Source organism: Thermobia domestica, chromosome 11, assembly GCF_964235325.1.
Source record: "Thermobia domestica chromosome 11, izTheDome1.hap1.1, whole genome shotgun sequence".
In the NCBI taxonomy this organism is placed as follows: Eukaryota; Metazoa; Arthropoda; class Insecta; order Zygentoma; family Lepismatidae; genus Thermobia; species Thermobia domestica.
Window position 1 is genome coordinate 208,208,275 of NC_137464.1, and position 132,068 is coordinate 208,340,342.

At 34.3% G+C, this 132,068-nt stretch overlaps 2 protein-coding genes across 4 annotated transcripts; both read right to left on the reverse strand.

The window, feature by feature from the left end:
- Window positions 1-18,002: 18,002 nt before the first annotated feature.
- On the reverse strand, window positions 18,003-69,062 carry LOC145664684 (uncharacterized). 3 transcript variants are annotated; one of them, XM_081731538.1, is made up of 4 exons: window positions 68,747-69,062; window positions 40,744-40,852; window positions 34,567-35,214; window positions 18,003-28,547 (listed from the first exon to the last, which is right to left on the reverse strand). In XM_081731538.1, exons 2-4 carry the CDS (start codon window positions 40,790-40,792, stop codon window positions 27,679-27,681), a joined length of 1,566 nt encoding a protein of 521 aa, XP_081587664.1. In that variant the 5' UTR covers window positions 40,793-40,852; window positions 68,747-69,062; the 3' UTR covers window positions 18,003-27,678. The 3 variants fall into 3 exon arrangements, with proteins under 3 accessions (XP_081587664.1, XP_081587665.1, XP_081587666.1); XM_081731539.1 differs by lacking the exon at window positions 68,747-69,062 and adding an exon at window positions 68,517-68,740; XM_081731540.1 differs by lacking the exon at window positions 68,747-69,062 and adding an exon at window positions 68,513-68,740.
- Window positions 69,063-82,730: 13,668 nt separating this feature from the next.
- LOC145664685 (uncharacterized) lies at window positions 82,731-131,787 on the reverse strand. Its single transcript, XM_081731541.1, has 5 exons — window positions 131,701-131,787; window positions 115,468-115,576; window positions 110,456-110,659; window positions 103,677-104,039; window positions 82,731-85,701 (listed from the first exon to the last, which is right to left on the reverse strand). The coding sequence occupies exons 2-5, from the start codon at window positions 115,514-115,516 to the stop codon at window positions 85,283-85,285; spliced, it is 1,035 nt and encodes a 344-aa protein (XP_081587667.1). The 5' UTR covers window positions 115,517-115,576; window positions 131,701-131,787; the 3' UTR covers window positions 82,731-85,282.
- Between the last annotated feature and the right edge of the window lie 281 nt (window positions 131,788-132,068).

Consider the following 132,068-nt stretch of genomic DNA (forward strand, 5'->3'; position numbering starts at 1 on the left):
CAAATAGCAAAAATGACTTGCAACAAACTTGCAGCAGATTTGCAATTCAAGTCTAGCAAACTTGCAGCAGATTCGTGATGCAAGTCTGCAAGTTTGGTGCAAGTTTAATGCAAACTTCCTAGTTGACGCTCTTCGAACTTGCAGCACGCCTGCAGTGCAAGTGTATGGTAAGTTTGCAAAACAAGTTTCTGCAAGGGGTTTACTTTCACAGCAAGCCTACTGCAAGCTTCCACTTGCACTGCAAGTGCACAGCAAGTCGGCAGCAAATTAGTGCAGGTTTGATGCAAGTCTCTGCAAGGATACCACTTGCACTGCAAGTCTACAGAAAGTTTGTAGTAATTCTTCTGCAAGTATATACTTGCATTGCAAGTCTACAGCAGGTCTTCAGCAAGTGAGTGTAGTAAGTCTTCTGCAGGTATATACTTGCATTGCATTGCATACCTTTTACAAACCGAACATTTACTGTATACGAACAATCACACAGTATATTTTTCTCAACAACTTCGTCAAACAATACACGTTTAAAATATAAATTATCTCTATATACTGGATACTTACGTAATTATCTTAATTATCCACTTGTTTTAATGCTTCATACACTTCGCACCTACTACAAATGGTGGATGACGGGAGATTTCTAAGATTAGACTTTTGGGCCACCTGTTGGTAGAAACTAGAACTGACACACTTGCTACAAAGTTGCAGCAAGCCTCCAAGGCAAGTAAAATCTAGCAAGTAAAAATCAAATTACGATATTTGCGAGTAACTCTTTCAAAACGCCTGCAGCAGGTGTACGTACAGTGCACGGAAAGTCTAGCAAGTTAAAATCAAATATAGTGAAAGACTTGCTGCAAACCAACATGCTATTAGGGAAGATTTTGTCGTAGATTTTGACAGCACCAAATCAATACATTCAGTGAGTGAACTAGGAGTGCAATGATACCGGTAGTTTATTTTACTTTGATTGGTGTGTTTTTATAAAGATGGAGAACGAAAATATTTTGCCGTTCGAACATTTGAAAGAAAACATTTTTCTTAAGAGCTGAGGATGATGGTGGACAGAATTTCAAAGTAAAGTGTCTAAAGTGCCCCGGAGGAAAATATTTATCAACAACTAGGGTGCCATAATTCCATAATTAACCCTTTGGGGATCCTATGGTACAATTTTGTACCATACGCGTTTTTCATGGTACATTGCGTTATTTCTCTTCTATTTCAGCTTTTTCGTCCGTTTCTTTTTTCCAAGTCCAGAGGCCTTGTAGAAGACATTATGTATGGTTTCAGACCTTCCTGCGGCCAGACATAGGAGGTGATGACGTCATAAGTCAAAAATTTATTTTCTCATTTTCTAAGCCTATGTTCAATATTTTTTGGCGGGCTTATTTTTCCACGTAGAAGATTGAAATTTTGCACAAACATTCAGTCCACCGAGTGGTATTTACCAGATTTTTTGTTCCGATGTCAGTGCTAAAACAGGGGGAAGAACCAGAGGGGCAAAGGGGTGAAAAAAGGGATATTTTTACCTCCAAAATCCCGTTTCTCGTCATTTTCCCGCCTCACATACATGATGGGGACACCGTCATACCGTCTGAAAGGCAGTTCCATTCTGAAGAGAATGACGATCGAATCATTGTCCTAGGGTAATTAGGGACGTCTCAGGGAGTTTTTGAAAAATATACTTCTATATAGGGAAAAATGGGACATGGTGGGTATATTTTTTTTGGCGGGCTTACTTTTGCACCTAGAAGATTGAAATTGTGCACAAACATTCAGCCTACCTAGTAGTATTTATCAGATTTTTTTCAGATCTCTGCGTTAAAACAGGGGGGTCCAGAGGGGGAGAAAACTAAAAAAAAAGGGATTTTTAGACCAAAAAAATCCCGTTTTTCAGGATTTTCCCGCCTCACATACATGATAGAGACACGTGAGTCATACCGTCTGAAAGGCAGTTCCATTCTGAAGAGAATGACGGTCGAATTATTATTCTAGGGTAATTAGGGACGTCTCAGTGATTTTTTTTAAAAATATACTTCTGTATAGGGTAACATGGGGAAATTTCTGAATTTTTTTTCTGGCAGGCTTATTTTTGCACCCAGAAGATTGAAATTGTGCACAAACATTCAGTCCACCGAGTAATATTTAACAGATTTTCTTTCAGATTTCTGCGTTAAAACAGGGGGGGTCCAGAGGGGCTAAAAGTTGAAGAAAGGGAAATTTAGACCAAAAAATCCTTTTTTCCTGCAATTTCCCGCCTTAGATACATGATGGAGACATGTGAATGGTACCGCCTGAAAGGCAGTTTTATTCAGAAGAGATATGGGCGACACATGACCCTAGGGTAATTAGGAATATCTCAGGATTTTTTTCCCCTGAGATCATAGTGTTTTGTGGTAATTTGGGGCATGGTGGGAAATTTTGATAAAATTTCTCCCTCCCTTACTATTCAAGATAGAAGTTTGAAATTTGGCACACACATTCAGTATACCAAGTACTATTTCTCAGATTTTTTTTAGATGGCTACGTTGACACAGGGGGGGGGTCCTGAGGGGGCCAAAGTTCGAGAAAAAAATCCCTCCGAAACTTTCACTTTGACATTTTTCCCGCTTCTGGTATATGGTATGAGCATGCAAGTGGTACCATTTGAAAGCCAGCTCTATTCTGAAGAGAATGAGGTATGAACCATGACCCTAGGATAAATAGTGTCGATGCAGTAGCTGCTTGACTGAAAGTCTAAAAAATAGCCCAAAAAGCTAGGATCCGGAAAGGGTTAATGATTTACAGTAAGGGGTTAATATAAATAAACTGTGTTCTGATGAGCAGGCCTACTTTATTACTAGAAAATAGTTTGCTGATGGTATGTAATATTGGAGTTCTTTCAGATCAGTTTTCTTATCCTAGAGTCCCGTTGATTATAGAGTAGTGTAATGTTTCTCTATATTCTGTATTTTTAATTTTACATAACAACATTGTTATTATTATATAATTAGTTTAGCAGAATAATAATAAGCAACCATTTTTTCTAACGCATAGGGATAAGCACGAATCAAGCTAAAACTCGACTCGACTTGAATTCAAGTCGAGTTTCGAGTCAAGTCAAGGGTAATATTCTCGAGTCGAGCTCCAATCCAATTCAGTTTTTCGCGCCGAGTTTCGAGTCCAGTCGAGTTTGATAAATGGCTTGTTCGTTTTAAGTCGTCTTGAAATCATGGCCTGATTACACTGGAAAACGAAAACCATGAGAAATGTAAGCTAAACAGTAATATGGAATACTTTTAGTATTGCTCACGAGAGGAGACACTGCTCGCATCTCGTCTCGTCTCGATAGCGAGACCACAAGAGATTTTTTTATAACAAGTTCAGCTCGGCTCGGCTCAACTGAGAAGATGGCTCGAGCCGGCTCACTTGGGGTGAACCATCGGCTCGAGCTGGCTTGGTAGGGATGACCCATTTGCTCGGTTCGGCTCAACTGAGCCGAGTCGGTTGGATGAGCTGTTGGCTCGGCTCACTTCTCGGTTCGGGTCGATAGTGAATGAGCTGTGAGCCGAGCTGCTCAAGGCCTTGACAATTCTAAACCCAGGCCGAGCAGTTTTGGAGATATTTGGCCAGTACACTATAACTTTTAACAGTGTTTGGCTCGAGCCCGAATACTCAACCTAGACCCTCAACCCAAATTCAGAAGCTCGTGAACAATGTCCTTGACTCCTAGACTTCACGACTAGCGAGGTTGGCAATCAACTAGTTTTTTTAGTGTTCAAATACAAACCGCTTATCTTTCATTTTTATATACAGTGTTGTTATAATAATAATAATAGCGGTAGTAATAGTAGTATGGAAAGTTGAAGTCATATTTTTTTTCACATTTTTAAAGTTTCGGACCTAAAAGTAACGCGTTAGTAACGCGTTACTTTCGAAGTAAAGTAACAGTTACTTTTTGGAGGCAAGTAACGCGTTACATTTTAAGAGAAAGTAAAGTAACTTATAACGCGTTATATTTTTACAAGTAAGTTACCCAACACTGGTATCAAATGCATTTTTCACCTCTACTAGTGATTTTTCTCTCTTAAAGGAGAAAATTTTGACCCCCCATTCCCCCCGTCGTTTGTATCACAAAACCTACAAATAGGTTTTCAATCGTTGTCATAATAGGTTTTCAATCGTAATCGTTGTCGTTAACGTAACGATGTGGAATTCTCCTCTTGCCTCTACCGAATTCTCCGTTGTTGGAGAGAAGAAAGTCCATCTTTCGGATTTTTTGATCACAAATCCCATACTTATGCCAAATTTCAAATTTTCATGTTTATAGGAAGTACCCCATAGATTTTCAACCATTTCATAAATTATGTAACAATGTGTAATTTTGCCATTGCTGCCTAATTTCGCCCTTGAAGATGGAAATTTCCAATTTTCCGAGTTTCCCCGTTGTTTGTATAACAAGTTCTACATTTGCGCTAAATATCAAGTTTTTCTGTTTTGAAGTCTGCAATCGTCGTCATAACTGATGTAACAATATATAATTTTGCTACTACCCATCTAATTTTCCTCCTCCTTTGCAGTTTTCAGATTTTTCCATTTTACTTGTCAAGATTCGATTTTCGATTCCAAGTTTTCACCACTGTCACTCATACACAACACGGAATTCAACAAAATACAAGAAGACTTTTTGATATCATTAATCACCTCCCAACGTAAATGCACATCTTTGAAGTTCACCCTGTATATATATTGTACCCTATCACGTGCTTGTATTTGCAAACACCTAATATACATATATATGTGTGTATTATTTATATTATATAGATTATATATTTTCCCAATGAAGGTTTATTTTGAAGAAAATGTATAGAATATGCAACATTAGGCACTAAAGCAATTATTTAGGCAGTAAAGGTCGAAATAGGCAAAATAGGCAAAATAAAATTGGCTTAACTCGAAACTATAACCCCCATATAAACTTTAAAACGTTATTTTTGATCATATCTTTAATATTTTAAAGAATAGGCATTTTGCCTAACATCCGGTCTCTAATGACAACACACTGAATAGAGAAGATGGTTTAAAATTAAGTGAAATTTGGAATATTTTATAATAATAATAATAATAATAATAATAATAATAATAATAATAATAATAATAATAATAATAATAATAATAATAATAATAATAATAATAAACTAAAGCAATAGTAAGATTAAGAAAATTGTTAATATAAATTTGAATCAAACTGCAATTTGTAACAATATTTGTTAAATATTGAAATATAAAACTATAACAACGTAAAAAAAATATACAGAACAAAAATTATATAATAGTTCCCCGAATTAGTACAACTCTGAAGATAAATGCTTTCAGTGAGTTTGAAATATTAGTTAAATAATAAACATGGATGGAATACCAAAAGTCTTATTTATTGAAGATAAAACATTTCCAAGCGTTTTCGAAAATTCTGTTTCTAAAGAGAGAAGTAGGGCAATTTCTATCATATCTTTATTTCCTATTTTGTATTCACAAAATGTCAAAAATGAGGAAACGGTTGAACTGTTTAAAATGAAATTTTGAAAATAGTTAGTACTTTGGTCGACTTCGGGTTTTATTTTTACGCTTTCTTTACAATACATATCGTAAGGAAGGAAAGGATGTAAGTTGGTCACGAAGAATAACGGCATCACCGTTTGAAATAAATTTTTGAACATAGATTTGGATCGAACTGGGATTTTATCGTTTCATTTCGATTTGAATACTCGTCCTAAGGATTAAAATGGATTCAAATATACAATTCAAATATTTTCGACAAACTCATTTTTCCCACGCGAAGAACTGGTGTTTTACCTACTATATAATCAACAATTTTCCTTAGTGCAGTGTAAAAACATTATGTGTAATAAATATTTTGGATTGCTATTCGCACCTTATGATCTAAGCGTATTTTCTTGTGTTTCCCTAATGCATTTACTGTATGGAAGGGCGCCCATCAGGGGGGCGGGCAAGGTGGGGCGCTCGCCCCCTTCCCTATAGGAAATTGAACTTGGGAATATCGAAAACCCAATAGAATTTTTACATTAGTTACAGCAAAATTTGAAACTATATTTGAAATATCGCTTATACTTGCCCCCCCCCTTGGAAACCACAATATGGGCGCCCTTGACTGTATGTTTTCTAAGTTTTTCTAAGTCCTTCTTCTTATCCACCTGTATCTCAAAACATACCTCAGTTATGTTCTATTCTTTCTTTCTTTTCTTTTAAGGTTTTTGTGTTTATTATATCTTATTCGTTACTTATTTCTGGATATTATTATAAGATATATTCCGGTATTTGTATGCTCCTACAGACACATAAATCACATATATGTTTAACCTGTTTATATTACTTTTGAAAGGGTCATGCCCAGATAATGCCTCAAATTTTTCTTTTGTCATTTCATCTATTTGTTTTCGTATTTCTAAGGCTGACATGTGTGTTTTACTTTTGTTTCTATCTTCTAATTTCTTCCATGTTATTCGGCCAGCCTCACCACCTTGATCTTTGCATCGCAGTAGAGTTTCTATCATCTTTGTATTGTAATTATTCTTTTTCTAATATTTCACAGATTTTATTAAAATTTGATATTTTAACGACAATTTAGATTTCTATAGATTCTAGTGATAGTAATAAGATAACGTTACTTATTCTTATTACAGCACCCCTTTGTGCTTGTTGTATTTTTTTCATTTGCTTTAAGTTTGAAAACAGTCTATATGCTCAGATTTTTTAGTAATTTTTGCTGATGTTAAGAGTTTGTAAAGTGTTTCTTTTTCTTTTATTACTAAAATTTACAAATTTGATTATTAAAGTTCAATTTATCATTTATTTATAGACCTAGATATTTTAGATCACTTGTTCTTTTTTTCTATACTATCTATTTTATCTACCTTGTTTTATACCATCTATTTTAAGCCACATATCTCGTTTCACTTACGGATAATTTTAGACCAATTCTGTTATAACAACTATTTATTTTGCTAAGCATTTAATTGCCATTTTCGTCTAGGGCCGTTCTAAAGTTTGAAACTGTGGTGATAGTAATGTGACCTGCATATCGCACTACTCTGAGCTTTATTACTACACCCCATATAATTTTGCGACATTTAGATCGTGTTGCCCCATTCTTTAATTGTTGTTACCTATGTTCGTTTTCTGGTGCATTGAACTTTACTTCTCTATTTTCGCGAAAGCTCCTTATTAGTAGATACAAGTTTTTGCCAACTTTTAGATCGTTTAATCTGTCAAGTATTGATGGTCAGCAGATGTTGTGAAAGTTCTCACTAATATCTATGAATACTATCATTTAGTACTTTTCTGTTCTTCCGAATTTTATGTAATTGATTAGTTTACTCAGTGCATCCTCTGTACATTTGCCTATTTGAAATCGGAATAGAAAGGTGAAGATTTCTATATTTGCGTATTGATTTATTCTTTCTACTACGACTCTCAAAAATTTCTCTGGTTACGTTTAATAAGGATATTTTTCTGTATGACTTAGAGTAATATTGTTTATTAACTTCTTCTTCTTCTTCTTTTTTTTGATAATTATTGTTTTGAAACTTCTTTTTGTCTTAGGCACTCATTGTATAACCCTTAACATATATGGCACTGTTTTTCCTTACCTTTTGATTCATAAAACTTCTGTTTGATCTGCTGATTTACTTGACAATTTCCTTAATTTTCGTTTTATTTGATTCATTATTAGCTGTCATTTACATGTAAAAGTTACATGTGCCATTTTCGGTGAAATGTAAATTCGTATTTGGCTTGATTCTCATTCTCCCTAAAGATGTTACCAAGGAGGAAGCATCCCTATATAGTAGATGTGACTGTATTTGTACATTAATAAGTAAATATACATACTGAAAGGTTTGTTGGCAAAAAAAAAAAAAAAAAAAAAAAAAAAAGCCAATATGTCAGCTAAAATTGTAAACTACATCATATATACAAGTTTATTTCATGTAAGAATAGCATAAACTATTTCAAATACACAAAAATCGCATATTTTTTTTTTTTAAAAAAGTCACTATAAACATATTAACTACTTTCCATAATAAACAAGAATTTATGACTTAAAATGAATATGTGTAAGTTAATACTATGAATATCTGTAATAGACACAGTATCCTTCAGCAACAGACATACGTAGCTATAGTCAACCTTTGTGAAAAACACACTGTAACATTACAGTTAACAGTATAATTTGAAAATATATGTAACACAAAGTGTAATGTTAAAATTTGGAGAATAGCGTAGTAGAACACAAAAAGTATTATGATATAAGTGGTACAATATTTGATCATCTTGTTTCTAGCTGAAAAATCCCAATAACCTATTATAACATCTTAAAGTTACTGTGTCATATTTCTGAGTTGAAAGTAACAGTGAACGAAGGTGTGTTTTGAAATGTCTATGCTAATTTCAAATACTGTCAGAAGCATTCCTTTTCTTGATAAGATCGTTAGGCGGAATGAGATTAAGCCAAATGCGTGTTCTTATTTCGCCTAAAATGGCGTGTGTAAGTTTTATATGTGAATGGCAGGTAAGGTATAAGGTGAAATGAGAATTAGTTTAAGTGGGAAGATATCGCTTCTTTCGCTACCTCTATGTTTGATAGTAAGAAGAAAATTTTATATATATATATATATATATATATATATATATATATATATATATATATATATATATATATATATATATAGAGAGAGAGAGAGAGAGAGAGAGAGAGAGAGAGAAAGAGAATCTTATAAAAACTTGAGTTTAAAATTTTGTTCGGGTACTTGGAATAGTATGGCCACTAGGCGAACGTACATACTCTTGAGCAAATGCACAGACAGGAACACAAAGAGACTAATATTCAAAAATAGCTTTTGTAGTATGTAAGACCCATGAAACCTTTAATTTCATTGAAATCCTCCAATTTGATTTTTTAAACTACCAAATTATGCTGTTTAAGTATCGGACGTCTTATAAAACGAATATGTCTTCCGTCTGTCGGTCTGTCTATCGGTATCAAAACAAAAACGAAAAGAAATACCGAAGAAGCTATTGTTTCGGAATCGATTCAGCACCCCAAAAATAGGGTCCACCTCATCTCATCTCCTGACACTCTATTCAAATTAGAACTGATACAAGTGAAAAAGTTCCGATTTTAACCTTGATCGCACAGAGTAAAATTGGTGACAGAGAGAGAGAGGACGAGAAAGTAGTGATTTCCTGCTATCGATTTTTGAATCTCAAGAATAGATTTTGTATTCACTTTTACCTCTTTTTTAAAAAAACAACAACAACAACAACAACGAAGTAGAAATCAACTCCAACTTTCGCTTTCTATATTGATCTCAATACAGCAGTAACGTGAAGTGATAGCGAGAAATGGCTTTTTAATATGAATTCAACGTCTCAAGGATAAGTTTCACTCCAACTTTTACCCACTTTTTCAAAGTACTGAATAACAACAATTTCCGGTTTCAACAGTGATTGTCTTAGTGAGGAAAGGGTAATAGGTAGTGAAAAACATTTAAAACCGCAAGTATAGATTCTGTCTGTGATTTATTTCTCTATTGCAACTGAAATTGGTAAAAACATACAAAAAATAGAAGCACTTCCTATTTCAATATTCATCTAGATACAACCACTTCCCATTCCAATATTCATCTACATACAACTACTTGTGATTCCAATATTCATCTACACACAACCAATTTCCACTCCAATATTCATCTACATACAACCACTTTTCATTCCAATATTCATCTACATACAACCACTTTCCATTCCAATATTCATCTACATACAACCACTTCCGATTCCAATATTTATTCATCTACATACAACCGCTTCTGATTCCAATATTCATCTACATACAACCACTTTCGATTCCAATATTCATTTACATACAACCACTTTCCATTCCAATATTCATCTACATACAACCACTTCCGATTCCAATATTCATTTACATACAACCACTTCCGATTCCAATATTCATCTACATACAACTACTTCCGATTCCAATATTCATTTACATACAACCACTTCCAGTTCCAATATTCATCTACATACAACTACTTCCAATTAAATATTCATCTACATACAACCACTTCCGATTCCAATATTCATCTACATACAACCACTTCCAGTTTCAATATTCATTTACACTAAAAACGGTAGGATTTCTTTTCTGTCACCCCGTCAAACGATTTCTTTTTCTTTTTTTCTTTTTGACGAGGAATAGAGAAGTGGCCAAAAATTGGGATGAGGACAAAGGTGTTCAAATATAACTTTCAAATATTTTACACAGATCTATTTTTCGTGTGAAGAACAGGCATTTCATCTAAAGTATATAAGGATATAGATATACAGACTACCCCATACTATCATACAATAATATGCACAATGCAATGAATGAAGAACATGAGGAATACAATACTTCCTAAATTATCTGTTAAAACCGACACATGAAGATTTCGAATCAGCACTGAACTACTCTGCCAGCTGTTGAAGTAATGTATAATTAACTGATGTTGACATAGTACATACCCAATTTAAATATATTTGCATTAACTTAATTAATTTTGTGGTAAGATGATAAGCTGGGACGAAAATATTGTATTATCATCGTGTTTATGTGTCTGTACAACAATTTTAAAGATTTAATTAGTAAGGAAGTAAGTGAAATTTAAGTTGTAATATTTGACTCTAAGAAAAGAGGAAACAGACAGAAAAAACTAGTGTGATGAATTTATTATGGAAAAATGTGCTATATGTTCTTTCGTTAAATGATTCATCAGAAAAATAGGAAAAAGTGGGAAGAAAACAAAGATATATATATATATATATATATATATATATATATATATGTGTGTGTGTGTGTGTGTGTGTGTGTAAACGAAATTGAAGATTAGTTGTGGAGCCTATCTGGATGTGCTTTGCAACTGTTTTTCCTGTAATTTTTTCTCTTTCTACTTCTTTTCCTTCATATTTGATGCAGTATTTACGAAAGTACTTATGGTGTACTTTTGTTAGTGCTTTTAGGAGTCGTGTTGCAATATTTCAACTAATTTCTAGAAATTAATTCGTCTTCCACCCCAACCGTCTTCTTTGATCCAACTACACACATAAAGGAGGCCCAAAAATTATCCTGCCCAAATATGAATTTTTTTTTTTTTACTGATATTGTGACACTAATATTCATTGTTTGTGTTAATTTTGTCTTTATTTAACTTATATTGAAATTTTATGACATTTAATGATGACACTTTTATTCATTTTGTTTGAGACATAGCAACTGCTATACGAAGAGTTACTTTGAAGAAGAGAATTTTCATTACCGGAAATTGATTTACAACAGGTAAGAGTAGCGTCGCAATAGAAGCAAAATTCAAATAAGCATTTTCTAACCCAATTTAATTCAGTGGTTAAGCAATATATAAATTAATCAAGCAGTTTCATGAAGCAGTATATTAATGGTAAACACAATAAGACAAGGAAAAGCTGTGAAAAAGTCCAAAAAATTTGAGAATCTTTCTCAAAATGTCCAAGAAAGTTAAAAAGAAAGGCAGCAAGTGAACCATTTCAAGGAATTACGATTGAGTTTAAATTAGGAAACTGTAAGTCTCACTTGCTAAAACTAAATGAAGATAGTCTTACCCGATGCGACAAAAATTTCGAGTGGTATCTTAGTAAATTGCTGAACGTGATGTCTTTGAAGATCAAATTTTATGGTCAGACAAAGTTCAGTTTAAATTGAATGAAAGTGTAAACAGACTACTATAGCACATTAAATTCTCATTTTGTAGAGAGAGAATTATTAAACTACTCTGCTGTTACAATCTGTGAAAGATTTTCCACATTTGACATGTTTCGTGCAATATTTTTTGAAGAAACTCCATGTTTGGTCATAAATAATTACCTCAAAATATTACAAGACAAAATGGGTCCTAAATTAAAGAACTCAAGGCAATTTTAACAGAATTTATCTATATCCAAGACGGTTCATCTACCCTTACGAAATATATGATTCGAAATTCCTTTGTGAAACATTTCCCATATGGGTAAGAAGAAAGGGCACAGTTTATGTATTATGTTCATGTGGAATAATTGGATGTTGTGGTTGATATCATGAATTTTGTTTTTCAACAATACACTTCGTAATATAAAATTTATAGTCTTTCGTCATTTCACTTGCATGTATGGTATTTTACTAGTAACTATTCACTGAAAGTATATAAAATATATACTAGTATCCTATATAATAGTATTCTATATATAAAATATATACAGGCGCGAATCTAAGGGTAGGGCTATAGCCCCCCTTGACGGTCAGGTATACACTGGATAAAGCGGCAAACTATGATTTAGCCCCTCCCTTGACCATATGCTGGATCTGGACACGGTGTTATGCAATACCTTTTACGTTTAAAATGACATTGTACCAGGCGTTGCCATCCCATATTTTCATGCATCATTGCTTACACGTACCAGAAAAGTATTGTTTTTGAGGTTTCAGTCCATCTGGGGACTCAAGAATCGGGTCCATAAGTTTCTCTGTTACATACCCAAGTCGTCTGAGGCAGAGCTTATGAACAACATGGACAAATCGTTAAACGAACTTACTAATATGTTTTATCTCGTTGATGAGGCGTTCTAACCCGAAAATTTCCTGCGGCGAATCGCGGACACTGTCTTAACTCACGTGGGACGTACGGCAATGCCGATGGCAACGAGCGCAAGACGGGCTACCTCAAAACCGGTTTGCATCATGTCACTTTTAGTAAAATGCATGTAGTAAAGAGGTTTAAATTAATTATTACACTTAAATATTATCCATTTTTATTTATACATTTCCATTGTTTCTAGCATGGACTTTCAACAGAAACCACACAATGCGAGTCAAGAAACGAACAAATTTAGGAAGAAAAATCAAGCACGCTGTGTTCAATGACTAACTTAAAACAGCAAAGGAAAAGGAACTTAGGCATTGGGTCAAGCTGAGTTCTCATCAATCCATTTCAGTTGAAATATGCAAGATGGGGAAAGGAGATTCATGTACGCTTTACAAATATTCAAATATTTCCCAGTAACTACTTGTGTTTCCCTACACGAAAAACGAGCGTTCAGATTTTATATATATATATATTATTGAATTGCCGATCTAAGTGACAAAATTGTAGAACTAGAACAGTACCAACGCAGGAATAGCATTCGAATTTTCGGTTTACCGGATGAAGGAGAAGATACGTATGCAATTGCTTCGTCCCTGTTTGAAGATCGCCTTAGAATCAAACTTTAGAACTCTGATCTGTGCCGAACACACAGAATTGGCCCAGTGGTTTCCGGTAAGAACAGACCTATAATAGTGAAATTTACTAATTACAGGATCAGATCATTGGTATTTAGAAGCAAAAGAAAGTTAAAGAATTCAGGTATCATAATCAGAGAAGATCTTTGTAAGGCTCGACTTCAACTACTCAAAAACGCGACACAGAAGTTTGGTACAAGGGATGTTTTTACTCAAGATGGTAAAATAGTTGTTGTGAAAAGGAAGCAAAAGCACTTCATAACCACTGTGAGCTAGAAGCCATTTAAACTCATCGTAGTGTACTCTCTCAACAGCAAACGTGGGTTGAGTTCGTCTGTTGTGAAAGTGTAGATAGATATTTTTTAAAAAATATTTATGTTATGTTGATCAGTCTACTGAACACTTCTCTTAGTGACTGCTTCATTATGCATTGTACAATTCAGTCTTACAAAATTTTTGTTAGTGTCCATTGTGCTTTTGTATATGTCAATATTCAGGGGTGTACTTGTAGTGAAATTTCTGTTCTTGCAAAAAGTAGGTTACTTATTCTTTATGGAGATGATGAATCAGATTTATGTTACTGTTTTACAAAGCTTGTCGGTACCACTCTAGCTTTAAAGGGTTTACTACTTGGCATGTTATCGCTATATTGCAGTTGTATTGTAAGGAAATTGCCTAACAATAGTTATGAGTAACGTAGGCATAATACGAGGGAGCAGTCATGACCACTAGCATGGTACAAGAGAGCATTTAAACACTGTTATCAACAAAATCTTTCAGGTAAGGTTTGATTGTACGGTAGGACAACAGTCTCAGTTATAATTATGCATGCTAATAATCGTTTCATTTTACCTAAAATAGATTAAATACGTTTAGTAGTATTAGAAACACAGTGTGCTGTTTTTATAGTTAGTGAAACGTGGGTTTATAATTCTACTGATACAGACTCATTAACATACCTGGTTGCTCAGTTCTTCAACAAGACAGAGAACATCATGCTGGGGGAATTTTAATATATTATCTTGAAAATGTAAATATAAAACTAATTGAAATATCTAACTCAGATCAAGTGGAATGTCTCACGGCAATGGTCAAAATAAATTTGCTACGCATAGGTATCTTATCAATGTATAGAGCACCACGTACCCTCTACACCAAATTGTCTATTCTTGAGGATTTGATTATACACGTATATCCGCAAGTTGATTGTCTTTATATACTAGGTGACCTTAATTGTGATCAGTTTTGTCCTGACAAAGCCGAAACAAAATATTTGGACCGTGTCTTGGATACGTTTGGTCTTGTCCAACTCATTAAAGAACCAACCAGAATAACAGAGTTCGGTGAAACATTACTCGATCTCATTATTATGGATAAAATTGACATGGTAGCATCAAGTGGTGTTAGTCCATCCACTGTATCATCCGATCACTGGGTGACACATGCTATCCTGAACACTAAAGAACCACCAAGAAAGTCATTTGATTATTCGTTATCACAACTTTAATACATTTAATCGCGACGCATTTCTACAAAATGCCGAAACCTTGAACTGGAAACAAATTGAATTTTCATGGTTTTATAGATGCTAAAGTTAATTTTCTTCAGACTTTAAAACATCTGTTCGATCAGAACGCGCCGACGAAAATGGTTAAAGTTTTGAATTAAAAAATACCTTATATGTCTAGTAATACGAAACTACTAATGAAAATGCGCGATTGTGCGCTCCGGAGGTTCAAACGCACTAAGTTGCAGCAACACTGGGATGAGTACAAATAGCTTCGTAGTTTTACTACGGCAGTTATTTGACAAGTAAAGATTACATGTTTTTCCTTTCGTATAAATAACGCTAAAAACAATAAAGACACTTGTCGGACGTTACATAATTTGGGAATAGGTGGAAAAAGTTCATCGTTGAACCTCCTTGAAGAACTAAATTGTCCTGATGTCATAAACCGTCATTTTGCTAAGGTTTCCGAAATCTCAGTAACAAGTAACAATACATTTGATAAACAAATAAATTGGTATAGTTCACTGAAACACACTGATTGTGGAACTCATTTCATGTTAAGATCTGTTGATGAACACGAAATTAGAAGAGCAATTGTTAACATTAAATCTAATGCCGTGGGCTTTGATGAAATAACCCCACATATGCTTAAAATAGCTTTATCCGTTATCACATCTCCCTTAATTAATATTGTGAACTGTTCTTTATCGAATGGTAAATTCCCTAATCCCTGGAACTAGCTACAGTTGTGCCATTACAAAATCAACCTTGTATTAAATCAATTAGTGACCAATCTGTAAGTATATTGCCAATAAGTATATACTGTAGTGGCCAATAAGTATATTGCCAGTTTTTTCAAAGGTAATTGAAAAGTTAATGCTGCAGCAAATGATTTCATATATTGATAGCTTTGGCATACTTCCATCCGAACAATCTGGGTTTCGTAAAACTCACAGCACCTCTATTGCTTTGCTAGGTATTAAAGACAATGTGCTTCATGCACTAAATGACAAATATGTTGCAATACTAGTTTTATTAGACCTCTCAAAGGCATTTGACTTTGTCCAGCGTGATGTTCTCTTAGTAAAAATTACATACTATAACTTTTCAGTAAATACAATAAAATGGTTCGAATCCTATCTATATAAGAGAAAACAGCAAGTTGATTTACCTAGTTCCTCTCATTACGAAATTTCTGAAGCTGCTGTTCCTAATAGCGGTGTTCCACAAGGCTCAATTTTAGGGCCAGTTTTGTTTACCTTATATACTGCAGATCTGGTATCTGTTGAATAGCATTCAAAGATGTACTGTTACGCGGACGACACTCAATTGTTTATAAAAGCCTTGCCTCAGGACTTACAAGTTGTTCGACTCCTCAATCAAGATCTTAATGCTATCAGTGACTGGTGCATTGATAATGACCTTGTTATTAATCCTTTAAAATGTATTTATACTGTTCTAGGTTCCGCTAATCAGTTGAATAAAATTGTTCCTGAAAAACTAGAATTACAAATAATGGACTCAAACATTAGCTATTCACCTTGTGTAAAAAATCTTGGAGTACAAATTGATGATAAGCTTTCTATGAATAATCATGTCTCTACCCAATGTTCAAAAGCTCTGGGAATACTAAGAAACTTGTACAAAATACGAGACTGTCTGTCGAAAGATACCAAGCTACTCCTAACACGAACACTGATATTATCTTTGTTTGATTATTGTGATGTTGTATATGGCCCATTTCTTACAAAGAACAATGCTATTCTGATTCAAAAGGTACAAAATTCATGCATTCGCTTCTGTTACAATGTACGGAAGTTCGATCACATTTTGCCTATCCTGAACAACAATAGCGTGCTGACGATGTCCAGAAGACGATATTTGAATTATTGCTGTCTCATTTATAAAATTCTTAAAAGAACCACGCCCCGCGTATTTATACAAGAAACTCACACTCACTTAACACGCAAAAGAAATACGTTTGATATTCCACGCCATAGACTCAAGCAAACCACTGCGGCATTTTCAGTATTAGCTCCAAGGTCATGGGATGCTGTACCAAATGTAGTAACAGAAACAAACATTTAATTCCTTCAAAAAATGTTAAAAATTTATTTACTCAGCCAACAAAATTTAAGTTCAGGTACCCATGATTTGTATTCTCACTTCAAACACGTAAATGAAACCAGACTTGACTTGCTACACTTTTTTTATTAAATAATCATGCATTGTAGAAATATTTCATCACCTCCCCCCCCCCACTGTCAATGACAAACATACTTTATTTTGTCTGTTATTTACCGGTTTGTGTTCGTTTCATGTTTGTACATTTTTTTCTTATTGCTTTTTTTTTAATTCTTCACTTGTAGTATTTGTGTGTGTGTGTTTTGTTAAAAGTACCACTTTTTTCTTTCCTTTTTTTAAATCATATTAATGTATACTTGTATTTTTTGTTGTATATCACCGTATCTTTTGTACTCGATTGATTGTATCTCTTTTGTATAACTGAATGCATTTCCTTGACAAGGGTTAGGTGGTAGAGCAGCAATACGTTGAACCTCGCCCACTTGAATAAAGCCTTTTTCAATTTATATATATATATATATATAGGGTGTTCCAAAAATGGCGCCTACGGACCACAGAGCATTATTCTGTAAATCAAAATAAAGCAAAAAGTATATATATCTTTATACTTTCGAATCCTCGTCTGGAGACAAATTGCACTATGTGACAAGGTCGCAAATAAAGAACCATAGATTAGATCTACCAATCTATCAAATAGTTGTATCTATTCTTTCTAGATGGCAGCTAAAGTCGATACTGATTGACACTAGAATCACTTATTAGTGAAGCAATTGATTCAACTGCTTGTTGTATTCGTAGACTAATGCTAATTGCTCAATCTGCGACGTTGCCACATTGTGAAATTTTGATTCCCAATAGTTGCTGAAGGAGGCCCTAAGGGCATACCATCATATAACATTTTCGCTTTATTTTGGCCTGTAGAATAGTGCTCTGTGGTCCGTGGGCGCCATTGTTTAGAACAACCGATATATAATCTTCTTTCCTTATAAATAATCCTCTGCTGTTACTTGTTATTATTATTATTATTAACAAAAAAGAATTCAGTAACAGAACCTTTGATTATGACTATAAGTAAAGAAACAAAAGTTTCAGAAAAATTTAAAACGTTTATTCTTGTTCATACTATATACAATGAAGGAACACGAAATATGACAATTTTCTTTTATAGAGAGCTCTTATCGACATGAGTAATACAAATTAACTTCAATGTTGTTTGTCTTTAATATATTTCCATTAAATTTTCAAAATGTATATCTTCATAAAGCAAATTTGTAAAAACCACCATAATGCATCTTGCTTACACTTTGTACAAAAATAAATATTTTTTTTCTGAAACGAAATACTATATTTTTATAGCAGTTATCTCATTTCAACGTCATTATACTCTGTTATCTGAGAAACCGAGAAACCAGATGGAGTCATACAAGAGCGGAATCAGTCTCATAGCACAGTTTGGGAACATGTTACCTACTACGTTAAACAAGCATACTTTTCTCTAAATAAAATATTAAATTTGCTGTAATTTATGTTTGCTCTACAAACTGCATGCTTCTCATATAAGTGTATCCTTAAAATTAACTATTTTTGCATTAAGTATTCATGAAAAGAATAACATCCACTTGTTTGGTTTTGAAAACAAATAATATATATATCACACAGAACAAAATGCTCCACCTGGATTATCTACAATGCTATTGATACATTATCATGAAGTATGTGGTAAACCTTATATTTTAAGTGTATTTCAAATAGGAGTATTTTATTTTTATTTTCCGTCTTAACCCTTTTAAATTTATTCATATATTTTTATACGATAGGGTAGTATCTTCATTATTCGATTACAAAGGTAATAATAAAGCTTTTTACTTCGTTTTTCATTTATTTCCCCAAGCCTGGAGGCATTATAGAACACGTTACGTATGGTTTCACGCCTTTCTACGTCGAGACATAGGTGTGAAGACGTCATAACAAATTTTTTGTTAGGCCTATTTGCATTATTTTTTTTTTGGCGGGCTTACTTTTGCATTTAGAAGATTGAAATATTGCACACACATTCGGTGCACACCTTAGTATTTTTCAGATTTGTTTCAGATCTGTGCGTTAACACAAGGGGGTCCAGAGGGGCAAAAAGTAAAAAAAAAAAAAAAAAAGGATATTTTAAACAAAAAATCCTTTTTTCGCGATTTTCTTGCCTCAAATACACGATGAAGACATGTAAATGGTACTGTTTGAAAGGCTGTTCTATTCTGAAGAGAATGAGATGCAAACCATGATTCTAGGATAAATAGGGATGATGATGTAGCTGCTTGAGTGGAAGTTTATAATTTACCTTAAAAAGGCATAAATTTAAAAGGGTTAATGGATTAAATAATGAATATTTTATAAATTACTGTCAGACAATATTGCAACGTATTAATTTTAATAAGTAATAAGCCAATATTGTTTTTTTAGGGTAAGTATTAAAAGATTGACAGTATTAAAATAAAAGGTTTATCCTGTTATTAATAAGCTGCTTAATGATTCTACTAACACTTAAGCTGCCTAATGGTTCTTTTTAACACTTTTGACTAGTAAGCAACATGACGATACATATAATAATGTATAACAACATAATAATCTTGTTACAATAGCATTACGACAGAATTCGTGCTCTTTCTTTCTAATATTACTAATTAACAATTTCGAGTGCGGTAACGATTGAAAGAAATAATTTTCTTATCAGTGATGTCGTCTGGAACACCATGTAAATAATTTGTTTATTTTGTTAATTCTATAGGGGATACCGTAGCCTAGTGCTTAGACTCCCGTCCACATGGTTCCGAGTTCGATTCCCGGCCGGTGCTTCCCAATTTTCGGCGTCCGCCCAGCGTCGTGGGGCAAACTGGGGAGTCACGTGAATGAAAGACGTAGGCTAGGCTAGACGTAGTTCAACCAATCGCTGACAGATGGCGTTAGAACGGCTCAGATCCTCAAGGTGGGATGTTACGCCACGTTGTTTGTTTTTTTGTTAATTCTATTTTTGAAAGAAAAGTATCATTATAGATAACTAAATATTATACTACAGATAAATACGCAATAAAATCACAAGTTCGTTTGTACCTGATTGTAGCAATATCTATATTAAAAAAAATCAGTGCACACCTTTCTAAATCTTACATTTAGATGACAGAAAAAGGAACTAGAGGCTAGTACGGTCTTGTAAGCCTCAGCGTTAAAACTGGACTATATACTCCCTCACAATTAGGCATAACCTTTTCTTACTTAGGCTTCATGTATTTAATATTGATAAACCTACAATTAATCTGTCTTGTATTTTTTTTTTTTTTTTATGTTCCATGGATCTGCCTTAGGTTAAAGGAGACAACGAGACGTAAATCTTAAATAATGAAAGAAATTGTGAAAGACAATATATAACACTTGTGTCCAGTGGCATAACTAAGGATCCATGGGCCCGCCCGCGAAAATATCAAAACTACTGTCCATGTTTATATAGATACGTAAAATTTATACAGTAATAGAAAACTACTTTTTTTTTCTCTCTGAATGTTTCGACTAGTCAATTACTACTTCCTGTGCACTTTATTGTTATTATTAGCTCCCGGTGTAAGGGTACGGGAGCTTATAATTTTACTCGACGTGTGAATGCATCTCTTTCTTTCTCTCTCTCTCTGTATGTGTGTGACATGTATATGTGGTACTTTATTTCTCGGTAACTACTGGGCAAATTTGAACCAATTTGGTGGTGAAGAAGTTCACTGTCTAAAGAACAGAGGTCACTATATTTAGTGAAACGTGCGAGCGGGGATACGCTCCGCTTGCTTTATTTTTGGTACTTTATTTCTCGGTAACTACTGTCCGGATCTGAACATTTACTGGGCAAGTAGCCCATCATCTAAGGAATAAAGCTCCTTATGCTTGCTGATCGAGCTCAGCCAAGGACAGGCTCAGCTCGGCTCGACTTGTATGTAGTGAATTATTTCTTGCTAACTATTGGCCGACCTGAACATTTAGTGAGCAAGTAGCCCACCGTCTAAGGAATAAAGCTCGCTATATTTGGTGGCCGAGTTCAGCCAGAGACAGGTCAGCTCGGCTCGATTTGTATGTAGTGAATTATTTCTTGCTAACTATTGGCCGACCTGAACATTTAGTGAGCAAGTAGCCCACCGTCTAAGGAATAAAGCTCGCTATATTTGGTGGCCGAGTTCAGCCAGAGACAGGTCAGCTCGGCTCGATTTGTACGTGATGAATTATTTCTTGCTAACTATTGTCCGGGTCTAAGGGAAATTCGGTGACAAAGTAGCCCATCGTCTGAGGGATAGTGATCACTTTATTTAGTGGCCGAGCTTGGGCAGGGGCAAGATCTGCTCGAGAACAGAGGTTTTGTTCCAGACCTTTGTTATTATTGTTCTCATTGTTGCCACGCAAGAAAATAAAATTTAATCCAGTTTCAGCTGAAAATTACTGAATATTGTCAAATCAGTCTTGTTTATTATTTCAGTTCACTATTATTTCTATAGTGTGTTCACGGTAAATTACATGGCTTTAAAGACACTAACTTGAAAATATAACAACACTACAGAACACTATTGAAGTAGAATAACCTGAAAAGTGGATTTTAACATTGTAAAATCATAAAGTAAAAATTCGAAACTTAGAATGAGCCCCCTTTTGCTGTGGGCCTCCGCATTGTGGGTCTTGCGTGACCGTTAGTTATGGCATTGTTTATGCCCTCTGAATTAAATGTCTCTCTCTTTAACAAGTCATGAGTCGTTCTCTATCATGTCAGTACATAGTTTTCGATATATATATATAAAAAAAAAATCTTATTAACACATTGTCCATTCGCGCAAAGATAAACAAAATGAAAGTTAGATTCATTAAAATTATCTAATCAGCCATACCTTAAACCTTAAAACCATGAATTTTCTTTCTTTTTTTTTTCTTTCTTTCTTTGTTTTTAACTTACAAGATAGTGAGCATCGCTTCTCCAATAATTGGTAATAAGAGGAATCAATGACTGATAAACAAATGCAAGTATTTGAGTAAAGGTTTCAGTTAATATGATCGAACTAACTAAATGGCAAAACAATTAACACCAATCTATCTATTGAAAATACAACGTTGTAAATACAATAGTACAAAATACGTATAAATAAAAGGTAAAAGCAGAAAAGAGCAACAATTACATATTACACGAATATATATAGATACGTACTAGCGAAATACATGTAACACTTAACATCTGAAATACATATTACACTGATACAACAAAACTGTATCTACTATTTATTTAGTTCTCTAAAAGCCTATCTAGCAGTATAAAATAAAATTTGAAGAGAACCAAATATTAAATAAAGGGGAAATTAAATATACATAGTGTTTTTCACATCTTACATAACAACTTTGAGTCTTATTTCATTCTATAAGAATTTCGGCAAGATATGATTGTTTTTAAGTTACTTTCTGAATGAACAATAAGCAACGACTAGCTGGAAAGTCATTTTACAGTACGAGCTACAACTTTAGATACAACAGGAACGTTCCAGTAAAATTTATACATCCACATCATTAAATACGATATTTTTTTCAGACAGCCAATCGACAACAATATTTTACAGGGTTAATACATCTGAAAAAGAGTTAATATTGAACTAGATATATGGACAAATATTTACTTCAATATTTTGTTTAGAAAGATGAAAAGTTACCTTATAAAGGCGAAGAAATTATTAGATTGTTTAGTCTTAGGTCCATAGATATACCGTATAGCCAAATATAGACTGAATTTACAGCTGGAGTTGAACCCAGAATAACATGCTTTCAATGACAGTGTGCTGTCCATTCTTGAGTACGGTACTCGGAAACTCAAACCAAGAAATATATAATAATCATATTTCCAGTTTAATATAACAATGACATATCTTAATTTCAATCACACAATTGACTGTTGAAGGCACTGAAACCCAGTCAAGTTGATAGATCTTAGTGTTTAATTTTGTGCAGTTCTGTAACTAATAAAAAGAGATAAAAAACTTTAAAATCTAGGATTAAACTGACATTACTACATATCTAGATTAACGCTAATTCAGCACATATGGCACAAACACTTGTAAATTCCATTAAGTCAAAGCTTTATACAATGAAACTTTCAATTTTTATTACGTTTCGGAACCCTAATATTGCCGTCCTCAGACAGTCTTTCTCTAAAGTATTAAAAATTGGATGTTTTTATTTTACCTGTAAGTCTTTGAGTTATCGGAGCTGAAACAGAAAACAAAAAGATCGCAGGATATTGTATATAATATATACTGTAGCATCTATCGAAGAACTATATGATCTGAATACTCATGTATGTATTTAGCTATATAAGGAACCCTATTTATCGTCTATAATACATATATATTTAGATAGTATAAATTTACAACAATCTGAATTACAGAGGAACATACCAATCCTGATTTTTAAACACTTTTTTGGATCAGGAACTCATATAGCATTTATATTCAACCAATATTTTAAAGTGGAAACACACTGTGGATAAAGATTGTTGTAAGCATGTTCTCTTTGTTATTAATTTTTTTTTTTTTTTTTTTAATAAATGTGTTGTTTGCTTTCTGCTTTAAAGAAAGAAGAACATAACCTCCGTCATTTGTTCCACTTGTTTTGATTCTCAACGAACACTGTATTTAACATTTAGACTAAGTTATAACTCTACGTTCTACATCTGTACTTTCTTTTTGTGAGGTTACTAACTAATTAGAGAGCCTTGTACGGAAGTGCTGATGTATAAAACAATAAAATAAAACTCTCAGCATGTAGTACAGTATCGTCTATTGAAGTGGTAAAAGTGATGGGGAAAGCAGGAGAACGTCGTTCCCCCACTTCCAAACATATATATAGCGTCCCCCCACTTTCTAAAAACTACAATGGGCAAAGATAGGCACGGTGGACGGCGTGACGTCATGCATCCCCTACCTTTGCAGATTTACTTGTACCCCTAGTCTATCGTAAAAAACTGACTATAATAAATATAATATCTGAATCACTTCTTAAACTCAATTCAACGTACTCAACGCACAAACAGCTGAATAAGATCAAAATTGTTTATTCTTGCTAAATAAGGAACTTATTTTTATGCAAGTTTAATTAACAATTGATACAATAATATATGGATTGTTGCGAGCACGAAAAAAATAAACTACACGTAAATGAGAATACACAATTCAATTAGCTTTGTCTTTGTACTAAATTCCATGTATATATTATTTAAAAAAATCATAAGTACTCCTTCTAAGTTACTAGAGTTATATCGGAAGTCTACTTGTAAACTCATGGGCCAGTGTTACAATTAATTTGTACTTTAGTTAAGCATTTATTTTGAAAGTGTATATAAAATATTCCTTTATATCCAAAATAAGTTATCGTAACTTTGCTATCTGTAATTTTGTAATTCTGTTTGAAGTTTTAAAACATTTTTATAAAACGCATTAAATTTTTTTCATTCCCTTGTTATATGAAACTATGGCACGAATACATTATGGTCCAATACAGTGTAAAGTATTCTGTAATACAGTAAAATCTGCTTTTAGCGGAATCGAACGGGACTCGCAAAAGTTTCCGTTAAAGATAAGTTTCCGGTTAACAAAGGTAGACCTATGCAATAAAAAAATGCATACATATAATGGACATACTAAGATAAAATAAGATGCTCTATGAACCTTAGTCAATTTACAGTATTAGTGCACGCAAAACTTACAATGGACTGAAAAAAAATTTTGTCCAAGCATTAACTTAATTTTTCCAATAGTCAAGGAAGGCTTTCTGTACACATCGCTGCTTGTCTGCTCAATTTCTCACGAAGACTTTAGCCTGAGAAATCATACTAAGCATATCAGTGTCACTTCCACGTGAGGCAAATGTTGAAATTCCTTTAAAGTTTGGACAGAATCTTGATAAGTCTTTAGCCCTCGCTCTTCTTCTAACTCAATGCATTTCTCTTCTTTCTCCACCTGCTGTTCTCCTTTCAGACTTTTCGTATTATCCTCCAGTAAAGTTCATGTATCCGTCGTGTGTGCTTCAGTTTGCACATCACTGTCTGTTTTGCTAAAAATATATCTAAACTCTCCATAGTATGTCTAAAAACTTTCTAAATGCTACACTCCGAAACTTTAAATTTTCCGTTAAGAGGCTTACTTTGATTTCAGTTGTCCGCGTAATACAGTTTCAGTTTAATGAAAGGAATTTAACATGATTTTCACCAGTAAATTAATGGGACCGTGAAATATTTCCGTTTAACACAAGTTTCCGTTTAATAAGGGGTTCACTGAAGACAGGTTTTACTGTATTATACTATTAAAATACTTAGACGAACTTTACGGAGTAAGTTTGAGGAACTTCAACAAATTCAACTCAGGCAAGCATAATATTTTCTAACCTAAATTTTAAGTTTTTGATAAAACTTTCCAGACTGTGTGCGAGATGCCTCATGTAATGTTATTGTAGTCATTTCGATCGAATGTAATAATTTAAGAACTAATATTCTATCACGTTTAATACCTGAGATACTTTTCTTTTTTAAATGGGATTATCTTACTTTACCGAAAATGTTTATCCTATTAAATTCATTATAATAAATACATATACTTGTACGAATAAAGTGTACATATTGATATATATTGAAATAAAACAACACACTACAATGGCTGGCAGATGTGCAATCAACTTCGTATTATTTAAAACTTTAAAAAAACTGCAACTTAGATACATCTAATAAGAAAGAATTTGGAGAATATGACAAACTAAATATTTGTAATATTATTGTTAATATGCTCATTGCCATAATATAATTATGAAGGAACTATAAATACCTAGGTACAAATATTTAGGATAATACAAGAGAGTACAAGTTTGTAATATCCTGTTTGTTATTAAACATAGAAATAAATATTAAATAAAATGTACCAGGAAATGTTTAATGGATATAGTATACAACAGGTCCTCATCATTTCCCGAGGACTCACGAAGTTCAGTCTTTTACGGATTATTCATTGAGGATCTAGGAACTTGAAAAGGGGGTAACAAAACGACTTTCATTTACTTATCGACTGAAACTTGTACATGACATACCACCATTTCTGTACGTGGGGTGCAAGAGTTAGAACTATCCTCGAGTATGGTGCACTTTATGTGCGCCTCTGTAGTGCCCTTGTACTTTATATTTCACTATGTGTGTGTGGGGGTGGACTTGAACGCATATTGCATGACTTGTGCTCGTGGATAGTTCTTAGTGTTGCATTACGTACAAACGTGATGGTATTTCATGTAGAAGTTGTAATAGCACACATAAGAAACGCAGATCACGGTGTACTCATACTGCATATTCCAGTGTGAGTACAACATGATCTGGGTTTCTTATGTGTTCTATTACCACTTGTACATGACATACCACCATTTCTGTACGTGGTGCAAGAGTAAGAACTATCCTCGAGTACGGAACACGATGAGGAACTGTTGTATACTCTATTTCGCAACGATTTTAAATAATTCCATATGAATTAAGTTTCCTACTCACCGCTTGTTTTCGAGGCACAGGTCATAAAGAATTAGTATTATTTCAGATTTTCAAGCGTATATGATATTGTGCATCTGTCCCTCGCTTCTAAATGGCATTACACGAATCGATTAGATCGTGCTAGTAAACTGTAGCAAGACGTTCTTCAGTCTTTTACGAAAAATTAGCTTGTTGTTATTCTGTTGAAGTGTCCGTAATGCATATATTTTAATCCCGCTCGACTCTAGCCATAGGAGCTAAACACTCGGTTCTGATTGGTTGGAGTTATCAAATTCTCGCCAAGTAAGCTAGCATACATATGATTACAAATCAAAGACCAGATGCTTTTGGCGTAGGTTCAAGCCCAGCCCAAAGATTTTTTTTTTTTTTTTTAATTTTCGTAACACATTTTCATTAAAATAAGATGTCATTTGCCCTTGTACGTAACATGTAATGCATAAATTGTGCTTTTTCCATCATTTACCCAGAGATTTCTGATAGTCTTTATAAAACCAACAGGAGAGTAAAAAGTGGGATCTTCGCGCGATTCGAGAGGTTGTAGGTAGTAGTGGAGAGATAGAGAGTGGGAGGTGCTGGAGGCACCAGGAAGGGGCAAGATTTTCCACACAACTTAGTTGATAAAAAAAAGTGATTTACTTACGCTAAGAAACATAGCTGAGCGAGCGTCAGCAAGCGAAGGGGGTTAGAAGCTCCCAGGGTTCGTTTTATTCCACTTTTGTTCCCATGATAATACCACGTGACATTACGTCACACTCGAGTGGTGCAACTTCGATGTAAATCTAACCTCACTCGCTTCCTGGTGACCAAACTTAAAAACAGTTGGCTAGGATAGGGCGTGAAAAAAATATATGCGTCCGTAACTTTCAAAATGTTTAGGTATAAACATCTTGTGCACGAAATACAATAATACAGAGAGCATATTATAGTAAATACATATACATGTATAAATAAAGTGTACAAATATGAAAATATTCAAATAAATGTAAATCAGCTTTTTTGGCAGAAATAATAATATTAATAAACACATCAAATCATTTCGCCATTTACATTTATAGCAAAGATTACGAACTTTATGCAAGAATGTTTTGTGTCTACTATTTTAAACATTATAGTTGAAAACTATAACAATCAACAAAAGGATATAAGCTCATTTGCAGCAGCAATCGCATGCAAAGTATACAATACTTACACCTAGACCGCAGAATTCGTCGTGCCAAAACTCCAGCCTAATGCTGGATTAGTATCTGCAGTATTGGCTGGATTTCGATTACGCGAGAACTTGGAATCTTCGCTCTCCACACCAGAGGGAGCTATTGGATAAGGAGAACCTGATACTTTGTCGTCGACTAAATCTAGTGGTGGACAAGAAGGTGTGACTCCTGTTGTTACAGTACTATTTTCAAACGGTGGCGGAGATACATTCAAATCTTGTGTTCCTGATTGAACTGGGGGATAAGGTGCAGAACTCCCAGTCCCTGGCAGAGGTACTTTCAAATCTTGTGTTCCTGATTGAACTGGGGAGTAAGGTGCAGAACTCCCAGTCCCTAGCAGAGGTACTTTCAAATCTTGTGTTCCTGATTGAACTGGGGGGTAAGGTGCAGAACTCTCAGTCCCTGACGATAATACTGGTGGGTACGGAGTAGTACTACCTCCTTGCGGTTGAATTGGGTATGGGGGAAATGTATTTTCATTTCCCGGTGGTTCAATAGGATATGGTAATACATTATCCGTGTTTGGTTGTCCTTCATAGGTTGGATAAGCAGGAGTACTCCCGGGTGCTGGTACTGAGTAATCAGGTGGTAATGGAGGAATGGGTGGTACGCCATTTTTTACTGGTTGATCAAGATTTGGGTCATAGGCTTCACCAGTCTGTGGTCGAGGATTTATATCTCCATTTTGCATCTCTGGCGAATGATACGTTCCTCCATTCACTGGTTTATAGTCATCGCTATTTGTGTCCATTCTGTGTTTCATTCTTCTTTGCTTGTAGATTATAAACACAGCTAACAAAACAGCAATCATCACTATGACAATGATTACAATTGCAATTGTGCTTATCCCTGCAAAGGAAAAAAAAAATCAGTTCACATCTGGCTCTCAACAAAATGAAAAACAATTCTCATTGTAAATCAACTTTGTTGTAAATAATTAAAAACTCATGTTGTATAACTTGTATGTAAAGTCTTGTATAAAAAAATCCTGATCATCTTTTTGAAAGACTTCCAAACTATGCTATGCATAAATACGTACCGAAAGTGTTATAGTACGGCTATGTCCGTTTATCAATCTGTCAACCGGTATCAGAGCAAAAACGGTAAGAGATAACAAAAACTGCTTTCTTTGGAATCGATTCAGCATCCTAACGATATGGTTTCATCTCCTATTTTAATTTAGCGTTACCATATTCTCTGACATGCAAAAATGCAAACATACAAGGCTAACTGGTTAACTTGTTAAATACAGTATGAACATTAATTTTCGGAGTAATAATGTAAAGGCATGTAAAGGTGTCTATACTTACGAGATATTGTGTATCTTTTTTGTTTTTAAATTGGAGGATCATTTCATATTGAATTGGACTTAATAAAAATCAGGGTTGGCAGGTTTAAACCAAGGTGGTTTAAACCAAGGTTTAAACCAGCTGTTTTTTTCAAAAAAACCAACTGGTTTAAACCAAAAAACAAAAAAATGTTCGTAAAAGTGAAAGTGTTTGTAAAATCTTGATGAACACACATTTGTGGGTTATCACGTTTCACTCCCGTATATTATTCGTATTATATTCAGACCTAAATTCCCCATTCATTACTCAAAAAGATTATACTACAAAAGCAACTTTTTTTTTTTACAAGTTTATAAATGTTTATTTTGTGATTTTTTTGTAGTTGTTATTATTGTTATGTAATTGCAATCGAAGAAAAATTCTAAATATTGTTTGGTTTCAATGTTTACTATTGATAAAATACATCGAAAATGCCGTACTTTTTGTGTGTGTGTGTGGGGGGGGGGTCATACAGACCCCACGAAAGGCATTTAGTGAAATAAGTATCTTTGGTACCTTTTTATGTATAAATGAGTCTGAGCACAAGTGGACTCAAATAATTCGTATCTTTATTCACTTTTCTTATTGATATGCAGATTAAGTCGGTGTATTTCTTTAATTTGGACCAATAAAAGTCGTTGTTAACTAACTTGAACTAAATTAGTTCTTCTGTACTCCGTCGTACTTTGAAATTGTTCATATGTAATTCTGTGTAATGGTTTCACTTGTGCAACTGTTTATCTTTTTGTCCTTCTGAAATGACTCTTGACAGTTATATTAAGAAGCATGTAAAGATCAGTACAACGTATTTTTTTAAATCAGGATTCCTTCATGAGTGAGTCGGCAGACGTATCGCATTTGTGGCCAATTAGTCCTGGTTCCGAGTTCAAATGGAGGACAATTTCTCTCGGATGTAACTCGAGAAGCGGTTTTTATTCCGCTTTAAGCTTATGTGACCGCTTCCAGCATAAACCGGTTGTTGCATAATAACATCAAGGCGAAACAAACTTATTTCTGTCCATATATGATATGAATATATAGAGCAAATCATTTAAACCATAAATACCTGGTTTAAACCAAAAAAACCTGGTTTAAACAAAAAAAAAACGTTTTTTTTTTGTTTTTTTAATAAAAACCATGGTTTTTGCCAACCCTGGTAAAAATTATCATCATTACTTATTTGAAATCATGAACTCTAATTTATCTACGTAAAATCTATGTTGAAGTCACACTTCATTTTTTTTAAGTTCATTTACTTTACAGACAAGGAAGTATTCCTGCTTTCTGTCATCTTATTCTTACATGTGTATTTCTTGATTAATAAAAACAACAATGTTATTGTGTAGTTATAGTTTAATACTAGTGATTTATTGTATTCCAAACACAAGAAATTTCACTCATAGTAAGTATTTACATTATTACGAGTCAAACTTCCTGTATCTGGAATACAATAAAACACTAGTATTAAACTATAACCATACAATAACATCTTTAATATATTTGCATTCTGAACACACTCGAAAACGTAAACAAGTAAATATATAACATACTTTGGCCTATCTCTCTGATTATCTACAACCAACTAGCATTTGAAACCAACTAGATTTTGGTAGCATTTGAAATTTTGATTTAATTTGTTTCTTTTTCAAAGCTTGAAGATTTAGCAATTTTCGGGGCTCCTCAAGTTTCCTTATTTTTAAAGGTAATTTTCTTTTTATTTGGCTTTTCTTATCTTCTTATTGAATCTGTCTTTATTTGTGAGTTCTTCATATCTTCTGTGGACAAGTAAAGAAATTTCCCTGACTCTTCTCTGAAATACTGCAGATTTTTCTAACTTCGGCATATTTTGAACTATTTCGTTCGCTCATTTTGACTTCCCTGACTTTCAAAGTTAATGTGAAATCTATAAAATGTGCCTTGGGAATCCTAAAAGAATTCTTATATCTCTAATATCATTTCTACAACAAATCATGTTGACTTTAATATCTAGAATGTAATGAAGAGCTTCAAATTTTTACCTTTTATGCAACTTAGTTCTTTTTCCACATGCTCTTGAGAAGCCGAAGTTCTTCATTACAGTCTAGTTCCTGAAGGGAACAGGATTGGTTGCCAAAATCATACTAGGAATAGGCTATATCAATCCTTTTGGGATTCCCAGGTGAGTGTTAGTTATATTAGGAATAGGCAATATCAATCCTTTTGGAATTCCCAGGTGAGTGTTAGTTATACTAGGAATAGGCTATATCAATCCTTTTGGGATTTCCAAGTGAGTGTTAGTTATACTAGGAATAGGCAATATCAATCCTTTTGGGATTCCCAGGTGAGTGTTAGTTATACTAGGAATAGGCTATATCAATCCTTTTGGGATTCCCAGGTGAGTGTTAGTTGAACTTTACAAAATGTGTCAGATTATATCTGCCTTAAAGCTATGTTTTCTACGTTTACTTCCAGACAGACGTTTTATCACATTTATATTATCCGCGCACCCGATAAACTGTTAAGACTATTCATCATTAAAACTCTATTTTTGACTTTCGTTTTCTAGTTTGCGTATTCTCAAGCAGAATTAAATAATGGTACTCCTCATACTTTACTTTTCTACCTAGTAACAGTGTTCGAAATGAATGAAAAAAAAAAAAAGCAGAGGCGATTTTATTACGATTTTGACTCGACATACCGGCTATCTAAATGTTGAAATACAGTGAGGGTATGTTGTCTAGAAGATTGCATTGTTTTACATAATGAGTAAAAACCATTTCAAAACTTCTCTGTAGTTACGGGCGGGGGGGGGGGGTGAGAGCATGGAAAGACTTTGATTCCCCACCAACAACTTTATGAAAAAATATAAAAATCCCCTTATGTTGTGTTAGAGAATTCTATACGAAAATGCTCAGAAACTGAGTTTTATATTTACAATTTCCTGTGGGAAAACTCCTGGACCCCCACTCGACTGAGGGTAATCCAAACGGCCGGAAGATCCGACCCACCACAGCAAACAACCCCTAAATCCGCCCATGCTCAAAACAAACATATATATGCATTAAGGCAAGACGACACACATAAGGTATATAAGAAAGAAAAGTCAATATAGCACATCAAAATATAAAGTAGATGAATTTCTTTGAAGATGCTTCATTTAAAAAACAAAAGGTGAAAATAATAAGAAAAATGTCTGAGTACTCAACTTTTAATTATTTCTACATAAAAAATAAAATCTTTTTACGCGCAAAACTATTCGTCAATTACAGTGTATAAAAATGGATTTATTAAAGGTAATTATCATCTATTCTCCAGTGACGGTATGTCTTAATCACTGAAAAACCACAGGCGGTATGCGTTCATCACTGAAAAACCAGAGGCGGTATGGCATACCACCGCATACCGTCTCACTTCGACCAGTGGTAACAGTTTTTCAAGAGAAATATTTTAGCAGTTTTGTTCTACATAACTTGAAAGTACAGAATGACATGGTATAGATTTTCACTTTAAAGCTATTTTATTCGAGTTACGAAGTTTTCCATGTCTTAAATTTAGCAGTGCAGCAGAATAATACATTTAGAAGAAGGGGGCGAGAGACGCCTTGAAACAGTTTGTGTTAAAAATACTTGATAGAGGTTAAGATGTCTTTATCTATTCAACGAACTTAAAACGTTGTAGTGTCTGTCTGTCTGTTATTTGCGAATTTTTCAATTTTGAGCCCTCCATTCGATAGAGTATCAAAAACTATCTGAAAGAAGTGATGGAACTTTTCGCGTCACTCTTACCGTCCCTGGATATTGGTCTTAGTTCCGATTTCGGGAGATTTAAGGAGCCATATGTCAGGAACCATAAGTCATACAGAGAGATGATATTGGTGTTCATCAATACCACTACTAGTTATTGATTCGATAATTATTGCGTCATTAGTTATTGACTCAATAATTAGTTATATTAGTTACTGTCTCAATAATTATAATACTTATTGTCTCAATAATCAAATAAATTTTAACAAAAAAAATTATATAAATTTCGAAAAAAAATAATTCTTTTTAAGTTCGCTCTGGCAATGCCCTTAAAGTGTTCTCAACTTGTTAAATATAAGTTCTATCAGTGGTCGAAGTGAGACGGTATGCGGTGATATGCCATACCACCTCTGGTTTCTCAGTGATGAAGACATACCTCTGGTTTTTCAGTGATCAAAACATACCGTCACTGGAAAGGATGATAATATACCTTTAATAAATCCATTTTTATCCACAGTAATTGACGAATAACTCTGATTTTATTTCTTATGTAGAAATAATTTCTAAGTTGGCAACCCCAATATTTTTGTTTTCTTTTTCCTATCTTTTGTTTTTAAAATAAGGTGTCTACAATAAACTTCACCCCCTTGTTCCTACGCAAGAACTCGTGTAGGTTGCAGATAATGGTCACATGACAGAAATAAATCAGCCATGGGCCTAATCCAAACAAAAGACAGTGTACTGAGGCGACTCGTTTAAACTGAAATTGGGAAGCATCATTATGAGTTCACCGGAACTTCTTTTGTGTCTACCTGAGTCCGGTTTTTACGAGAAAAAAATATAGTTTATACAATCAAAAAAATCTGTTATTTTGCTACAGTGTTCGGTTATTGTATAGTGTGTCAAAAATATTAAATTGATGGAGCTTATATACTTTCATTGAAACGTATTCTTGCGTCTTTCTAATAATTAGATAATAATCTTCCGAAGGTCTGGAATACCTCAGTCGAGTGGGGAGTCTGGAAGTTTACCTACGGGAAATTGTTTAAAAATTAGTATTAAAAAAATCGGTTTTAAAGCATTTTCGTGTGTAATTCTCTATAATACAAATAAGGAGATTTTTTTTTTTATTATTGGCAGAAAGTTGGGTCGGGAGCAAAGTCTCTCCATGCCCCACCCATAACGACGAAACGTTTTATCATGGTTTTGAGTCATTATATAAATAGAAATGCAATTTTTTAGGCAACATAATTCAACATTTAGGTTGCCGGCATGTCCAGTCAAAATCGTAATAAAACATACTGCCTTTGATTTTTTTCTACTTCGAACACTAAGTCCTATAGAATCCATCAGTAAAGAAAATCCCGAAAGGATCTGACAGACTCCTTCCTATTTGTACTTTATTTATGGATTCACTAAATTAGGTATCATATCTCTTCATTAAAAAAGTGCTTGCCCCAAAAGCATGTACAATTGTGAACTTACGATAACAAGTTATTTTCTTCCTCATCATAGATTATTTCAAAATACTAACGTTGTCTATGGAATATAATGAAACCGTGACTTCAAATGATTTACGTGATCAGCCAATAAGTTTGTCTCTGTAACTGACTAATAATTATTTTCGAAACATTGCTCCGTTGCTGACGAAGCAATAATTCTGATCTTTTGGGACAAGTCCTTTTTTAGTGAATAGTAAGCTTATACCTATTAAATCAAGTACCAATTACAATATCTTTTCATCAGTTTTTTTTTTCTGTAGCTGCAAGTACAAGTTTTTTTTTTAAATAGTTATGTCATCAATTCGATAAAACTTACCTCCTCCTCCTCTTCCACCATAGCTATGATATCCACCTCCTCCATAGCCAAAACCTTTGTGGTGATTCTTAGAACTCCAGCTACTATCGTAATTACCATGGCCCAACACTGAACCAACTCCGAAAGACTTGTCTTTCGTATGCATCTTCTCATTTAATAGTGACGTACCAACATGTCCAAGCCCTCCCATAGATGTTCCACTGCTGCCTCCAACAGATGAACCACTTTTACCACCCACACTTTGTCCATATCCACCCGATGATCCAGTATTACCACCTACATTCCATCCATAACCACCGGAACTACCAACCGATCCACTGTTACCACCTAGATTCCATCCATAACCACCCGAACTACCAGATGATCCACTGTTACCACCTGTGTTCCACCCATAACCACCCGAATTACCGGATGATCCACTATTACCGCCTACATTCCATCCATAATTGCTTCCTCCGCTACTCGATGATCCGCTGCTACTACTAGGGGATTTCCAACCATAGTTGCTGTTTCCACTGTTGGATGAGCTACCCCTGCTGCTGCTGCTACTGGAGGAACTACCTCTGCTGCTACTGCTAGATGAACTACTTCTGCCAGAGCTATTACTACGACCATAACTTCTGGCATCAACAATACCTGCTTCTTGTGCTAAATAAGAAACAAAAATTCAGCAATATAGAAAACACATTGTGATTATATTGAAAGATGATTACAATTAAATCTATTGCGTACAAATGGAAGTAAAGTAACCCCCGACCTATCATAATACACGACTTAGATCAATTTGCAATTGCGTAACAAGTCTCGATAATTACAGTTACTTGTGCTATTTTCAGTGCTCTAGTTACACTTTACTTTTTTTACATATACAGTGCATAAATAAATAAAATATCTGGTCCAGAGATATAAAAAAATATATATTATTGGTAAGAAACGATATGCCTTTATACGCCATAAATATTCTTTTTTTTTATCGATTTGCTCGAAAATTACGTATGAAAATTTACCCTTAACCATGTCATTTTGTACAGTTTGATGTCATCTATTCATGAATATACGTCTCACTTTTAGATAATTATCATGGTTCAACAACAAATTAAAGTTCAATAAGAGTTAATCAAAATTTTCGACTATATCTCATAATCAAACTATGTGTAGTGTAGTTAATTTTAGTGTCATAATAAAAAAAAAAGTGTGACGAAGTTATACTTCAGTATTGGTTTCAGATTAATAGATGGTGTGATTATCGTACAGAATCAATTTTTGTTTACAAAATTAAATAATTTTTCATATTCTCAAAAACTACACATGAGAATGTACACTCATTCTTATGATTATGATCAGCTCAATGAACTCTACCGTTTTTATTTTCTCCTTACACGATAATTATATTGTAGACTTCCTGTCAGTGCCGTAACAACGGGCGGTGCAACGCACCGGGGCCCCCAAGCCAAGGGGATCCCGTCAAACCCCTTAATTACTCAGTAAGCTACCCATTTTATTATTAATTTATTAAACACAAACTAAATACAACTTTCTTACAAGGCTATCTATAATCTTTATTATAAATTAATTAGAAATGTTACAGTTTCGGAAGTATATCACTTCCTTCTCCAGACCACTATTAATTTCTTATGTGTAAGAGATCATTTTTTTAAAATTACCAGCAATTTTAGTAATATTTTATTCTTTTTTTGGGGAACCCCAAGCCTAGAGGCCTCGCTGAACCCATTTACTACTCTGTACTGAACATTTATATCGTTATTCACTTCTTATGTATAGGAAAAAGTTATTGTCAATGTTAAAATTACCAGCCATTTTAGTAACATTTTTTGGGGGAGCCCCCAAACCTATAGAAACATTTCTTATGTATGACAAATAATCATTGTGGTGAAATTCTAGATTACTACTAACTTTCGTAACTTTTCTTTTTTCGTTCTTGGAGTTCCCAAACCCAGTGGGCCCCGCTAAACACATTTATTACTCGGTACTGAATATTTATATTGTTTTTTATTTAGAAGAAGAAATCATGAAGTTATTTTTGAAGATGTTCGAAACTCTGTTTTTTTTAAATAATCGTGGATACAATATTGGACATAACAAAAACTGATCAGATTAGTGTCTGTGAACTATGAAGAACGACATTAAAAAATTAAAAGAAGTTTTGTAGGATTTTATGCTTTAGATAACCATGGTGCTGAGAACTACAAACATCTTACTCAGCAACCAAATCAACATACAATGGTGCAGAGGGGAGAAATATGATGGAGCATCAGTGATGAGCGGAGTTTAGAGTGGTTTACAAGCAAGAATTACTAATACTACTCCAAACACTCCGTACGTTCATGCAGTGCGCATAATCTGAATCTTGTTATTGCCGATGCTGCAAAAGTCTCCACATACGTTTCCGATTTTTTTATGTTCTTCAAGGCATTTCTTTTTCTTTTTAGTTCTAGTGCTCCTAGATGGTCACTTTTAGCTCTTGGTGATGAAACAGCTTCAAAATTAAAGAAGGAAACTAAAAAAATATGTATAACTAGGTGGGAAACAAAACATATTGCTGTTAGCAGCATGAAAGAGAGAATTGTTCATTTTCAAAAGTTCCTTACTGCGATTTGTCTGACAAGTAAGAAACCAGATGAGTTGAGAGTAGCTGAGGCATTAAAGAAGATAGAGATATTGGAATTTGTGTGATCCAAGTCATTTGGGAAAAAATCCTAATGTCCATATGTGTAACTTCCAAAAGTTTGCAGTCTTCTGATATTGATCTGCAAATAGCAGAGAAAAATCTAAAGAACTCACTTCATCAAATGGAAGATCTTTGGGAAAAGTATGACGAGTTTGTAAAATCCACAAAAGGCCGGTGCTCGAAACTGAGTATTTCAGAAACATTTCAAGAGAAACGCAAAAGGTTTGCAAAGAAATATTTTAATGAACTGGCTACGGATAGTAGACTAGATCTATCGGAAGATACATTCTTGTCAGTGTATTTTATCCTATTCTGGATTGTATTATGTCACAACATAGTACCCGTTTCCACGGAATGACTGAAGTACTCAATAGCTTTTCTTTTCTGACCCAAGCAACATTGTTGTCTGTATCTGAGGAAAACCTTCAGAAATCTGGATATGACTTTACTACAAAGTACAGTAGTGATGTAAGCTCAGATTTTCCACGGCAAATACTGGTATTCAGAGATTATAATAAGGCTGAAATAGGTAACCTTCGAACAATTCAAGAAATAACTTTATTCTTAGAGGAAAATGGGTATTCTACGTCTTTTCCTGATGTGCTTACCGCATGTGTATTTTTTGTAACAATACCAGTAAGTGTGGCTTCTGCTGAACGCTCGTTCTCGAAATGAAAGCTTATAAGGAACTACTTGAGAAGTAGTAGTACCTCACAACAAAGATTAACATATGTTGCTATATTAAATGTAGAACGAAAACAAACTTTAAGGATAAATATAGACAAGATTGTTTCACATTTTGCTGATGCTGAAGCTAGAAGAAAAAGCTTTTTGAAATGACATTAAAGTTTTGTTTTATTTTATGGTATTGAATCCGTTACAATAAGTTTATTTTAAAATTGTTTCAGTAATTGTACAACATCCCTGATATGCCCGTTTTTTTATTTCTTAATCATGATGTTCTTTTCTGTAAATAACATGTGTATAACTATGGTATACTATGAATAACATCATTTCTTATATTTTTTGTTTTCTCTTAAACATTTTTGTGATTAATACCTTTTTCATTTTGACTAATATTGAAAAGACGATGAATACGATACTGTGCTTTATAAAAGCTCTATAAAATTATCGTAAATTATTAAATGCTGTAGTATGTAAATATACCCTTTTTATCTTGTCATTCCATCATTTAAGCTTACTTTGGAGGAAAGTATTTCTGTGTATGAATGTGTGTGTGTGTGTGTGTGCGTAATATCGTGCTTGCTGCTTTTACTACTATATTGAAAAATACATTCGCTTGTGGGGCCCCCAAATACCCTCTTGCACCGGGGCCCCGAATAGTTTTATTACGGCACTACTTCGAGTGTGTTACATATATATATATATATATATATATATATATATATATATATATATATATATATATATATATATATATATATATATTTAAGGTAACAGTTTTGATTAAACAAAGAACTGATTTACTGAAAGCATTTGATACTTTTACGTATCTAATACAGGACGATACAATTAAATTCATTAAATTTCGTGTCACATTAACAAAAACTAAATGAATTTATAAAACTAGTAAGTTTTCCTATTGAGGAAAAAAAATAATCTGTATTGATCTTAACAAATCTTTATTATAAATACACACTGCATTTATAACGTAGCTAACCAACCGTCTAATTCAGTGGTTCTCAACCGATGTGACGCGACACGCTGATGTGTCACGCAGTCACCTACGCTGTGTCGCGAAATTGTAGAATTTAAAAATCAAAGAATTTAATAATAATTAGTTAAAATCGAGACAGACTCTACCAGTAAACACCTCCAGCGGTAGCAATAATACTCAGTGCTATATAGAGTCATTATAAAAACTAATTGGTTTCACTATTATAATAGATATTATTATTATTATTATTATTATTATTATTATTATTATTATTATTTATAATAAAAATATCAAACAAGTGTGTCGTGATGTCCTGCACATTCAATAAAGTGTGTAGTCAGTCAAAAAAAGGTTGAGAACCACTGTAATCATTTATTTATTTTTTTATGGCTGAAGTTAACGTTATACAGATTTCTTCCATATATTTTTTTTTGTTCTAAATGGCAATCATAGTTTCTTATTTGTTTCATTTTATTTTTATTCCATTTTATTTTAATTTAAAATAATTTGTTTTAATTTATTTATTTAACTTTTGTGAAAATTTGAAAAAAATTCAAACTCAGTTTCAATGAACTGGAACTCTAAAATCAATGGACCTCCACACCATAGTATTTTATGTAAGTATGTATAAGTATGTCAGGGTTTCATGGATTGCATACAATATATGCTATCCATGTTATATATATATATATATATATATATATATATATATATATATATATATATATATATATATATATATATATATATATATATATATATATATATAGATAGATAGATAGATATCTATATCTATCTATATATATATATACGAGGATTGTTAAGAAAGTAAAGAACGATTGCACATCGCGCGCGATGCCGACCTCTCATCACGCCATCGCAAGCGCAGCAGTTATTGTGCTGCCAAAATGTCTTGAGCCGTGGCAAAAATGCGAACTAAAGCTCACACTCTCACACACCCACGCGTTGAACCAATAAGGGTTGAGCTGCTGCTGAACGAGGGAAAGCGAGTGGAATTTCTTCAGCCGATAGTAGCGCTTGCAACGGAAGACTAGGGATCAAGTCAATGAGATGTATCTATAGTTACTTCCTTCACCTCAGTGTGACCCGAGTCTCAATGCTGAGTGATCACACTATTTGTTTTTGCAGCGATTCAAAATCGCTACGCCAATCGAAAATCCCGCCAAATGTGAAGTATGGAGTGTCAGTCGTTTTCTGAAGTGTAAAAAGTTAATCCTATTGAAATTTATAGGCAAGTAAAGAGTGTTTATGGTGATAGTGCAATGAGCGAGTAGTCGTCAGTGAGAAAATGGTGTATTATGTTTAATCAAGGAAGGACCAGAATGCATGAGGAAGATCGGAGTGGGAGGTCATTACTTGTTACGGAAGAACTGGAGGAAAAAGTCGAAGAAAAATTCACGAAAACCGACATTTCACTTATTCCCGAAACATAAGGAATTTTGCGGTGCAAAACGCAATGAGGAGCAACGAGGAGCTCCAGTAAGCATTGACAGCCTGTCTCAAATCTTTAGCGGCAAAAACTGGTTCCACGTTATAACAAGTGTCTTGACAACTATGGCGATTACATAGAAAAGCAGGATAAGAACCTGTGGCTTTGTAAATAAAGTTTTGTGCTTATCTTTTGTTTCTATTTAACCGTGCCGGTTTCTTTGCTTTCTAGACGACCCTCGTATTTTTATTTATTAAGAAAAAAATCAATGATCGAAAATAATGTATATTTTATTTTCTATTAAAATGTTGAACTATCAACTTATAAGAAGAACTCTTAAGTACATCATAAATTGCTTACCGATAAAAAGAAGTGCGAAGATTAAGATACAAACGGGTGGACGTATCATCTTAAGCTCTTTGTGTTGTTTCTAATTTCGATTTTGTAGGTTCTAAATGGTCCACTAAACCTGAAACATGTTAAAAATTTAATTAAAATTAACTAATAACAATAATAATGATATAAAATCACACACACTTGGACTATTTACCTTGATACATCCTAACTTAAACTAACAGATACAAAACGCTGAAATTTCGTATAATACAAATATGGAAACAGAGACATTGACATATTCTGTGACAACACCAGCTTAACAATGTTGCTAACTCGACATAGTCTTTTTTTTAAGAGCAATGTGTCACCTTATTACATAGGCCTATTTCAAATCTACATCATATCGAAAGTTTTCTATACCACATTTATTATTCAGTTACAAACAGAGATGGAGTGGGTTAGTGGGTCGTGGGTCAACAGGACGTGACCCATTGCGACCCACCACCCACAGTGATTCACTCTGACCCACTGACCCAGCATGACTTACTACCACCCACCGACCGTTCTGCTCAATACATTGTAGACAGCATCATTTGAGCACTGGTGAATTTGTCTACGTTTTATTTTCAAGACCATCATTTTTCTTCCTTTTCCATCTGTTTCTATTTAACTTACTTACCTGAGATGAGAATATCTAAGCGAAGAAAGAATTTCAAATATATTTTGGATATTGACATTTATAGTTGTAATAATAGCAATAAGACTTACTACTTGGCTCTCGGGATACAGTCAAGTTTTCCAATGGTTTTTCCCCTTACGTTGGCCTCCTTTACCCTGATTTGAGACTTTCAAATTTCATCCTATTTTTCACTGAAAAGTATCTATAATTCAACAAGGAAATAATTATATATGATAATTAAATTGAAATTCATCGTAATATGGCCAATAACAAATACTTTACCATTTTATATCGTAACTGTCATATCCACGGTATTATAACAGCGATGCTTGAGCGATTGAGCGTAGAAATTCAAACTCCGATCAGTGATAATTTCACAGCCTTGTGTTATTATAAGCTGGAGAGGAAAGCGTGCATCATGGGTCAGAGTTGGAGACGATAGGCTTCGGTGGGAATTGGGTCATAATGAGAGTGGGTCAGAGTAGGTCATGGTGGGTGGTGGGTTTGAGCCGGTCATGGTAAGTGGTGAGTCACGATGGATAGTGGGTGAGAGTGGGTGGTGGTTCAATGGATCATGAGTCAAGTTTTCATTAACCCACGCCATCTCTGATTACAAACTAGAAGCGTTACAGCAGGGGTTTTCAAACTTTTTGCAATTGAGGTTCCCCTCATCATCAAAATCTGAACGCGCCTCCTCTGTCACCCAATTTATTAAATCTCGGCACATTTTTGAAATGGCAAGACGCAGATGTTTTTAAAAAGTCCTCGCGCCTCACCTGACAACTTTCGGCGCCTCCCCAGGGAGACGCTCCGTACAGTTTGAAAACCCCTGCATTACAGTATAAATGAGATCAACACGCCAAATGAAATGAACATGCCAATGTTCAACCAAAATACCTTAGCGTCGAATACTGCGGTCATCATCTGACTTATTTCGAATAAGCAGGAAGAATGTTACAAGTAATTGAAAATTTAACTTTACTCAAAGGACTTTGTTTCGAAAAAGTGCTGAGATAAGTATCACATCGAATTACGTAGACGATTTTCAATAGACATAGAGATCATATCGTTTATAGGAATTTCATGCTTCGAACTGTTCCGGAGATATGGAAAACATTTATGAAAATTGCTACATTGTTCAAAATCACGTAAATTTGGAACCTTGTTAAAACAACTACTGCTTCAATTTCCTTTGATAATATTACAACAATAGTTTTTGGTGGTTGTAATTACAACACATGTTCGAAATTACACAATTATTAGCAGTATTGTAAACTTCATCAGTGTTTATCTCCGGAATGGTTGGAGATATCAAACTGCTGTAAACGGCATTACGATCTTTACATCTATTGAAAACATCTATGTAAATGGATGTTATGCTTATGTAAGAATTTTCTCGAAATAAAATCTTTTCGAAAAAGTCAAATTTTCAATCTCTTGTATCATACAAAATCCGTCATATCATGATTATAATATTAGATACTAAAGTACTTTGAATGTGCCCCATCCATCTCACTTGCGTTATTACTATTATGTTGACCACCAACATTTGAATGTTTGTGATGCTGTACCGTTCTTAGTTTGCAACATTGTATAATAAATCTGATATTGAACGTCTTTGTTTAACATGCAGATTCGAAATATGTAATAGCCTGACGTAGCACAATTTAAAAGAATACAATTTTATGTTGGGTTGCAACACTGTTAACTTTGGTGGCGGCATGGAGTATGTCAAACAATGTCTTCCTGTCAATATTTGCATGGTACAAAGTTTCAGCTTTTTTTCTTTTCTTTTCTTTTTTTTTCAGGAGGGGGGATATATTAGTTTAAAAGGACTTATCAAGATAAATTGTCCAAAACTTGAATTTCACAACTTCGTACGGCGAATTCGTATGTAGAAATGATGATGCGTAGATCTAAATCTAATTTTTAATTTAATTTTAAAAGTTCTTAGTTCGACTTTTTTTTTTTTTTGTTATCATTTTCTTCTTTGAAAGTTTATGCTTTTGCAATGGTCTCATATAAATTTCATACGGAACTGATTATATTCTTTTCAGTTAGATTATGAAACTCTTTAAAAAGTGAACAAAATTTAACAGACTTTATTGTATGTTCCGTCATAATTTCGACCTACGTGCACTGGTTTTCATCATTCTTTTCGATTTTGAAATTATGTGCTTCTGCAATAATCTCGTGTAAATTTCATAAGGATTTGATTATATTCTTTTGAGTTGGGTCATAAAACTTTTTTAATGGATGATAGTTTTAATTGACCGAATTCGTTGAATGTCCACACACAATCTTGACTTAAGTGCACCTACTTTGATGATTCTTTTCTTGCTCGAAAGAGTATACTTGGGCAGCTGTCTCCCATAAATTTCATAAGGATTTGATGCTAGCTCTTCTGAGATGGATCATAAAACTTTTTAATGAGTGACAGTTTTTAGTGCTGTAATTAACCGACTTCGTGGTGTGTATGTCCATAAATAATCTCGACATAAGTGCACCTATTTTAAATGATTCCTTTTTTGTTCGAAAGAGTGTCCTTTAGCAGCTGTCTCATAAATCTCAAAGGGATTTTATTATATTGTAATACCCCGCACATGGATCTGTTTACAAACAATCAACGCATGCTTGTGTTTATAAATAACACCATGTGCGTTTTACTACAAACTAATGCAATGACATAAACACTAGTGACACCGCCGGACTAGAGCAGCTATAAAACCAGCAGGACCTCAGAGACAACAGTGACACCGTTGGATTGGAGCAGCTATAAAACCAGCAGGACATCACAAACACCAGTGACACCGCTGGATTGGAGCAGCTATAAAACCAGCAGGACCTCAGAAACAACAGTGACACCGCTGGATTGGAGCAGCTATAAAACCAGCAGGACATCAGAAACACCAGTGACACTGCTGGATTGGAGCGGCTATAAAACCAGCAGGACCTCAGAAACACCAGTGACACCGCTGGATTGGAGCAGCTATAAAACCAGCAGGACCTCAGAAACACCAGTGACACTGCTGGATTGGAGCGGCTATAAAACCAGCAGGACCTCAGAAACACCAGTGACACCGCTGGATTGGAGCAGCTATAAAACCAGCAGGACCTCACAAAACCAGATTCAATCACAAGCCAAAGTAGCCTTAGGCTAGCTATCCATCCTCCTTCCCTTCCATCAGATGGGGTAGGTAAACCGGTGAAAATTCATTCTTTCATCTGACATCAGTCTACGGCTGGTCAACTCCACTCTCTCAGCTTGCTTGGAGCTTTGAAAGATATCTAAACCAAAGCCTTTCGCTTACTTGGAGCTATAGGCCTTCTATTCTACCCACTTAGTTTGCTTGGAACTCTGTGGGATTAATAACCTCAGCCACCCAGCCTACATGGAGCTTTATGGCTTTCTAAACTCTCTCTGCTTGCCTGGAGCATTGAGGATCCTAAACCAACTCTACTTAGTTTGTTTGGAACTCTTCAGAAGATCCTTCCCTAGGCTTCTTGGCCCTTGAAACATCTTTCATCTTGCCCAGCTATTAAGAGGATATTTTTACACTACAGTGATTTGGTATCATACTATTTATAACAGGAAGAAGACCTTGTAATAAAATTTGGTAGTGGGAGAAAACTATTTCCGACTATAATTTGCTCTACCATTGATCTACATTAGCAGAACTTTACAATATTCTTTCGAACTAGAACATAGAACTTTTCAATGGATGGCAGTATGAATACTGAGCTTATCCAACTTCATTGTGTGTAATGTTCACGTGTAACTTCGACATAGGTGCACCGATTTTGAATATGAAAAAATATGCTTCCGTAGTGATCTCATGTAAAATTTCATAAGAATGTGATTATATTCTTCGGACCAATGCCGCAAAATTTCCCTGTGATTGGCAGTGTTAATGCTGTAATTGTTTAAATAAAAGTACAATCTGACCAATGTAAAATACTATTTACCAAATCGGTGTTACAGTTTCGGTAATATATATTACTGTCTTCATCATACACATCATACACCGTAATCGTGTGTATGTTCACGTATAATTTCATAACGTGTAACCCGATTTTTAAAAAAATGTTCATGTAGGCCTGTTTCATAAGCGATTTTATACGAAGTTAATACAGTACAACTTCGTTTATCCGGTCCTCGTTGATCCGGATAATCCAGATCAGATTTGCAGACTTCTTTTTTAATTAATGTTCACATAGATAATATTTTTAACTACGATAGCAAGAATGTAATTATAACTACGTCAAACATTCGTTTTTTTTTATTAAATGCATAGTTCCTGTATAGATTGTACAATAAATTATGGTGATATTGTACACTCATGTCCAAAATTATTGTCGCATGTCTATAAATATGTTGTTCTAGGAATAAAATTTGATAACGAATTCGCCCGTCGGCAAAGACATGTATGTGACAAATTTCATGTCAAACGAGCGGTAAATAAGAACAATAAAACGAAAATAAAATTTTCTTGTCTATTTAGCAACATTTTATTTTATTCATTATAATTTTCGTATTTATAATTCCTTTTCTATGAAATTTACCACAAATATACATTTCCCGATTATACACATAGTATTAGTATTAAAAGTACCCTGCAAAATCATTATCAAATTATATTCTTATGTGACAATAATTTTGGACGTGAGTGTACATATAAAATGCTTTCTGTCGATTTTAAGAAAGCACCTCAATGCTTCTTTAAAATGCCACATGTGTTTGATATAGAAGACAGTGAAGCAATTCTTTGTTAAGAAATTTTGTAAAAAGTTATTGTAGTAAACGATAAGTCTGCTTATTTAAGAATTTCTTTTCCTTATTACATATATTACCCAGATTATCCGGATTTTGGATTTTCCGGATTGCCTTTGGTCCCAGTTAGGCAGGACAAACGAGGTTGTACTGTATTCTGCTGTAGTATGGATTTAGGCACCTGTTGAAATTGTAAGGGTAACGAAAAAGTGGAAAAATGAAACAAACAAATACATAAATAAAAACACTTCAGAAAACAAGCGCTAAAAACAGAAAATAATAAAGAGAAGCACTAAAAATCAGAAATAACACTTTCTGGACTACAGAGATAGTTTAACATTAGGATTTGAGGTACCATGTACGTAAAAACTGTACAATTATGCTTCATGACACACGTAATCACTCACTGCATGCATTATTTAACGTAAATTTTTGACATCTAAACTTATGAACGTACGAAAGATTTGTAGATTACGAAGATGGGTTAGTATCACTGCATGTTTTTGTTTCGTGCACGCCTACGCTCCCGCGCGCGCTCCAATTGGATTCTGGCCACAGCAGTTCGACTTTCTTCTTTCCATCTTCCTCTCTGGTCTATCCACAGTGAAATTCACGCACGGGAAGATCAATACGAGACACGTGGGAAGTTTAGACGCTTGCATCATTGAGGAAAATGGCTTTCAACCCTTTAATTGACAAGCATTGCGAAATTTAAGTAGAAATACTTTGGTTTGTTTTTACGGTTAAATTACACATTCCTGACCATGATTAATTAATGTGTAAAGTTTTCTTTTTTTAATATTTTGCACATAAAATACAAGACGTTTTATTACAAGCAATATCGCTTTAAAATAACTGATTTTAAACAAGACTTTCGCGGAACTCGGGAAATATTGCTTTTGCAGCACTGAATTTGACTTTCCTTGTTGGCGAAGATTACAACTATCTAAGCAAGTGATCTGCAAATCACACCTATGAATATTGTGTGAAAACACTAATGGCATTAAAAGATGACCGAAGCTATCATTAGTTGTATAACTTAGTAGAAAGTGATGTTGCTTCTATGCAACAGGGCCAAATAAAGGGTTAAAAAAAAGACGAATAATTCATCGTCACGAACAAAATCCACTGAACTTTATTTTGTGCCAAGCCACTTCGCTCTGTTGATGAATTTATCCGCCAATCTAGTGGCTAGCGCATGCACCTTTGGTGCATGTGATCCCAGGGTTGCTTCAGGACTTAAAAACATTAAATACATTTATGCTGGTTTATGTTGGTTGGTTATGCATTTATTTAGGTTCTACTTTAAACTGTAAATTCATATTTCATGTAGTCTCTGTGCTATAAAGGGAAGCTAAATATCAATAAATACATAAATAAATAATCTAGATTGTTGATATCTGCATCTACCCTTGCTTTTGTTCTTCTCCCATCTTCTTCGTCTCCCCACAAACTTCTTTCCCCTAGGCTTTCTGACTAGAAATAGGGCTGTGATATTTAGATCCACATTTTCAAATATATATTATTTATCTACATATCAATATTTTTCAGTATTTGATATTTTGATATTTAGATATTTCAGTGGTCAATATTTTTTTTTCATAACTGTATTTTCATATTTTTCTTTATCTCGATGTGTAATATTTGAATATTTACTATTTTTTGATATTTCGATATTTTGATATTAAACTAGCTGAATCTGAGCTATCTAATATGAGCAAAAATCTCTTTCCCTCTTCTTCGCTGTATCTGTACCAGTGAGGGAATGGGTCACGAAGTTCGTGACCTGTAACCCAAAAGATCCAGAGGAAGTCAGTCCTATATGACCCACTAGACTCGATGAATCGGGCAGATCGATGACCCAGATTGACGCGAAGGCTCACGATCCAGAAAGACTCGGTGCGATCCAAAGACGACGAAACCTCGTCATACACGTGGAGAGTACAAATGATACTGTTAGTGTATATCTATCAAACACGATTGCCTCCTCTTTGTGTGTGTCTTCTTATTGAACTTACATAATTTTCCTTTTCGCTTGTTGTTTGCGTCTTGTGTGTGTGTGTGTGTGTGTCAATCCATTGCACTGAAAGGTAATTACAAGTTTTACCAATAGCATAAACCCGAAAGAATCAAAGGATCGGTAAAGTCTAATCGAGTTAGCCTGTGAAACTTATCATTTAGAATATAAAAACATGTTTCTTGAGTTCAAAAAGTGTTCTGTTAAATCTTTTTCTGAAGCCTATGTTTAAAAACCACCTTATTATTTTTCAGTATGGGAAGACAAACATGAAATTGTATTTGAAATATTAAAAACTTGATACTTTGTTTAAAAAATGTCAAACCAGGAATCAAACAAATGAATATAATTCGAGCTTGAATAGGCCTGTTGAACATAATAAGTCAACAATATGTTGCAAAGCTGATATTTCAGCTGTTTCCTGGCCGCCGGGTCTGTTTATGTCTCCAAGTCTGACAAATGACCGGACGACCCGGAAAAGAAATCGTGATCCAAATGACACATGACTCATTCCATGTATGATCTACATTATGTCCTTTTACAGACACAAGTGAAGGACGGGAGGTCATACATAAACAAAGGATTTTAATACATAGACGTTGGGATGAGTTTCTGGCAACTTGGAGAACTGATTGATGATGTCAAATCGATTATATATTTGACATAGTCGATATCCGAGTACCGTACGCTTCTTTGCGGCTATGCAGGTCTTTGAAATTGCCAACATGCAAAAGATCTTGCCATTCAGTTTAAAGCAAAACGCCTGCGATATTCGTCAACCCGCTCTATGTAACTATTCTACTGGTTGCGTAACACAAGGATATCAATCTCAAAAATGCCCAAACGACAATGTTAATCTTATGGGTCCCAAACGACTCTAAAGCGTTAAATAGAAAAATAACACACTTCAAAAAAATACTGGGAATTGGCAAATCAACATAAAATTTGGAATCGATCAGCTAAAATAATACGTTTCTAGAGCTTGTGGTTTACGAGACCTCATTGTCGATAGAAATTGGCTACAATATACATATTTCAATATTTTTCGATATTTTGGCATTCAATAGTTTTTAATAATTGAGTATATTTTAATATTGTTGACATTTTAGAAGTTCTATATATTTTGATACTTAATATTTTAATATTTGCCGATACTCTGATATTCTTTAATACCTCGGTATTTACCATTTTTTTTTTGATAATTCGGTATTTTAGGTAGCGCAGTAGCTCAGTGGTAGAGCATTCGCTTCAGATGCATGGGGTCCTTGGTTCAATCCTAGCTCGCGCCAAGTTAGCTTTGTGGTGGACAAACATCATGTGCGTGGGTTTCCGTGGGGTTCTCCCGTTTCCTCTCACTTTCTTCATTCCACCATTTCTTTCATTTCTCATCATCACCATCTCCTTTAGCCTAGCCGGTATAATCGTGGGACATAAAACTTAAAGATTTCATTTCATTTCATAATTCGGCATTTTCGCTATTTTGATATTTCGACATATTGATGATGTTTTTGTATTTTATCCATATAGATATCCAAATCCGAATACTGCACAGAACTAACATCACGAATGATAAGCATATAATCAACGTGCCCCATCCATCTTAGACGCTACTATCTGAATGATATTCGGTTACTTTTCGCTCTTATGAAGTTCAGCGTTGTACAGTCCGCAGCAAAAAACCTGCAACATGAGCATGCAGTGGCGTATTTACGATTTTGTTTCGGGGAGGGCTTTGCTAACTTTCGGGGGGGGGGGGATTTGCCTGAAAATGTGAAAATTCTGCAAGATACTTAATATACTTTACTATAGTAAGTAAGATTTCGGTGGGGGCTTAAGCCCGGAAGCCCCCCCCTAAATACGCCACTGTGAGCATGTAAGTTTATTGTGAAACAACCAAGTCTTTTGTTCCAAAATAAGTATGCAGGGGAGGACGCCGAGGTTTCTCCTAGCGTGATTCGTGCCACTTAGACGTTAGTTGATTCCCTTGACTGTTAGGCGTAGTTTCACAATAAAGTTGCATGCTCATGTTGCAGGTTTTTTTTACTGCGGACTACAGTTTTCAAATTTTCCCAGTTTGTTAATCTCTTTTCTTGTCAAATACTCCGCTTTCAAGAAACGTTTTCGAAGACCATGGGCGGCGATTAGGGGAGGCAAAGGGGGGCAGTTGCCCCCGCACTTTTTTTAAGTAACCAATTAATGTATATAGTTTCATTTGGAAATGTAACGATTTTGTATGTGTTACTGATTAATAGGAAAAAATGCTGCCATATAATATTTGCTGTTGCGTGAATACGTATTGGTTGTCTTCCCGTGGAGTAAAGAAAGCTAGTAATTGCGTTTTAATCGCCACAGAAAATAACCCCAAAAAATAACCTATTGGAGCACAATTTCAGCATACTTTCATTTCTTCTTACAAGGGCTCGATATGTTAGTGAGCCGCTTTGAAGCTAATCGAAAGAACATTATGCAAAAAAGTAGGGCCTATTTCACAAGTTATTCTTTAATTGCACAAAAATTGACAGTTCCTAAAATGTCTTTTCTTCTTTCTAAAGTAAGGAATATCGATTAAAAAGAGCCCATTGTTTTGTAGTGTAATATACGAGTGAAGTGTTGTGTTTAAGGATGTACGAGTGTATATACAATAAAATTTAGTAAATTGAACATAATTCTAGGTTTTAAGTTTATTTTGTATAACTGAAGTGTGGATTGTAAGTATTGTTGTGTTTTGATGTGTTCCAAGAAAGTGAAATCTGCACCTAATGGCAACGAACATATTTCAAGAAGTTGCAAAAGCAAATATTTCTTTAAATGTCGTAGCATATGCTTGTAGTATTTACTATCTTTCATTTTCTAAGAGTAATAACATACATTTAATAGCATGTGTGGAATTAAATATTAAGTTTTTCATTAATCCTCAGTTTCAATATAACTTTTGCAAAACAAGCATCATTATTCATTACTATGATTAATATTATCCTTTCTATTTATTTGTTTTGCAAATTTATTAAATAATCTGATCACACAATTTTCCAGACAGAATTTTAAGATGTTCATGAGCAAGGAATCAATTCTCTTCTTACACTTTCGTTGTTTAAGAGTACAAAGGGCTAGTATCTACTTGCGTTGTTCTTCTCAATTTACTTAATAAACTATTATATACGATATACGGTATTTTAACTGAAAATATAGTATCCTATTAGTTATACAACCTTTCGTCAAACAAAATGTTAGAAACAACCAGGAAAACTAACATTTATATACAAATATTCAGATCATGTCTTGCCCCCTCACTTTTAACGTCCAACCGCCGCCACTGTCGAAGACTCACTGATTCCGTTCTTCTCTGCGTCAGCGGTTAACTTTTCCCATTCATACAAAATATAAACAATATGGCGGCAAAACTTAAGCTCATTTATTATATTATATCGCTCATTGTTAGTGCATACTTAGGCCAACAATTACGAAAATTAATGTCTGCCAATGGAAGACTGAAGCTGAATGTGTCAGTGTTACACATCGATCTGGTTCGATTATTTTGTCGCAAAATTTTATTCAACTTTTGCCTTGTATGTATTTTCTTTCTTTCTTTCTTTTCTTTTCTTTCTTTCTTTCTTTTTTTTCTTTTTGAAATCAGTTTTCATGTCTACTGATTCGATAAAATCGATACCCTTTAAAATTTCCACTGACAAAACAACATTTAATCAATTTCCACCCATGATCTGCCACAATGTGAAATGTGAAATTAAAATTTTTGGAAAGTGAATACAAGCACAAACAGATCACAACCTTTACAGCCTTCTTACGTCTAATATATCTGCACAATTTCACTCCCTTCGATGTACTTTTTCTTGGTGTCGATTTTTTTTATTTTGGTGGCGGGGGCTTTTGCTCTGAAGAATAGTTTTTCTGCAGAAACTATTCGCTTATTTTACATGTAGTATCTCTCTATACAGTTTCGTTACAATCCTATATGTACTGTAAGTACTTCTGTATTACCTTCATTACCAATTTTGATATTTTGCAGTCATAAGTTTAGAGGGGTTTCTGCCCCCACCTAACCGCTTTGTCAAAGAAAATATCAAACACGTCTTCTCTTATTTTACCTGTGCGTAATTTCATTCACTCCAGATTAGGATTAGGAATTAGTTTTTGGTCTTTCGGCATCTATGGCCATGTTGGCTCGTCACGCATGAGGTATGACGTCCCTCGGGGATTATACTATCCGGGGAAACTGGGAAAAAGAAAGGAATCGGGAAGGAAGAAAGCATCCTGTGACCATTATGTTAGCTACCATCCCGCCATTTGCCTGGTGTGAATGACGAAAACCCAGGAAATCCTCACTCAGGATCAGAGTTGCCAGATCTACTTGTTTTGCAGGAGATCTCCTGCTTTTTCTACGTTCTACTGATCTACTGCAAAAAAAAAGAAAAAAGAAAAAAAAGAAAAAAGAAAAAGAAAAAGAAAAATGAAAAAAGAATTGCTTTTTCCTTGCAGCGGAAAATTCAGCTTCAAATTGTCCTGCTTTTTCCTTGGGGCGGAAAATTCAGCTGCAAATTCTCTCGCTTTTTGCTGCGAAAAGTTTATTCACTCTATGGCATTAGGGAGCATGGCTGGCAATTAGGTATTCTTAGCCATTAGGTGCAATTAGGGGGCATGGGGGTCTTTCTACATCCAGAAGATTCCTAATAATCGTAAAAAAAAAATCTTTATGAAATTTTTAAGTAATTAAAATTAAAATTTGTTTTGTATGTATTGTTTTATTTTGAAATGAAAGTAGTAATAAATTCTGGACTGCATTGCCCCCTTAATAATGGCAATTTTTTGCCCTCCCCCGGGATTTACACTCAAACACAACCACTGTATGTCTACTGCTTTCTCCTGTTTTTTATGTTCGAGTCTCCAGCTTTTGCAACTGATTGGTCTGGCAACACTGCTCAGGATGGCTGCGCTGAAAAAAAAACTGTTACACTTTCTCGACTAAGTGTTTCCACCGGAAATCGAAGCCGAGACAGCTCGCACCAATGGCGAGAGCCTTAGATACACTGATTCGCTTGAGTTTGTTTCCTCCTACGCTCTTGACATCGACTTTAATTTGGGGGGAAAGGAGGAACTTCTTACTTAGCTTATTTCATGTCTAGGAATCACGGTGGCTCCGTGGTAGAGTACTTACCTTTGATGCGTGGGATCCCTAGTTCGAAGCCCGGACAAGTAAGTTTGTGTGGATAACATCACGTACGTTGGTTTCCTCGGGGTACTCCCGTTTCCTCCCACATTCTCATTCCACCAATTCTGTCATCATCATTCACTTACGTCAATCATCCATCTGCCTTAGCCTAAATGGCAAAATTGTGGGACCTTAAGGGTCTTCACTACAGTGAAATTAAACTACCGTTAATTTTAGAGCTTTTCTGTAATATCTTCAAAACAAATAAACATATTCGAAAAGCAGAAACGTAGTGAACCAGACAATACGGTTTTACATGTGATACCTTTACCACAATTCACCTATCTGCTTTTGGTATGCCACAATTTACAGAATCCGCAAAAAAAAAAAAAATGCTAAATTATCAACAGTTGCAAATCGAAAGCAGACAGATGAGTTGTGAGAACGGTATCACATGCAAAATCGTATAGACTAATTCGCTACGTTTCTGCTGTTCGAATATTTTTATTTGTTTTGAAGATATTACAGAAAAACTCTAAAATTAGCGGTAGTTTAATTTCACTGTAGTGAAGACCCTTAAACTGCAAGGTTTTATTTTATTTTATTTTATTTCACGTCTAGTATCTACCTGCCAAATTTGATCGAAATCGACTTGGATGATGTTCCTTGTTAGAACAGAGAAAAAAGAAAAGAAAAGAAATGTGTTTAAATATGCTATTACTCATCGCAAGTTTAAACAAATGGTTTACAAGTAGCAACGCAAGATTCTTGACTAGCTTTCAAAAACTGATAACGTATCAAACACAAATAGCATTAAGTTGTATTTGTTTTTCAGCGGAGAGGAACTTGGGTATATCGTTGTTCCAGCTTTAAAAAAAAAAAAAAAATCTACGAAATATGTTCATTTGTTTACTACAAAAAGCTAGAAATTACGTTAAATAAAAACGGGAAGTAAATAATAAAGTTATAACTATATATACAAACATTACAGTTTACAGTTATCAACACGACTGTAATAAATACAATGAATCATTGAAGAATAATACCTTACTTTCCAGACTTAACAACTACAGTCAGATAAGGACCTATTTGTCATATTAAGCTAGACTAGGCCTAATCAGCAGTTTAGAGACCCCCCCCCCCAAGGACGAAACTAAGTATACCTACGTAAATTTTTTCTCATATTGTAAACTGTGTCGAGTAATAGCTAGTTCGAAAGTTACAGTGTCCCACTATGCCTTGTTTCCTTTGTTTTTGCTGGCCATAATGTTTTCGATCAGTAAACTATATTTCGTTTCCCAAGATTTAGAAGAGATTTTCTACTATTTCTTCAGAAAAAACACCATATTATTACAGTTTTACAGTTTAATCTGATAGAAAGAAAAATATTTATCATAACTACGTAATATTTATCATAGTTAGTGCACAAAAATGTCATTCATAAACATTCAAGCACACAATGGCAAACACAGGGTGGTTGGCAGATATGTGTCCTTTCTCCTGAAATACGAAAAAGACATTTAAAATATTGAATTATAATATGAAAAAAAGCGGTGGCTCAGTGGTAGAGCGTTTACTTCTGATACATGTGGTTTTTAGTTCGATCCCAGCTCGCGCCAAGTGAGCTTTGTGGTGGACAGACACAAAGCTGGATTTTCTCGGGGTTCTCCCTTTTCCTTCCACTTACTCATTTTATCATTCCATTCATTTCTCATCATCTCTCCGTCTCCTTTAGCCTAGCCGACATAACCGTGGGACGTAAAACTGAAAAATGTCATTTTATTTCATAAAAAAAGAACAATACTCTTAAGGAAACGGTATACCCTGCTTTATGAAAAAGCATCACCTCCTTCCCCCCAAAAAGTAAAATCCTAGGTTCCCCAAGAAAATTATTCAGTGGGACATGGTCCCCGTCCCCTCCTCTAACAACGCCCATCACCTCACACATTGAAATCGTATAGTAGAAGGAAGAATGGACAGAACAGCTTTTTTCTTCTATAACACCCAAAAACCAGTTTGTAGAAAATCGAAAGACCGATATTTCGGTTTATTTCTTTAAAATCTGGTTAGTTTTTCACCGAAACCGATATCACTTTTCTCGGTTTTTTTTTTTTTTTTTTTTTTTTTTACTGAAGTCAATATGATTTTTCCCGAATCCGGTATTGTTTCTTCTTCTTCTTGTAGTACTCATTTCCTCCTCTCCACACACACAAAAAAAGACTTTTCGAGAAAGCAAACAGTTTGTTAAATAACCATTCATTCCAGACTATTACATAAAGACAAACTAAAATCTAATTACCTAAAAAAAAAAAATAAATAAAACCTTTGAGAAGAGCAATTTTTGTTTAAAATACGATAGAAAGGAAAAAATAATAAATGCAATTTTTATTTTTGCTGGAATAAAATAAAAAAAATATAAAAACTAAGACTAAAAGCACATGGCACTCTCCCTAATATTGATAGATTCACATTTTTTTTTTTTTAAAAAAAGGTCTTTTTTCATACTGCGAGCACTGTATGTGGCTCACATAATCAATTTTAACACGGTACACAATCTATCTATTAGAATGCTACAGTAGCAACAATAGCTCCTTTTTTAAGTTGTTTTACCGCAGACGATAACGTCGTCTCTTCGGGAGTGATTCAGATAGACTTTGGTTATGATTTATCACATATATGGGCTATAAGGTTTAACAACAATAATAAAGTAAGTCACTTTATTCATACACAGGTGAATTATTATTGTTGTTGTAGAACATAGATAGTACAAACTAGAAACACAGATAGAAATGTGGAATATTAACATGTAGGATTGAGGACAGACAGCAAATAACAGTGACCAGATGTAAGGATTATGAATTTTAGAAAGAGACGTTTATTTAATGAGCGGAGCGAATGATGAGATGAAGTGCTTGGATGCCACAGTACACAGGGAAGAGTTAGTATTCACAAATGAGCTTATCTTCTGTGTTGGGGCTACTCAACACTGATGATAGACACGGGGGAAGCCCTTGTTAGGTTTAGTCACTGTGCAGACGATGGGTAGACGTGCGAATTGAATTCTGATGGATGATAGGTAGCGAAGAAATGATGGTCAGGGTGCTCTGGATGCGTCCGGCTATAGATGGAGAGGAGATGTCGCAGTGGAGGATAGTAATAAGTAGGTGAGGCGAAAAGGCGACTATCAATGTGTATAGTGTCCATAAGCGTATGGTGCTGTGTTGTCTATGTAGCGAGAGGGAAGATCTTCCAGATGTCGAGTGATGTGTAGGAATGTTAGTCGTTCGTATAAGAGACATATCGGGCTAGGTAATCTGACTCGAAATGCGAGACGCAAAGCATGGCATTCTATAATACGTAGGCGCTCGTAGAAATCATCACTCGCACTAACCCAGGCAGTATGACCGTGAGTGAGACATGGGCAAAGAAATGCCTTGTACGTGTTTAGAACAGTATTGGTGTGAAAACCCCAGGTACTACCGACGAGCCGCCTCAGGAGATTTAAACGATTTTGCGCTTTCTCCTTGACGGAAAGAAGGTGAGGTTTCCAAGATAACTTGGCGTCGAAGATTACCCCCAGATATTTAGAAGTAGTGCTGGGATGGATGGGTACACCGTCTACATTAATGTTAAGTAATGATGAATTGCGGCGTACTCGACTGCGTCTCTTGTGTGGAATGATGACAAGAGCCTGGGTTTTAGTATAATTTAATTTCAACTTCCATCTACTGCACCAGTTGCTAAAGACATCTAAGGCTTTTTGCAGAGAGATGTTGATCTGATGCATAGTTTTGCCACAAGCCAGCAGTGCAGTATCGTCTGCAAATGTGAAGATATAAATAGGCTCAGGCATTACAGGCAGGTCACTGACGTACAAAATATATAATAGTGGCGATAAGGCTGAACCTTGCGGGACACCGGTGTAAGGAAAAATTGGGAAAGATAAACTGTCGTTGGTGGAGATATATGCAAGACGATTCTAAGAAAATGGTATACACCATACGTATATATGCGGCAGGAAGATTGAAAAAGTGTAACTTATACACAAGACCATTATGCCACACGCGATCAAAGGCATTTTCAAGATCGAATAAAAGTAGGCATGAGGGTGCAGTTCTATTATAATGGTTCGTAAGAATAGTGCTAAGTCGTAAGAGGTTATCAAGGAGGCTATGCTCAGAACGGAAACCAACTTGGTGTTTAGGTAACAGATCATGTATTAGCAAATGCCTATGAAAACTGCGAACTACGTTGCGCTAAAAGATTTTGCCGAGTCTGGACGTGAGCTGAATGGGCCTATAAGAAGCTGATCCGTTTTATTTTTGTGGGGTTTCAGAAACATGAGCACTTTAGATACTTTTCAAGTAGGTGGGTAGTAGCCGGTTCTGAGGACAAAATTGTAGTGTTGCCAAAATATGTAACAAAATAGCAGGACCTTCTTTAATATGGCGGTAGGTTATGCCATCAAACCCTGGCGCAGTGCTTTTCTTGGGACGTATCACGTCTGTAATATCCACTGGCGTTATTGGTGCGGTTAAAGGATGTTGATCATCCAGAGCATGGTCCACGTTAATTTGAAGATATCCATTATGAGGGTTGGTATATCTGGCAATGCGCCTGTAAAGTGTCGACACATCTTGAAAAGAAGTTTCTGGTGTAAAGAAGGTCTGAAGAACATGGGCAAAGGCATCCGCTTTCGCAGAGTCCGTTGTAAGGGCAGAATTCTTGTCTAGACGGTATTGAGAAGTGCTGGTTTTCCCAATTAGCCGATTGAAATGTTTCCAATACTTAGTTGGATGACTCTCCTCTGCTAAAGCATTAACTGTCTTTATCCAGTTGCGTCTTTTGTATGCTCAGATGTAATTTTGAACCATACGAAGGTACTGACGATGAAGTCGCAGTGTGACATGGTTACGGATGTGTAGGTATTCCTTATACGCAAAAGCGTCTGAGCTCCAACCTATAACCTATGATTTCAAACATTTGATTTACGGTTATTTGTGATTTCAGGTTTAACAGAAACACATATTTAAACTATGTATACTTTAAATAAATTATTGAGTAGACCTTTTTCGTATAAAGTTTATTTTTTAAAAAAAATATTGTTCAAAGCCTTTGTATTTTATTAAGCCTTTTCCAAAATCAATGCAAATGAATTGCGCTGCCATCTTTGGAGTTCTTTTAAACTATACGTTTGTGGGCGTTTATATGTTTGTGGCCAATCCTTTCGGCAATGAGATCTCGGAAACTACAGGCTCCAGAAAGATCACGTTTACACTGATCGATTGCAAATTTTGTATAGATTGTCCAGTTCTAATTGAATATTAAAAAAAAACATGGTCATTATTTCTTTATTACATTTTTACGGGTACACTGGAAGTGTTGAAATTAAAAAAAAAAACTAAAGCATTATATCCTACACATTATGCATTCCAACACCATATAATTGTATACAGGAGTTGCATACCTCTCAGGGATTTATTTCATGTCCAAATGATAATGAAAAACGAAGGATAACCATTTCTCCACTTTAACAGTAAGTTGAATCTTTATTGTTTGGAGTGTTTTGCCCAATGAACACCATATATCACTGACATTATAATGTATTTGCTTATTACATACTACATGCAAAAAGAAAGAAAACACTGATCATACATGAATTAAAAACTCCAACTGGAAGTAGGCTCAAATCTGGCAAATGCTGCGAGATATTGAAAAAGTAATCCTAAAAAATCTCCCCTTCACGGTATCTCTTGCCGATATTTATCAAGACGTCTTTCACTTGTGTCTGTGAAGGGACATGTACATATGTGAGGAATGACAAGAAGATTCACGCTGATATGTGAATGATGCGCTGTGTAGAGAGCGCAGGTTCAGCTAGTGTCCTTGATAAAATCACACAAGAAAAAATCCAATGGTCACTTTGCTCGTATCGTGAGCAGTGGCGGCGATTGGACGTTAAAAATTGGGGGGACAAGACATTATTTGAATATTTGTATATCAATGTTAGTTTTCCTGGTTGTTTCTAACACTTTGTTTCACGAAAGGTTGTATAACTAATAGGATACTATCTTTTTCAGTTAAAATACAAATCCAAACCTATACTGTGCCGACAACAATGTTTATTTTTTCTTGTATCTGTTCAAAGAAAAAAAGGGAATGAAAAGGAGTAGCATTCTTGTGTCTACAAGTAGAAAATAAAACATTTATATTCCACCACGAATTCGTAACTGCGGAATGTCATAAATGCTGTAGACCAGACAATGGGGAAGGTAGAAGTTGTTTCTTATTACTCTCTTTTTAATCAATATTCCTTACTATTAGAAAGAAGAAAAGACATTTTAGAACTGTCGATTTTTGTGCAACTAAAGAATAACTTGTAAAACACTTTACTTTTATTTCAAAACTTTCTCTCAATTAGTTTTAAAGCGGCTGATTAAGATATCCAGCCCTTGTAAGAAAAAAATGAAAGTACGCTGGAAAGTACGCTTGTAGCGCTCCAATAGGTTTAATTTTTGAGTCATTTTCCGTGGCAATTAAAACGCCAATTCCTGTAGCTTTCTTACCTGCACGGGAAGACAAATAACCAATACTTACTCACGTAATGGGAAATATTATATAGCATCATTTTTTCCCTATGAACCGGTAATATATGCAAAAACTTTATATTCCCAAATGAAACTATAGATATTAACGGGTCACTTCAAAAGAGTGGGGGTAACTGCCCCCTCCCCTGATCGCCGTCCCTGGGTTTGAGGTTGACACTTCTCGGGAGCCAAAGAATGGGTTCTTTACATCCTATCCAATAATCTCCAAAACGAACGCCCAAAGCATGAAATAATACGAGCAAAGTGACGGGTTGCTCCATCGCGCTGGAAGATAAATTTGAAGATAGATATTTTAATGGGCTCGATTTGTTGGAAAGCAAATAGTTATAACATGTCCAGGGACCAATGAGCAGTCCGCGAAAAAAAAAGAAAGAAAGAAAGAAAGAAAGAAAGAAAGAAAGAAAAAGGGGTCCAACGATTTGATGCTTCGTCAGATCACAGCAGACATTGACCTTGATTGAATCTCTAATGCGCGCTCGTGTATGACATATGATTGTTCAGACCTTCACACGCGACAGTTAACACACCTGTTGGCATGGAATATAGTAATTTCATTAGAGAGGAAACGAGGTAAAAAAAAAAAGAAAAAAAAAGAAAGAAAGAAAAAAGAAAGAAAGAAAGGAAAAAAATCATCAGCTTCAATTCTCTGAAGCATGTTCATAACAAATTCACAATCCGTGGTTTGTATTCTGAGGTTTCATTTCCTGGAAGAGTTGAATTTTGTACTGATGCAACCGCAATCTCTCGCCGAATTACGTTATAGAATAGACGAATTCAAGCTCTGTGCATGTCTAAGCTTACTCTTCTACGTGTTTTGGAAAATCACTGCTTCATGACTCTACCTGCTCTGCCTGCAAACCGTTCGTAACATGACAACAAACTATTTGAGTTGCCAACCAAAATAGCGTATCATATCATTTCTGCATAGCAGCCTCACAAAATTTCACCATTACTTTTCGAAGATTCTGTATTTCTTGTTACAAGAGAGGTCTGTGACTATTTTTTTTTAAATTTTATTACATCATTATGCAACCTCTTGCATTTGTCAACATGGCAGTGAAGAATAATCAGTTACACTTTAAAGAAAAATTAATTCAAATTTGAAACAAGAAACAGAAAAATAATTCGTTTTTTCTTTTTTGAAACTTCTGTAAAAGATATCCAAACTTTAGAAGATTTTATGGTTAACTGAAAATCGCTGGCATTTTACACACGCATCTCAAAATTACGTTACGGCCGACGTTCTTGGGGCAGCGATGATTTCAGTATCCCTCCCCTTTCCTATTAGCTCGGCTATATCTTCGATCGTGCTCAATGTGGGTAGAGGTCTGCACGGGCGCGAGTCGGGCTCAGGCCTACAAAGCATATATAACTTCGGGTCTGGGCCGTAAATTTTTAAATATACTGTACAACGATATACATTGCATTGTTCTTTCTGGAGAACTTTTAAAGCACAACAGCATATTTAAACCTCTATTTGCTGTAAATCAAAATACAATTTTGTGTTAATTATTAAGTTTCTGTAATTCGGGCTTATTTCGGGCGCATTTGATTATCACATGAGCTCGGGTCGGGCTGGGGAATAAATGCCAAAACATATTTCAGACTCGGGCCGGGCCGGGCTAAAAATTCCAGCCCGTGCACACCTCTAAATATGGGTCATCGTATTTTCACAGTACTACTTTCATCCCCCATATTGAAACCCGTTTCCGCGGGAAATCAACTGAAATAATCACTGATTGGAGGATACTAAACTCCAGTACCGACACCAGAGGGGGCAAGGGGTTGAGTACCCACTGGTGACTATGTTGTAACGTAGATCAAGTAATATTAAAGTATTCGATTTAAAAAAAATCTGTTCTCACAAAATAACTATGTGCCTCTGTTTGCCCCCTACAAATTAAAAATGGCGCCGTCACTGGTCTACTTCTCATGCCTCTACTTCTCCTAAGAAGCTGAATAACCGGGGTCAGGGAGTAATCCTACAATCCAGCTTTCTCGGATGCGAAATATTGAAGTGGAGAATTGTCTCCCATATTGTGAACGCTCATCCTCCTTGGTGGTCTCTGCACTCACCAACTACGTCAGTCAAGTCCCGTCGGGGTTGGGAGCTCCCCACGTTACTTAAGGGTCTTCACTAGAGTGAAATTAAATTACCGCTAATTTTAGAGTTTTTCTGTAATATCTTCAAAACAAATAAAAATATTCGAAAAGCAGAAACGTAGTGAACTAGACAATACGATTTTGCATGTGATACCTTTACCACAATTCACCTATTCGCTTTTGGTATTCCGCTATTTACAGAAACCGCAAAAAATGCTAAATCTTTCTACAGTTGCAAATCGAAAGCAGATACATGAGTTATGATAACGGTATCACATGCAAAATCGTATTATCTAAATCACTACGTTTCTACTTTCCGAGTATTTTTATTTATATTGAAGATATTACGGAAAAACTCTAAAATTAGCGGTAGTTTAATTTCGCTGTAGTGAAGACCCTTAATAGTAAAACCTATTCTTTATAGCCTCGCATTTTGAATACAAAACTCAAAACTCAATTCTACAATGCCGAAACTAGGAATTTAGACACAGTGTACACAGTGCTGCATTTCCCATTAGGACAACTAGGCCCGTGCCTAGAGCGCAACATTTTTGAAGGGTGCACGACTTAAAAATTAAATGATATTTTTAAAAAATTTCGTGTAAAAAAAGTTTAAAAATGGAGAGCAAATAGAGGATTTTTACATTTGATATAAGCTCCGTGCACTTCGAATCTATGCAGTAACAACTATAAAAGCAAGAAACTCTCATCTACATTAACATAGAAACGTTGCAAATCCACGTAATAATGATACAGCATTGAGAACATATTTCCCATTTATTGTTTCTTGTTACGTAGTTGTATTTGTACTTGAGTGGTATTTAACGGTAATAAATTGTTAATTCACTAATTAAGCACAATTTAGTGTTTTATTTTTAAGTCAGGGATGAAGGGTGGGGCGAACGTGTAGTTATTGGGGGCGCAGAGCTTATAAATGCATCACTGAGTGTACATCAAAATATATAGCACACATAGAATAGGTCTTACGCAGGAGCAGTGGTGTACGCAGAATTTCATCGAGGAGGGGTTCACGTACTAAATCTCATGTATTTTCAGGACAAGTGTACTTTTTATATATACCTATATCTTATTATAGTAGATATTTATTTTTCCATACCTTGCTCAAGGAAGTGGAGTTTAAATCCCGATACCACTCTCTTGCGTACGCCACTGCGCGAGGATCAACTTTATTCAATGAGTTTAAGCCATGGTAATTTCAGATTTCCTCGAGAGAGAGAATTTTCAATAGACAGGTAACAAAAGTAGTACTACACAAAATAATAGTAATCCACATTCAGCATAATCTGAGGTATGGCTGAAGAAGGCGATTTCGTTTCTCTCCAATGTCACATGCTTACGCAAATGATGTAAGTTGATTGGCCCATAGTCTTTACGGCGATGCCCGGAGGAGCAAATCATGATAGCCATAAAAAAAAAATCTTCATAAAAGCCAGTATATTGTATGAATATAAAGTTCAAGCGTTATATCTATGTAAGATGCATATAAAAATTATTATAGTATACAGGCAGAATATGTGTATGTGACTTGCAACAATATGTTTATATGCATCTCGCATTGATGTAAATCAGTGGCGTATTTAAAGGGGTTATCGTGCTCAAAATTAAAAAAAAAAAAAACTTCATTAGTCCCAGGACCTGCCAAAAGGTAGAATCAGTGCTTCTTTCAGAAAAAATGTTCCCGGGAGCACACTGACTAGTCAGAGGGGCATTTCTGATATTATTCTATTTATTATTATATTATAGACGTATTATTCTGGTCTCTTCCGGGGGCACTGTCCCCACAAACACGTCTGGAAAAAACATTGGTAATAATAATAATAATAATAATAATAATAATAATAATAATAATAATAATAATAATAATAATAATAATAATAATAATAATAATAATATCGGGCTCAAGTTCTTCTCCGAGTTTTTCGCATTCCACGTACAACAATAATCATTCTTACCATTTCTAAGAATTTCATTGGCTTCCAATTTTCTTATGCTCTTTGTTCATAAATAATAGGCCAACTATGTTTGTCAAATTTCATTCCATGTAAGAAGAGTTCTTTTCTTTCTTTCTTTCGTCCATTCTACTTCTTTGTTTCGTTTTCTTAGTTGTTACTTTCTTTCGTTTTTCCTATCATACTTTCGACCGTTGTTAGTTGTGATTCAAGTCGGCCATCGTCAGTAACACTAACATTAAGGAAGTATACAGTGGCGACGATTGGACGTTAAAAGTGGAAGGGAGGAAGCAAGACATGATCTGAATATTTGTATATCAATGTTAGTTTTCTTGGTTGTTTCTGACACTTTGTTCGACGAAAGGTTGTATAACTAATAGGATACTATTTTTCAGCTAAAATACCATATATCGTATATTTCATATTTTATTGAGTGAATTGACAAGAGCAACACATGTAGGTACTAGTCATTTGTACTCTTAAACAATGCAAGTGTAAGAAGAGATTTGATTCCTTGCTCACGAATATCTTTAAAATTCTGTCTGGAAAATTGTGTGATCAGATTATTTATTAACAAATTTTCAAAACAAATAAATAGACAAGATAATATTAATCACAGTAATGAGTCTTGTTTTGTAGAAATTATATTCAAACTGGGGATTAATGAACAACTTATATTTTTAATTCCACACATACCATTAAATGTGTGTTATTATTCAGAAAATGAAAGAGTAAATACTACAAGGATATAGTTAACAAAATATAGTGTAATAATATTAATATCCTCCCACTGTTTATAATTGTTTTATTCTTTGACTATTTCATTTTAATTTTGCCTTTTCCTTTAAATGACTTACATTTCTTTTCCTTATCGTAGGGTCTGTATTTAATTTTAAATGGCAGGTTACTTATTTTTCTAAAATGTCTGCCACTCAACTTCATATCTCCTCCTCCCCCCAGCGTATTGCCTTCTTGATAATTAGATATTATCTTACATTTCAGTCATACCTGCCCCCTCCCCACCCTCACTCAATGTTATCATTCCTTATACCTGGAAGGTCATCAGTACAAATATTAAAGAAAGGAAAATGGAATTCATTAAAATTTGTCGGCACCCAAAAGGAAAAATATAAGTGTTTATTCACGTGTTATGCATAACTCCCCCGAAACAAAATCCTAAATACATCACTGAAGTTGATGTTAATGCACAAATTTCATATTCATATGATATACTGGCTTTTATGAGGACTTTTGCTTTTTATGACTAGCATAGACGGAAAAAGAATGGTGTTTATCCACCCTCTCTTTTGAGGGACCTACAACAAAAGTTAGAACATTCAAATGGCTCGAAATTTTGTATAAAAATGTGTAATTTCATATAAGAATAACATCCAGAAATCAATACTTTATTCAAGGGGTTGTGGTATTGTAGGTCATTAGCACTGTATGTTTAACAGCGTCGAATCCCTGACTAGGCGAACAACTGAAACAAGGCATGCTACAGAGCTCAGAGGGGTCGCAAAAGAAGAAAAAATTAACATTTGGAACACTTTTTTTTTCTATTGGTGTGTTTTTAATTCCCTAAAAACCATGTTTGAACAGTGAACTGATTATTTTAAGAATTTTATATTGCTATAGAAAATACTATATATTAATTTTGTTAATTTATGTTTTGAACATAAAAAATATGTATCTCAATGAATCCGAGTGCAATACTGGAAAAGGAACATAATGAACTATTACATACCATAAAGTTTTTACTAAAATAGGGAGAAGGCTCCAGGAACAAAACGTTCGAGGCCTATGAAGACGGCGTCCAAGGAGGCCGAAAGAAAGAAAGAACATAAAATTACTAAAAAATACCGAATTGTCTAGACCAGTGCTATTCAACCTTTTTTTCTCGCGTACCCCTAGACTACAGTTCGCCATCCAATTGTGGACCCCTGAACCTGTTTAAAAGAAATTAAATCGAAATGAACTTTTTAATCTTAATACACACGTTCAGTTGATTAAAAAGTGGGACAAATAGAGACCCAACAAAAGGACAATGAATGTACCAACCAAAAAAAAACTATTTACAGGAGGATAATTTGCACATCCGAAAAAATAACATGGGAAATTTCAAAACATATGGGAGACATCCAGTTCTACTGAGGGGGATTTTCCCCTCATCCTCCCTGATAATTCTCACACTGAGGACAATGTTAATAATTCAAAACTAAAAGCAACTTTAGAACTTACATGTATTTTCTCAAACTATAATCATTCAATAAATATTGGGAATATGCTTATTTTAGGCTTAGGTACCCCCGGTTGAATAGCACTGATCTAGACCAGTGGTTCTCAACCGATTTGTCGCGACACATTGGTGTGCCACGCAGTCCTCTACCCTAACAGCACAAGATGTGCTAGGCATGTGCTATTTAGCTGTCCCAGCTACTTTTTAGGTACCCGACACTTGGCACATATGATATTCATGTGCTAAGTATGTACTTCAGCTTAGGTGCTTGTTACATCTAAACGGCGTGACAAACATCTTGGCATTTGAAGACGACGCTCCCAGTTCTCTTTAAATGCTGCTAGCAAATGAGAGGCCAGCGGAATTGCCACGTTTATTTTGTAAACATCCACTTCCATCCTCTGCCACCTGATCGCGCTATAGTTCGTCTGCTTAGCCATAACCACACCTTTTAGCTCTCGGCAACTTCGCGTCAGAGCTTGCGTTTTATTCGTTTAGCTGAAATGTTAAGATGTTTGTAACAGGCTTTAATTGATATTTGCAACTATGTACCACAAATATAGCATTTATATACCTGGCTCAGTTTCGCACTCTAATAGTGTTTTTATGTTGTCACTTGGCACATATATCTGTTATGTTCTAGGTACGTCCTTTAGGTACATACTGTTTCAGATACCTTAACAGCACAAGATGTATTAGGCATGCGCCATTTAGGTGTTCTAAATTCATCCCCCACATTTGATGACTTTGTTGCTTCTTTTTCTAAGCGATTGTGTACTAGAAGCAACAAACGCATCAACCTTATTAGATGGCAACTGTCGTCTATCACTCGAAAGTGAATATGGAAGAAAGTACGTAGACACTCGTCATTTTGTTATAGAATTACATGGCGAGCAGATTTTATCTGATCCAAACGGTTATCGTCGAATATACGCGGTTAAAGGAGCACTCTGATTAGCCAAATTTAAAAGATCTACTCCTTTACAAGCGACGTTCTTGTAATTGCCTTCGTGGCCAAGTCGGAAGAGCACGCGGGGGGTTCGCGCCCGCCCAGGGGTACGTTTCTCTCTTTTTTTTTAAATACTTGTTTAAAGTGTTTTTAGACTCACTTTAATGTCAACACATTACGCATATAGGCGATTTGACATATTTTGGGGGAGTAATTTTGTTGTTCATTGACGCTTACGGCATACAACTAGGCACATTCCCCAGGTACATGTCAGGCATGTGACTAGGGGCGGACATAGACTGTGACTATTACTTGCCATCCATGTGATTTCTCTCTCACAAGTACATAAGGCACACACTGGACACATTCCCACGTACCTGAGGGAACATGATAGACATATGCCTGCTATGTAATTTTGCTGTTAGGGTAAGGTGTGTTGCGAAATTTTAGAATTTGAAAATCATGATGAATTTAATAATAATTAGTTAAAATCCAGAAAGACTATGCCAGTCAACACGTCCAGCGGTAGCAATAATGCTCAGTGCTATATAGAGTCAATCAGTGGCATATTTACGACTTTGTTTCGGAGGTGCTTTGCTAACTATCGGGGGGGGGGGGGGGGCTTTGCCTGCAAATGTGAAAATTCTGCAAGATATTTCATTTACTTTAGTATAGTATATAAGATTTCGAGGGGGCTTAAGCCCGGAAACCCCCCTAAATACGCCACTGAGAATCATTATAGATACTAATGGGTTTCACTATTATAATAGATATTATTATTATTATTTATAACAAAAATATCAAATAAGTGTGTCGCGATGTCCTGCACGTAAAATGTGAAATGTGATGTCAGTCAAAAAAGGTTGAGAACCACTGATCTAGACTCACAAAGATAAAACAAAGTAAATGTAATGTGAAACATGTACACTTACTATTAACTGTACTGTAAATGTACTTTAGTCTGTGGCTCAAGTAACATTGGCAACGATAGGCCTATACTGAAAGGATTTCATTAGTAGATGATTATTGGGTGTATTGCCGGGTGAGGTGCCTCCGGGCATAAAATGCTTAGGGCCACAAGTAGCGTAAATCCGCCACTGAAAAGTGTATATTTCTTTTTGGGAGACATGCTGAAAGAATTTGGGAGCAGGGGCTCATGAGTCACGTAGGGACATAGCCAATCCAACCTAATAAACACTTCTTTTCTGTTAGGTAAATGATACAAATACATACGGACTAAAAATATTTCGAAACATTCCGAAATCATTTCTGAAGATTTTATGGTTTACATACTCACGCTACGCACTATTTTCACCAGCTGCTTCCCTGCAAGGTCAGTCGAGCGAGCCAAGAATAAAATCTCCAATGAATGACGACCAATGAATGTTGTTACCGTCTGACAGCGAAATAACACGCAACAATCACAGAATATGTAACACTGATTTCTCTGCTTCACGTAGATGAACAACTCGTAATTTAGAAATAAGTTTTAAATAGCTAGGATTACTTTATAAGCTACTAACTTACACGTTTCACATTTTGTTGTGTCTTCTTTTCACTCACAATCCACCACCCATTTCACCCTCTACCCTCTGCTTCCCCTGTGACCGTAAAACACAAAAAAACACGACGCTTTTATCTTGGTGTTTCCTTGTTTGCTCGATCCTCCGTTCCTTCCTCTTCGATCTTTAGGCGGAAACGTGCCGAAGCCGAGAGAGGTGGCGCAGTGTTGCAAATATACTAACTAAAACAGTTCGAATTCTTATGTTTTGGAGTTTCTCTTTAATCAACCTAAGAGTATGTATCCGTAGGGGTTGCAAATCGCGCGTGCTTGTCGGGGCCGAGCCAGTGTTACCAAACGGTGCCTGTAGAAAATAACTAAATGACGCATTGAAGCCAGAGTTGCTATCTTTACAAAGCAAAATATAGGGACACTTCACACAGCTGATGGGAGGAAGGAAGGGTAAAGAAATGTACTAGTGATTATTTTTCCGAAATAATGTAATATAAGTCTTTGTATTGAAGAGAGAATCATATTTATCTAATGGATATAACAGAAAGAAGACAATTTAAATCACTTAGGCTCTATATCAAAAAATATAAAATAAAGATATTGCTAATTTAAATATTATACCTTGTGTATAGGTAAAGACGACACAAAAGGAAGCAAAGGGGAAGACGTCACCCCATTGTAATGCATTTCGGTATATATATAAAAAAGCTTCCTCAAAATTTTATCTGGCTCTACTTTTGCTCCCTCCCCAGGCAGTTAATGCTGACGTCATCACTACGTAAAGCTATATATGTGACGTGCTTGCTTGCGTACCATTGTGAAATTTCCTCTTATTTTAAATGTCCTGTGTAATTATGTGAAGACTGAATAATAATAATAATAATAATAACCAACATTATCAATAAACATGAAAGTTGGGACATTTTCTCAGAATGTCCCAACAAAATCAGATCTGTCCCGTCAAAATCAAATCCTAATTGCTGGTCTAGTGGCTAACGCTCGCGTCTTTGGTGCAATGGGTTCCCACAAGTTCGATTCCCGGCGAAGAACAGTAAAATTTGAGCGCATTACAAAAGCTAAATACAGTGATATCTTGGAATCCAAGGTTGGTCTGCTCCAGAAGCCCGTAGGTGGGAGGCACGGTGGCTCAGTGGTAGAGTGCTTACCGCTTGTGCATAGGGTCGCTGGTTCGATCTCCGACAAAGTAAGTTTGTGGTGGACAATATTGTGTCCATGGATTTTCTCAGGGTACTTTCGTTTCCTCCTACTTTCTCATTCCACCAATTTTACCATTAACGTTCACTATTGAGTATTACTGCTGTATCGCCAAACCAAGTTGAAAATCTAGGGACCGCGGTGGCTCAGTGGTAAAGCGTTCACCTCTGGTGCTTGGGGTCCCGGGTTCGATCCCAGCCCCCGCCAAAGTGAACTTTGTGGTGGACAAACATCGTGTGCATGGGTTTTCTAGGGGTTTTCCCGTTTCCTTCCTCTTTCTTCATTTCATTCATTACTCATCATCACCGTCTCCTTTAGCCTAACCGGCATAACTGTGGGACGTAAAACTGAAAGATTTTCAATTTGAAAATCGAAAAAAGTTACAGAATGTACTGCATTCGGTTATATTTGGTTGGATTACATAGCTACGTTAGATTATGTTAAATTATGCGTGCAGTTTTACTATACTGATCCATAGTATAAGTAGTAGTAGTAATAGTAGTAGTAGTAGTAGTAATAGTTGTAGTTGTAGTAGTAGTATCAATTTGGTTAACGGGACTGTAGTATTATTTTAATACGCTCTTGTAACTTTTAAACTAATAGTATACATAAAACACTGAAATTTTGTACCAAGCTCCTACGTGGCTAAGCGGTTAGCGTACGCGCCCTTAGTGTGGGAGGTCAGAGTTCGATTTCTGCCGGAAGCTCCGAGTAGTCCAGGTTCTATATTAAGCTTTAGGTGTACGTTTTATATGGCCTCCCTTCTGAAAGAGACGCTAAACTTTAAAAAAAAAAAATCAAAATCAAATCAAAAATGATATAATACGTTTTTGTTTGTCATAAATATTTGGAATGTGTAATAACCTGATGTATTGCCATTTGAGAAAAATATATATAAGTTTATGTTGGGTTGGAGAAACGTTGTTAACTTGGTGATATCACAGAGTGTTTACCAAACAATGTCCCCTTGCCGAGATTTGCATGGTACAGAATTTCAGCATTTTTTTTTTTATTTTGGTTCATTAGATTAAAAGTAAAAAAGGCTTATCAAGATAAATAGTTCACCCTGTATATATATGAACTATAATAAAAGAACATTTACATATACCATGTGTAACTTTTACGATTTACAATTTATATCCGAGTAAATAGGGCCGCAAAGATGTTTCATATTGTACCCTTCAGCACTCGCGCACAGACCGTCACGCGAGAACTCGCACGCTGTCGAAACGACCGCGCTGTAAAATTTGACGTTAAGGAATGAATTACATAATTTTAAATGAATTGTATACTTGCCAAAAGCTGTGGTGTGTTGCAACAATACAGTCTGGGGAAGGATTAGAGGGGGGTGAGGGGAAGTTTGCTCAAAGTCACTAAACAAAATCAAAGAATATTTATAGGTGCGGTCGAAAAGACCGCGCTGCGAGTTCTCAAGGGTTAACGAAGCTTTTGACGGAAATAAAAGTTTCAAAGGTAAGAACTATTAAGCTGAATAAAATGACTTGCATGAATATGAAAACTCATGCGTAATTCTCGAGAAAATGGACAAAAACCAACTAGTTTGTATATTTAAAAATTTATTCTGTACAAGAATCATGTCACATATTAAGGTGAAACCCATTCTGAAACCCATCCTCATTAAAAGAATTCCTTATTATGATACTAGAAGATAATAGTAGCTATATAAGAAGGTTAATAATATATAAGCCTAAAATTGTGACTGTATTTTTCATTTTAATTTATTTAACTAAAATATTGTTCAAATCTATAAATGTATAGAAAAATGAATGTGACTATATTTATAACTTCAATAACTCTTGAACCACCTGACTGATTTCGATCAAATTTTCAACATAGTTGAGATACGGACCTGGGATATATATAGGCCTATATATCATTTTGCTTTGAAAGTGCAACTTAGGGGAGTGGAAGGGAGATAAAATGATCGAAAATGACCGATTTATAGTTTCGTCGGTTGTGTCGAACCATCGTTAGTGTCGAATCCATATAGTTTTCAGGATCGCTAAGATGCACAGTGAAACTTCTGATGCCGTTTAAATCCAAATTCAGCCCCATCAGTATTCTTAAAGGGGGATGGGGGTATTTTTTAAAAATTGAAAATGACCTATATTAGTGTCGAATTCATAGTTTTGAGGTGCCTAAGGTGATTGGTGACAGTTTTGGTGCACTTTACGTCCAAAATAAAACGTATTCTTCCCGTGCGAAGAACGGGTATTCTGCTAGTAGGCTATGACAGGAGGGCAATAAATCAGTCAACAGATTATATTCAGCTGAAGAAGATAACAGACTTTGAGGGCAAATTGTCATGTGTGGTTTGATAAACACTCTGTCAAGTATTACCAATTTTCTATTTTTCGCGTTTGACGCTTGACTATTTCATCATTCATTTCACAATTCTTCCTTCCCTTGTACTTTACACATGAACTTGTCAAAGTTGACGGAACATTTGTTAAAGTAGAATTTAGCAAAATAGCAAATGATACTTTGTTTTCATTCAATATTTTGAAATAACCTTCCATTACCAAAAGTTTTCAAGTACCGTTGTGCACAAATGACTAAAATGTTGGTAATAAATGTGTAATTGATCAAAATTATTATAGCTAAATTACATTTACTGGTCAATCATCGTATGAAAATGGACTAGAAGATTTTAGCCTCAAAATGGTTAGATTAGAAACACTGAGGTCGCCACCTTTCATGATGACGTATGGCGATGAACAATGACGTCTGCGTTCCACCATTGCCACAATCGAGACTGCGATTATATCTGACACGAATCTAAAATTATTGTTAGATTTTCCTCAATTATCCCACTTCATTTTAAAATGGTGTGCTTGCGAAGAAATAATATCACTGTTTCAAGAAAAATAACATACTTGCTAGATAGGCAACATTACCGTACTATAAATATCATACCATACCATCGCTTCATCTTTTTCTCTGTCTCTCATAAACATACATACACACGAGGAGCGCGCGCGCGCGTGTGTGTGTGTGTGTGTGTGTGTGGAATCGTTTCATCATCACAGGAGAAAGCATTGAAACATCTGAAAATAATTTTTGAACATTGACCTTGAGCCGGATTTTTATAAGGTCGCTTTGATTAAAATGTAAATACATCTTAAGCAGGGAATACGTAAGTTCAAAGTATACTCCAAAATATATCTCAGGAGCCAGTTGTGTTTAACTAGAGAAAACTTTGTATAAGCTATAAATTGTTTGTTTAAAATCAGTGGCGTATTTAAGGGGGGCTTTAGGGCTTAAGCACCCCCACCCGAAATGTTATTTACTATATTAAAGTAAATGAAACATCTTGCAGAATTTTCACATTTCCAGGAATAAAGTTAGCGAAGGCTTCTTCTCCCGAAACAAAATCGTAAATGCGCCACTGTTTAAAATAATCCCCATCAGGAAGTCGCGGTCGGAAAGAGGGATTGCCGCCGTCTATGGCGGCAGGCCGCCGGAGGCAGCCGGCACCCGTCCGCGGCGGCACGACGATCTACTTGCAAAGTTTCCGACCTTTTGCCGAGGCGGCAAGCAGTCGAAAATCGTAAAAATAAAATGCCCTTTGCCGACTCTTTGCCGAATGTTGCCGACCGTCAGAGTCGGCAGAACAGTCGGAAAGGCCTCTTTCCGACTCTTTGCCGACTCCTTATGCCGGCCTCTTTTCGACGGCGGCGACGGAGTATTTAACGCTCATTTCCGGCTGTTTGCCGACCGCTCGGCAAGGCAACTATTCGTCGCTGTCGAAAGACGCCGGTGTCCGGCGCCGGCAATCCGACCGCGGCATCTCGTCGGCATGGACAAATTGTCCGACTGTATGTGGCAGGATTCTGATGGGGATACGTGTTCAAGAGTTTTCGAAAATTCCGCACTTAAAAATAATTTTAAAATGTTTTAGGTTTTCATTCTGTATTCCACAAAATAAATAAATAAATAAATAAATAAAAAATAAAATAAAATAAAATAAATAAAATAAAATAAAAATAAATAAAAAATAACGGCTGAACCATTCGTAAATTACTTTCTTAAGTAGTCAGCAGTTGGGTGGGCTTTATTATTATTATTATTATTATTATTATTATTATTATTATTATTATTATTATTACACAAACATACGTCCTAAGGGACGATAGGGTGTTTAAATATTTCATAGAGAAAAACGAATACCCCGCTTGAAATGAATTTTTGAACATAGCACTTGAACTGACCTAGGCTTTTGTCACTCCATTTCGATTCAAATATGTATCGTAAGAAGGAGAAAGTGAATTCAAGTCTAAGTTTGATATGTTTTTAATTTTTTTTTCTTCCCGTGCGAAGAACGGGTACTTCGCCAGATTAAAAAAAAAGATTAGGATTAGGGATTAAAATTCTGGGCTTCCGGCATCTGTGGCCATGTTAGCCCTTCACACATATGAAGGATCAGTAGCGTAGCCAGGATGTGTGTTGGGGGGGGGGGGCAAGTGCTGTTATAGGTACATATAGAAACATTGCAAACAAAGAAATATATAAACATAAAAATATATTAAAAAATTACAAACGTCAAAGTACCAAAGTACATTGTCGGACCTCTTTGGGGGGGGGGGCTCTGTCCCCCCCTTCCCTACGCTACTGTGAAGGATGACTTCCTTCGGTGATTACACTGCCCGGGAAATGGGAGAGGAAAAAAAATGAGGAAGCAAGTAGGCCTAAGCTAGGGATGGCCGATTATGGAATTATTACTTCCGGGAATCCAGAAAGTAAAATAGAAAAAAATCCGGAATTCGGAAAATTTCTTATTTCATAAATATTCCAGAATTCAGAAAGAATCCGGATTTCGAAAAAATTCCAATTTCGGAAAAAAATTCTGAATTCCGGCAAATTCGGATGTCGGTAAAATTCCAGAATTCGGAAAAAATCCGGAATTTATAAAATTCCAATTTCGGAAAAATTGGAATTCCGGAAATGTTTGGCCATCCCTAAAGGAAACGGCTCGGGATCATTATGTTAGGTACCATTCCGGCATTTGCATGGTGTGAAAGGAAAACCTAGGAAAACAATCACTCCGAAAGGAAGAAAAGAAAAGAAAACGTACTGGTATAATACTTCCGAATCATAAAATCATCACTCATTTCAAACGGATGTTTTGTCAACATCATTCAATTTTCTCTAAACGTCTTCGATTCCATACAGAATCATTCGTAAATAAACAGACAATCTTGAAATATAATGAAATGTAATGATTTAAAGATAATTAATGGTCGTAGTTTGTTAGTTATTCTAGGTGTGGACAGTGATAAAAAAAAAAAAGTCCACACGATAAACCACTAGACCGTGACCCAAAGGAACCAAAGAGTTTAATGATTTCGAACGTGGTCGGATACGACCTCAGTGTTAGGTAAAAAGGAATTTCTCAAAACTTTCAGATTCCATTGCCCACCATCAATCGGGTTATTACTAGTGATGGGCAGTGGGAATATTCCCGGTGGGAAGGAATTTAAAAATGGGAATATTCCCGGGTTTTTTCCCTGGCCTATAAATTCCCGGGAAGGAATTTATTTCCATTTCTTTACATTATCTTCCAAATTATAAGAACCATATGACTAATTACTTTATTTTAATATATTATGATTTACTTCTAGGTTTTAAAGAATTTGGAAGTTAAAAATTTAAAATTATTTGACGGTGCTTTATATAACTAATAATATGATTTTTTAAGTTCTATTTCCATTTGCACTAAAAAGTAGAGTAATTGGTTAGTATTGGAGGCCAAAACTAGCAAAAAATAGGATGATTTACAGAAGAAATGAGTTCATAGTGATGTTCAAGTAGTCAAGAAAGTATCAAACATATATTTTTTAATGCAGTAGGGGATTTATACAGAACGGAAAGGTAAGTGCAAGTGATTTATGTGAGAAAAGAAAGTGAATTGTTGGTAACGAAGATAGAAAACAACGTGCCATGCGGGGCTCTAACCTGCCTTCATTCGCTAACACTCGCTCTGCAATGTTGTCTGAATTTAATGTTGGTAACGTAATTTAACGTATGAAACCATAAAACAACCGCATCGGAATAGAATATCGCAAAAAAGTACGTGCAAAAGCTGCCCCCCCCCCCATGCTAAAGAACAGCCAAAATTAGCAAAGTACTAATTTACAAATGATGAAAAGGAACCATTTTGTAAAGTAATTTAGAACTATGTAGAAATACAGATGAAGTACTATTAATGAACCCTGAACCACCATTAATAATAGACGTCGGTCTGTCTCCTAGCTCTGACTCGAATTTCTGAAGAGGTACCCTGACTTCTTTTACATGTGAATTAACGTATAGAATTTCGAGAAATAGGTTGAATGAAAGGTCGTGTATGGCAATGTTACGTGCTAAAATATAAAGATAAGTAAGTATCTTGCAACTTTTGTCAACATAAATATGTATGCGCAAATGTTGATAAATTGGTGAGACATGAATCTTCTAGCATTTACCCAATCTAATTGGTTTGTAACATTTATAAATTTAATGTGTTTATAATATCAGTAATAGAGTCAAGCTGAGCAAATCCACTTACATATAAACTGTTACTATATAATCTACTATATAATTTTTTCACACATATTTAATTGATAGAACATATTGTAAATAAATATACATTTATGCGTACTCTCTAAATATAATCAAGTGTTAACAAAGTAACATAGTATCGTTCAGAATATATAGATTTTAAAGAATCCTCTGTGGACAACAGTAATAATATGCTGTGATATAAAAAGTAATTCAACGTTGAAATCATAATATAGTAATAGAATACAATTTTCTTTCTGATTGTACATAAATTCCCGGATAAATTCCCATTTTGGGAATCTTCCCGGGAATATTCCCAGGGAATATTCCCGAAAAATATCTTCCCGGGAATTTACCCATCACTAGTTATTACCCAGTTTACAAAACATCAAAAGGAAAGTGTGAATCCTACGTTCTGGCCAACCAGACCCATCGCAACGCCTGTTAAAGGCTACCAAAAGGTGTGTGGAACAAAATCCTAAGTTTAAGGCTGCACACGTGGCAGAACACTTCTAAACGAACCAGTTTACAGCTGTCAGATATCTGCATGAACTGAATTACATGACAGAGCTACAAGACGTAAATCCTTGTTTATCATAACTAAATATTGCTAAGCTGGAACAGCGGGCAAAAACATCGTGCGTCATGATTTGGTGGCAATTTTCTCTGATGAGACCATACTTTCTCAGTTTTAATCCAACGGACGCACTCCCTGGAGACAACCCTTTCAAGAATTCCACTTGAATCGCTTATAACCACCCAGTCGCGCATCTAAAACTTTTCATTGGGAGAAGTCCAAGGTTTGGGGCGGGTTCAATACACAAGATAGTATACGTGTATGTAGTATGGAACTGGTGTGGGTATGGCCTTGGCTCTGAGGCTCAAGCATCCGTTGGAAATTTTTAATATGTGCTCATAAAATTAATATTGAAATAACATTTTCATAACATTGACAAGAACTTAGTGCATGTGAGCGCAAGTTTCATGTCATAGGTGGGTGCTTATACATTGAATAATTGTTTATCAATAGGGCGTATAACTTATAGCCTCCTTAGGTACACAACATATCGAGGATTCAGCGATATAACATTATACAACAATAAATAATCCATATTCACAACTGAGAGTGATTTTGTGCACTTATTTCAAATAACTTGGAGTTTGAAGCTATAATTTTGTATTTCTAATATACTGTAGGTCAAAAGTATTTATATAAATTGAGTTTACACAAAAGACATAGACAATTGAGTTGTTTTCAGTTTTCACTCAAATTATTCTAAAATATTAAGAGGTTTGATTATTATTATTTTATTTTTTCTCTCTTTCTTGGTCAATATTGCAAAATATATAATAATAATAATAATAATAATAATAATAATAATAATAATAATAATAATAATAATATCAATTCTGCCATTATTGGCAGGTCACTTGCTGCAGTTGAGAAGCTACGATAACTGTGGTCCTCAGCTAGTCTCTTCGTCTTGACGTAGCAATTTTCTGTTTTAATACCTTCCTTCAACTACAGTCTCCTTCGACCCCTCCCTCTCTTTCCTTTCACCATACCCTCTAGCACGTCCCTCATAATACAGTTCCTCCTCAGCCAATGTCTTCCTCTTAATTACATCTAAAATTCTTCTTTTCTCCTCTACTGCTACTATTTCTAACACCTCATTCGTTTTCCGTTCAACCCAGCTGATCCTCTACTTTTTTTCTCCATGCCCACGTTTCGAAAGTCTCTAATTTTTTCATCGTTTTTGCGTAATGTCCATGTTTCTGCCTCATAGAGTACATATTAGAATCAGTAAAACAAAATTTCAATATTTAATTGGAAGTTTGTTCAATACAAAGATGAGCTAATCGTCGTTGGAAAGAAAAAAAATCTGACGCCTTTAAAGTAAATGAAATGAAATCTTTAAGTTTAACGTCCCACGCTTATGCCGGTTAGGGAAATGGAGACGGTGATAATGAGAAATGAGTGAAATGGTGGAATGAAGAAAGTGGAAAGAAACGGGAGAACCCCGAGAAAACCTACGAACACGGTGTTTGTCCACCACAAAGTCCAAACGCTCCTTTAAAGTGCAAAAATAATTTTGCAATTCATGGTATTTCAATAATCTGTGCCGTCTTTATTTTTTTTCATGCATCTCAGGGGTAGCCTCCCCAGTTTGGGAACTAGTGAAGTATTGGATCTGTTAAAACATATAAAAGGATTACGAAATGTTGTGATTTATCTTATAAGTAGTGAAGCGTGATCACCCATTGAAAAAAAAAAAAAAAGTAATGGTCGTCGCCTATGTCGTACAGTATCATCATACTTACACGAAGGTAAACTATATTATATTTAAAAACATACATTGTATTTCCCTTACTATTGACGCATTGTAGAATTTACTATCCCTTATATCCAGAGTAAAATTTACCTAAGAAAAGCATAAGATTTCTTAAAAGCAAGACTTGCAAGACTCTTGCAAGCAAGACCAAGACCAAGACCAAGACTGGGTGTGCAAGACTAAGAGCAAGATCAAGACCAAGGGTTCCCCTGCAAGACCAAGACCAAGACCGCATGTGCAAGACCAAGACCAAGACCACCCGGGTCTTGGTCTTGGTCTTGCATTTGCTCATTACTAAAAATATCCCCGAGAGCTAGTAGTAGCTCGCGATCGACAATTTGGCGATCACAGCACAAGAATAATAGAAGTCATTTCTAAATACTAATGCTGATAGGCCTACCTATAATTTGACATGATTTATGGTATATGAACTATAATGTGTTAGCTGTAATATTGTATTAGTTGTAATGCTGTAATAGCTATAATGTTGCATTAGCCGTAATGTCATATTAGTTGTAATGTCTTATTAGCTGTAATGTCATATTAGCCGTAATGTCATATTAGCTGTAATGTATTATTAGCTGTAATGTCGTATTAGCTGTAATGTATTATTAGCTGTAATGTCGTATTAGCTGTAATGTCATATTAGCTGTAATGTCATATTAGCCGTAATGTCATATTAGCTGTAATGTCATATTAGCTGTAATGTCATATTAGCTGTAATGTCTTATTAGCTGTAATGTCTTATTAGCTGTAATGTCTTATTAGCTGTAATGTCGTATTAGTTGTAATGTATTAGCTCTAATGTCTGTTCTTTGCACGAGGAGAATAGGTTTATGCAAAATATTTGAAGGTACTCCGACATTAGGATACGTGTAATGATAAATGATCAATGGTCAATGAAAGAGTAATGATAAATCCTTTAAGATAATTTGTTTTTGGCATAAACGTTTGAACTCCTTACCCAGTTAGGATTAGGGATGACCTTTTTCGAAAAATCTGTTTTTCGATTTTCGTAAATTTCATTTTTCGTTTTTTCGAAAAATTTTCCATTTCTCGTTTTACGTATTTTTTTCGTTTTTCGTTTTCTCGTTTGCCAAAAAATTTTCATTTTTCGTTTCCCGTTTTCCGGAAAAATTTTTGTTTTCCGATTTTCGAAAAAAAAAATCGTTTTTCGATGATTTTTCGTTTTGCGATAATTTTTCATCTCTCGATAATTTTTCATTTTTCGAAAAGATTTTTATGAATTGGGGGAATGATAATGTGGGAGGAAATTGGAGTACCTCGGGAAAACCCACGGACACGATGTTGTCTGTCACGAATTTACTTGGCCGGGGCTCCCATGCACAAAAGATAAGCGTTCTACCACAGCCACCGTGCCCCCTTGGGTTTGGATATAATGAAAGGATATTGTATAATGCCTACTATTAACGAAACTCATCCAATTACGACCAAAATTAGTATGGTTATGGACCGTGATGTATTTAGTAGGCACTTTAAATATTAGTGTGTGTGGGATTTCGGTTCCGGAGTTATTGCTCATCAAATTTGAGTTTTAACTTAGTGACATCAAGAAATTTCACTAAAATGCATTTGATTGTATCAACTCAAACGATCTTGACTAAAGTTGGTATGATCGTAAATAATGACAAGCTTGGTATGCATGGAAGCTCAGTATAAAATATTACGGTGTACAGACTTTTTGTTCCCGACTTATTAGCCATCATGATTGTCGCATATCTATAACTGTCTTCTTGTAAGAATATAAAGTTTGGAATCAGTGAAATCAAGAATTTTCATTAAAGCGCGAAAGATGGAACTCGTCCATTTTTTACCAAATTTGGCATGGTGGTAGATCTTGAGGAGCTTAGTAACTATATGTAATATTATGGTGAGCAAACTTTTGATTCCCGAGTTATTAATCATCAAAGTTAAGTTTGACCATTAAATAACGGAAAGATTTCCGTCGATATAATGCATATTATTGACAGAAATAATTTAATCGTGACTAAAATTTGTACAATTATAGACTTTAATGCATTTAGTAACATGGTTAATATTATGAAGTATGGGTTTTTGGTTCACAAAATATTGTCAAGAAAATTTGGGTTTAAACTTAGTAAAATCAAGAAATTTCATTAAAACGCGTTAAACTCATCCGATATTGGCCAAAGTTGATATGGTCATAGACTGACCAGCCTGTTACGCGTACGAGCTCAGCATGAAATATTGTGATGTACACTCATGTCCAAAATGATTGTCGCATATCTATAACTGTCTTCTTGTAAGAATATAAATTGATAATGATTCGCCAGGGTACTTTTAATACTGATACTATGTGTATAATCGGGAAATGTATATTTGTGGCAAATTTCATAGGAAAAGAATTATAAATACGAAAATTAGAATGAGTAAAACAAAATGTTGCTAAATGACAAGAAAGTTTCATTTTTGTTGTATTGTTCTTATTTACTATTCTTTTGACATGAAATTTGCCATATACATGTCTTTGCCGATTATACACATACTAACATTATAAGAAATACAGGGCGAATTCGTTATCAAATTATTTTCCTTCAAAAAGATATTTATAGACATGCGACAATAATTTTGGACATGAGTGTACATACCTTTGGTTCTCGTTTTTCGAGGGATATAAATTAGAAATAATAATTATCAAAGCTAAACAGTGTAAAATTTACATTTTACAGAATATTAAAATATAATTATTTACTAGCAGTGATAATTGATGCGTTATCGACAATATATTTTATAATGTAACTAAAAAAAAAGACTATCAAATTACCAGATAGAAGACTCCTGCATAAACTGATCGTGATAGTATCAAGCAACTCTGTAATAAATTGATTTTAACAAAGTACCGTATGAAACATAAAGTGATTATATGTACTGATACTGATTCTAAAGACTTCTCACTAAGACCCCCGATTCATTTCTCTCACTTTCTATAACTAACTAAGTCAGTACCAAAAACAATTTGGTTGCATTCAAAAATAGGCAATTTAATAGTAACAAAATACTATTGAATGATTTATTTGCTCTTAAGATGTTTTATATACGGTAGAGCAGAGAACTCTCAAAATCACTTAAAAAATATGGAGTGCTTTCTTATGGTGGGGCGACATCAAATAGAATATGCTCTGTCAGTATCTTCGTGTTTGGCTACTTTGCAATATAATGAAAACAGTATCAACGAACACAAGAATTTTAGACCGAATTGTTACTTAGGAAATCAAGAATTGTTACTTAGGAATTAAATTTGTTACTTAGGAAATCAAGAATTAGCGTTTCGTGACCATAGAGAAGATGAGTTATCTGCTAATAAAGGTAACTATCTAGAGCTCTTAAACTTAATGGCTTAAGAAGAGCAGGAGCTTAGAACAAATTTTCAGCCTAACTCTTATTTCAAGGGAATATTACCAACCAAACAAAAATGATTTGCTTTAATCTATAAATCATTATTGTTACAGACTATAAAGAAAGAAATAGACAACATTTACTTTATTTCGATTCAAGATGATGACACTACTGTTTCTTGCAGAGCTCAATTGAGCATTATATTCAGATATGTTATAAGACACAGAGTAGAAGAAAGATTTATCGTTTATTTTATATTTCTAAAAACAAAACAACGGTGGGTTTATTCAGTCTTATTTTGTATATTTTGAAGGATTGAGACATAGAAAATAAACTTATATAGGCGTCTGTAATGAAAGATTGCCTACTATCATGCAAGCACTTGTCAAACAATCTTATCCATACGCACTTTTCATTCATTGCTATGCTTACCAAATAAACCTTGTTTCATTGTGTGCATCTAAGCATATAAAAAATAGAACGTTTCATATTTATTTATTTATTTATTCACAAAGTTTCATACAGCACTAAGCCAATTGACTGAAATTGAACAACATAACAACAACAAACAAACAAAAAAATAATAATATAAAATAAAAAACTAATTAATTAATTTAAAAATAAAGGAAAAAATACAAACACAAATGGTTCATCTCTAAATTTACAAGGTTTTCTTTAGCTGCATTCTAAAGTTTCGTTCAGAAGTAAAATTATTACATCCTGTTAGCAATGTTTTGTAATCATGCGCTAGTCTGTGAAACAAGGAGGCTTTTTCAGTTAATAACCTAGGTGTCTCGTAAGTTACATAAACAGTTTCACATATCTTTTAGTAAATCTTCTAAACGAAGCGAAATTTTGAAGGAACAAGGTTTCAGACTTCCTCATCACAATGACACCTCGTGGAGTTAACATTCTTTTTTTCAGTTTAATGTTTACTTGGCCGAGGATTGAACAAGAGACCCCACGCTCCAGAGGTAAGCGCTCAATCACTGAGCCAACGTGCCACCAAATTACCATTCTAGAGGAGAACTAACAATTAAAGCTCGTTTTCAAGAATTGAAAACAGTGGTAAGCATATTAATAGAAGATGATGAATAAGAACTTCCATCTGTTGAATACGCTCGTAGTTTAGTAAGATTTTTTTTTTTTTAGTCCAACATTTATATTTGCTTTCTTTGTTCAGGAAATTATTTGCATTTACCAGTAATCTATTTAGAATTCTATAATTGAAAAATTATTTCCATATTACCTTATGCAACAACGAGGTACGTTTTGTATTGAACCAGTTAATGGAAATGAGGTGCGAGGAAACTATTATAGCCTGATGTAAGGAAGCGCATTGCTAAACAATAAAATAAAGTACGAGGAAATGCTCTTGAGAAATTTGCGCTGGCTGACATTAAATTTTAGACTCATTTGCAACCCAAATGACAGAAAGATTTCAAGATTTCGAGGAAATCAGTTCCGTAGAATTGTTAGACCAGAAAATGTTTCTTGAATATAAAGTCAACTTTCGTTTTAACAAACTACAACAGTTACTGAAGCTGTATCCTTCCTTCGACGAACAATAATTGAGAAAGGAACTCGCTATTCTTTAGAATGATTCTGGAAGTTACCTGTTACCACACAAATTATTATAGCTAATTCACGACAATGAGCTATAAAGCATTCATGTGGAACTGACGAGGTTGTTACATTTGACTTTAAGTATTGCTGCAAGCACGGCGTCAAGGGAAACAAGCACGTGTGCTTTTAAACGCATGAAAGCATTTTAAAGGAACTCTATCTCTAACGAGATACTTTCAGCTTTGGGTTTGATGGGTACTGAAACATCTCTACTGAAAGATGCTGCAATATATCCCACTTTCAAGCAAAAAGTTTTTGATGTGTTCGATGGGAATAAGGATCGTCGCGTCGAATTGTCATTTTTAAAAAAAAAAAAAAAAAAAAGTAGGTATTACCAAGGTATGTTGCACGTTTCTGTAACTCTTGAAAATTATATAATTTAGTATATCCGAACATATATATAGGGTGTTAATGAACTATACCGAAAAACTGTAAGAGGTGATTCCTCACATCAAAATAAGAAAAAAAAGTTCATATGGACCTATGCCGAAAAGTGCATGGTTTCAGAGCTAGGGCTGTCCAAAATCGCGGAAAAGTCAAATTTCAAGAGGCCCCATTTTGAATTAGAGAAACTGTGGATGGTGGTCCTTTTCAGCGTAAAGGAAGTCACGCATATGCAATCCAGAAATGCATGTTTCATTAATGTTCAAGGGTGTACAGAGTATTCCCTGCAGTGTGAAATTCCCAAACATGCCATCAACCGAATTTTGAGATATGCTTTAACTTTATGATTGATCCAAAGTAGGCAAACAATAAGTCTTGATAGCAGTGAACACAGAATCCTTTGGCGCAATGTCGGAAGTGTTAAGGATGGTCAGCAGCACGATCTCTTGTACTCGGGAAAACGCATGCTGCGATGTTTCCTTTCACGCTTATACGTGAAGAAAACGTGAAATATACCATGATGAAATACATCGCATCACATGTTATTCTGAACATAAAAAACACTCCAGCTGCCGATTCCTAACCTTTCCGCCTTTCCGACTTCCCTCCGAAGCACTGGATAACCATTATTGTCAAGGCTTATCTCCTTCCTACTTTGGAACCCCCTTGAAAACAGGGTATATCTGAAAACTCTATTGAGAGCATATCTGAGAATTACACCATGTAGAGAATACCCTGTACACCTATTGAAAATTGATGAAATATGCCCTTTTGGATTGTGTATGCATGGCTTCCTTTACGCCGAAAAGGAACACCATCCACAGCTTCTGGAATTCGAAATAGGGCCTGTTGAAATTTAGGTTTTCCGCGATTTTGGACAGCCCTAGCTCTGAAATTACGCACTTTTCGCCATAGGTTCATATTAACTTTTTTTCTTATTTTGATGTGAGGGATCACCTCTTACAGTTTGTCGGTATAGTTAATTAACACCCTGTATATATATACTAAGGAAAAAATAAATATTAAGGGGTCTATCTGCTTTGAAGATTTACACTACGCTACTGGTGGACAAGAAGATGTGAGTTCTGTTATTAGAATACTATACGACGTAGATAAATCTTCTGTTCTTGTTTGAACTGGGGAGTTAGATGCAGAACTCTCAGTCTCTGACGACATTGATGGTGAATATGGATGGGTAGCACCTACTTCTGGTTGAATCGGGTATGGTGGAAATGAATTTTCATTTTCTGCTGGTACAATAGGATATAACAATGTGTTATCCGAGTTTGGTTGTCCTTCATATGTTGGATAAACAGGAGCACTTCCAGGTGATGGTGCAGAATCATCAGGTGGTAACGGATGAAGAGAGTTCTTATAGGCATCACTTCGCTTGGTACTCTTTTTAAGTATATCTTGCACATAGATCATAGGCGCAGCTGCCACAGCTATTGCGGCAATGATGAAAATTGCAACTGTAAAGAAGAAAATAGCCCAGTTAACATATGGCTCTCCATAAAAATCTAATATAAATAAAATAAAGAGTTTGTTTGTCTGTCTGTGTGTCTGTGTGTGCAACCTGGGGACAAGACGAGTGGACCAAGAGTTACCAAATTTGGGTCACGGGTGCCTTGCTCCAGACCCCAGACCCAGACCTGGTTTTCTTTTTAAATTTCAAACCAGGGGTCTTTTTAAATTTCAAACGTTTGCCGGAACATGTAAAAGTAGTAGAAAATGGCCGATATTAGTGCCAAATTCGTAGTTTTCGCGGTCGCTGAGATCAATGGTGACACTTCAATTACCGATAACTTTCAAATTCAGCTACCATTGTATACGGGCCAGGGTTCACCTGCGGGGAGGAGGGGGAGTACCGAGACATAAAAATAATCCAAAATGACCGATATTAGTGTCAAATCCACAGTTTTTGCGATCGCTGAGATGAATGGTGGTACTCCCACAGCGGTTAACTTCCAAATAAGCCCCATGCGAAGAATGGGCATTTCAGGTAATAAAAAAATAGAATTCCAAATCAAGTTTGATATAAAAAATTTTAAAAAATCATACTAATACCATACCAACTAGTGAGACAAGGTACCTAGGTGAATGTTGCATAACTTGTAGGTAATGTAGTTTTGTTCAGAAAACCCTAATCAATTACTTTTAAGATTTCCAATTTACATGCTATTCATAACTATCAGAAGATTTATAGTATGGTGATGTTCATTCAACCATCTGTTCTTAGGTATCACAGCTGAAGCTGTAGCAGCTATTGAGAAGCGTTCTTTTTTCTTTTTCTTTTAAACCGATTCAGCATTCCAAGAGCAGGTTCCGTCTACTTCCTTAACTCTTTATTCAGAATGAAAGAAGCAGACCATTTCTGTTTCCAATGTTGATCACCACAGAGCAAAAATAAAATAAAATAATATAAAAAATAAGAAAAAATAGAATAAAATAAAAATAAAAGAATAAAAATTAAAAATAAAAATAAAATAAAAAATAAAACAATAAAAAATAAATAAATAAAAATTTAAGAAATAAAATATAAAATAAAATAAAATAAAAAATAAATAAAATAAAAATAAATAAAAATACAAATAAATAAAAACAAAATATGAATAAATAAATAAATAAATAAATAAATAAATAGGGAGAAGTGATTTTTATATGGATTCAGTGCTAAAAGAATAGCTTCTACGAGTATTTCCTCCCATAATCTACTATTCAAACTTGAAATGATAGAAATCAATGATTTCCGCTTTTAACGTTGATCACCATAGAGGGGGGGGGGGGGGGGGGAAGCAGTAGTTAATAACGACAAACTGTTTCTTGAAATGGATTCAGCATTCCAATGATCTGGATTTAGGATTCCAAGAATGAATTTCATTCAGCTCTAATTCTTTCACTGAAACTGGAAGTAGAAAAACTGCTAAAACTCCTGTTTTTCATATTGATTCCTGTATAGTAATAAATTAAGAGTTTGAGTAGTACTGTTTTTGATATGGATTCAGGATCCCAAGAATGAATTTAATCTCAGCTCTAATTCTCCTACTGAAACTAGAATTAGGAAAACAACTAAAACTCCTGGTTTTCATGTTGATTCCTGTATAATAATAAATTAAACGTTTCATAGTACTGCTTCTGATATGAATTTAGGGACCGAAAAACAAGCTCCGTTTCTGAATTTATTCCCTTAATCAAATCGGGAGTTTTAGATCTATTACTTTCGGCTTCAGTATTGAACTCATATGGTTTGGAAGTCTTCTATATTTTCACAATGTGAAATAAAGCTCACTTGTTTAAATAATACATATTGCAGCCTTCATACTATGTTTCTTGTTTGATAATTTTATTTCTTTTACTCTCATTTTTAACCTCCGTGAACAAGGTTCTAGAGTAGGGCTGAAACTTGAAAGGGTAAAGATTATTCTCGAATCAGAACTCGAAGTAAATGAGATTATTGTTACTATTCTCGGTAATAGTATATTCCCAGATATTGCTAACAGATCTCAAAATCAAATAAAGTAATTTTGTTACGGATTTATGAAAATTGTATTTCTACAGAACACTTTCCCTGATCGCAACTAGAGTAGTCGAAGTTAAGGGAGCTTAGTCCTTTCTGGTAAGAGCTCAGAATTTGAAAATTTGGTAAGATCTCGTATTCTCTAGTATAAGTAGCTAACTCTACGTATGGCTTAAGGGCTTAACTCATCTCTGCATTAAAAAAGGTAACTAGATTGTATCCTGTGGTAAATCAATCTAGCTAATATTGAAACATCTTATTTTTCTAAAGTCCATTTTCATATTGTGGTTCTATCTTTTTCTAGGACTACTTGAAGGTCTCTTACCCAGACATTACAACTAAAGATTTACATTCCCAGTTCTAATTTCCAGTACGAACTTCATCTAAAAGTATATACATCCAGTTTTCATTGGGCTTCAACTAAAGATTTATACGTGGAGTTTTAATTCTCCATATAAGCTCCAACTTTTATACAACAACTTTCAATTTTCAATACGAATTCCAACTAAAGATTTAAACGATCATTATTAATTTCGATACGAACTCTAACTAATTGACTTATACACACAGTTTTAATTTCCCATACCACCTCCAACTAAAACTTTATAGACTAGTTTTAATTTTCTATATGAGCTTCAACTAAAAGTATATACATCCAGTTTTAATAAAGTTCCAACTAAATATATATATAATATGTATATATACACTAAATTTTAATTTCCTACACGACCTCCAACCAAAGATTTATACACCAGTTTTAAATTTCCATACGAGCTGTGTGTCTCATCCATTTTGCGAGTTTCGATCTAACAAATTCTAAGATCTCTGATAACTATAACGACTCACCAAGGGTAGTCGTCAACCTGGTTCGTCGAAATGTGATATACAAATCTCGAGTGGTAGTAGTCTTTAATAATTATATACTATCGTTCTCACCATTTATATAAAAATGATAACGTCGATAAACAGTGCTAAAAATGGTTTATTAGTTGATATACTTTATAATATATTTTCCTTAACACTGTCAAGCACACAAACTTGCTGACTCGGTATCCATAAACATGTACATAGCAACAACTATCCCATAATAATATCTTACATATCTTAAAAACATTCTTCTTCTGTTATTATTAAATTAACATTCTATGAAGTATAGTGCATATGTATGAGCACTTTCTGCCCAAGGTACAGGTAATTATTAACCTATCCAAAGTATTTTGTTATATAAAAATGTCGCCCGACAAAATGGACTGAATATAAAAGTCATAAGCGAGTTTGGCTTTTATGTTCAAGAACCACTGGTCCGTTTACAATAATGGTCTTAAATTACATATGTTCTTTATATTTTGATCACACCTCGTATATATCTTCATTACATTTCATATATATATATATAAATATATTTATAACAAATCTTTAATTTCATTAATCCTTATCTTTTATTACATTAATTATATTTATATTATTATCATTTATCACATTATTATTATTATATTTTATCCTTTATTACTAAAAAAAAAAACGTCGACACTTATTAATATAATTGACGAGGGTGAAACACAAATTACCATGATTAATAGTTTTGATCATTATTAAAACAGTGATGTTATAAATAATGTTGAATCTTTCAGGGCGCATTAAATAACAAATAAGTTAGATGTTGCATTTTAATGTATACATCATGGCACTAAGATGTCATAGTAAAGAAGAATCTTGTTCGGAGAATATATAGGATAGCTCATAAAAACAGTCGTCGAATAATTAGTTTTATAGAATGGATCTTATTCTTAACATAATCTTTGACAATTAAGTTTTCAACACAAATCAATCTAATATAAATAACCTTTGCTTTTAATCATTTATGAATCGAATTATAATTCTTACATATATTAAAAACATTTGAGAATTATCATTGATTAATGAGAATTAAAGAAAATTAAATTGAATAAAAATAAAATAAATGTTCATGAAAATCTATAGCTGATATGAATTTAATAAAGTACATTGTACTGCACAATCATTATTATGTCCCGTATTATTGTTCTGTACAGGAATTACTTCAATACCTGGATCCGGATGTGAAGTGCCATCTCTTGATCTCCAATTATGTCTATCCGCGTAGTTTGCTGTATTCCTGGAATTTCGCCATACATTACGTCTATTTTTAAACCTATTTTGATTATATGGTCTAACATATGGATTGCTACGATTAATTAGGTTAGGCGGATTCCCTACATAACTTTGTCTATTTTGCTCGTTTTGACTGCTAGAATTTACTCGGCTTAGGTTATGTTCCGTATTGTTCACACTTCGGATATTCAAATTCCGAACAGGCACAAAATGATCTGAATTATTCTTATTTTTACCCATTCCTGCTTGTTGATTCATAGCATGGTATTGAGTTTCATAGCATTGGACAAGCATTAATAAATGGTTGAAACTCATACACTGTGTGGAAAATAAGATCTGTTGTAACTTAAATGGAAGCAAATTTCGAATTGATGCTATTATTCTCGATTCCGATTGCAATGAATTAACGACCTTTAATTCGTTGTATGTATTTACAACAAACTCTACAACAGATTTATGCAATCGAGGATTGAAGTGTTGATTTCTAATCGTGGCATCTCTATTTGCCAGCAAAAAGTCATTTTCATAATTCGCGATCAATGCCGCTTTGAATTCATCATATGTACTGATGTGATCACGTACTGCTTTAAACCATAGTGAACAAGGTGGGAGTAATACATGAGGGATTAATTTCATATATTGTGATCTATCTATACACATTATATTACACTCATCCTGGAATTTCTCTAAGAAAGAAGTAGCATTCTCGTTACACTTACCACTGAATTTACTCATGGCTCGTATTTCACTCATCTTAACACTTAATTTTACCTTCCTTTTATCATTCCATGTACCCATTGGGTGACAGTTCCTATTCATGACGTGATGTGTCGTTACACCATCTATGTTTCGTCCATCTGTACTCTTCGGATGACTTTCTTCTAAAATGATATCCTCATCAGATACTGGCGAAGGTGGGTTCATCTCTGGTGAGTGTGGAAACTCCAAGCGACCATCACACGGGTTATTGTAGTATGTGTGGTCCTTAACCTGTAGCATTCTAATTTCTTCCTGTAACGTAGCTAACAATTGCGTGTTTGTACGTATGTTGTTAGCATTACTGATGACTTGGATCTTTTGTTGTTGAACAGAAGATTCGGTTACTTCTAAATCTTTTTTTATATTACTGATTTCTTGGCTCAGGTGGTTGTGATTACTCTGGCATTGCTCCGATATTCCTTTTAATTTTTCCTCGAACTGCGAGGTGATATCGCTCATCGTCTGGATAATTAATTGTTTTGTTTCATCCGACTTCTGTTCCATTCGTTTGCTTAATTCCTCGTATTGTTTGTTAGATTCATCAGACTTCTGTTCTATTCGTCTACTTAATTCTTCAGAGTTATGCTTCATCGTCTGCTTTAACTCAGTAGACATCTGCATCAATTGCTGCTGTAATACTAGCAAGATTCGATCTTCTGATGATGTCATTTCTGGTGCTACATTATGTTCACCATTGTCACTATTATGGGATTCCTTTTCCATTGTTTCATTGTCCATTTTTCTTATAATTGTTCTACCACTTCGTAATATGGTCAAATTTGTATTCATTAACTATATGACAAAAAGAAAATTCAACCTTACTCTGCTTCGGGATGTGAATTTGCGGTATGGTCCCGGGTTCCGGCACCAAAATTTTTATAACGACTCACCAAGGGTATCGTCAACCTGGTTCGTCGAAATGTGATATACAAATCTCGAGTGGTAGTAGTCTTTAATAATTATATACTATCGTTCTCACCATTTATATAAAAATGATAACGTCGATAAACAGTGCTAAAAATGGTTTATTAGTTGATATACTTTATAATATATTTTCCTTAACACTGTCAAGCACACAAACTTGCTGACTCGGTATCCATAAACATGTACATAGCAACAACTATCCCATAATAATATCTTACATATCTTAAAAACATTCTTCTTCTGTTATTATTAAATTAACATTCTATGAAGTATAGTGCATATGTATGAGCACTTTCTGCCCAAGGTACAGGTAATTATTAACCTATCCAAAGTATTTTGTTATATAACTCGTATGCAATTTAAAGTTTCACGTTGAATAATTTTCTTCATTCAATAGTTCCTTCTTTCTCCAAAACTTTTCAAGGCTTTGTTTTTGAATTCTTCAACTTATATTCATTTCAGCGTATTAATGACCAACTTTTGCATCCATATAGTACAATGGGTAACTCTATGCTCTTAAAGATTTTCAATTGTAACCTAGATATTCATTTTTACTTACTGTTTATTGACAGATATTTCCCAGCATCAACTTACTTTCAAATTCTTCATCAAGTTGATCCTTATTTGTTGTAGATGCGCTTAAATATTTCAATTTGTTCCATCTTACTCTCATGGATTACAATATTTTTGTCATTCTATTAGCGCAATTTCTACTTGCCATCATGTACTTTATATTTTCTACATTAACTAACATACATAAGTACCTGCTTATTGAAAGTATTGACAATCTACTAAACAAACATAAAAATGTTTTAAATGGAGAAAATATAATTTCTCTACTTCCCCCAACACATTTTAGTTCAAATTGTTGTCTCTCGTCATAGTTATCCAATAAATTCTGGAAATTTTTTTATGGTAAACAGTCAGAGCTTGAATTTAGGCCTTTACAAGAAATAAGTCACAATAGTTTAAATTAAAGCAGCTTTATGTGTATGTACAGAGTCTTGAAAATAAATTAAATTTTATTGGTGTGTTAGCTGAGGCAGTATTATCAATTGCACATATTATTAGCATCACTAAGAATTGGTTAGATTGTTTTGATATTAGTCTGTAAAACTAAGAAGTTTTAATTTGATGAGTTATCATTCACGGGTTAACTTGATTCGTGGTGAAGTTTCTATTTTGTACAAAATACGCTAAATTCTTAAGAAATAGATGTATCAAAATTCAATCTTGAATTCTATTTCGAAGTAGTTGTAATAACCCTAACAGCATAAGATGTGCTAGGCATGTGCCATTTAGGTGTCCCAGCTACTTTTTAGGTGCCCGACACTTGGCACATATGATGTTCATGTGCTAAGTATGTACTTCAGCTATCTATAGTTTGAGGTACTTGTTACACCTAATTGATATTTGCAACTATGTACCACAAATATAGCATTTATATACCTGGCTTAGTTTCGCACTCTAACTGTAATTTGTTTTATGCCGTCACTTGGAATATATATCTGCCATGTTCTAGTACGTTCTTTAGGTACACACTGTTTCAGATACCCTAACAGCACAAGATGTGCTAGGTATGCACCATTTAGGCATGCTGAATTCATCTCCCACATTTGACGCATTTCTTGCTTTTTTCTAAGCGATTGTGTACTAGAAGCAAGAAACGCATCAACTTTATTAGATGGCAACTGTAGCCGATCATTTGAAAGTGAATATGGAAGAACCATGAAATAAAGTAAATAGACACTCGTCATTTTGTTATAAAATTACATGACGAGCAGATTTTGTCTGATCCCAAACGGTTATCGTCGAATATACGTGGTTAAAGGAGCACTCTGATTAGCCAAATTTAAAAGATCTCAATAATTTATCCCTCTACAAGCGACGCTCTCTTCATCGCCTCCGTGGCCAAGTTGGGAGAGCATACGGCTAGTAATCCGAAGGTTGGTGGTTCGCGCCCACCCTGGGGTAAGTTTTTTTTTTTACTTGTTTAAAGTGTCTTAGACTCACCTTAATGTAAACACATTACGCATATAGGCGATTTAACATATTTTGGGGGAGTAATTTTGTGGTTCATTGACGCTTATGGCATGGGGAACATACTAGGCACGTTCCCTAGGTACATGTTAGGCATGTGCCTAGGGGCGGACATAGACTGTGACTATAACTTGCCATTCATGTGGTTTCTCTCTCAGAGATACATAAGGCGCATACTGCACACATTCCCATGTACCTGAGGGAACATGATAGGCATATGCCTGTTATGTAATTGTGCTGTTAGGGAAGGTGCACTGACAATGAGAGTAAATGTTCGAACTGTGGAATACGTGGTAAAGCAATGGACTAGTTTGATTCATACTTGAAAGATCATGAGCAGGTCGTAGAAATATTTCATAAGGTTAATAATATTATAGAAAATTATGTATTAGATCAATTATGTATAAAACACAGAGTCCCACAAGAATCTATTCTAGGGCCACTACTCTTCCTTATATATATTAATGATTTTGAAAAAAAAAAAAAAAAAACATATCTTCATCAGATGTGATCCTTTTCGCTAACGATATCACTCTGCTAGTGAGTTCAAAAAGTGAAAAATCATTAGAACAGAATGCTACGCAAACACTAAATGATGTATTCTTTTGGATGAAGAATAATAATCCTTTTGTAAATACTGAAAAATCCTTTGCTATAAACTTTCATAGCAAGTGCAGTAGACTTATATTCCCTAACTTACATCTGAACCCCAATTCTAACAAAAGAAAAAAAAAAATATACAACATATTGTTCATTCTTAAATCTTACTATACTTATAACTTAACATTGGATTTCCTTATAGAATCAGTTATTAATAAACCAAATAAAATATGTTATGCACTAAGAATTGTTAGAAAGAAGGTAAATTTAGAATTAGCCAAAACTTTGTACCATTCTTGTTTTAACTCAATATTACAATATGGTATCATGTTCTGGGGAAATTCAAGTCAGAGACTCAACGCGTTCAAAATTCAGAAGAAAGTCACAAGAATACTTTGTGGTAAGAAACCGAATTTTTGTTGTAGACATTTGTTTAAGGAAGTTAATATACTACCACTGAACGTTTATACAAGTATTTGTATCGTCTTTTTTTTTCTTTTTTTGTATTTAAGAGAACACTCATCAACTTTCATAACAAATAAGGATGTACATAATGATAATACGCAAAATAAGAATGATTATCATTTGTATAATCACCGATCAGCAATATATCAAAAAATGTAAGTTATAGTGGTGTTATACCTATTGATATACAATATGAAAATGTTTAGACAAATGTTAAAATCATTTGTATTACAAAATTCTTGTTATACGATTAAGAAGTACATAAATTCCATGACAAGATAGTTTTACTTTATTTTACTTATGTAAATTTTTATTATCTTTTTCCTTTTGTACAAATGACGCATGTTACATTTACCTGAGGACATTCGTTATATCTGTAAGTTCATACAAAAAATAAATAAATAAAAAATAAATAAAAAATAAAATAAATAAATAAATAAAAAGTATTTATAGGTCAAACTCGGATAACTTAGATATAGGCTATTTAGAAATCTTGTAACTCTCCCTGACCATTTAGGCAAAAGATGTAGTATAATCAGTTTGAGTGGGGATACATATTGGTTAGTTGAGACCAAAGCGAAATCAGATTTCGAAAGCTTATTAATATCATTTAATTTACAAGCTGTTGTTAATACGCCTACCCGATACTGACAATTAGCACTTGATCAAGTAATAATAACCAGACAATGTCTTAACTATAAGCTTGAAAATTCAACCCAAGATATTCAGATCATGATATGAAGTTAGTCGGTTTATCGATTCCCACATTTAACCTACTAGTATCTCCAGCATTGTAATATAAAAAGATTCTTTTCATCGAACAAAATAAACTACTTCTGTCATTTGTTAGCTCTCGAGAACCGGGATGAAATTTATTTAATCTTCCACTATGGACAAAAAGTTTAAGTCATTTTTGCATTATTTTAATGTAGGTTTCCCTCTGATCCCCCAGAACTAAAACTACAGTAATTGGGTTACAAGTGTTTTTCGCAACTCGAAATGAGTTTTAATTAACTATGCTTAGTTGCATAGTGACAATAATGTTTCTGCTGATTTCAGAAAATATATTAAAAGGTATAAACAATTTTTTTACAAATGTTATTAAATTAATGCTCAATTCTAGAACTATTAAAAATTCTAAATCAAAACAAGGGGAATATTACCAACCACTCGATACAGACAAATAAAGGTGGCATTGTTAATTTAAGTCACATTATTGTCGAGAATATAGAAATTATGAATTCAGCAGAAATTGTAAATAAATTTAATGTTTATTTTATAACTTTCTCTCAGGTGATTCTTGGTACTCTATTCGTCTCTGGTGGTACAAGTGGCACATTAAATATATTATTTTAATCCAAAATGTATATTTATTAGCCTAATAACTATTGAAGAATTAGCAATCATAAAAAAAAAGCGTGATAAATAGCTATTCTGCTGATCTTGATGATGCTCTATCCAATCTCACCTGACCTACGTAATAAATTTTTCACTCAAATCAGGCATTTTCAGAAGTGTTTAAAAGTGGCAAAAGTGATTCCTTTATTTTGAAAAAAAGGGACTCGTTACAATATTAAGCATTATTCTCCTATCTCTGTTTTGTCAATTTTTTTCAAATAGAATAAGAAAATTCGTACACAATAATAATTTAATATCACTATCATTACATGAGTTTTTAAGAGGCAAATCTACCGATTCTGCATTATTTTTACTTTCTTAGTATAGCTATGCACATTGATACTATAAATCATGATTTCTTGTTTTTTTTTTTATGTTTTTATAATATAAGAGGAACTGACAATAAGTGGATTGAATTTTACTTGGAAAATAGATATCAAGTTGTACAAATTAAGAACGAAAATAATGGAAAAATTCGAAGTTTTATTTCATCGTACCAAAAGGATTAATGCTTGACCCACTACTCTTTCTCATATATATTATTGCTTTAACACACTATGTTACCTAATAAATGTGTTTTATTTCCTGATGACACAAATATTACTATTTCAGTAAAATCACGAGAAGATAACCTAAACCTTGGATCCACTAAGTAATAATAAATTAATAGTAAATAACGATAAAATTACTTTGCTAAATTTTTATTCTACCGTTCAAAATAAATATATTCCTCACATAATGGAAAATTAAAAAAAAACTTCAATTTTTTAGTTCAAATAAATTTCTTGGTGTGAACATGTTCCAAATTAAATTGGAATGAACATGTTTTTCAACTTGACAAGAAATTAAGTAGTATTTGTTTTAATAATTGTAGGCTAAAAGGAAATATCGCAACATAAGTGTTGCTTTTGATCTATTATGCAAAATTTCAATCATTAATAAGTTACAGTACTATTTTCTGGAGTTACACAAGTAAATGTGCCAGTATTTTTCGGTTACAAAAGATGACATTAAGAATTATGTTTGGATTGTGCCCAAGTATTTCTTGCAAGCCTATCTTTTTTTATAAAAAAATCTTTCATGTGTGTGTGTTTATCATCTTGTTTACTTTAATAAAGACATATTTATAGAAAACAGTAACGTCCATAAGTGCAATACTTAATATCTTAATTTACATATTATTCACAAAATAGATAGGTTTTTCAGAAAAAAACCCTATTAACTGTATTGGGGTTTTCAATAAGTCGCCTGAGTTTTTACAGCAAACCTAAATCATATTCTGGGTTCAAATTGCAACTTTTTAACTTTTTAGTAAATACATTTTATTACTCTCTTTGCAAATGATTTGATGATGACAAATTGTGTGTTTTGTGAATTTTAAAAATTGTTTTATTTTATTAGATAATTCTGTGGTTTCAGCTGTTGTACAAGCATATATATATATATATATATATATATATATATAAAATTGTAATTATGATGTATAGTATGTATGCTAAAAATTGTAATTATTGGTAAATGTACGCGTACCAGAGATAAATCACAATTGAAGACTACAGGGGAAAAGGGAGGTAAGTCAGTTGTTTATGATTTTACACAATTGACCTTTTTTCCACTGACTTACCTACTTCTTCCCCTGTAGGCGAAGTCTTTAGCATTAAATTTCTTAGTGACTAATTTTCTTTTTACCGTGAGATTTAGTGCATGCAAACTACACCTTTCAGGCTACATTATTCTGCTGTTAACTCATTTTCGACCATATCTTGACTTACCTCCTTTTTCCCCTGTAGTCTTCAATTGTATTCAAAAAGGTAATAAATAAATAAAAGCAAATAAACACACTCGTATATCCTCAGAAATCCTAGAAGGATTATTATATGCCAAGTATTATTTCGATAATCAATCTTGTTGTCTTCAACATCTAAAGAGTAAAAGAACTTCGAAAAAAATTCTAAAAAAAAAAAAAATTAACAATAATTCCAGGTTGCGTATTCTAAAGCAGAATTAAATAATAGTACTCTTTTTATTTTACTTTTCTACCTGGTAATAGTTTTTCAAGAGACATATTTTAACAATTTTGTCCTATATAACTTGCAAGTGATGAATGAAATGGTAAGGTTTTCATTTTAAAAGGTATTTTATTCGAGTTGTAGGATTTTCTATGTTATAAGTTTAACAGAATAATGCACAATGAAGAAGGGGCGAGAAACGCCTTAAAACAATTTAATACAGAGATGTTAAGGCAAAATGTCTTATCTTTTTAAGTATACATCCTATAGCACCCATCAGTAAGCAATATTCCGAAAGAGTATGGCAGACCCCTTCGTATTGTTATCTTACTGCTGAATTCACAAAATTCGGTATCATAAATTTTCATTAAAAAAGGTACTTATTCCAAAAGCACCTACAACTGTGGACGTCTCGACAACTAGTCTTTCAGAATACTAACGTTGTCTGTGGAATATGCCCCCTTGATTATCTTCTTTGAAATGTTGTAGCTCTGTTTATATCTCCTCCAGTAGTCTTTGTAAAATTTCCCTTATATTTACAAACTCCTCTTCATGAGTACCACCTTGTAAATTATGTAGATAATTGATAATAATTAAAGAAACAGTGTTTTGAAGTCTCACTTGTTTCACTTAACGTTGATTGCTTGATTACGGTGTAGAGTTTATCGTTCCGTTCAGTAGCGAGGCTATATGAGACGTGAAAATACAGCGTAATGTGGGATCTGAACCATAAGAGCTCCCACTGGAAATCGAGCTAGTGTTTCGCGGTTTTAATTACTTTCTTTCCACTTTACCAATAAATGTAACTGGTAAAGTGTCAACGTGTCAAAACTGGAATTATATCTAAAAAATCTTGTGTTGTTATGACCTATACTTTTGGAATCTGCGCATTTATTTCAACGATTACCACATTTAGGTTGAGAAAATTTAAAACTATGCTTTGAAACGTCTTAGGAAATCAGCCAACAAGTTTATATGTGGGTCTTAAATTGACAATGTAGCTAACTAATAATATTATATTGATAAATGGAAGAAGCAACCAAATTTCAACACACAAATTCCTCTATAGATGCAATTAATGAATATAATGAACTAGCGCTAATTACCCGCTTCGCTGGGTTGAAATAAAAACTCTACATTTTCAACTTCTTATGTCGTGTTTGATAAAAATGGCAGTAAAAATTAAATATTACTCTTGTGGTCCGAATTTGGATTTAAACGCCATCGGAAGCATCACTCGTCATCTCAGTGACCCCGAAAACTATGGATTCGAAAGTAATATCGGTCATTCTCGATCACTTTTTTATATTTCCCCCATCCTCAAGTTGTGGGACTGAATTTGGATTTAAACGGTTTCGGAAGAGTCATTTCATTTCAATAGCCCCGAAAACTATGGATTCGACACCAACATCGGTCAATTTCGGTCAGTTTTAAATATCTTCCCCTCTCCCTCCCCTAAGTTGCATCGTGAAAGTGAAATCATTAAAACAATCAAAGATCCGAGCCACATCTATGTGGCAAATTTGATCGAGATCGCTCCCGTGGTTCAAGAGTTATTAAGTTTTATTTATTTTTTTTTTTTTTATATATATTCATATCTCCCCTTCCCCGTCCCCTATGTTGCATCGTCAAAGTGAAATGATAAAAACTCTTCCAGGACCGAACCTTGTCTATTTTGAAATTTGATCGAGATTGGTCGGGTGGTTCAAGCGATGTGAAGTCACAAACATAGTCACTTTCATTTAGATATATATATATATGTATGTATGTATGTATGTATGTATATATATATATAGATATAGATAGATAGATAGATAATACAACCGTCAGAGGCGTTCTGAAGGTGGACACTGAATTGTCCAAGTACAATACGAGTTGTGATACAAAGCATGTGATCTGAGTGAACGAACACCGACTTCAAGAGTGAGGAAGTGTATGTCTGTTCAGGAGGTAGAGTGGATAGCGTAGTGGTTAAAAGCTCTTTGCTAAGGGCTACATCAAACGGGAAATCAAGTGTTCAGACCAGCCTTCTCTCAATCATAAGTTCATAATGTCGTTTTTTTTCATTGCGCCTAACTAATTATAAAATATTGTAGATTCTGGCTTACCAAACCAAGAATATTCTCAAATTTTGTACCCTATTAGCGTTTCAAAATCCAAAAATCGTAGGGTTTTTTTTTCATATGTTTTAACAGGTCTCCGTAACTGTTGTGCGCAGGAACTTAAAATTTTATACAAATATTCTCGTTGAAAACTTTACATTTAATTAGCAAAACATACGTATAATATTCTTTATAAAATACTGTTCAAGTATTGAAATTTATCGCACTACATAATATTTTTTTATTTTTTTTATTTATTTATTTGTATTGAAGGTCTGTGGTCCATAATACAATTCTACAGGTTTGTGACATACTTCTAATGTGAATATGAACAATAACAGATACAAATCAATAGGTACACTAAAAGATTAATTTATTTTTTCTTATGATGGAGTAGAAGGTGCATTGTTGTCCAGTTCTGTTAGAGGATTGTCCAGATTTTGTTTGAATGTCCCTTCATTGTTTTCCTGCATTTGTATTTCAGTACCCTTTGAGTTTGCTCCTTATCTGATTGTGTGGATGTGTAATGTTCATACAGAGCTGAAAGATTGTGTGATTGTATTCTGAGCTGTTTAATTCTACTATTTTAGGCTGATGTTTGGAGTCAATCAGGTCACCTACTGTAAAGCGATCATATGTGTGCAACGTACTCAGACAATAATTTATCGCGTTACACCTCTGCTCACTTAAGTGTGTGAATTTTTCTTCCTTGTCGTCCTGTACTCTACCATTTACAATAGCAAATTTAGAGGCGTTACAGAAATTAACGAGTTTTTCCATTTTGGTTAACTATTTTATCTTGATTACTCCTCTCCGGTAGTGACGCACTATTATTTAATTCTAATCTGTCGTATTTATCGGTTGTTATATTAGCTCCATCATCTAGTTCCCCAGACCTAGCATAGAAAAAACCCATGATTATTATATCCCTTTCCTATCGTCTTCTAGTTGTAAAATATTTGCTTCTAACTCGTCAAAGAAATGTTCACTTGCAAATTTAGAGTTTTGCGGGTGGTTATGTACAATTCCTAGCCATAAACCAATCGGATTCGACGGTTTTATCCACATCACATCTGAACACTGTGTCATTACAATACAACCAGTATCTATAATTGATTTCCCAATAAAAATTGTGATGCCCGATGGCGCATGCCTATATTTGCTTGCCTTTTGCTTTGATATGTTATATACTGTGTAACCTGGTAACTGAAAGTCACTATGTTTTGTCCCCCATATCTTCACACAGGCAAAAATGTGGAACTGTCCCATGTAAGTGAACGAAATCCTTACTTTGCATTTTTCCTGCTAACCCTTCCACATTTAGACAGCATATCTTCAATGTCTATATTATAATAAAGAAATCACTTATATCCATTGACAACTTACTTTCACGCCATCCATGAATCGACGAAGAAAGCAAACAGCTTTCTGCGCGGAAAAGCGAGAAACAGAGTAAGGATTTCTGTCACTGATTTTAATGACTTTGGAAATTACTGTGACTTAAATTTGCATGCACTGTTTAAGAGACGGAACACTGCAATATTATTCAGTTTCTTTTTTCTATTCTTTGTTACACGATTCATCATATTATTTGTTTATAATTCATGCATATGTCGAAACGATACGAAATGGGAAGAGGGCTAATTGTTATAACTAAAAGTGTAACCCACATTAAATTTTCCTCCTTCATTTATTGAAATGAATACATACTTATAGTCTAGTCATAATTTAGGTTAAGTCGTAGTGTTTTTATTCTGATTCTTTGTCTTACCCCTTTCTTCCTTCCTGCAGACGCCCCATTTCTCCAAACGATTCCGTGACTATTGGACTATTGGGTAGTTCGTATTATTATTATTATTATTATTATTATTATTATTATTATTATTATTATTATTATTATTATTATTATTATTATTATTATTATTGCTATTTATTGCAAAGGATAACCACCCAAATTTCCGGATGATCCACTGTTATCACCTACATTCCATCCATAATTGCTTCCTACACTACATCCATAATTTCCAAACAATGCTACGGGATTTTCAGCAATTGTTTTCCCCACTATTGTATGAACTACTGTTGGTACTACTGAAGGAACTACCTCTGCTGCTGAAGCTGGATGAACTACCGTTCGGCATTAATACTTATTTTTAATGCTAAATCTATATCTTTTGCTGATTGTCCACACTCTTCCTAGTTGGGCCATTAATTTTGAGGAATGGTGTGCAGCGGCCACAAGTCAGAAATTCTATGAGGGATCCGAACCTTCCCCTTCGGTATGTCCCTGATCTTAGCCTCTTCTATGCAATTGTTCGAGCAAAGGATAAATCTTAAGCTCGCAATTACAGGCTCATACCATCAGACCCAATGCATTAGGAACAGGAAGGTCTACAATTCAAATAACATGCCTGCTTGTCACGCACACTGGATTGCCAAAAAATGCAATATCTATGTTCCCTAATGGGTTACTGCTAGAAATAAAAGTAAGAAGAAATCTTCTTGGGGGAGGGAGGGAGAAGTCAGTTCTGTTGGCTCGTGTGAGTCTGCCACTGGTGAACGTAAGTCTCACCGTTTAGAAAGTGAAATAAGAACTAAGTTATTGAAAGTAACACCCTAAAAACTATAAGAATCAGACCGAAAGACTGTCATTGTCCCTTGTAAACGACAACCCATCAAGCATATTACAGGCAGTGAATAGCTACGTGAGAAAACGAAGTGAAAACAAAGGTAACTGATATATACTTATAATATCAAAGGTACTGATATATAGCTATAATGCAGCGGTGCTAATCTGTCTTCAACATGGGAAGAGGGGGGGGGGGGTAAGATCGTACCCATATTTTTTTTAAGTGATGTTCAAAATATTTATGAAGTTGAAAAACAATACTGTGGAGGATCAGGGGAGCAAAGCTTCAACATTGGGAGGCAGGTAGATTTGAGGCTTATTTGGGAGGACATCAATTTCAGCTCACTTTCTTTTGTGGCAGTCGGACACAAATCATCACATTTCTCACCAAAAAACACATTTCAAATTGGATTATTGGGAGAACAGTTCCCCCAGTTCCCCCGGGATTCCCGCCAGTGCTATAATGCCAAATTTGATAACAAAGGGAAAGATCCAAAATCTCAACTCGTTGTAGGTTTCAGATTTCAGAGCCAATGGTTGCTTTTATCTGTAAGGAATTCTTCGGTCCTTCGTACTTCCTCTTAAGCATCGGCAAGGCACACCGAAAATTCCGGATTCGAGTCGCAGCCCAGTCGTGTATTTTTTCACTCTTTATGTATCATTAACCAATAACAATTTACAAAATATTACTTCGCTGCTGAGAAGGCAATAATTTTGGGTGCTTTTAGAATAAGTAATTTTAGTACTTCAGTGGATGTTGCATATGTATCGTATTAAATCAAGAACTAATCATAATATCTTTTCTTCAGTTTTTTTCTGTGGCTACAAATAAAAGGATATTTGTTAACTATACCATGAGTGCGACGAAACTTACCTTTTTTCACTTCTCTCCAATCAGAGCTGTGATATCCATCTCTTTCAGAGTCTACGCTCCTGCTATATTCGTAGTTATCATGGCCGAGTACAGAACTAACATGTCCAAGCCCTTTGAGAGATGATCCACTGCTGTCTTCAACATTCAATCCATAATCACCCGATGATCCACTGTTACCACCTAGATTCCATCCATAATTGCTTCCTACACTACTACATAATTTACAGATAATACTATGGGATTTCCAACTGTTGCTTTCTCCACTGCTGTTACTACTAGAAGAACTATCTCTGCTAGATGAACTATCGCTGTTGGAGGTACTGTTACGACCTTGACTTTCGTCATTAATACCTATTTTTAATACTAAATAAGAAACAAACATTCAGTAATTTATAAAGAACATTGTGATCATGCTGAAATAAATATATTTAATTTCATTAGTATTAAGTATAGGCTACAAATAAACGTACAGTATCCCTCGTGTTACGTAATACACGACTTACTTCAATTTGCAGTTATGTAATAAATGTCTGTAATTACAGCTACTAGTGAGTATGAACATATGTGCGGCTTTCGCGTTCTTTGATGTACATTGCAATATATAACATAATATCTACTAAACTTGACATGCACAACAAATGTAACGAACAGTAACTGTTAGTGACTGGTTACGAAAAATAGAGAGTAGCACATATTTTTTTCATATATTTTTCAACTTCCTATGTGTACTTTATATCCGGGTAAATACTGGTGGATGATGTTTTATTTATAAAATATTACTTCGTAAATAATATACAGTAAGATTTTTTCAAAGCGGAATCGCAAGGCACCGAACTATTTTTCCAAATTGAATAAGTTTCCGCATTGTACAAAATTGCATACAAAGTTTACTATAAGTCAGAATAAATTATACTACTTTTAAGTACATACTTATAGGCATATCTACTGTTTACGAAGGTAAATTCTCGCTTATTTTATTCCTTCACTGATGCGTGTTGTAAAATTTCATAATACATTTACCAATCTCATAATTGTTTATTATCCTTGCACACTATATTTTATGCTATATTAACCCACCGTCGCACGCACCGCGGAGTCATACTCCGCGGATAGAGAAATTTTAGTTTTCTTACAACTGTTAAAAGAGTTTGTGCTGTAAAGTATATATACGCAATTGTCAAAAACGTTGCTAAAAAAAATATGAAACAGTTTAATATCGCTTCAAAACAAAATTAAAATTAAGATATAGGCCTATAAATAAATATTGCGGAGTGAGACTCCGCGCGCGTGACTTGATGTTACAATTGATTACTCGTGCTATGGAAGGTTAAACTAAACTATAATTTATCTTTAGGTTTATATACTTGAAAACTAACAGCTAGGCCCATTAAGCTTTCTTCCAAGGATCTAGCACAGAATTGATCACTTCCGAGAGATTTGTCTACAGCGAGACCTTCACTTTGTCGCATTGGTCCATGTGTGCGCTTATTCTTTGACTATACACTAGTGAACCATTTCCTGAGTATTTCGTTAATTTTCTTGTTGCACTTTTTCTTTGGCTCCCTCTTCATTTAAAAATTCTGTTGAAGGCATTCATTCATTCTTCTATCTTTCCGTTTTAGTACATTATAAATTTCCGTTTTCCTGCATTTAAATCAAGTCATTGCTTCCCGTACAGAGTGTTTGTCTTTCCCTTTAGCTTTGGTAACTTTTCAATGGGACATGAGACTTTGCCATGATGTCTATTGTTAAAAACCTGGGAACAAACTGGATTATTCTTAAAATATTTCCGTATTATACACGTTGTTTCGAGTGAATTCTTTAATTATTACTTTCCGTTTCCAAGTTGGGTAGATTCCATATTATGCAAAGAAATTAACATTATATAATCTATTTTCGTAGCTAGAACTATGGAATTTGTTCATTATGGACAAGTTTTCGCCGTATCCACATTCTAGCTTGGACAAGTTTTACTGTATATATAGTAATAAGTAGGGCTAGCATTTTATTATACTAAACATTTGCAGAAAATGAAGAACAAAAATGCATTTATGGGTTATTATGGGTTAAAAAAAATACCCTAAAAGGCGTTTAAGAACGCTCCAAAAAAGTGTAATTGAAAGAGTAAAAAGGCAAAACACATACATTCTTCTCTACTTTTATGTTTAGAAATATGATATAGAAAAATATATAGTTAAGATCGATTCTTCTGTACATTTTTGTATTAGAACTCTTGTGTGGTATTTAAAGCAGAAATACAGTATAGTTAAAATTTATCCAGTACTTTTATTTGTTACTACTTGTGTGCAGTATTTAAAGTATAGTTACAGCAGCAGCAAATATAATGTACAGGTTGTCAAATACAGCGACGGCATGACAGTTGTTAGCAAACAAAGACTTATACATTAAAAATGTTATTTTTGTTTCGACAGACACAACAGGAGCATACTTGAAATCCACAAGACCTTCTGCGCAATTCCATCTCAAGTGGAAGGAGGGAAAACCTTACGTCTGAAGAAACATCTACACATTACATCACATTACATGATAACTTACATTTTTGCTTACCAAATCTTTCTTTTTTCTTGATCTTTTTCTTTTTTTCTCTTTTATAATTTAGTGATACAATCTTCTTCATTTCTATACTATACCTAATTCATAAACTGTGTTTGTCACATATGCGCGGCTCTGTTACAACCAACAACACATTATTGTATTGAAAGGTAGCAGGTCATAACAGATGCGTTTATTGTTAAATAATTTGCTGAGGGTGAAATAATTAATATCTTGCGGAATGTCACAGAAATATTTTACCTGGCTCATCATGCTGCATTACACCAATGATATTTCAATATTGCTTCCCTGTGAATTACATGCTTCGCCCACGGATCCCCATATTTTTTTAACTTCCACTTCATGCCTAATATTCAGCATTGATTTTCCGTAAATCCTTTCTATACAGTTCTTCTTAATGTCTAAGAATCATGGAAGGATTTAGAAGTGCTCTTTTTCTGACAATGCACGCAAATTTCACCTTTTTTACTTTACTCAAAGGGATGTCAATACAGATAAATGCCTCACACAAATCTTCGAAAAACATAGAATGACTGATGTATCACACTACCCAAGGAATTGTTACATTATTTTTTCGTTCGCATGTAGCATCAATCCACGTTCATGTTTCTCTCATTGCACATACTGTTCCATAGCAAATATTCTTTCAGTTGCAACTGCCGATGCACTTCTTTAACTTTAGGTACTTTATGTAATATTAAAACTGTCAATAACATGACATTTGGAATAACAAAACTGTTTCACTCAATCGTTAATGTAGCTCACAAGTGATCTAAAAATATCTACACACCTGAAGGTAAACGGGCGAAGGAGAAGGGGAAATATGATTCATACAACAACTACTGCTTTCAACAATGCAGAATTCAAAGAGAGAAAAGCTCGGTGTGTTCCTTTCTTTAAGTAAGATTAGAAAATATTGTATATTGTTTCACTTTTAAATTTTTTGCTTGAGCTTTAAAAAAAAATCGGAGCTGAAATAATGAACAGATATTAAAAATGCATGTAAATATGTCAAAAATATAAAAATGTACTTATATACAGAAATGGTAAAAAATGTGTTTTAAATAGTTCGATTTTTTAATGAAACAAAATTATATTGTAATGAACGTTTCTATTCATCGGAGAAAATGATGCAAAATCATCGAAATTCTAGCCCTAGTAATAATAAACATGGGATTTCCTTATAAAGTTACACTTAAGCGATTTACAAATTCAATTTTAAGATACATAAAGGTTTATGGAACACATTACTTACGTAATTCGAGGGTTACTATAAAGTAAGTGAAAAAAGATTTTCGTAAATCCTACATATACACAAAACGATATCTTCGATTTCAAAGAACAGATTATCAATAAAATGTTAGAATAGTTTCTAGAAAAAAAAAACTATTCAGGTAATCTTTACGTCCAAACTTCTAAATTTGACTTGTTTCATGTCAATTTACGTACATATAATCTAATTATAGAATTCAATAAGGTATCAAAACTTCACTTACAAAAATCTTTCAATTTGAATGAACAATAAGTATATGGCAAAGGGATCCTAGGATATTGGAATAAAAGGCATACAAAGGCTCCTTCATAAATTTTGTTTGTTTTATGCTTTGTTTCTGTATTTTTTCGACACGGAAGTGCGTCGGGACCGTAATAAAGCAAATTATAAATGCGCTAAAATATTAAATAATCCTTTTGATAAAGTGGATAGTTTAAAATATCTAGGATCAATATTAACAGAGGAGAATCATATTCAGGAAGAAATTAAATGTCGACTAAAAGCAGGGAATTCGTGTTGTTATTCGGTTCAAAATCTCTTGTCGTCGCGAATTCTGTCGAGGAATTTGAAGCTTAAAATATACAAAACGATAATCATGCCTGTTGTTCTGTATGGTTGCGAAACATGGTCACTTACTCTGAGGGAAGAACATAGACTGAAAGTATTTGAGAACAAGATCCTTAGACGGACCCAAGAGGAACGGGAATGGGGAATGCCGGAAACTTCATAACGAGGAACTACATAAGTCATATGGTTTACCCAACATTGTTAGGGTCGTCAAGTCTAGGAGGCTTAGGTGGGCGGGTCATGTAGCTAGAATGGAAGAAAGTAGAAACGCTTTCAAAGTCTTAACTGGAAGACCAATCGGAAAACGACCATTAGGAAGACCTAGGCGCAGATGGGAGGACAACATTAAGATGGATCTCGCAGAGATACGAATACAAAGTAGAAGCTGGATGAAGTTAGCTCAGGATAGAAGTCAGTGGAGAGCTTTTGTGAACGCGGCATTGAACCTCCGGGTTGTATAGGTCATAGAGTTAGTTAGTTAGTTAGTTTTCTGTATTTTTAAGGCTTTTTTTGTCATGTTCGTATCGCTCTTTACTACTTTAAATTCTCAGTAGTAGAAATTATATAATTTACAGTTTTCAATTAACTTCTTTTTGCACTTTCTACAGTCAGTAGCAAAAATGAGTACACATAATTTGCACATTATATTGACAACTTCTGAATGACAGTTCCCTCGTAACTAATGGTTATCGTAGAAGCCTTTAGCACAGAAGACTTGGGTTTGACTTTCGATGAGAGCTCGTGGTACGGTTCGCACGTTATGTTTGTAAGTCCACGTTTCATAAAACCTCGGTGCTAAAAGGAACGCTGGAACTCCAATTCAACCAATAAGTTCTGAACGAAATGATAAATTGAGACACAATTTTTAGTTTGGTACATTCTTTCTACGTCAAAGGAAGGAATTAAAATTGTATGGTAATGAATTATACTTTCTACAATCTAATAAATACCTCAAGTGTATATGATGTCTTTACTCTTATATCCTTACACCGGAAGTGGTATAAATATACTTCCGGTTTCAATATTAATTGAGAAATACCATATTATAGGAGAACCAAATTTTTTCACGTGATGTACACATAATACTGCTATTTCTTTCTTTTTTCTTAACTCGCGGGAAATTATAACAGTTCTTGATTTTTACAAATCATCTCTATGGATACCACATCCCTGATTTTAATAGTACATGCCAAATTTTCTAAATTTTTTAAATTCAATTTATGTTTATTTTATTATCTCTTATGCTGAGATCCTGGCAATTTTGTTTTATATAATTTGAAAATACGGAGTGAAACGGTATATGTTTTCATTTTGAAAGGTATTTTATTCGAGTTATGGCAAATTCCAAGTTATAAGTTTCGCAGCGCAGCACACCGAGGAAAGAGTGAGAGAAACATTGAAACAATTTGTGTTAACAAGTTTAATACAGGGATGTTAAGGTAAGATGTACCTACTTTTTTAAATATGTATCCCATAGTAAAATTCCGGAAGGATATGGCAGACATCTCTTTGTATCTTACTGCTGATTCACTAAATTAAATATCTTATCTTTCCATTAGAAAAGTACTTCCTCCAAAAGCATCTACAATCGTGGAGATTTCTACAGAAAATTATTATATTCCCTTCCCTAGCACAGATTCTTTCAGAATACTAATGTTGTCTGTGTAACTATAGTCAATTGATTATCTTCTAAACATGGTCTTTCATAAAATTTTCCTCGTACTCACAAACTTCTCTTCATGAGCACCACCTTGTATCCTGTATAGCTAACTGATAATAATTAAAGAAACAGTGCTTCGAAGTCTCACTTTTTTTCACTTACTTTGGTTTTCTGACTAGTTTATCGATTTTTTCAGCATCGCGACTATGTAAGACGTGGAACTGAAGCTAATGTGGAATCCGAACCACATGGGCTCCCACCAGGAATCGAACTCGGGTTTTCTGGTTTTACCTACATTTCATTTCACTTTACCAATAAATGCAATTCGAAGAAAAGCGTCAGAATTGGAATTATATCTAACATTATTTAACATGGATTATTATGAACAACCTTGTTCTTCGCTGACCTGTATATTTGGAATTTGCGCTTTTACTCCAACGGTTAATATACTTAGGTTGAGAAAACTTAAAACTGTGCCTTTAATGTACTATGTAGTCAACTAATAATATTTACGAAACAAAGCTTCTATATTGGGAAGGAAATAATTCTGGGTGCATTTGGGATAAGTATTTTTTTTTAGTGAATACTGAATATGTATTCTATTAAATCAAGTATCAATTATCATATCTTTTCTTCAACTTTTTCTATGCCTACAATCAAAGCTAATTTGTGAACTAAACATGTCATCAATTCAACAAAACTTACCTCTTCTCATTTCTTTCTCAAGAGAGCTAAAATATTTGGTAATTATATAATCTTTCTGGTGTTTACTTGAACTCCAGTTATTTTCGTCCTTACTATGGTCGAATGCAGAACTAAATAATCCAAGCCCTCCGATAGATGATACGCTTTTGTTTCCAACATTTAATCCAAAAGCATCCGATGATGTACTCTTTTCATCTAAACCTACTGAAAAGACAGAATAAAATTAAAGGAGAAAGGATAATGATGATGTATGACAAAAAGAAATTTGCTGATTCTGACGACCTTTTTGTAAATGAGTTATTGACAGCTTTTGTTATTAGTTTTATGTTATTTAATTAATCAGTTGTTACTGATAGATCACATATAATTATCGAAGTGTTTGGAAATTATGCAGTGTTAAGCAAGTATTTCAATAGTATATACTAAATGGTTTTCTAAAATTTTGATTCACTTTATGATCATTTTATTATCTGTTACTCTAATGTTAAATGTTCAATTAATAGTGTTTTGTGATGTCGTTAATATCTATTTACAGTTATGTCTGAAATTACGGGAAAATATGTTAAAATGTTCAGTTCCGTATGAAGTCTTTTGTCATTTCGTCATTTTCTTCTGAAAATATTTCTATAATATATTAAATAGAATGATTTAGAATTTTGAACAAAACGAATGATCTTAATTTCTAAAACAATTTTAATATCTATAATAACAAATAATTTTGTTTTATATTTTATTTATTTGTTTATTATTATTATTATTATTATTATTATTATTATTATTTTCTCGAAGTCAGTCCGTAACCATAGAATCACCTGCAGAGTTTTTACCTAATAATTGTAACAGTACAGGATTTATGTGCAGAGGAAAGTATAGTTAAATTTTCTTAACGCACGATATGTGCACATGAGGAGAATATTGTAATATATAGTAGGCTATGTGCTATGTAAAGCTATAAAGCTAATTTGAACATTGAATCGACGTGATGTATGATAAATAAATGTTTATTTCAGTGCATATCCAGTACGAGGGTTGTTGCGGAAGTTACGGTAAAGGTATTGTGGTATTTCACACTTACCATTATTAAAGTCAACGTAGGAGTGCTTGATTTTGCATTATAACGAATGTTATTTAATTATCATATATCAATTTAATTATCATATATAATTATTTCCTTGTTGAATTACAGATACTTTCCAGTGGAAACTAAGATTAAATTTGAAAGTCTCAAATAAAGGTAAAGTAGATTAACGCAAAGGAAAAAAAGTGTAAAATTGGATTGTGTCTCGAAAGCTAAGTAGTAAGTCCTATTGCTATTATTACAATTACAAATATCAATATCCGAAAATGCCTGAAGTTCTCTTTTCACTTAGATATACTCATTTCAGGTAAATAAATACAAACAAATGAAATAGGAAGAAAATTAGAGGCAGTGAAAGTGAAACGTAGATAAATTCACGAGTGTTCAAAAGATATTATCTACAATGCATTGAGCAGAGTAGGTCGGTAGCTGAGTGGATCATGGTGAGTCAGAATGGGTCACAGTGGGTGGAGGGTCACGTTCTGTTGACGCACAAACCTTGACCAACTTGACCACAGACTCACTCCATCTCTGGTTTATACTATACACTGAAAAGTAGATAATGAAAAAAAAAATCTTAATTAACATATGAAAACGACTACGATAAAAATAATTTATAGCCTTTTGTTCTGAATTGAAAACTAGAAAAAGAGTTTTCAGTATTAAAATTAAATTAAATATTAAAATAGCCGTGAGTTGAACGCCTTCAGATCTACATGTCATGTCGGGTATACTAATAACAAGTGCAAAGCCTTTGATCTATAACTATTTTAATATCTAATTTAATTTTAATAACTGAAAACTTGTTCTTTAGTTTTCAGTTCGAAACAAAGGGCGATGAATTATCATTACTTGTGACCAACCGCTTTAGAAATGACTCGAATTTGTTGCGTGAAGATAAACGAAAATCCATGGAAAGAACCTATAAAATAATAAACAATTAAGTAGAAACTCCTATCACTCCTTGGAACTTCAAACAATTAGACGGAACATACACCAAAAACTGGGAAGAAAGACTAGAACGCTTAATATACATTTTGTCATCACAAGAAGATGGTAAGATTACAAGTTATGAGGGTGACTCCTATGAAACATGTGGAAGAAGAGGTACGAAATCAAGAAATAGTAAATCACATAAAGACATTGAAAAAATACCCGACACTGCATGAAATCAGAAATAAAAAAAGCAGAAAGCTGAAAATTGGGTACTATTAATCCAATGTTCTCGGGATTGCTGCCAGAGTGAGTGTTGCTGTGCTGAGCTTTCGTTACCATACAGCAACACTCACTCTGGCAGCAATCCCGAGAACACTGGATTAATAGTAGACGCCAGCAAAGCTTCAAGATCATAAATGGGTACCATACTTGTGAAAATTGTTCAATTTATGTTTAAAAATGCAAAGATAGGAGGAATCAAATCTAATATTTTTTTTTCTTAAATCTGAGAACAAAGAGAACGATATCCGAAATCTTACGGATCAATATATCTTTTAAATATAAGTACCCTAACAATAGTAGAAATAATAAACTGGAAAAGAACACTGGAAAATTGTGTATTACAATTTGGCTTTAGAGAAGGAAAACGCACGAAAACTGTATATTGTAGAAAGATTAATCGACAACAGAAAATTGGAAAAGTAGAAAAAAATGTTTTTTCTAACTGAAGAAGCAAAAATAAAAATAAATTCAAAAATAAAAGTAATAAAAATAAAATAAAAATAATAATGTATCCGTGCGACATTCGACAATTTATTGCGGCAGCATTTTTCAATAAATAAATAAATAAATGAATAAATAAATAAATAAATAAAATAAAAGTAAGAATAATATATATGATAATACTCGATTACGGTAACGAAAGAAAAATAACACTAAAAAGCACTAGGTAAAAATACATCAACTACAAACACAAAAGAATGTTCACAAGATCCAACTGTGGACCTACAATGTGAGATCTGATAATAAAGCCATGCCTAACTTACTTAAACAACATGAAAGAAAAACCAACCTTGGAATAGTATATGCTTACGATCTGGTCATTGTAGTATCAGTGCAATCTAGAAGTGAAAGAAAAGAAAAAGTCGTATTACACAAACTTGAAAGCTGATGTATAGATAATAAATTAACACTTTCTGTAAAATAAACTAACGGTAAGATTACAGTTTCTGGACAAGTAGAGTCTACATGAAAAAGACTCCAGAAGCATAAAAGCCGAAGCAGTAAATGAATTCAAAGATTTACAGTGTAGATAGACAAAAAAAGCTTAATTTTCGAAAACATGTAACAGAAATTGCAGAGGAGAAAATAACAACAACTGGGAAACAAGCTGTTAACAATTTCTGTGAAAAATTTGGAGAAAATAAGAAACAGACTTTACAACAAAACAAGTTTAATGTACAGTATATCTACAATTCTGCGCATGTATATGGGGCTACAGAATATTTATTAATGTGGAATGGAAAGAAATGTTAATAAGGGTGTAGATTAATTTTAAGAAGATCATACAATATCATCGAGCAAATCCCTGGAGAAACAAGACAAATAATAACATTGGATTAACCAATTTATCTCAAGATATTATAAAAACGTACTAAAATGTGGACAAACAATAACGAAAGAACAAAAATATCAGAAATTACAGAAGAACTTTGAGAAACTGGCAATGAGATTGAAAAATAATAAAATTAAGATCGGAAAACGACAAGATAAATACACGCAAAAGACAAATAATATAATTTAAAGGAGAAAAGCAAAAGAAAATGTAGAAAACCTAAGTGATAAGACAATGAAATATTTTGTAGAAAACAAATCTTCGCCTTTTAAATCCCATTTAAAAAGTATGAATATAATCATCGACGGCAAATGTAACTGCGGAGAAAATCATATTCCCGAACATATTTTTTGGAAGTGCGGAATTCACTTGACAAATAATAAAATAAAAGATTTAGAAACGAGTTAAGAGAAAATGCATTAAAAACAAGAATAAAACAGAAAATTTTCAGTGTGACTGAAGTGTGTATCATCATCATGTGCTCACTAGTACAGTGGATCATGTTGCAATGCTGATTTCTCGATTTGTGTGACAGTGACGACGAAGATCTTGCCAACGAAATGGAAATGTGAATATCACGTTCAATATGTGATAAGATTTATTTGAAATGAATGTTGTGCACAATTTCAGTTGCAATTCAGACAACCTACTTGTTTATAAAGGATCAGATATTAGTTTCTTGTTAGTTATTTTTGTTTTACTTGATTTAATTCGTATGGTAGTAGCTCTTACTCATAATTACACATTGAGAAACGTGCGTTTCTTTCATACTGCAAAATATTTCAAACATGATACTTCATTTTCCGAAATTATAATGTTTAGAATCGTTTTATATTTTGAGCAGATTGTGTTTTACTACATGTCTACTTGTATTACTTGAAGGAACATTTTTTTACCGCCTTATATGTGCGTATAGACTTGTGACTTGAAGTGTATGTATATATGTAAAACTGTGCAATCTTCTACTTTGAAGGAATTAAAGTCCTTATGTGAGTCATATTTTTTTCTACGTAAAGTAATTCTATACAATATCATTTTATGTACTTTACACTATAATTGCAGCATCTTTGGAACACCCAGTTAACCCAGTTTGGATAGTGATTGGCTTTTAATGTGTCAGTCTTGGATGGATTGTGCATCAAATCAGACCAAAGTCAGTTTTATACCAATTAGTTCTAGATTGACCATCATTTTCAACTAGTGCACCTACACTGAAAGGTGGTCCAATGCCATAGACAACTATCTATCGTATTCTTGTGTTTCGTTTTAGAATAATTAAATGAAGGTCGAAAATAATACAAAAATGTATATTTCAGTTTCTATTAAAGTGTCGAACTATGAATTTATAAGAACAACGCTTCAGTACATCGTAAATTCACTTACCGATAAAAATAAGTACAAAGATCAAACTAAAAATGGCTTGACGTATCATGTTAAGCTCTTTGTGTTGTTTTTTAATTTTGAAACATAGATTCTAAATGGGCCACTAAACCTGAAACATATTAAAATTTTAATTAAAACTAATTATTTATAAATTTAGTGAAATTATAATAATCTTATTAATAGAGTGGACCATTCATATTGAAACATCCTTCAACGTTTAAACTAATTGTAGACTGAAAATGAAATCCATGCTAAGTGCCAAACATGGAATGTCTAAATTTGGCTTATGTGCCTAAGGCTAGTTTTAGACGGAAACATTTATCGTAGCATTTCTCGTAACAAAAATCGTATCATTGATATCCTACCGTGTAAAGTAGCAAATGCTATAGCATTTCCCATGACATGGCACATCCTATGGCATTTCTTGTCGATAGTACCTGCTCTATTTCGTAGCACTTTCCCCAGCATTTCTGGTACGATTGCAGCGCCGTGGTGTGTTAAAAAGAAGCGAAAGATTTTGTGCCAAATATCCATGTTCTTTGTTTTGTGTGGGAAATTGAATTGTAGTAAAGAAAAATGAGTTGGAGTAGGGATGCTCTTTGCCAACATACTTCTTTGTGATTTTCGTTTTTTAATATGACCGGCGAGAACTGTTGTTACAATTACTATAGCTTTAGCTACCTCACGCTTAATTTCGGAGCCATTGCGCTCTTCTCCAGTGATTTGTTTGCTACGTCACGACAGATGCTTATCAAAATGCTACCGTTTAAAAGCACCATATACTTTTGATGCCATAGAATATTATATGAAAATTTTGGTAGCACATCTGCTACGAGAAATGCTACGATAAATGCTTCCGTCTAAAACTAGCCTAACACTGCTCAGTTAAAATCGGGGTATCTAGTATTCAATGTGGAAGTAGTTCAAATAATTGCCAGAAGAATGAGCGTGGGCCTATGTGCCACCAGTTCTGAAGTAAAATCTGGGCTTTTTACTGAATATTTTCATTTTGGTATTAAGCACGGATTTTACAGTCAGTCTACAATTGATAAAAATGCTGAAATTTTGTTCCATGTAAATATCAAAAAGGAGTCATTGTTTGTCATACCTCTCAATACCACCCGCTTAACAATGTTACCAATCCAACATAAAGCTATTTAAAAAAAAATACACTATGTCAGGTTAATATAAATTTCAAATCTAGATGTTAAACGAAAACTGACAATATCATATTTATTCTTGTGTTACAGACAAAAGACGCTACTGTAAAATACCAAAATTTTTGAACCATCTACAACGCAACTGGGACTAACGTTACCAATGGACAACAGAAGCATCTTAGTATCAAATACTATGACCACCATATTAAATATTTCTAACAAGTAGAAACAAAGGTTCAAACGATTAAAAATTTTACTTTCTCACAAAAGCTTTTGTTTCGGAGAAGTGACTTAGATAAATATCACATCCAATTAAAGGTTTACAATAAATGTAAAGTTCATAATGCCGTTTACAGTAATTGGATATGTCAACCTGTTCCGGAGATATGATGAATATTGATAAATTTTGCAACACCGCTTAAAATATGTAATTGTGAGAACTTTTATTTGTAGCTACCAAAAAAAAAAAAAAAAAACTATTGCTGTAATGATATAGAAGCAGACGAGAGAGACATTTTTTAAAACAATTTTTTTTACGGCTAAGTGACCATAAAATGGCCCAGTGTGATTTTTTAAAAAGAACTTTCACTGATAACTAACAACATCAGGCTCAAGTTTGAGATACAAGCTGTTCTGATCATCCAACATTCTTCCATTAGTCTGTTAATGACAATGATATATCGCATCAACGTTTTTGTATATTCAAAAACACTGCTGTTATAATTTTCACAACAAGTTGCAATTTTTCACTATATGTGTGAAGAAAATTATTTCATATCATGTATATTATTTAGGTTACAGTTTCAAAACCTGGGAACATATCCAATGTCGATACTTTTTCATCTAGGTTTCAAAAATGCAATTTGAAAATGGATGCTAAATATGGTAACATAACTCAATAAGACCCAGATAATAACATGTGACACATGGTGCAATGAAGAATGATTGAGCTAGACGTTGACAAACAAAAAAAAAAAAAAAAAAAAAAAAAAAAAATACATTCGTATGCCTTTGTTGTGAACACAAATAACTATAGTGGTCGCAAGGAGTCGTGAAGCTTGAACTAGATCTACCAATTTCAGTATCCAATAAAACACGAGGGTGTGTCCCAGTTGTCAATCCCCATTTATGGAATTTTGCCATTGTCGTCTCTCGCGCTGTACGAAGAACATCTCCTGAGGGAACAGTGTTGCCACATTTTCGCTACATTTCGTTTTATTTTTGTTGTAGTTTTATATTTTTGCTATTATTATTGTTATCGTTTAACTCAAATAATTGTTAGTATTCGTGTTATAGTTCATTAAGAAGTGTTGTTTTTGTCTTCTAAATTTAGCAACTTTTTAGGTGAACTTCTGTTGTTTAAAATTTTCTCAAGTGTGCGTTCGGAAGGCAACCCCACGAATTGTACCGAATTCTTCCGATGCATCATACGTGAGGGAAAGCAATTCTGTGATTGGTGTAGAGCCCAGGCTTCACGAGTCGTCGCTGTCACTATAGTTCTTAGAATGGAAACTATACTTTAGTTTTTGTTGCACTAGTTAAATCGTCATAAGTGCGAAAATTTCTGCACCAAATCACAACAAAATCGTTTTTATTTTCATATTACACTGTGTAGAAAATTCATTCGGGATTGTTGAAGATGTTTATTGATTTTCTAACATAATAACTGTTTTTAGTTAAAGGGAAGTTTAAATCTATGCTCTCAACTTTATCTCAAGAGGCCTAATCACTGAGAAATTAAAATACCGCTAATTTTACAATAATTATGTGATATTTTCAAATAGATAAAAGATAATCGAAATGTGAAACAAGAGCGCCCTAGAGAATATTATTTTGCATGAGGTACCGTTATCACGAGTCACCTAATAGTTTTCCGTCAGCAGCCATTTAGAAACGCGAAAATAAATGCCGATTTTCTAAATGGTTGGAAATCGAAAACAGATAAGTGAGTCGTGATAACGGTATCTCATGTAAGATAATATTGTCTAAGGAGCTCTTGTTTCACTTTTCGATTATCTTTCATGTGTTTGAAGATATCGCATAATTACTGTAAAATTAGCGGTATTTTAATTTCGCAGTAATGAGGTCTCTTCAGAAATTTGTTATTTAGATTGTTACGTGATCACATTCATGTACATACAGTAGTTATTGTTGCCATTGTTTTTACATTGAATTAGTCGATTATTAGTCCTAGGAAATTTACAAATGAATATTATAGACTAACTTGCTCATTATCCAACGGCTTTCATTCATTTTTAGTTGATAAAATTAAACCAAACTAACTAATAATATAATGTATAAATATAATTGGAGAACGAATAATGAAGAATAAACAGCGCTACAATAGATGTAATCCTATCCTAATCCTAACTATATTTAGTAACTACATGAACTAACGTAAAATAAAGGGGTACTTCCGGTTGACATGGAACGTTAAAATTTGCCATGATTGTTGCCTTCTGAGACTAACCCACAGGAAAATTACCAAAAGTGAATATTTTTAATTTTTAGGGGGGTCTAAAATGGAGGATGAAGAAATTTCCTGTGTTATTTAAATGGAACTTTTTTTTACCTATAATCTCATATTTTAAGTACTTGGAATTGGAATAAAAACTTGAAATTCTGTGTGCTTGTACGTTTGTTATAGAAGTATTTAACAAAATCACTACAAATAAAAATTTCCAAATTTATACTGGTTTTATGGGAAACTGAAAAATCTTCCCCATGTTATTTATAAGGGAAACCTTTTACACCCCAAAATTATTGGGCACTTTAAATAGGACTACAATGATTAAATTTGACAAGATTGTAGCTTTTCGGAACTAACGGCCAGGAAAAATTTCCAAAAGTGAATATTTTTAATTTTTAGGGGATCTAAAGAGGCAATGAAGAAATTCCCCATGTTACTTAAATAGTTTCTTTTTAAACCTATAATCTCATATTTTAGGTACTTGGAATAAAAACTTGAAATTTGGTATACTTGTACGTTTTCGTTAGAGTTACCTAAATAAATCATCAAAAATAAAAACGTCCAACTTTAGAATGTTTTTATGGGGAACTGAAAAATCTTTCCCATGTTATTTATATGGGACATCTACACCCCGAAGTGTTTAGGTACTTTCGGCAGGATCAAAACAATGAAATTTGACGATTGCTGCCTTCCGGTAATGAATCACAGAAAAATTGCCAAAAGTGAATATTTTTAGTTTTTAAGGGGTCAAAAGGGGAGATGAAGAAATTACCATGTTATTTAAATAGGCGTTTTCTTGGGATACAAAATCTTATCTTTTAGATAGTTGAAATAGGAAAAGAAATTTGAAATTCCGTAAAATTGTGGATGTAAGACGTACTAGGCTGTAGGCTGAGCAAGCACGGGGTGTCTGGGGATGGAACACCCAGCTAGCCGAAGGCTAGTTAACATATATAACTCTAATGGTGGCGAGCACCAAACTAGTGTAAATTACTCTTATAGAACCCTTACTTCTTTAGTCTGGACTACTTTAGTAAATTACTTCCGTAGTACTATACTCTTTTAGTAACTGTTGGAGAGCTCGATTTCTAATTACTTCTTTAGTTGTAACTAAAGTAGTAACGCCTTTTTACTAAAGAAGTAAGCCATTTCTGCCCTCTGCTGGCACGTGCATTTCCTTTCCTATCGCGAGCTGAAGCTTATCAGAAGATGTGCCCATGAAAAAAGGCGTTACATGCGATTGTAGTGAAGAACAGCAGGTTATTGGAAAAAGCAGACGAGCTTCATTCGTTAAAAATGCGTTTAATACGAGGGGAATATAATACAAAAATGTTGTTAATTGAAAGATAAAGAGAAATCGTGGAAACCATAACCTTAAAATGGAAGTTATGAATAAGAACGAATTCAAGAACGAAATGGAACAGACTTCAGGTTCCGGTTCTTTAGGAAATGTGCTCCAGAAATTTATGCTTTTATAAATGAATGTGAATATATTTTATATGTATGAAACATATTCTTTTTGCTTGATATATTTTCCAATGGTTAATATGTTCTTGTTTTTCACATGACATAATATTTGTGTTTAAGCATCAGTACATTTAATTTTTCTAATTGCCACATCCCCTAATTGCAAAATAAAGAAGAAAGAAAGAAAAGAAACAAAAAGAGAGAACATAGCTAAAATTATACATAAATAAAATGGGTGACATTTCACTGCAGTAGTGACAATCCAGTGCCTTATTTATTCATTTAAGAAGGAAAAGTATTTATACTAATTTATTATTTTACTAGCAAATTAGGTATAATTTTTCTGACAGCTTGTCCTGCAGCATCTGCTTCTGGCTGAAATGCATATTGGTTCATACCATTCACATCCACACCACCAGTGTTTCTTCTAGACATGTTTTTTTGGGGGGAAATGCCCCTCGGATGCTCTGAGAGTTTTCTCCGGTAGGAGACGAAAATAATACTTCTATAATATAATAATAAATAGAATAGTACCATGTAAAAATAATATGATCCCCTTCGAATACTAAGTGTTCCCTCCGGGACATTTTTTCTCAAAGAAACACTGCGCAGCATCAGGGTGAAACACACCTACTTCTGTTCCAAAGTTGTGCAGAACTGCAGTATCCTCAATAACATTTCCACACATGTTTTGTTTATATCTCATTGTTTTAGTGAGAATTTGGAAACGGTTCTTCCAAACACAGAATGTACGTTCTTTTACACATCTTGTAACAACATGGGCTCTATTGTAGCGCCCTACGGCTCCTGTCTGAGGTCGAAACATAGGAGCCATAAAATGTTTGGAGAGAGCATATCCACTATCCCCAACAAGCAACCCATTATATTGTTCGTTTTCCAATTCTGGAGGAATTCTACTATTGTCTCAAATGCTTGCATCATGCGTGGAACTCAGCCAATGGCTTACCACGCTCAAAATCCTCATATTGGCATCATAAATGATTTGTGTATTGATAGAAAAGAAATTCTTGCAATTTCTCTATAGTTCTGTTTGTGCTCCAAAAGGACAAAATATGGGTATAGGTACACAACCCATTCGGGAATCAACCAATTCGATAGAATTCACTTTTTCCCTTTATATATATATATATATATATATATATATATATATATATATATATATATATATATATATAGTGGCGGATCCAGGATATTATCAAGGGAGGGGCTAAACCATAGTTTGCCGTTTTATCCAGTGTAAAGCAGGATTGAAGCCCATTTTATCCAGTGTAAACCTGAGCGTCAAGGGGGGCTATAGCCCTTATAGCTCCCACCTTGGATTCGCCACCATATATATATATATATATATATTTGTTCTGTGGCGTGGACACACACACAGTAGCTTTAAGGTAATTGAACTGTCTATCACACTGTTAAAAGCTCTTCCAGCAGTATTACGATGTATGTTAATAAGATCCCCTGCTAAGATTTGATAAGTACCAGTGCGAAGGACTCGCAATCTACAAAGAAGTTGCAACCTAGGAGACAAAGCACGGTTCCTGTCAGAATTATGCTGTAGTAACGGCATCAACATATCAAGCAGCCGCTCAAAAGATTCCTTAAGCAACCCAAAACGCTCTTTGAAATCAATTTCACTATACATTGCAAATAGGTCTCTTTTCTCCACTAAAACTCTCATTCTTGGGAGGTCTACTTCTTCCTCCATCTAGATATATACTTCGTAGTCCAGGTAATCCATAGAATTCGATATTTAACACGTAGAAACCAAAGAATTCATCTTACTCTCTAACTTTACTCCTACTACTGCTTAGGAGTAAATTTTGGCCTTATTTACTCCTCAAGTTACTAATGTAGTAGCGTACTCTTTGATGGTGCTCTCCACCAGTTTTGGAGTAAATAAATTTACTACAGTAGTAAACGAAAAATTTACTCCTGTAGTAATTTACTCCTTTAGTTCAGTACTCTCGACTGGAAGTCGCCGATTTCCTTCTCTCTTAGTAACTTACTACTTTAGTTTCACTTACTCTCGGTTGGTGCTCGCCACCCTAAGAATAAAATCAGCAGTATCCTCTAAACTGCAATGCCATTAATTTCAATATATATCCATTGCATGTGTGACATTATTAGAGAAATATTCTCAGGTAGAGAAACTGGGCCTTATTGCGGTCACCTTAAATGAATAAGACCTTTTTGAAACATTTTTATTTAGTATGATCTAATCTACGTGAAATTGGGCCAGATTTTCTAGATTTCCATATATTGTGCAGAACATAGCGTAACAAAGTTTCAGATAAAGTTAAAATCAGATTATTGTCTACTTTGTTGTTTGAGATGTTAGGGGGTCGTATTCTGGTTGTTTGTCATAATTTTAATGAGTATAGCAATCTCTCTATTCATGCTTTTCATATCTCCGGAATATTTTAGATATCAAATTGCTGTTAAAAGTATAATGACCTTTACACTTATCGTAAACCAATTATGTGATGAGAAGTAGTGTACTCATCTAAACACTTGTTCGAAACAAAACATTTTGAAGAAAATTAAATTTTCAATCCCTTTTTCCTAAACAACAGAAAGGTGTAGGCTATATGTTCACGTATAATTCCGTAATGCTGTGTATGTGGTCTTTTTTTTTAATGTTCACTACATTTAGTAGGCAGATCATTTTGATAGGGATTTAATGTCATCATTAGGTACTTAGCTATGCGTGGAAAAATACAAGAATCTCTTTTAAAAAAATAAGACTTCAGGGAAAACAAGCGCTAAATGCAGAAAATAACAAGAAAAAAGATGTAAAGAAGAAGATAAACACTTCCTGGGATAGACAGATAGGTGAAAGTTAGGATTAAATGTATCGCGTATAAAGAAAGTGTGTATTTGTGTTTTCAACACACAGGTAGGCACCACATAGGGCCTATATTTTAACGTAAATTTTCTTTACATAGAAACTTATGACGCACAAAAGACTCGTAAGTTACTAACATAAATTAAGTATCACTGTCTTTTTCTTTGATGCACGCCTACGCTCTCGCACGCGCTACAATTGGATTCTGGCCAGAGCATTTTTCTTTTGCATCCCAGTGAGACTGATATTCTCGGAAAGATCAATATAGAATATACGCAAAATTTGGATGCTTGCATCATTGACGGGAAACTTCTTTTATCTCATATGTGCGCATTAACTACGTCTGTTGCTTAAGAGATCCAGTGATTCATTTTAGTAAACAAAATCAATTGAATTCTATATTGTGCCAAGCCAGTCCACTCTTAAATGTTTGTGGTTTTCCTTGCTGGTCTGGTGGCTAGCGCGCTCGCCTTTTGTGCACGTGATCGCAGCTTCGATTTACGATGGGAGAGCATTGTATACATTTAGGGAGATAGGAATTTTACCTTAAAAGTGTAGGTCCATGTCTCATATAACCAGTGGTGAAGGGTGATAGTTTCAACAGCTTAGGCCCAATGTTATAATAATAATAATATCACCTGGATTGCTTATTTCATCTTTAATTAATTCCAATTCCAAGTGTTTGGTATTCTTCTCATCTAATATGTCTATTTCTTGAAAGCCATATCCGTGGCTAATATCATTTAGAGTTTATTACTATGGCAATTGAAGCCAACTCACTAACATAAATCTGTCGTTATTCATTGTATTTCTCCGGAATGTTCTAATTCTCTTCACGCCACCAACGTCTCACATGGTGTTGTAGTAACTGGAATACTTAAGCGCACATGTAGCAAGCAGACATTCTTTGTATATTTCTTGCAGGCGGTTTGATGTGATGTATTGAAGCAAATTAATAAGTCTAAGATATTTATTTTCATCGAGGTACATGACTGTCAGTTTATTACGCAGCTAATTAGTCTAAACGGGATATATAGTTTAAGATGATTCTCTAGTTTCTTCCTACGAAAATCACTCTTGTAATTTTGAACCTGTTCACAATCAAGTAGTTCTACAAATTCCAAAGAGTCCTACAAATCACGAAACTTTCTTTTTTTCCTTCTTAATTGCAAGTGTATCCAAAATTTCGTAGGAGTACTGTTAAGCTTTGTTTTTCTTATCACCGAATTGTAACGAATTAATATTTTAACAGTGCATGCACAATTTCTTCTGAACGAACAATGTTTGCATGACTTTTTTGTAGCAACGTGTGACATCAGAAGTACATTTCCTTTTGTAAAATACAAAACAGATTTTCAGCAGATAATATTTTACTACAGAAACACAAAAAGACAAAATTCATATGAATTTAAAAGTAATTGTAGACCATCGATAGGACTTATTGGATCCGGATCTCAATTTTCATAAAATTCACGTGTGTGACTCACAGCTGATCTTAAATCGCCGTAATCCGATTTAATTTCCTTATATATAAATTATTCCTTATATATATCAGCATGTCTTGCGCAAAGTGAAATATTGACATATAGTCCTTATAAACGCCAACTAAAGCAAGAGTCCGTCTTCCAACTACAAAGGCTCGAAACACGGAGAACAGCAGATCAAGGTCTATTTCAGCCAAACAAATCAATATAAATAAGCAACGCACTAACCGAAATGGAGCCCAGAAAGAACCACAGGAACCAGCTCAAGACGACGAAGATATGCGTTGCATAATTTGTGGGAAGCCATTTCAAGAAGATTGGATACTATGTTACCGTTGCAGTGGGTGGGCTCATGAAAACTGTACAAATCTAGAGCATTGTCCAGAGCTTTACGTATGCAACAACTGTGAATCAATGTCTTAGAAACGCATAGCTCTATGTTTTACGAACTTAACTGTAGGTAAGCATAGTGTCCGATTCTACAAGGAAAGTTTAGAAATACCTCAATTTGGCCTATTTTCGTTTTCTTTATTTGGCTGTGCAAATGAACGTTTTCCATATGGAAATTGCATGTATTGTAGAATAAAGTTTGCACTTGATATTCAACTAGTTGTTTTCAGTTTCTACTCCCAAGTCTATGAAATATATTTTGAAACACTCTTAAGTGTCCGATACTACCCGATCCGTCCCTACAACTTTACGTTCATTTCGTGTAAATTTCTTGTTCATTTACATTCATTGCTATAAAATTTTCAGTTTGGGGGTGTGTCATATTTATTTGAACTGCATTATGATCGGAGAATGATGTGTTAAGGTTATTTGTTGTACAGGAAGAATTTCATTATCGATTATAATTTGATCTATACAACATACAGAGTTTTGTGTAGTACGGGTTGGAGTGTTTATAGTGTGTTGTAGGCAGAAGGATTGCAAAACATTTCACAATATTTTAAGTGATTTGATGTGTCAGGAAATCAACGTTTAAGTCGCCACATAACACGATTGGTATACTTTATTTCTTAACTAGGGTTAACAGGTCTAATTTTTCAATGAATCGGGGAAAGAAGTTGTCAGGTGTTCCATACAATACTATTATAATGAATCTACGTCATAAGTTTTCAATTTCTATCACTGCATGTTGAAATGGCTGTTCCTCATTTAGGTGTATGCTGTTGTTTTTGGCTTTATACTCTAATACGCCCTTCACAAACATTAGAGCAGCACCGCACTTACTGAAAGGCCGACAAAGTCCACCAACAAATCTATAATTTGGTAGGACCATATACCCTATTTCACCTTCCCTCAACCAGTGTTTGATAATACAAATGACATCTGGGTTGATCAGTTCACTGTCGTTTCTAATTAATATCTCTAGTTCATCTACTTTATTTCTTATGGATTGTATATTTTAATGTAGTACCTTTAGTCCAACAACTGTATAGTGATATCCCTATTAACACTACTGTGAACCAGTGATGCCAACCTGAAACAATATAAAATCCCATGTCGAAATGCAAAAAATCCCATTTTACGTGTGAATTTCCCATGTTATACTAATTAAAAGTATGCTATAATATTATATTAAATTTCTCTGAGTTAGTCACTTTTTACAATATCGAAATTGAATAATTCGTAAATTTCGATCTTCTTGAAAAATCCCATATATGCTGCTTACTATCCCTTTCCGAGAAAATAAGGTCAAAAATTCCCACGATATGGGATTTTCCCCACAGGTTGGCATCACTGCTCTGAACAAGAACACTATTTCCACCTCCTCGTACACGTAATTGAGCTTAAAGTAGGCTATATTTGCTGGGTTGCCATTTGGCAACTCTCAAATCGCTATTGATTCATTTTAGCGGGAATGACTATTAAAAACATCAATGTGGGTGTGTGTTTTATAATTTATTTAATGCACATCAGGCCCGTATCCAGGGGGATATAGGGGCCCGGTCCCCCCTAAAATTTTCACGATAGGCTTGCAAATGAACTATAATATAGCTGGATCGGGCCCCCCTAACTTCAGCCGGGCCCGGTATTCATCAATACAGATAGCCTACATAGGAAGTGCTGGTCTTACGCAGGGATCATCATAAACTGCAGTGGATGATTGTAAACAATGGAATTTCAGATTAATCTGGAGAGAGAACTGTCAATACACAGGTGAAAAATAATAGTCTAAATTTAGGGGTGATTTTACAAATTTTAATATAATTAATTTATATTATACAATTTGGATTCCCCCTAAAAGAAATTCCTGCGTACGTGTCTGCCAAGTGTAAAGTTTACGCAAATATTAAAAATTAAAAGACCATTAGTTTTTACAGCGGTACCTGCAAGGTGGAGTAGTATATCATAAGACAAAATCCATAATTACAATTTTTGAACGACCTATGAAAATGATTTAAATAAATGTTAAATCTAAACTTTGTATACAAATACAGTAATAGCTCTTTATTCGCGGGGTATGTGTTCCATAAATATACCGCGAATACAGAAACCGTGAATACGGAATGGTAATTTATATGGGATTATAGGGGATACGTTCCTAGGTGACAAACTAAAAAAAATACATATATAAAAAATCAATTTACTGTAATTGAAGTTTTTGACAATATTGATTAATTATTATCTTCAGACTTAGGCAATGGTTTGAAGAATTTTGTATTTTTTTTTTCTTGCTTGACAGTTCTTAAAAGCTCCTGCCAGGCAAGGAGCTTTTCAGACTGATATTCAGCAGTGGCATTAGCAATTTGCCTCTTAAAAATAAGACTTCGTTCCATAGACGGATCAATTTTCATAAAGAAATCACAAAGCTCATTTGCCATTCTTAAACCTTCACTAAGATTTTTCAAATTAAATGTCACGTTTCCAGTGCTTGTTGAAACCTCTTCTTCACTGGGCTGTGAATTTAACATTTTCTCCAAGTCGGTTTCAGTCAAATCTTCATCTTGCGATTCAAGCAATTCCTGAATGTCACTTGATTCTATCTGTTCGAACTCATCTCGTCCTATTCCATTCGCAATTTCGGCTATGTTTGCAGTCAAAGTTTGAATTTGCACACATTCTTCGTCATTTTCCGCAGTCAGAGCAAGCCACAGTTTTTTCCAGCATGACTTCAATGTGTGTGGCTTCAGTTCTTCCAATGATTCTTTTATGTTTACGATGCATTTTGCTATGTCAAATTTCTTCCAGCATTCCATAACATTCATATCAGGATTACATTCCATATTATCCAACACGATTTTGAAGGTTCGTCTAATGTAATAGAGCTTAAAGGCCTGGGTTATTCCTTGGTCCATAGGTTGAAGCAAAGCCGTCGTGTTGGGAGGTAAAAATGTCACTTTTATATTTGGATGCATAGTTTCAAGTTCGCGAGAATGACCTGGTGCATTGTCCAAAACTAAAACTGCATTAAAGTCTAAATTCTGTTTTTTAAAATAAGTTTCAACTTCAGAAACAAATCAATTCCGGAACCAGTCACAAAAATAGCGCTTGTAACCCACGGTTTCTTATTAGCACGCCAAAACACTGGCAGGTCGTCCTTGTTTTGATTTTTTAAAGCCCGAGGATTTAACGATCTGTAAAGCATCAGTGGCTTAATGACACAATCTCCAGATGCATTAGAACATAGCAGCAGTGTAACTCTAACCTTTGCTGCCTTAAATCCAGGAGCAGATTTTTCGCTTTTAGAAATGAATGTTTTGTTTGGCACTCTCTTCCAAAACAGTGCAGTTTCGTCTACATTAAATACTTTCTCAGGTTTGTATCCTCCATCAGCTACTAAGTTTGCAAATTCTTCTGGATATCGTTCTGCTGCAGCAGTGTCTGCAGATGCAGCTTCTCCAACGATTTTAATGTTATGCAATGATTGTCTCACCTTAAATTTATTGAACCAACCTTCCGATGCTTGAAATCCTCCATCTGTACAAGTACCACTACAACTACCATCAGGTTCTTTAAAATGAGCGTAAAGACTCTTTGCCTTCTCCCGGACCACTGGACCACTCAGGGGCACCCTTTTTTGGTTGCGGTCTTCGATCCATAATGACAACGTCACTTTCATTTTTTTCTATTGCTGGATCACGAACAATTTTCGCTCACAGTGAAGTTGAAGCTACAGAGGACCTTATTTTATCTTCGGATTTTTTTAACCCTTTCAGACCTGGTGGTCACATTTGTGTACATTAAGTTTTAAGCTTAATATAATTACTCTGGAAGATTCTAAATGGCTGGGTTTTTATGTCAGAATTCTTTGAACTTTTCTAAATCACTTTCCACTATTTCTGTGGTGTTTTAATCTGTTGTCAGGAAGAAATGCACATTTCTTGTAGACTACTTGCAGGGGCTATCACAATGGACAAAGCTCACCCACGTAGGCTGTTTTATTCTTGGCAAAACAAGCTATTTGCAATAAATTCTCCTTTTGTTCTAGTGATGTATTTTGAATTTCTAAACTATATAGATCACAATGATGTGTTCGATTAATCCCATTTTTATTTTACATACGTATTTCAACCCTAATGCACGCAAAATGTTTCGTCCATAATTCTCTAAATATGACATCCGCAAACGAATTGACGGTTGTATTTCATTTGTTAAGTCATAAAGAATAATAATTCAAAATAATAATAACACCGGAGAGTAAACAAAAAATCAGGTCTGAAAGGGTTAACGATCGTACAGTTGATTCGCTGACATTGAATGAGCGTGATATGGATGGAAACGACTCTCCAAGGCGTAAACGATCAAGCATTTCTATTTTCACTTTAAGCGGTAACACAGATTTTTTTCGTGTCGAAACTCCTTTCTCATTTTTTTTTTTTTTTAGTTGACATTACTGTATAAATGAGGAAGACAGCTGTAAAGACGTGTTACTCGATCACAATTTTTGTAACGAATGGAAAGACGAAACAATAAAACATGCAAAGCGGCTCTTACCAAAGGAGGGAACGTCTAATAATGTGGCGGCATTTAAAAATATACTTTATTCATTGAGTAATAAGGTTGCTTTCATTCTGTTTGTTTACATTCTCAAAAACACCGATCGCGGCGAAGGCGGCTTATGTCAAAGTCCGAACCAATACAGCGGCGATATCATTTAACAACATACTTTAGGCAAAGTTGTAATAAGGTCTATTTTACAAGTCCATTTGACGGCGTTTACAAAGGATATTGGGTTGGATACCTATTAGAATCCTTTTTATTATGTATGTATGTACGTAGTGATTAGATTCACGAATAAAGAAATCTTTAGCCGCGAATATAGGAATTGGGTCGCATTTTTTTAACCCGCGAATAGTGAAAACGCGCATGAAGGAAGTGCGAATAAGGAGCTTTTACTGTATATATTTTTATACGAACTAAAGGGACTTGGTATTGTACACGGACGTCAATCCTACCGGGCACGTGTTCCCCCAATATTTGTAAAACGGTTTTCGTTCCGCCAATATTTCAAATATCTTAGGTCAATTATGAACCAAAAGAGGATCAACCATGTAGCAGTTTTCTACGTTCACAAAACAATGTTGGATAAAGTGGATATGAGAAAGTAGCACAAATGTTTTTTCCAATTGTGAAAAAATGCACTCGTTTTTGGCCCTGTGAAAGTGAATGTGGAGTAATCTGCAAAGTAACAAACTGTTTATGTTTAGATAGCGAGCAGCAAAGCGAGTTTATCTTTAAAAAAAATAATATTATTTTCAACTAATTTTTTAACGATAGCTACATTTTTTTTAGCTTTACATACATTAGTTGTAGGCTTGTAGGCTTAAAGTCTGTTTTCAAAACTTATTGGGCCATATGCAGAGTCCTTCTGAAGTATGATTAGTGCTATACTAAAGCGTTCGATTTACATATGCTTCCTGCAGAAGTCGGGCGTTTAGCATGACGCTAATCAATCGTCAAAACGACTCTGCATAAGGCGGATCGTTTCTGAGTATTCATTTCACACTACCTTTTATCATTATTTTGTTTTTGACACACACTTGGTATCATTTAACTAAAATTATAAAACAAATTTGAATTTTGCTGTTTGAATAAACAAAAAAATTGTAAAGTGTGCGTGTGTGTTTAGTAGGTCTACCGCATTTAAAAAACTAGAATATTAAAGGTAAAAATAAAACAAAACTTTTAAAAAAGTTCTTGTTTGCTTTTTAAGTCAAAAATGCTTTAAAATGCAATGTACGAAGACTATTTTTTTGTTTTCCGGGGAGGACCCCCTGCTTTCCTGGGGCTATTTCATACACCCCAGTTAGCCCGATAGTCTGTTGCCCCAAAGTTTTTGTGCTGCTGACGTCACTGATATTGTAGATTATCGACATTGACTATATTTAAAAGTAGACATTAGTTTTCGGGACAGACATGCCGAAGGAGTTTGGGAGTAGGTACTCGTGAATCACGAATGTAGGTACCCAACCCTGCTTTACAAACAATTCCTTTTTCATCAGATAAATAAATAAATAAAAACACACAACATATACTTAGATGAAGTAGATTTTGAAAGTTTGAAACTCCCGAAGTCATGGTTGAATATTTTATGGTTATGTTACATACTCACGTCGCGCATTATTTTCACCAACTGCTTTCATCCAAAGTCCGCTTAAAAGCCAAAAATAAAGTCTCTAACAAATCTTGTTACGGCTTGTTCCAGTTTGACAGCGAAATAACACGCAATCATTACACAATACATAACACTGATCTTTCTGATTCACATATATTAGCATTTCATAATTTAGTAGTATGTTTTAGAAAATAACTAGTATTAATTTTAAGCTACAAACTTACACGTTTCACATTTTGCTTTTCACTAACAATCAACGACTTTTCTCACTCTGTGTTTATCCTCTGACGTAAAATGTAAACACATCAGTTCGATCTCGTGCTCCTTCATTCATACGTTTTTCTCTTCGTTCTTTGGGTACCACGTGCGAGTGTTGCCAGTTCGTAACAATAAATTTCTTGTTAAAAGCCACGAAATTTCCTGATTAGATGCCAAATTTCCCGCCAATTAAAATAGATACAATTTACAATATCTAATAATAAATATTTTGGAAAAATATTCATTGCTATAGGGAACCTATAACTAGGATGACCAGATTCTGACAAGCGAAAAGTAGGACACAATGGTAGTTTACTGCGTCGGCAATACGCAT

Bases quoted from the DNA above. Each gene is read 5' to 3' on its own strand.
- LOC145664684 (XM_081731538.1), bottom strand. From the start codon at position 40,792: ATGATACGTCCACCCGTTTGTATCTTAATCTTCGCACTTCTTTTTATC. The intron at 35,215-40,743 runs GTAAGCAATTTA...TTTCTTATTTAG, and splicing joins CTTCGCACTTCTTTTTATCG to CACAAGAAGCAGGTATTGTT. The intron at 28,548-34,566 runs GTAAGTTTTATC...TTTCCTTTGCAG, and splicing joins TGGTGGAAGAGGAGGAGGAG to GGATAAGCACAATTGCAATT.
- LOC145664685 (XM_081731541.1), bottom strand. From the start codon at position 115,516: ATGATACGTCAAGCCATTTTTAGTTTGATCTTTGTACTTATTTTTATC. The intron at 110,660-115,467 runs GTAAGTGAATTT...CTGTCTTTTCAG, and splicing joins CTTTGTACTTATTTTTATCG to TAGGTTTAGATGAAAAGAGT. The intron at 85,702-103,676 runs GTAAGTTTCGTC...TCTTCTTTACAG, and splicing joins TTGGAGAGAAGTGAAAAAAG to TTGCAATTTTCATCATTGCC.